Here is a 144,179-nt window from a genome sequence, read left to right as displayed (position 1 = left end):
ACAACATTTAGAAGTGTTTTTTTCTTCATCTATATTGAGAAGTGGTGTTGAACGGTTAAAATAAGTGGGAGAGTCGCTGAAGGGAACAGGAGAAAAATTTGGGAGGATATACAAACTGTGAATCCGCCAACCTTGGACAAGGTTAGAATAAAGCTGGCAATAAAACTGATTAAGCTGTTTCAGGCCACCCTTCAACATAGCCTTGGTGTGCAAAGGAACGGCACTATTATCACGTAGTCCCATATACTTCTAGGCTTCGCGGATATCACCGGGGTAACCCGTAGGGCTGTGGAGGAGGCCTTCACGGCTCTCAGAAGCTTCGAGAACTGGACTTATCATGAATACTGTTAAAACAAAGTACATGATGATCGCTGGTAGAAAGCGTGATAGTCCTATGAGTATTAGGAATGCGGTGATGATGGATAGGGGTATTTTCGTAGTGTTTGATGAATTTGGCTGATGAATCTCTGGGATCACGCCTTCCATCGCATGAGGAAGTAAAGCCGTTGGCGCCGGTCCGTTAATAAACGGGTCGTGAGTTAGGGACCTGGGTGTGGAGTCGCCTCCCTGAGCGTCGGTAATTGGCCACAACAGTGGCGGAAATAGACCGACGGAAAATAAGCGAGAATAAAAAAAAAACTTTGTTTCTTTCACAAAATTTCATAGAATTTTATGTTCTAAAGGCTTGTCGAAACTGCAAAGCTCTATTGTGTAAGAGGAAAAAATTGGTTTTGAAGCGCCATCTCTGCGGTCAAATCGCAAACTTAATAAAGCAGTCACATTATTACACCAAGAAACTCAGTGAAAACGGAAAATCGAAAGGATAAAGTATCAGAGTCCTGGCCTTTGTATCAAATTCAGTTTTACATGGAACTTATGCTTGCATTCGAATTGAAATATCATAAAAACACAAAAATACTCATCTGTCAAAGTTTTAAAAAATGATGATTTTTAAGGACAATTCTCTTACTAATAAATGAGAACTGTGCATATTTTTTTCCAAATTTTTGTGTCATAGTTTCACTTAAGTACGTAAAAAACTTCCGTACTCAGTGGGAAAAAACGGAGTTATTTATATACTATCGAAAAGATATTAAAAAAAAACATAATTTGAGTAAACGCATAGCATTGCTCCAAAAAACGTGCAATTCAGATAAATTTTCTCTGAAGAGATAAAAATGTTGTGTCTTCTGCAAAGTTTCATAAAGTTTATTGGTCTACAACTTTATCGAAGACCGCAAAACTCTAGCGTACAAGAGAAACAAGTTGACATCGCAGCGCCTCCTTTGCGGTCAATTCTACCATTCTAACCATTGTACCAAGGAACTTTGTAGAGGATCGGAGACCGATTGGATAATCCCTGAGAGCAATTTGCCTTTTTTTTTCTCGTTTACACAGAATCTTCTGCTCTGAAGTTCTGTACCTCTACCGGTAGGGTGTGGGACTACTTCGGCAGGGGTTTTCTTCGTCATATATTTCTCATTAGAATGAAGCAAAAATTATGACGAAGAAAACCCCTGACGAACTAGTCCCACACTCTATCTGCTCTTTGCTCAAGATGGCTCGTTCTGTACTGGTACTGTGAATGTGATGACAAGTGCAAAAAATCCTGCTACCTATCGCTGTCTACTGTTCGTGTCGGGTGGAAACAGGTTGGGTTGAGTGTTGTGTGTTGATATTTGAAATGATATTTGCTTGAACCGCAAGCAGACTTTCGTATAACTCAAAGAATACATTCCCGGTCTGTTGAAAAATCTGGTAACATTTAAAAAATCAGCTCACGAAACAGCATCAAAATGTAGTATACTGTGCCCGCATGGATTAGATAACAATACAGAATTGAAAACTCACTAGATAATCATTTGAGATTGGTTTGAATTTGCTTGTCCTTATTTTTTCACCATGACTTGTTCATTGAAGTTTAAGATAGAAAACTCATGTTTGTTTCACGAGAAAATCTATTTTGTCATGTCTAAGGTACAAATACATACCTCGATATTAGGCAAATTTATTTCAAAACAAATTTCGTAAACTATCATAACCAGTCACAAAACATTGCAAAAAATGTCAATTTTACCTCATTTCACGGTACTTGTTGGTTTCAAAACTTAGTAAAAACATTCATTCGGAACATAATACACACCAAAAACAATTGCAGTACTTTAATTTTATGATATTTAAAAAAGTTACATAACGTAGGTTGCATTATATCAAGATATGACTGTTGAAAATTACAGTATTAATGTTTTTCTGACGTAGAATACGTCTTACGGCAACAATTACAGGGACCCAATTTCAATACAGAGATCCAATTTCAAAACCGAAAACATCGAGAGCGTCACAAAAATTGTCCAATTTCAAACGTTTTAAACCCAGTCAGTTTCCAACCTATTTCTGTCATTTTTGCAGCAATCGATTTGAAAATCATTTAAGCACCCGTCCAAATGCAGAAAATTGTAATCTGATTGTTCAAACTATTGTAATATTGGAAATTGTTGAACATTGTCGAAACGCAAATGTCGACTTTTGATTTGTCGCTTGCTGCCTTTCCCTGAAAAGGACGACAGAATGGAGTACCTAGTTAGCCGGGAATGCACTCTTCGGGCTATATAAGAGACTGCAAATCAGTTTACTAGCAGCAGGCAGCAGCAGCGGACATCAACACCGATGGCAGTAGGCGAAGTGGATCAGCAGCGGGCAACAGCGGCGGTGGTAGTGGTTAGCTGCAGTTCCTACCTCTTCCAGTTCGGCTTCCCTTTGATCTGAGTTGGACACCACCAGCGGTAATCGGATTCAGATATCGTTGGGAATACAACCCGAAACTGAAAGAGACTCGCACCGCCAGGTGGTTTGAGATGCCACCATCATCCAGCGTATGTATATATATATATAGAGTGTGTGCACATAACGAGTGTGAATATTTGTAGCGTGTGTCTCTAATATAAAAGGTGTGTGGCTAGCGTGTGTGGCTTGCTATATAGCGTGTGTGTATGTTTATGGCGTGTATGCATGTCTGTAGCGCGTGTGACGCCGCCAGGTTTGAGAAGCCACCATCATCCAGCGTATGTCTTTGGGCTATATAAGAGACTGTTTCTCGTCAAGCGAAGCAGAGAGACGAATGACCGTTTGGGGTTAAAGTCCCTTCAAAAGAATTCAATCAATCAAACCCCATCAGTTTTATTACTAAACCGTACCGGTTACATACGGACGCTAAGCGTTATCAGCTGAAAGGAGGAAAGACAAAATAGTACCGGTAATCTCGTGCCGGTTTCACCCGTAATGCTGGTGGCTGTTAGTAGTACATGGCTACTGCAAAATACTAAAATGTCTGGAATTCTGGACGGACTAACCAGTAAACAGGAATAATCGGCAACTGGTACCTTTTGGTGCCTCGAAGTTTTGTTTGTAATAGAAGCGTTGCAATTCCATCTACTATTTGTTTTAATGGAATATAAGAATACGGTAGTCAACGTCATGCGGTCGTGTCTTGAATACCTCCCTCCTACTATTTTTATCAGATCTAGTGTATCCAAGTGGGAGGGGGTGGGTTATGATTCAACCTCCCCCCCCCCCCTACAACCACCACGATTTTCGAGTGTGCGCTCTCTTGATTTTCAAATAATATTGGATGAAAAACGTGTTTACAATAACAATCATCGTCCTTTTTCAATCGCTTTTCGTACTTATAGCTTTCAGAAGGGTCTTACTTAAAAATGTACCGTACGACGTCTTGAAAATTTTCACCTAGCGAATCGAATGGAGTGCTCAGATGTATTGGTGCATTTTTTATAACAATAATGATCTGTGGAGCGGTAGTGGTGTTGAAAAATTATTATAAAATACTTTTACAATATGATTTGTAAAGATTAGAAAAAAAAAGATGCAAAATGTTCATGATAATAAGAATGTACTGCCTATGATCACATAAATGTAATATTCGACATTTTATGGCTTTTGTACTAATGTATGTATATACTTTTTACAACTGCAAAAATATACTCATATTTGTTCGAAAAAGTCGTAAAGAATAATAGTTTTTTTTGCTACAAAGCGCAAATAACCGTATAGTCAGAGCCGGATTTAAGGGGGGGCCCAGGGGGCCCGGGCCCCCACATTTTTGGGGCCCCCACAAAACGAGAAAAAGTTCTTTTCTCTATCAAAAATGAGATTCAATCAAAAGTTCAATTTACAGCAAGAAAATTTGAACAGACCATTTCAATCTGAAACTTTCCTTCAGTGTTATTTTTTCGCGAGCGCCAATATCACAACCACATCCATAAGATTTCACCTTCGATTCTCTTGGAATGACACACATTAACACACCATTTAAATCGAACCAGCGCGCATGGGAGATCAAGCAGGAAAGAAGATGATCCACAAGTTTTTTTTAATACATTGCTGTTGATTCCGAAAATAAGTTTAACTGTCCGAATCAGGGATACTAGATTTGCGTTGCAAAATGCAGATTTTCAGAGTCCGTGTGCAGATTTTATTGACCTGCAGAAGTGTGTAGGGGGAAAAAAGGTAAGACCGCCCTGCGGGGTAAGACCGCCCACTGTAGTTTACTACCAAGTTATAAAATAATTGAAAAATTTCTTTAACGTGTCTATCACAGTATAATTACATAACATTTTGCACGTTTTTCTGTTTTGATAGTGCGCGAACGGTCGCAGAAATAATCAAAAACAACCTTTCAGCTGGCAACCAGTCAATGCGCTATTGTTTTGCGGCAACGGGACTTAAGGTTTTTCAGTCTAAAAATCGATTGTTTTGTTCGTGAATATACGTTTAATCGCTTGCCTGAATCTATCTTCTTTCGGGAATATCGAAGGCCGTGAGTAATCTTGTAATTTTGACTACTTTTTCGGTCAAATATGAAAATGTTTCACTGGGGGTAAAGTCGCCCACTATACAAGGGGTAAAACCGCCACGTATCCAACTGCTTGTTGTTTTACTTCAAGACCCAAATGCCTCGACACTACAAAGGGAATATTTACAGGATCAGTAAAGCAACTTCAAGCCACATAAGACATCGATGTTAATCGACCATTTTCGATTTGGTTGAAGCTTTTCTAGTAATATATTTCAACAAGACTTATTTTTGAAAAAAGTAAACCTGTGTGAAAATGGTGTTTATGAACCAAAATAATTTTAGAGCCATGACGTTTTGTTTGATTGGTATGAGTCTCCGGCAGAATTGAAAATAGTAGTTTTTTACTTCCGAAAAAAATACACACTCTAAAAAAATTTAAAGAAAAGATATAAAAATAGAATTAAAAATATATTTTTTTTTCAAATTTATTTGAAGAAATATGTTTTTGCCTGTAAAATCTACAAAAGGTAAGCTAAAATTTTATGGTTGTTGGATCATGGAGTAATAGAAATATTAATAGCTAAATTTTTGTGAAGAATTTTTTTTTTGGGACGGTTTGTTTGGTGTATAGAGTCGTTGATAATTTTGTTCTTCAAAAAAAAAACATAGAAAATTGAAAATATAAATAAACGAAAGAATAATTATTAGTATTTTTCTATACATAATAAGTCTTCAAAAGAATCATACAGACAGGTTTAATGAGTTTTAATTTTTAGCTTAAAGATAGGTATATTATAAATTCAATATCTTGAAAACCCCCAATTCTGAAAAATCTATTTATTTTGAAAACCAAAAAAGTTACCTAAACATTGATCTGAGCTTGAATAATCAGAAATCAAAATAAGTTGAAACTTAGAAATTTTTTTTTCAGATTTTTCACAGTGTATGTTTTATTTAAAAAGTGAAAAAAATACCATCCACAACTTTGTCAGAGACACTATACCGATAAAATCAGCCGTTTCGGCCCTAAAAATATTGTTTATCCTCAAAAAATGGTGGGCGATCTTACCCCGCTGGTGGGCGGGCTTACCCCGCATGAAAAAGTTCTGCACATTTTCAATGAATTTTTAAAAATTGAAAAAAAACTGGAAAATAAACAAAAATATTTCAGTTCTTATTTTTTAAATTCGGGTATTGAATAGACGAACCTCTTAGCGAAGAAAAAATGAAATTGCAGCCGCAACTTTTTTTTCTATAAACAGAATTGCTTAAGGGGGCGGTCTTACCCCGCTTACCCCTAGTTTTTTCCTAGGTTCTGTAGATTATTGCCAGCGTAGCCTTATATTTGCGCAGTCTTTCTCAAATTGTGTGCAAATTTTTGCTTGCGGATCGCATTTTTTTCGAATTGCGGTAGGTTTTTATTTTTCAAATATCAAGAAAAAAACTCCGGATTTCGAGCAGTTGCATACATTTATTTATTTGAGCCTAATGATCTCGAACGCAACTGGAGAAAGGTCTTTATCGAAGATGAAACTGATTGAAAATAGGTTGCGTACGACTATGAAGAGTGAAAGGCTATCAAACTTAGCATTGTTAAGTTGAGAGTACAATATTCTGAAGGAGCTGAATGTTGATTATTCAATCAATAAGTTCTCTGCAAAAAAAAAACTCGTAAGAAAAAATTCTAGCAAATTTTTGGTAACTTTTCAATGAGAAATAAGTGTTTTTAACTCGTACGATAAAAAAACGGGTTTGTTTTATTCTGGGGCCCCCACTGTAAACTGGGCCCCGGGCCCCCACAATCGTAAATCCGGCTCTGCGTATAGTTGTCACACTATTTTACTTTTTCAACTTTTTGTCAAAAAAGCTGCCCTCTAAATCCACATCAGCATCCACTGGTATTCGGAAGTAATTTTGATCCGGTAACCAACAACCGGTGATCCGTTTCTGGAGTTCAGCTCATGCTCGATGAATCCAAGAAAGACTTCATTTCCGCTGTGATATCTTCCAAAAGCAGCTTGAAAGTAAGAGCATTGAACTATCGTTGTGAAAATTTCAACAAATTTTGTAGAACTTTAAAAGTGATTTTCAATAACGGTCAACAAAACGGGCATAAAATAATGGTCAATTCAAATGAGTTTCATGACTGATGTGCTTTTTTCTTTTGAGCTCAGTTGACATCGTGTTGCCAGAAACAGCAGATAAGGGGTATGATTGGTGGAAAAGTTGAAAGTTAATCTTTTGCAGAATATGTCCAGTAGGTGTCGCACAAGATTATTGGAACCACCATTTTTTTAGAATTTTGAATGGAGTGGTACGTCTGTTTGTCTGTGGTATAAAGTACTACTCCCTACATAATACTAAGTTCAGTTGAGCTATGCATCTGCAAAATATATAGGAAATGCATTCAAGGTCAAAATATAAGGCAAAGAAGGATAGACCAGCTTTCAAAAATTATTGAAGGATTCACGATTAATGCCAATCGGTTAGAAAGCATTTTTAGATCACTGTGGCGAATCAGCCTGCAAAATAAAGAAAAAAAATTTAAAAAATATGTTGACCGCTGAATCAATGCATGAGGGCGTATACCTTAAGCTGGCGTATCCCGTAAATTCCATTAGCATTCTCATAGATCTAGAGTTAAAGATATGAATCATACCGGATTTGTTTTTATTAGATTACACTCAAAGAATGAGAGAAGTGAATAGTACATAGTCGTAAGCAAACAAAAGTCTGTAATTTTAAACCAATTTTTCAATAATTTTCTTCGTAAAAAATGTTTTCCTGCATCCCATGATTCGAATGAAATTTTTTTTGAAAGGACGTTGTAGGTTGCAGCTGCAAATCAGTCTGGAATATATTTCATTTTGTTTTTTATATTCCGTAAGAAAACATTCCTTAGAGACGTTGGTAGTATAGGTAGTAGTATCCACTCGGAATGAACGGACAAAACCAACAATCGTAGAAATCTGTTGTTTGGCGGAGTACTTTTCCAAGCCGAAATATTCGGCGGCAATTAGAAATCTAAAAAAAGGATTCAGAATATTGTTCGTAAGTTATGGGCTAAATGTTTGGAACAAGCAAAAAATGAAATTAACTAACATAATTCCACACAGTACCAAAAACTGAAATTTACAACTAATACAAATGAAAGCACATAACGATTTCTAGCACATAAAGTGAAAAACATATACAATTTCACACCGTAAATAATGTACAATACAGAATCGTTTTAAGACATGTAAATTTGTACGTTAATTGATATAAACTTAAAGCTTCGAATATAAATATGCATGCAAATTCACAATATATATTCATTTACTTTGCATGTGAATATAATGCCACACGGAATATTACGTGGTTTCCAATGCTCCATTTATGTGTATTTGAAGTAATGTAAATTTTCTTTACTGTGCAGTTGCTAAATTATTATTTATTGTAATTGTTACTTAGTGCCGGGTGGAAAATAAAGATTAAATGGTAAGCTATCAATTGTTCTAAAAAAAGCAATTTTGTACATGTTAAAAAAGTTTACCAGGATAATAATTACAATAATAGTAGAAGACACCAATTGGCTTTTGTCTTTGGTTCCAAACACTCTTATAAAACGTAAAGAATTTGAAAATCTGAGTTATCATAGAGGGAGCCACCAACGGTCGGATGAATCGGTATGAAATCCCCCAACGACTTATTCTGGACCAGGTGGAGGAAAGGAAAACGTCATTAGACTGCTTCGCTGTGAATGTGGAGCCGTCGATTGAATTGGCTTGAAAATCGATCCGGTGTAATCTAATCCGAGCGGAAACACGTGTTGCTGATGCGAATTTAATCAAGTTGTTTCACGCCGCGGCAAAACGGCTAAACGATGTTTGTCCGATAGTGATCTAGCGACGATAAGACGGATGTGGATGCTGTTTGGTATTTTTTTGTTGATTAGGAATTCAGATGGTGTCATATTACTAGATCCAACGCTGTTGGTTATTTTACGAGAAATTATGATGGCACCCTTCGTGAGTGGTTAAACTTTTCAGAGACAAGTTAATTACCTGAGCAATAACTTGTTACAACATGTAGGAATCCAATTAAGCTCTTTTCGTACAATAAGCAGTACATCACTGGGGCCATTAAAACAGATACTCTCAGTGTTTTTACAAGTCAATTATCGATGAACATTACTACGGAAAACATTCCCGCTTTATGGCTTAAGCCGGAGCATTATCGACTGGCGACGGCGCTGCAGCGAGCGTACCAGCCCCGGATTGGTCACTACTCTTCTCCAACCAAAAAGACCTATAAAGCACGGAAATTTACGAGCTTTTGATGGTTGCTCGCGCCTCATTCTCGATTGGCACCTTCGTTCGCCTCCTTCTTCCGCCGAGTCGAAAATGAGCGTTTTGTCTTCACGTCTGCTGTCAATTGGATGCCTTTTCCTGTTCGTGTTGTCATCTTGTTGTCGTCCTTATCTCACTTCAACGGGAGAAATAGCCCCCCTACAGCTTTGCAGTGGGTCAAGCCCGGTGCCACCCTCACTTGTCTGCTCGTGCTGCCTCGTAAAAAGTGAACCATAAATTCAGAATACGTTGCTTTAGGCAAGGGTAGTATGTAGAGTGAACAACCGAGAACGGAAACAGATGAGTTTGTGTAAGCAAAAAAAAATACAAATCCCACTTGATAACAAATCTTTCCCAGCTAATCGTTTTCTGAAGAGATCCCCGAAAACATACAAACGATTTTATGCTTGTTCGGATATTATGTTCACCATAAAAGTTGCTAGTGTTGTTTTTCTGTCCCATTATGGGGCCATAGGGTTCCGAACTCGCTCGGATTGGAGCGTTTTCCCATAGCTATGTGGAAGCAGACTGCTGACGACATGATTTGCAACGTTAAAATGTCCAGCGTTGTTTACGATGGCTGTAGGCACTTGTTGTTCTGCTCAAGTAATTGATCCGCGTGCTGGGCTTCAAACGTAGTAAAGTGCTCTCGACAGTACGGTTCAACTAGTCTTATTAGTCCCATATCTTTATGAACCAATAAATTTTCCGAAAAAGGCCGATTTCTAAATAAATTTCAGCAGTTTGAGCCAGTTAATTACCACGCGTTTCCACTTGTTCCACTGTGAGGGGGCGCACTAAAATATTAAAATATTTTATCTCAATGAGATCAAATTTAGGTGGTTTGAATATCGTAGAAGTTTGTAACAGAAATAATAGTGTTTTGCAAGTATGTTTTCGAAAATTAATGAACTATCTTCAGTGCTGATCACATAAAAAATATCAATATCGCACGCTAGCAACAAATATCGCTAGCCAGGAGGGCTAAAAGTGGTCTCCATCAACTAGATTGGTTGAGAGGATTCGTTATCGATATTGTTTTTGGCCCATTTAGCATGTTGTAGGATAAGTACAACGATATACCGTACCCCAGTGGTCGAGAAAATTTCCAGCTCGAAAAGATCCTCAACCTGATCGGGAATCGAACCCGACATCACAACCGTGTGGGAGAGCTAGCCGACCGACATCGCTAACCACAGAACCACGGGATCCTGGAGAGCTAATAGCGGTCTCGATCAACTAGATTAGTTGACATTTTGCATGTTGTAGGATAAGTACAACGATACACCATGCCCTAGTGCTGAGGCCCGGCCAAAAAAATGTCTCGCCTCCATGGGACCGCAGGAATGGCAACAGACGCTTCTGGAGGCACTCGGTGCTGTAAATTTTGTTGTTTGTACGGTTTGCGATGTGATGTACGGTTTACTCAGTTTACCGTATTAGCATAAGGCCTGCCAGAGCAAGTGTTTTTTGGCGAATTTTTACATTTTCTTCTTCTTTATGTCTTTCGGAACATCAAACCGTGATTTGGCCACGTAGAACTCCAACCCTTGATGTGAACATTCGCTATGGCGCACAAAAACATGCGTGTGGCCTATTTTTGAGTTTTTCTTTCTTTATTTATCCATTCCTCCTCATGGCAGTCAACCGAGATTTTCTTCACATGCTTCTTGTTGTATTTTATAATTCATTTTTAAGAATCTCACATTATATATGATCATATCTACAATATTTAGATGACTTTATACGGTGAATAGTTGCGATGCAATGTTGTAATAATTTATTTCTATCAATATTTTCAGCCGCCGAAAGCAGCACAATAACTACTGTAGAATTGTCATGAATTAGTCTAATATAAGTTCATCTATTCTATTTCAGCACAACTTGACGGATCATTTTCATATGTTTTTCGAATCTCTTTTAAATATTTCTTTTGCGTTTTCTGCGTTAAAAATTTGGATATTTCAGCTATGCAAGGCAGCCAACCGAGATTTTCTTTACATGTCATTAAACTTTTTATTGTATTTTAGAATTCATCTTCATTAATCTCACATTATATGTATATGATCATATCTGTATTGTTACATTAATCCAATTAAATCATTGTCATATCACTTATCAAAGTAAATCCTGATCAAAAACCTACCCCACTAACAAAAACTCATTCAACCTTATAACATTCCTTCCTTATTGAAGGCTTCGCGCGGTACTGGCATAACTCGAAATTCAGAGTTCGAAGAGAAACGGGATTAAAAAGTTGGCGTTTAAAATTACCTTTATCGTCTCCAAGAAATCTACGAGCAAGTTAAAAACTTTCAAAGACACATCGACTTATAACTCAGTTTTTTTTTGTGGATTTTGAAACAAGTCTTTATGGAATAAAATTTAATCATATTTGGTATCATTTGACTGCAACATGAAAAACTTTTGAGTTGTGCCGGTGTTGCACGAAACCGACGATATCCCCACCTGACTGTAAGGACGTGGCCGGCGCCGTTATTGGTCTATAAAAAATCGGGTCATTGAATGATGCACAGTGAGAAGGAATTACCACTCCCAGTCGTTCTTTCAGTTGATTCATTGTGCATCTTGAGTGACTCGGACCCATCACGGAGTAGCAACCATTGATGTGTACAGTCAGAACTAAGCTAAGCTAAGCTAAGCTAAGCTAAGCTAAGCTAAGCTAAGCTAAGCTAAGCTTTATTTATCCATTCCTCCTCATTTTTCGTGACAAAAATGTTGGAATAGAGCTTATGCTTCAGGTTTACTCAGAAATTCTCGATTGGGCGCAACTTAGGGACGTTGGGCGGGCTCGCCAACTTGGGTACCACATCGATAATCTGCCACTCCATCTGTTAGGGCCATCATACTGGCAACCACACGTGATCCACAAACACGATAAGTTTTATCTCCCACTTACACCCCCGTATAGCCTTATCACTGTTTCACTTGATCCCGATCGTTATCGTAGGTAGAATTCGGATACGATCGGCTTATTGAACTCACCACTAAGACTTAAAATCGTCCAGTATAGCAAGAAATAGTCAGTAGCGAAAAAAACTTACACGAAACCAGTTCACTTTTTTATCATTGTGCCTAATAAAATAGTCGGAACTATATTTCGTTTTCTAAGTTGAGACTTGTTGTGGTATTTTATCCACCGAAAGTCGACACGGCTTCACATATTCGGCGCGTATGATATTATACTGCCAGATCGGCAGAATTGGTACAATACGCGCAATCGGAGATAGTGCGAAATAGTAATCAAGACGCGGCTAGATCCCGGAATTAGACGGCTCTTCCCTTCCACGGTCCACCAGGTAGTTTCTTCCAACGATTGCTTCGAGTAATGGGCCTACGCCAGATCCAGCCAAAACACCGCGTCTTTGGCCTCATGGTATTTCTTGATAAACGATGCAACTTCCGGCGGGCAACTTCGTACTATAAATTTCCCCGTTCGCGGCCAGTCCGGAGCGAAAAAAGAGCGTCTTTGACATCTCCTTCTCGCTGATTGTAATTAAAAGCAGAAGCTTCTTGGGGAACTTATTGTGTGAAATAAACTTCATTTTGGTGCTCACTTCCTTCGTAGGGGAAGTAACATACGAAGTGCCCTGCCAGTCGTTGCCATCCAGGTTAAAACAGGTTTCGTCATCCATCACCACCATTACGTCGCGATTTGCCGAGAAAATCGACTTGACCATCTCATTCAGGCGCTGTCGCTGCGTCATTGCCTGCAGCTCCGAGATTAGTGGACGGGACTGCTGCTTCCTGTTCGCAAGGTACTTTTTCACTGTTTGGCCAATTGTATCGACCTCCTGGCCAAGCGCACGCAGCGATGTTGCAACTTTTTCGGTCTTTCCCTTTAGCATCCTTTGGAGCTTCTTGTCACTCAGGGTCGTCGGCCGTCCGGAACTGGGCTTTCTTTCGATGCTCTGATTGTTGTCCACCAGTGCCAAGATGTTTCAGGTGCCGCAGCGAGCGTATCCGGTGTCTTCGAACGGCCGCACGATGTCCGTTTTCGACGCGACGGAGTACCGTTCTTTGAATGCGCACACTTCAGGACGGAGTAGCTTCATTGTTCCCACCATCATGGTTAGAGTTTAACTAGTAGAGCTGTCATTTTTTTCTGCTGACTCATGGGTTACTATGATCACAGAACAGATATGCAACTTCGAACAAAACTCTGCAGCAAATCGGTGCCCAGCCCATGCTTTCGCATTTTTTTTTGCTGTTCCATCCTACATTGATTTTACAGTGTGTCGTTCGAACAGTTCGCTCCAATAGTTTGAACATGCACTAAATAACTATTTGTTTTGCTTCAATGACCAAGCAAAAAGGTTATCTTGAATAGTTGAATCAAACATAATCAAGTTAAGACAGAACCGCATTCAAGAGATATTTAAAGCGGAAATTCAGTAACAATTCACAATCAACGTCAATAGAACAAATTAACCTAAAAATCTTTCAACCATTCAAACATTGTTTAACAAATTTTTTTGGGTCGTATACCTCGCGACTATTGAAACTATTTTAACCTGTTAGTAGATTCACTCGAATATCTTCGTTGGACTTGGATACCGAATTTCTCGACCAACGACAATATTGTTTTCTCGTACCGTTTTATACCTAACATTGTAAGTAATGCATATCAGACGCGCTATACACAGCACTGCTTACGACATTAGGTGCAATGTAAAAAAATGATTGTCGTTAGTCAAGCTATTCAGTTTTCAACTTGGGCAACAATGAAATTCATTAAAAACATATCTACATACAAACCGTTGCACGTATGCGGGTGGTACTGTATGATTATCATGAAAAGGCACCCCCGCTATACCAGGGAGAACTAAGGATTCTCTCGGCGGAACATTGTTCAATATAGGAACATTGTTCAATAAAAGATTAGTTGGTCATGTTCCCTTTCCAAGAGCTCCTCTTGTTTAATTTTATTCCATTTAATAAGGATACTAAACGCTTACTTTTGTTTAAAACTCTGTTCATCCAATTATAAACTGTTTCCTAGTACTAATAATTATTTCCAAAGGGCCTTCATACTACTAGACGTCAGTTTTGAAAGACCCCCAAACACAATTATGGTCGTGTTGCATACACCGGCATTCAGCAGAGTCTGTTGTAGGAAAAACATCGATACGGACACTGCTGATAACCAATTTTAAATATGAATTAATATAAAAACAATCGTTGCGAAAACTCGAAATACTCGATAAGTCGCAACTAGTAGCAGCTGATTTTTGGCTTAGTACTAGTCAATACCTTGTTTCTTAGTACAATAATAGTGTCATAGCAGAACAACGTAGAACTTTTTGTTTTTCATATTGCCGAAAAAACTTGTTTTACATACTGTGCCTCCTACGAACCTATTTTCAACAAAACTGTCTTAATATCACTTACCTCTTAGTTAATACGCTATAGCGCGAGTAATAGTAAATAAATTTAACAGTTACTTCGTAAACAGTGTTCAATCGATCAATCAAAGCATTGATTTGGTCAATGAGCCGGACGAGATAATACAGTCGATCAATAATAACTGTAGCTTTGATGGTTTTCATCCTATTACTTTTGCAGAGTTGAAAGATATTTGTTTTTCTTTAGAGAGATCGACTGGTATCGACAATGTCAACGCAAAAGTAATACAAAATTGCTTTCATGTCATTGGACACGATCTGCTGGACCTTATTAATGAATCTGTGCAAACGGGGCACGTGCCTGAAGTTTGGAAGGAATCACTTGTGGTTCCTATCCCCAAGATTACTGGGACGGATAAAGCCGAAGAGTTCCGTCCCATTAACATGTTGCACACATAAGAGAAAATATTAGAACTTGTTGTAAAAGGCCAGCTGATGGATTATTTAAATCGTAATGATTTGCTAATTCCAGAGCAATCAGGTTATCGAGAGGGGTACTCTTGTGAGTCTGCATTGAATCTGGTGTTGGCAAAATGGAAAGAAAAAATCGAGGCTAAAGAAACTGTTCTTTCTGTATTTTTGGATCTAAAACGCGCTTTTGAAACAATTTCTATGCCCTTATTGTTGCAGACATTGGATCGCTTTGGTATCGTAGGGACAGCATATAAATGGTTTGAAAGCTATTTGTGTGCTAGAACTCAGAAGACTCGTTTTAATGATTTTGAATCAGATTCCATTGCTAATACACTTGGTGTACCGCAAGGAAGTGTTTTAGGGCCCATTTTGTTCATAATTTATATTAATGACATGAAGCGAGTTTTACGGTTTTGCGATATAAATTTATTTGCCGATGACACTGTTCTGTTCATTGCAGCGGAAAATCCAAACGATATTGTTGCACTTTTGAATCAAGATTTTCATTATCTGGCGAATTGGTTAAAGTTTAAACAGCTTAAATTAAATATTAGTAAAACACAGTACTTGATTATTTCTTCTGCCAACTCCAGACCAGACGTAAACATTGTAATTGATGGTGAGACGATTGATCGCGTAAATGAATATTGGAGTTATTATTGATGACAAATTAACTTTTAGGTCTCACATAGATAATGTCATCAAAAAATGGCGAAAAAATACGGTATTTTGTGCCGTTTGAAAAATGAATTGACTGTTAGTAGTAAAATTAGTCTTTATAAGTCAATCATTTCACCACATATAGATTTTTGTTCATCCTTACTATTTTTTGCAAACAATACACAAACGTTGAGACTGCAGCGCTTACAAAATAAAGTAATGCGATTAATATTAAGATGGTACAACAGGTACAACACTAGAAACGCGGATGATGCTAGAACACGACATTTTTTTTCGGAAGATCACAGAACTCTGTTATACAAAGGAATAAACTTTTCCAATTCGATGCCAAGACAAGTAAAACGTTCAGCAACAATGGCGGAGCTTAAAAGGCTTTGTATTTCACACATAAAGTCTATTTTGTAGACAGATTATATAGAAATTTTTTTGTGAATTAATGAAGAAGATTGTAAAATTTAAATATTTTTTCCTAATTTATTGGGTACATTAAGTTATTATGTTCATTGATTTTTTTGCTACACATGTTTGAGCCACGCGCGCGTAGACTGACATAGACAATCTGGATATTGAGTACATCAGGTTTAAACCCCTAAAATTGAAACAAAAAGCATAACGGGTTGATAAGTTGCTTTTTGGTTTGTAATAGTATATATGCTGTTACCTTTATTTTCTTAATTTATCTGCTTTTACGATTTAAAAAAGGGTTCGGAGAAAAAACTGAAAAGGCTTGGGTTTGCCTGTGGACTGTAGAGCTCGTTATCGGGAATTATAGTGTCATAGAATCTCTCTCGTAGTTCTGGATCGTTATCTAGAACCAATTCTGATGAGTTAACGCTCCTAAATGTTAGGTTCAATTCCTAACCAAGTCCAGATAATTTCCGGGTTGGAAACGTTCTGGATGAGCCTTGGATCAATGTTATTGAAGAATTGTTTTTTTTTCATGTATTTTCAAATTATTGGTATTCTTTTGAAGGGTTACTATGTCTGTATTAATAACCAGTTCGTTATTTGTTTGTCAACTGGTTACATTGTATGACTCTATATAATATCTTACTTAGATAAATCGACCAGCTCAAACCGATGTAGGGGTATGAGATGGGACCATCATCATCATCATCATCATCATCAGCATATATTATGAGGATCATATAAGTTAGCTAATTAATTCCTAAGTATTTGTATGCCCTACTGGAAAATATTTGTGTAAATTTTTTCTTCCATTTTACAAGCCTTGTATAATAGGCTCTGCTGAATGCCGGTGTATACAACACGACCATAATTGTGTTCGGGGGTCTTTCAAAACTGACGTCTAGTAGTATGAAGACCCCTTGGAAATAATTATTAGCACTAGGAAACAGTTTATAATTGGGTAAACAGTGTTTAGAACAAAAGTAAGCGTTTATTATCCATATTAAATGAAATAAAATTAACCCTTTAATGGGCCGAGGCTAAAAAAATGTGAATAAATTTTATTGTTTATTTCTGATCACCGATCATAGTTCGTAATTATGAAGCAGAAAAAAACGAAAGTTGTTGGTGTCAATATAGTTGCCACTGCCTTATAAAGGGTTAAACAAGAGGAGCTCTTAGAAAGGGAACATGACCAACTAATCTTCAATTGAACAAGGTTCCTATTTGAAATATTTTGTCACAAATAATAACATTGAAATTATATTTTATATTCTTTCTCAAAAATGATAACACATCATAGGTTGAAAATAAAAACTATACAAAGTCAACTACAAACTGTCAATAATTCATTTCATGATGACTCGAAAGTTCGAATACATCTGAAATTTAAACATAGTACTTTAGATGAAAATAATTTTATCTCGTTACCGGTCAGTCCTACAGTTGTAATATGTTCGAAAACTTCATGTTAATTGATGATATGAACAACTTTCCCGAAGAAACAAAGGGGCCATCCACATACCACATGGACAGATTTTTAACGATTACTAACCCCCCCCTCCCCGTGGACAAATGCCCATATAAACGCTTTTTTTGTAAGGACCGTGGACATTCCACAACCTCCCCCCCCTCGAACTGTCCACGTGGTATGTGGATGGCCCCAAAATGGCTAGCACCATTCATTCAGAAGACAGATGTCAGCGCAATCTGTAGAAAAAATTAAAGCTGCCTGAATACATTTTTCAAAAAGATGTTTTTATGGTGAACAATATTGCCGAAAACATGAACTCTATGGAAACAACTGTTTAGGAGTTATAAGGTTTTGTCGCACCAACGGACCAATTTGCCCCACTGTGCGGTGTCACTATTGTCCGCAGTGTACGAAAAATTCAAAAGCTTTGTGAACAGTAAAACCGACAGCCCTTTTAAGAGCGACCACATGTTTTGATTGAGGCAGAATAAATGAGTGTTAGCTAATTAAAGCTAATTAAATTCTAATTAAAGTTTTAAATTTGACATAATACTTTCTTTGAGCAGGATTTAGCTTCACTCGGTTGCCAATCATTCAGTAAAAAAGAGAGTTGAAAGGAAATTTTTACTTTACTTGCTTTTTTTACTGCTTCAAACCTCGCAGTCGTGTCTTATAAACAACTTCTTCAACTATTTTAGATAGTAAAACAAGTAAAACATAATTTAAAGTTATCAAGATATATATTATTCATTTACTCAAAAAATTCTCGAAAAAAATCGTGACTTCTTTGCAGAACTTTTTTATAGGGAATCAAAACGTGCATGGCAGGAAGAATAATTATAGAAACCTGCTGCTTTTCTGTGCTGCGAATACTTGTGCTGTGACCGTTCGGTGAAAACTGTTATTAGAGCTGTAGTCATAATCCACATGTTTGTTTTTGTGAAATAATTGTAGGTACATACAAGTTAACTGTTTATATTCACTCTTTGAAGCGCTAAACATGTTGACCAGCAACCGAGCAACAGTAGACATTCTTTCGCGCTGTTCAATATGGTGGTGAAAAACACGTGCCGCCCGGCCGGTATGTAGCTAATTAAAAATTCAGCGAAGATTTCTTTTAAATTAGTGCTTATTTCAGAAAACAACTTGTAAATTTGCACCCATCGGGCTCCCGTCTGGGTCTGGGAGGGTCGAACCCGCGGACCGCCGTGCCAGCATAAGTGCCACCAGGAATGCGTTAAGATCGCGCATCCTAAAAGCCGCGGCGACGGGTGTTGAATAAAACATTTCCCACGAGCTCCGCCATCTTGAGAAGAGTCCAGACGAAAGACAGCCGGCCCCGTATCCGTTCGTTGGTTTAAACCCTGCCGCCAAGTGAGTTCATTATTATTTCCAATCGCGTATCAATAACGATCGATTTTCCCTCTGGTCGTGTTCGTGCTCGCCCTGCCAGGTTGTGTTTCTAGTTTTGCGAGAACCGGGACTCATTTTGCTCTCCGCACGGGGTATCCTCCCAGAACGGCCAGGAAACTGGCGTGTCACCAGGAATCGCTCTTTTTATGTATCGAGCGAGTTTTAATTAAATTAAAGGGAGTAACTTACTCGGTGTAGTGCGGCATCGAGTGTACTCAAATGTTAGGATGGTTGGTTCATGTTTAGTTTTGCGAAGCGGAACGAAACGCTTTCTACTGCTGCTTGAAATAAATTGTTCAGGTTATAACAAATCTGCGAACCTAAATTAAGCAGCAAAACTTGGAGTGTATTCTCTAGCTTTATTTTTACTGGCAAGCTTCCGTCGTTTTTCGCTGGGCACGAATATGAATTCAATTAAGACATTTATGGGTGTTAATTAGTCCTTGCAGAATTGAAAAGCACACCGTCACGGTCGCAGCCGGAAAAACATTTCCTTTAGCGGTAAGAGACGGGATCCATCGTGCTGCTCCACGTGAAATCATGGCATAGTAGAAAAAAAAGGTGATCAAATCAAAGCTCACTCCCCCAGTCAACTAGCGAAGCCGCGAGCATCAGGTCTATCTTGGTGCGGGTTAAGTTTATCGATGTCATAGTGGGTACCCACTTTCCAGTCGTCAGCCGGTCTGCGCTGAATCGGTTTATGATCGATTCCACTGCTTTGAAGTTGTGATGTGTGATAGAATTGCGATTTTTTGCCTGGCTCGAGTTTCGCTCCACGGTCGCCATGTGTCACCGCGAGCTGTAATTAATTATCGCGACTATGGAGCAGGAATGGCTGAATGGCCGCGAGCTCTGATGTCAGCAAATATGGGTTTTTCTCTGACACATGCTGGGCCAAGTTGGTCCTGCAGCTGGCAAGAATTATGGACCGGCACAGAGGCTCCTAATGTAGCGATGCGTCACTTGGAGTCACCTTGATTACTATGAATGTCACAGATAGTGAACGATTTTAGGCAAAAATTGAAGCTGGGCTAGAAAAAAACCTCGAAAAAATTTCACGAGAATATTCCAAATTATCCGATTGAATGTTACGCAAGCAGCCAATCAATGTTTGTTACTCCTGCGAAGGCTGACTGTCGTCTTTGCCACCTTCGTCGTCGTCGTCGTCATCTTCGTCATCGTTGCCGTTGTCGTTGTCGCCGTCCCCAGTCATCATCGTCATTATTGTCGTTTGTTGTGAGCTAGCAGTTAACCTGTCATGTGCAGAGATCAAGAGGAAAATCCATTAGCATTACACCGAACCAAACCTTCATTTGCACGAACGGGAAACCGCTTCGTTCCCCGGATGTACCGGCCCTGACAGAAGCTGATCCGTACGGTTGGCCCAGAAAAATCAATACACAAAAACTGTAACTGTATATACACGCATAAAGATGCTTGACACACGGACATGAACCCAGATCTTCTTTCGCATCCCGAATGGGATGAAACGGTCCTTTCGTTCTCCTGCCATTCAACAAACGGCACGGAACCTCGAGAGGGAAGTAATTTTCCTCTTCGCAGCGCTCGCGCGCCCATTTTTCCGATCAACTTGATAATACCGACCGAAGGGACGCGTGAAACGTGTCTCGCACTATAAAACAATATGATTAGAAGCTGAAATGGATAATAGCAGCCGGGTCTGGCTTTGGTATCGACACAGTAGCAATTGTTTCTGAAACCCAACGGAACGCCTCACCGAACAAATGCATAGTAGGCGCTTTGCTTACGCAAAATTTGCGGCACACGTGAGCTTGTTACTGTCCGACGATGTATTTTTCCAGTGCCAACTGTGCGTGCGTTTGACGGTTGAGCGTTTGACGTCATCGGGGAAGGCTGGAATGAAACGAAGCGTACTCAGGTAAAACGTGTTCCACCGACAGACGCCATCTTCAGGTGGCGTTCATGTTAATACATCCAATGGAAATCCAGACTCAAACTCGGGACCCTCGAAACTGAGAGAGTGAGCTGCGGGGTAAGACGAAACGCACAATATAATCACTTTTGCCGTCTGTCCGTTTGTAGCATATCATAACAATAACAATAATAATAACGACGGTGATTATTATGAAGAAGAGGCAGTAAATTAAAAATAAATTCGAATTGTCTGATTTGTCATTCCAGTGACTGTGCATCGTATACCTTTCGGTTGTCTGCCTTGGTCGTGTCTTTTCTCGAACGGTTGGCTCCACCACATTGATACTTCTTGATACTTTTTTACCGCCACTGACATTGTGAAGGGAGTAAATTTTACGGCTTTCCTTTAGTGATTGAAGATTATTCATGTTTTAAAGCTTTTTTTGTAACCGATAGTCTTTTGTTGGTTTTAACAATCAATTTTTATTAATCTTAGCCTAAAATCTAATTAACTCCTAAATGGATCGAAAATGGTTTCTTTTTAACCGAAAATTGAGTGCCAGTTTCAGTTTACCACGCGAGGCTGCAACTCGTCCATGTCAGCGACGGGTAAAGTGAAAATACATTAAAATCGCCGTCCATTTGCCGGTGCGCCAGTTTACCAGGTCCTTAGATTTCAAAATAAATAAATTCCACACCGTCAGGCGCGATATTTAGGTAGTCCGAAATGCTTTGTTTATTTTCTTTCGCGCTCAATAACATTTCAGTGGTAACATAGTTGAGACAATGTTAGGTTTCAACAACTAAGCAACAAGAACCCACATTGCACTTCTATGCACGCGATGGAGTGACGAAATGACAGGCCCGGCTGACGTTTACCGAAATTCTACACGCCTACCCGATGACTGACACCAGTTTACACACAGCGAGTGAGAGTGACAAAGAGGGGGGGAATCAACTAGAATGACCCACCTGCTGGGGAAACAAATATTCACCATTCGATCAGCACCGCCTGCTGTGGTGAGATATTTCGCGTTGTTCAATTCAGAATCGGTTGATCTAATTTTAAATACTTGTTCTAGCTGAAGTGTGACTTCCAAGCCGGCAGAAGGATCCCAGCTCGAACAAACGTACCGCACGAACTGATTCACAAATTGATGCTAATGATGACATCGGATCTTGTCACTTTAATGACCGATCACTATCGGGCGGTAATAAATTATAAAATCAGCTTGAATCGAGCAGCAGGCTAGCAGTCTGGCGAACAGAGGTGAATAAATTGTCATTTTCGAGCCACAACCCACCCTGCGCATGGGAGGGGGTGTGGAAGCGAAAAAAGATGATCTATCTTTCTCTGGTGTATACAGATGCAAGGCGTTGGTTATCGCATGACACGCTATGAATGGATTACTACAAAGTCGTTTTTTATTGTCGCCGTCGTGCTCTGAATGAAACGTGACAAACCATTACCATCCGAGGCACCTGTTTTTAAGGTTACGAACGTTCATTAAAAATTTCACAGTGACTGGTTTGATTGATTGGGTTTGGAAACGTTTTTCCAACTGATAACTGAAACTAAATGTATTTTTAGAATGGCTTGAAGTCCTTTTGTATTTATAGTGACTCTTTTTTTCATTTGTGACATTTAAAAGTTGGAGTGGGAACGTATCAAGCTGATAAGCATTTACCAATGTTATGGAACTATTTTTATTTTGGTGCATTACTGCTGAACAGTAGTCCAACAGCAACATTTTAGTTTTTTTTTTGTTCAGGTGATCTTATAACTGTCTATCGAAAAAAAATCAAAGCATTAGAGTCTATAAACAGACGATTTATCATCGTCATCGTGTAAACCGACACGCAGACAAAGTGGCTCTCGACCAACTCAAATTTGTTTCAACTATCAACAACAATGCATGCATCGGAGAGGAAATCCCGGTTCACTCAGCATCCTGAGCCGGACATCAAAAAAGTGCATCTCTTGTAGTCGATATTTGGCTGAAGTAAACCGGAGATAATTCATTTATCTCTGTTTATTTACGTTTACCTAAAGATGATGCTGCACTGGCTCATGATAGGACACCGGGACCGGGCCAAACCAGTGGCCCTTCTACATCGTTGGCAGACTGCGTGTCTGCTTTATGTTTACAGTAAACATTTGTACAACGAGTGCACCAACAAGCGATGCTGTTGCATAAAATAAATGAAAGGCCCCTTGCTTGGCCATCGAAGCAATCTGTGGCGTACTTATCAATTCTCACCTCGCGCGCCATCGCCGCATCGAAGTTCGATCTAGAAAAAAGGGGAGGCTGTTGGTGCTTGTTTTGGAAAGCCTTCCGGTTGCCATCGGTAACACGCTTAGCTAATAGTCATTTCTCCAACTGGCTGCAGTCCGTTGGACGGGCGGGGAGCGAGACGCTGCAGCATAACTAGACTGCACGTCTTTTGGCGCAGTTGGTTTATTTTTCACCTTTGCTTCCACACTCCTCATGACGGTTTAGGTACTCACCATGTGCGCCGTGAAGTCTATCCGTACTTTCTCCGCGTCGCACCAAACCGCTGAAAAGCGGAATTGGTGTATAGTGGAATAGAGTCAACTATGGCAACCGTAAAATTGACAATAACGTAGGAAGCGCGATTCACTAAGATTCAGAGCTTTCTAAAGAGGATTAAAGATTGATTCACTACTTGACCTTAATCGCCTATTTCCGTCCTATCATATGGACCCTACTCAAAACATATCGAATTTAACTTTTCACAAATTGAAAATATACATATTCATATTTTCAATATATACTTATCAAATTTCTAATAGAGTTTAATGGAAACTTATAATTCTTTTTCTTGATTTCATTTTTCAACACGTGGGCCTTAAAGCGACTGAATGTAGGGGAATTGTTCCATTGTTCATCTCAGACCGTATATTCATCTCAGACAACATGAAAACTCAATTGGAAACTAGAAAAAAGGCATATTTTATAATTTAACCAATCTACTAATCCATCCCTCCCAGGAGACCTTATAAGGCTTTACCAAACAACGATATTGTCTGTCATTGAGTACGGGTGTTTCTGCTTCCGCTCCGCAGCAAACACACATTTGATCAAACTGGAGCGAATACAATATCGTTGTTTGCGTATCGCCTTGGGTTGCATGCAGTCGACCCATACGATGAGTTTGGAGGTCTTAGCTGGAGTACTACCATTGAAAAACCGCTTCTTGAGCCTGTCTTCTCGCATTCTTATCAAATGTGAGGTCTTGAACCGTCCTGTGATTGAAAATTTTGAAAGGTTAATCGAACTTAATTCTCAAACCCGTTTTATGACATTGTATTTCAATCACATGTCCCATAATATTAACCCTTCTTCGAATATTCCAAATCGTGTCGACTCATCAAATACTTCTGATTCTTCTGTGTTTTTCGATACATCCATGATAGAAGAATCTCGTGGAATCTCGGATCATTTACGCGTGCAGCAGATCCCCAAAATTTTTTCCAATAAATATCGAAACATCAACTGCGACAATATGTTCTACACTGACGGATCACTGACGGTCCACTGGCTTCGGTATTTTCAATAACAATTTAACCGTCTCCCATAAGCTTGATAATCCTGCTTCTGTTTACGTCGCAGAATTGGCTGCAATTCAGTACACCCTAGGGATTATCGAAAAAATGCCCACGGACCATTATTTCATCTTTGCGGACAGTCTCAGTTCCATTGAGGCTCTCCGATCGATGAAAGATGTTAAGCACTCTCCGTATTTCCTGGGGAAAATACGGGAACATCTGAGTGCTTTATCCGAAAAATCGTTTCAGATTACCTTAGCGTGGGTCCCTTCTCACTGCTCGATACCGGGCAATGAGAAAGCGGACTCTTTGGCTAAGGTGGGCGCAACAAACGGTGGAATTTATGAAAGACCAATTGCCTTTAATGAATTTTTCTCATTTGTACGTCAGAATACGATCATCAGTTGGCAAAATGCTTGGACCAGAGGGGAATTGGGAAGGTGGTTACATTCCATAATCCCCAAAGTATCGACGAACCCGTGGTTCAAGGGGTTGGATGTAGGTCGGGATTTCATTTGCGTGATGTCCCGGCTTATGTCCAATCACTATAGATTTGACGCGCATCTCCGTCGTGTTGGGCTCGGGGAAAGTGGTATCTGTGCCTGTGGTGAAGGTTATCACGACATAGAGCACGTTGTTTGGTCATGCCCTGTAAACCGTGACGCCAGGTCTAAATCAATAGCTTCCCTGCAGGCCGAAGGTAGGCAGTCGGCTGTTCCTGTTCGTGATGTCTTGGCGAGCCGTGACCTATCCTACATGTCCCTTATATACGTTTTCCTGAAATCCATCCACGCCCCAGTTTAGTCCTATCCCCTTCCGCATGCATCCAGCCTAACGACAAGAACACGTTAAGACCCCGGATCCGGAAACAGCAATCAGACCCGCACGATACTCTCAAGGCCCGAGGAAGACAACCCAATATGCCAGTCCGTAATATCTTGGCCCAGCAGCGGAACATGTGCTTACCTATGGCAATGAAAACCATCATACAGTAAACCAGTGCTTTTAATGCAAAATATTATAGCTTTAAGTTACATTTAGTTTCAGCTCGTAGTCGGCAGCGAGGATAAAAAATTTGCTTTTAGTTATTAAGATACTTTAGAAAGTAAGCTACCAGATATAATTGGCGCCGTTAAACATTAAATTGTATTTGTGCCGAGTCAAATAAATTATAGATGAACGAAAAAAAAATTTACTAATCCATGAAATGGATTCTTCTTAGTTCACTTTAGACTTCTCATGAAGTAGAATCCTCAAAAACTTACCTAGAATCTCTAAATTTGTTATTAAGTATAGTCGGGCATCTACACTCAAAAACTCATTTATTTCAATTATCTACCTAAGAAAACAAATCCACGCATTGTTCTATACGGCTACAACGGAATTCGTTCCGCAGCCAACTAAAATTTGTATCATCATTTGCGGGATACATTTTGTATTTATCACTAAACAAAATCACTCACTCCACTAATAATACTTCAATCTTCAAAATATTCACCTCAGATTTCCAAAACAAGCTTAAAATAGCATAAATATATAAGATGAATTTTTACAAATCTTAGATTTCAACTGTATGCATTTTCATTTGTTTTCCCTGAGTAGAAGATAATTAAAAGTTGCCTAATCAGTGGCTGCTAACACGAAAAAAGCATACTGAAAGAAAATTTTTGACGTGGTTTTAATTTCACTAGAAAAATTTGCAAATTATGTTTTTCGTAGTACATTTTCCTAAGTACCAGCAGTGTAATGGTGTTTTATTATTACGTGCTTGAGATGTTGTCATTAAAGTGATTCAAGGATAGAAAAAAATGCCATCCCAGATCGATCCGGCATAAGGTCCTACGAACCTTCAGCGAAATAGTTGTAGCGATTGGTAGTATTTCTGGATCAGAGTCGAATTGTTTTAGAACAGAAACCGCAACGGGAAAAATTGACAGTGACAACAGTGAAAATTTGGAAATCAAAAAGGATGGCCACCATCATTTTGTCGCTGTCGTTGCGGGCGTTTAAGGTCAAAGCATTTTAAATTTCGATTTCAATGGCAATTTGGGTTCGTCAACAGCAAACGTCGACAAGAACAGAATCCTGAATGGTGAGTCCGTTCCACGTAATCGTTCACAAACGAAAATTGACTCATGTTAATGCACGCGAAATGTCACAAGGGGGCTATAAATTTGACTTAAGAAACAAATTATGTAGACAAATTCTTAGTATACATTGAACTCAAATTTATTTCCTAATTCATATTCCTTTTAAAAAGCGAGTAATGGCGCTATAACCATAAGCTAAAAATACTAAGACTAGTGTTCTCAAGACTCAAGTTCCATCCGTAACAGTTGAAGCGAGTAAAGGCGCTATATCCTTGGTTTCGAAACCCGAACATAATGAGGAAATACCTATGTTCCATCGCAGGAGATTGGCCAACAAAGGAGTGTACTTCCTTAGCTTTGTCACTCTCAACAATTATATTACATCTTACATACGGATTGGTTGGTACGCGTTGTCCCCGTTATTGTATTAAATTGCGCTACACAGTAGACTTGGCCGTTAATAAGAAATGTATGGAAATCATTTAAAAAAAAAATGCTGGATATCATATTCCATGATCCTTTTAAGTACTGGCTGTGTTAGTGTAGACTATACTAGACTAGACAAAACAGGAAAAAATTATACTGGAAATATTGAATTATTCCGACATAATGGACATGAATCGACAGCACTGTAGTGGTTACAGGCCCGGGTGCAAATGTCCCGGGCCTCCCGATTCAAGGGGCCCCCCTAGTCCTTAGGCGACCTTTTTTTTTTGCTCGTCACCTTTCAGAACGTTACCTCTAAATGTTTTTAGAAAAGAGGGCCTCACAAACAAATTTTCCCCGGGCCCCCCACCGTCTAAATCCGGCCCTGAGTGGTTACCTATGTCGTTTTCGTTTTTGCAATGTAGTTACACCGCTGACTACACTTTGTCCTATAGCTGTATTTTTTTTTTTTTTTTCATTTTCCGGACCATCCCGGACTACCCTTTTTCTGTCCCGGACAGTCCACGAAAGAAACAGAGTGCAGTTTTGAAGACACCAAAACATTTACGCGAATGTGTCGAAATCAAAAACAAATGATTCAAAATCGGTTTACTTTGATTATTATTATTGATTTTTACACCGTACCATCATCGTTCATTACCAAAGCATATTCTTGCAAATTAATAGTAAGTTCCGTCATTTTTCAGTAAATTGGCAAATTTTTCGTACAGTAGCACAAACGCGACAAAAGGACAATGGCGATAATGGGCAAACAAAACAAAGTGACTGCTAACTCTGGTATTACGCACACCATTGCAACTGCTCGGAAAGTGTTTTTTTAGCTGCAAAGTGTGGTCCGGGACGGTATAGTCCTGCTGTAAAAACGAATTCAACATAAAGTACATTATACCGATCTTTGTGTGCGTACTTGGCTTTAGAAAGCCTCTGTGCCTGTGGGTTATCTGTAGCAAGTTAATTTTTGCTTGCTCTCGCGGCTGGTAGATGTGATATGCCTAGCCTAGCAGACAGCCAGTGGCAGCTGATTGCTAGAAGAGTTCCATCGCAGTCTCGCGCGCTGCTTTGCGCATTGTGAAAGAGGTGTTAAGTTCTCACGTGGCTCTCGCTTGCGATGTTTGTTAACCAGGGTTGCCACATCTATATGTGTATTTTTCTTTGAAAATATCTGTATATCTGTATCTCGAGCCAAAAAATCTGTATTAAAAATCTGTATCGAACAACTCAGAATCTTGGATGGAAAAAATTTACTTGCAGAACATATTTAAACAAATTCATTCTTCTCTACATGATGTTCATACAGGTTTTTGTTAAATTTATTTTCTAAAGTTCAACGTTGGCACTTACTTATTATACTCTCGGAGAAGAATACTTGCGCCTGAATAAAACTTGTTTGAACTTTGCAAGACAAACAAATTTTATCTGGGATAGCTCCCTCTCCCGTTTGACAGCTGTTTGTTTACAGTCAAGTATCAAGCTGATTATGAGCTTGAACGGATGGAGATATGGCCTGATACTGAAGTGAAAGACAATCCAGTGCCACCTCTAAAGAAACGCAAGCTATCAAAGCTCACAAGCAATAATAATGTAGTGAAGGATTTCAACAACGTTTACAAGCAAATGGTGGTGACACCGGAAGAATTACTCATAGGAATGATTGCTGCATCCAAGCCCTTGGTTAATTTCTTAATTTTTTGTTCCTTTTACATGTTTTTATTTAATTTCACAAATCGGTTATAGGCTAGGGCCTTAAAACATGACTGGGCAAAAAGAAGAAATGCAACATAATGCATGAAGTAGGGGCATGAATATCATTTTTTGATGCTTATTCTCAACAAAATTATACACGCTTGAATAATTTGATTTAATATGATGTAGGTTGACTTGACTTGACTTGACTTAAGGAGTTAGTTGCTTGAATAAGCTGAAAAATGTTTCTTTATTTTAGATTCTTTTCTTTCACGAATGTTTTCTTTTTCATGAGACAAAATGGGCTTCAAAAAAAATTTTGGGCACATTTTCAAGATAAATTCATCTTAAAGATAAATACCATAAAACTATCGTAAAACTCTCATGAAGTTTTATTGAAGTTTCTCATGGGTATTTTAAAAGGGATATTAAGCAGGTTTAAAAACCGCTCCTCAGGTTCATTAGTCTTATTGATGAAGAAGTTTTATGGAGGACTCTTCAGATGTTCCTGAATTACTCTTCGAAACTGCTGATAAATAAAAACAACAAGTTCTTAAAAAAACCTTGTGATAAAACTCGATATATGCAGTATTTTTTTTTTATTCTCGCTTGATTTCCGTCGGTCTAGTTCCGCCACAGTTGTGGCCAATCACCGACGCCCAGGGAGGCGACTCCACACCCAGGACCCAGGACTCACGACCCGTTTATTAACGGACCGGCGCCAACGGCTTTACTTCCTCATGCGATGGAAGGCGTGATCCTAGAGATTTTTCGCCTCAGAAAATCTCCCGGTGTCGGCTAGGATTGAATCTAGACCAGTTGGGTTGGTTGTGAGTGGATCACGCCACCTCACAACCATCGACACCTATGTCGGCGGTGGGATTCGAACCCAGGCGTCGAGCGTGGTTGGCGGAGACGTTACCAACCACACTAGGCCCCCGCTCTATATGCAGTAATGTTTTGATAAAACTACCATAAAATATAAATACAGTGATCACCCGATTATATCTCACCCTGTTGATTTTTGGCGTGATAAAATAGGGAAAGTGATAAAATCGGGAAATTTTTCAAATTTTATTTTTTTTATTGAAGATGTTAAATCAATAACTAAATACGTGAAATCAGCGATTTTAATTTTTTTTTTGGAAAATTTATCTGTACAAACATATGAAAAAAGCTACAGTTGTTTTTCCACAAATCGATATATCTGAATAATGACTAAAGATAGAGAAAAGTTGTCAAGGGATGAATTTGAGAAAACTGTTTAAGCTTTAAAAAAAAATATTTAAAAAATTCATTTTGAGATCCTGTACTGAAAAAAAAAAATTTTTAAAAACAAAAAGTGACTATAAAAAATCGATCATCACTATTTTTTTAAACATTTTTTTAGATAGATAATTCAGTTGCCTGAAACTTTTCTTAACAAACCTTAAAAAATAAAAAACCTAAAAAAATCGATATAAAGTTGCAAATAAATTACAATTAAGTTTTTTTATTGTTCATGTTTTTGTTTGAATTGGTAAAATGAATTGCTTGCTTTTTTGTAGCGCAGTACCATAGGCAAAATATTAGATGCTCTCACAACTCTAACCTCACTCACTCCCACTTTGCCGAAGACAGCATGCTGATATCTCTCACATATTGCAACCAGAAAAATCTTGAAATGTAAATAACGATTTTCAATGCCTTCTCATAGAACACTTGATGTTGCTTGCAATATCTAAGAGATAGAAACATGATGTCTTCTGTAAAGTTTCTTGTTTTGAGATCACCTAAAACTTTGCCTAAGACACCAAGCGTCTATCTTTATCTAATGAAAAAGAAAATATTCTATCTCACTTTTAGGAAAATTGATCTTCCAGCTTTCTACATGACATTCAAAAGATGCGTTTTCAAATATTTTGAAACTTCTCCGAACATATTATACGGTTAAAATAAACATTTGTATCACTAATCAATTATTCGCACGATAACAGCAAAATGTAACATTGTGCATAGGTTGAATTTTTAATGTAATGTGCATCCAGAATGACACACAGAATTATGAAAAATATATTAAATATTGAAGCGTAATAGAAAATCAGTTCACCCTGACATTTTTTTAATGAAATGTTTTATGATGATAAAATCGGGTGAAAAATGTGATAAAATCGGGGGCAGATAAAATCGGGGGCAGATAAAATCGGGTACAGATATAATCGGGTGATTACTGTAAACCTAAATCGCATTAGGATTGTGACTTGGGAACCCACAAAATTCAAACACGTGTGTGTGTTTAAATATGTATATGGGTGTACATTTGTATGTCCATGTGAGTGCGTGTTTGAGTGTGGGTTTGTAGTAAAACACAATGAATTGAAATTCATTTCCATTTTTAATTAATATATTTTCACAAATAGCAACATTTAAACTACACTGGAGCCACTAAGCAATACAAATAACATACTTAAGTCAATTTGGAGAGTTTAGTCAGTGGTCAATAATCATGATTGTAACAACGCCAACAAATGCATTTCGTTTGAGAATGATTTGGACAAGTTTTTGGATGACTTTCGGTGATATTGCGTGAATTAAACTTTGATTATTTTGAAATTTTAAAACTTAAACCTAGAAATAGAGATTTCTCGAGATTTGTTAGGTGGATTTTTTAGTATATACCCTAAGGTGTAGAATAACCTCAAGAATTGATCCCTATACTCGTATTCGATGGACCATTTTTTATAATATTGGTCCAGTGGGACCCCCGTGTAAAGGGTTTACTCTCGGACTGACTTCACGTTGAAAACTGAAGAAGTGACAATCATAGAAAGCACGGTGATTCTTCATTGCACGCATCTAGATTTTCTTTGTTGTCACCGTGAAGTGAAAATAACCTTCCTCGTCTTACCCGGAAATAACCTACCTCATCTTCACGGTTATCCAGGTTCTGGAAATACTTAGACTAGGTGGTATTTGGACATTTTAAGCTGTTCTCCGCCGTAAGTCACCAACTTGGAACTCCAAATGGCATCTAGGATCGATTTTTTGCCCCAGTGCAACCGGAAGTTCGAATCATGGGTTTCAAAATTGCGTCTGAAATCGATTGGAGATATTTGGGCACCATTCCGACTCCGGAAGTACTCTAATTAGGTGGTACACTAAGGTCGTTTTTTACGCGTTTTTTTTTACGGATTTCGGTTTCTCTTCACTCGGATTGCAGAATAAACGCGTTTTTTTACACGGATTCCGGAATTTACGCGGTTTTTGTACGCGCTTTCTTTTACGCGGCACGTGTCCCCCGCGTAAAAAGCGACTTTAGTGTATTTAGTAATTTTTGACTGTTTCACAGAGAGGCAAAGCAAAGCAAAAAAAACAAAGCCTTGGTGCTACATTCCGATTCGGAACTTGACCTTCTGTTTATTTATACACAGACTTCGCAGCCGACTGTTTAGTGTACAGGACAATTGCGGGGCTAACGCTACGATCCTACTGACACTAACAGTCTCTCCCGAGCCGAGACTCGAACCTACGACAAATGGCTTGTTAGGCCAGCATCGTTCTCGAGACCAACTAGAGGTTCACAGAAAGGCATCGTACACAAATTACGTAACGCATGAAGGGGGGGGAGGGTTGAGTCTGCGTTACTTATTGTTACATAGGGGGGAGGGGTGTAAGTGAGATAGTTACGTAACTGTGATGTTTGCTTAAAATTGAAAATTTGAAGGGGGGGTCAGGTTGCTCAGCCTTACGTAATTTAAGGAATGGGAGTCATATCAAACGTTATTCAACGGGGGAAGAAGGTCTGAAATCTGGGTTTTTAGCGTCACGTAATTTGTGTACGACGCCAAACAGGAAATTCAAAATTGCGTTGATTTCCAGCCTCTGTATATCATCCCGGTTCCGAAAATATCCATATTGCATTGCCTTTGTTTTCATCTCTGGTTAGACGCATTCTATTTAAACATTTTCTTGAAATCATTTATTTTATTTTTTATTATTTAGTCATAATGGACTAAGCCATTAAAGAGGGTGAACCAAGTACACCTAATCAATTCTTGTCTTGGTTCAACTCACGACACTTCTTATTTTCAATTGTCACAAATAATGTAATTTCTTGAAAACTAAAGCATAATGTATAATCGGGTCTGACCTGTACCAGAGCTCGTTTTATTGATTTCTTCGGTACCTACCGGATATCTGATTTCAGACAAATTAATATGATTCAATAGTACTAGAATACATTCCACTTACAGTTGTGCTTTTGCAATCCAAGCCGAAACCAACCCAAGAATCATTAAGGACTCTTTCAACAATACTTTAATACTTGAAAACCAATCATCTTAATATGTAAAGTGGAAACTTATTTTGAAAGTTTTCCAACCACAAACTGCTGAAGGCAACAGAAAACAACCAAAATCAACATTAAATAGTCGAAATAATAAAAAGAATGTTGAAAGACTCTCGTTTTAATACAAACTGATAGTGAGAAATTGTTTTAAAAGTACTACGGCCGTGATCAGCGAAAATTCACTAAAACAACTAACTTCGAAAATCACCTAGGATTCTTGAAAAAAAAAAACACATGTTGTTTTGTAATTTTTCATATTCGATACCAAGAGAATCCTCTGCTTCTAAAACCCATTAAGCACAAAAGAACTTCATATAAACGAATATAAAAATTCGCAAAGAATTCGATCTAAATTCTCGTTAAGAATAAAAAACTGTCGTTAGAATACGTACCGATACAGACAAAATTGTTAATAAGTGACCGCAAATAACGAAAGTTAACCGAAATTAACTAAAAAATTTCTAAACTAAACGTTCTGAGAACTTCCCTTACGAACACGTTTTTATTTACTTGACAACGGCCATGACAGCGACACTGTTTACAATCGAATTCGTTATCAACCTTTTACATTTCAATAACATAGTAGGTAATCTGATAGGCCATTTAGGCCTTGAATGGCGTGAAAATTTGATTTAGTCGATTTTATACCTTTCCCAAATGATTTTCTTTTGTACGGCATAAAAACCTGACGCAGAACAGTACAAAACTGGAGTTGGTCTCTCTGGTTCGGGTTTTTTTCTAGCACTCTACAATGAGGCTACAATTTAAATGTTTTAAGACTTTTGTTTTTTTTTTCATGTAACCAATTTTTCTATACACCCCAACCTTCTGATTCTGATTCTGATCATTCCAAGCTCATATAATGTTTTTGGCTTTGTGTGCTGTTAAGTTTTTTAATTTCCCAATTGTATCTTCTTTTAATTTCCCGATTTTTGATTCCTTAAACTCACATGAGTCCACAATTTTAACTGTGAGTTTTGATGTTGTTTTTTGCATAAAAAATGGCAATGAATCTAGGAGGAAAAAAACTGGCAGCATATACAATACAGAAGATAGGTATAATTTCACATGTTCATCGAGTAAAAAAAGTAAACCCAACCCCTAACACCGGTGCCAATCATTCTCGGTTTCGGCTTCGGAGGTGACAGAAGCCAACCCGAAAAACCGCCAACAGAGGCCTATAAATCATTGTCAAATTCATTTGCAAGTTTATTAAATAGATTGTAAACAAGCTGCAGCCAAGGCAGCAGTCAACCCGCGATGAAGAAGAATCTAATAAATTTAATTAAAAATTGAGCAAACGCACCGACACTCGGAAGCAATAAAAAACAATCCCGGGAAAGTTGCGAAAGCATCGGCCACTGCGTAGTTTTTTCTGTGTCTATTGCTGGAGAATCGGTCTGCGGTGAGGGGCGCAGCGATGCATGCGTTCGGCCGAGAAGGAGAAAAGCCAATATAAATAGACACACAGAAGCACGTGTTGCGCTGGGATACGGGTGGCGCGTATTTCCCACATTTTCCGATCGGAGCCCGAACCTCAAGGAGAGGGTTAGCAATTTGGCATCTTTCGGGGTTGCATCCACAATTCCACTGCGGATGCTGTTCCGAGCGGGCAGTTAATAGACAATGCACGTGTTGAGTGAGGTTTTGTTGCTGTCATTCATCATTTAGTATGTTTTTTTTTTCATGAAGTATCTTTCATCCAGTCGTGTCTAGTGAACAGAAAAAAACAAACATTCTAAGCGCACCAGTAAACTCCCAAACTAAGCTTGCCTCCACTACTGGGACGATCAATCACAGCAGTTGCGGCTGAAATATTCTACCAAAAGAAAAATATTCGCCCATTCCAAGAACTCCACCTAATCCAATAAAATGCCATTTCCAGTTGACCCGTCAGCCGAAATAATTTCAACCCAAAATCTCGATATATAGCCTTGTTTTATGAATATTTAATTAATTATGAGTCCATATTCATAAATATTAATTTTTCCAGACCATTTTTTCCCGCCCATCCAGCCCCGTCTCCTGTCCGGACGGTTGACCGTCGGGTGACCCTGGGTCCTCCCGCTCGGGCGCGAAGGAAGCGAAAAACAGAAAGAAAACGATTTTAAACATACTTAAATCATAAATTAACGTAAACTTTGAACAAGAGCAGACCCAGACAAGCAGTGCGCTGTGTTTAGCACGATTCTAAAATTCTGTGATCAGCTCTGCTGCTGTTGCTGCTGCTCATCGCGGATTCGGGAGGATTTGAGAAAAAAAAAAAAACAACAGCAACAGCCCAGAAAGGGATAGGAAAAAAAAAGATTGAGTCAGGTTCCATCCGACTGAGAACCCGGGGACGGGTGTGTGACAGAACGTGAAAGCGCGGAGCCAGCGATTATGCCGCACCGTAGTCGTCGTCGTCGTCGTCGTCGTGACGATCGAGAATGGGACTCTTTGGGATGATGTTACTGGATGCTGCTGTTGTTGTCGTCTTCTGAAACAGAAAAGACATTTCTACTGTTAAAAAGAGCGTGAACACAACGAATTATGACAGGTAAAATATTAGTAATTATAGAGTGTTCGTTTTACGGTGTTTGTTTGGGATCCGCTTCTCGGAGTGGTGCTGCCCGTTGCAAACAGTGATTTGATTGTGTTTTATGGAGAGAAAAATAATAAGATAGTTACAACATTCCAATATCGCAATTTAATTGGATTTGCATATCAAAGTGAATATATGTTTTAGGCAGTTGTGAAAATTTAACGATAATATTATTTATTCTTGCTATTCTTACTCGGTGGCAAAGTATCTGCTTACGATGAAGAGGAGGCAGATGACTGTTTAAAGAGCTATTATTAGAAATGACGGAAAAAAGTCATTTTCATGTTTTCAACTCTGTTTGAAAACATGTCGTTAATACTTATTTAGAAATGGTAAACTGAATCCAAAAAGTTTTGTTCATTTTGAACATTTTGAATGTCGCAGCAATGAAAGACAAAACATGTAGAATGTAGAGTTCTTCCGTGAATCACTATTTTGAGTGTCGTTGTAGTTTCTGAAAATTTGATGAATTTTGTTCTTATACATTCTTCTTAACGATGAAAAATTTCGATAATTATTTCAATAAAATAAATCAACATGCATGATTTGTTCTATCAAGTCAGTCGCACTACCTTAAAGGCGTAAAGAGACCCTTGCATTAATTTCCCACAGCACAAACGAATGCAGAGGCGATACACGAGCAGCGTAAAAAAAAAAACAACAAAGCGATAAATGGGACAAATTGTCTCAAGTGGCACCGGTGCACTGATACCCACACCGAATGGGGGCAGGGTTGACGCGAGGGTCAGCCTACGCTGAACCGCCCGGGAGGAACGGGAAGTAGGTTCCTATGGCAATCGCAGCATTAAAAGCCAGCTTTTATGGGCCGCAACCAGACACAACGAAATGCACACCAACAATTCGTGCACCGTGCACGAATCGTAAATATGCTCTTAATTTAATCAATTATTATCATAATCATATACGTAAACAAGACCGGAACGATACAAATTGCACACTGGCGGTGGTTTCGCGAAGCGCCCGAGCATATAAAACATGCAAAAGTATGCTGGTTGGTGGATTTGGCGTAGAAACTCGGAACAAATAGTTTTCAATTGGGCCCATTGCGATAAAACAATTAGCATACAAGCCGATACAGTGCTTGTTACAGAGTACACTTTTTAATCGGAGAAACGTGCCCGGAATTCCGTATCGAAGTACGTAGCCTGCACACGGTGTTCCGTTGACAGTTATGTTTTAAAAACATGCTATTTATTTCGTCAATCATATATGTAGACTAGTTACATTAATTTCTAAACTATACACGAACATAAAACAAATTAATTTTGTGTCCTCAGCCTCAAGGACTTGAAATACTGTTTCAGTTTATACCGGGACATCGTAAAGTCAATGGCTTCGCAGTGTTGATTATAAGAATTCATCATACTATTCATAGGTCCATTTTTTGCGTATTCCGTACGATGATGGTTAAGAGCAAATAAACTACGGTGTCGAAGTTGTCGAATGGGTGCATAAAAGTTCAATTTAGAAAGTAGTACTGCTGAGTCAACGTTCTGCGAAACGATATCGTTTACAAATGAAGCCATCGCGTACTCTCGCCGTTCTTTTAATGTTTGAATGTCAATCAACATGCAGCGTGCTTCATATGACGGAAGACGATGTGCGGTCCAACCTAGCTTACGAAGAGCATATAGTAGAAATTGCTTTTGTACTGATTCTATTCTTTCTTCATGTACGCCAGGACGAGGAGACCACACAATGCTACAGTATTCCAGTATTGACCTCACATAGGCAATATACAAAGTTTTGATAGTGTACGGGTCTTGGAAATTATAACAGAAGCGTTTGATGTTGTTTGCCTTGTGTATGATAGTGTTATAGTGGTCGATGGAATTAAGTTTAGAATCTAAGATTATTCCTAAATCCCTAACTTTATCACATTTCTTCACATTCTGATCCCCTAATGCAATTACAGTTTTGGGTGTTGTTAATTTTCTGCTAAAGGATATTACATTGCATTTTTTTACATTTACTTCAAGTAGGCTTTTCTTACACCAGATGTAAAATGTGTGGATTTCATTCTGAAATACATTGATGTCTTCTTGATTTTTTATTCCCAAAAACAGCTTCATGTCGTCGGCATATATTAGAACTTTAACATTTTTGAGGATGAAGGAAATGTCGTTTACGTACAAAATGAAAAGAAGTGGTCCTAATTGGGAGCCTTGGGGAACACCTGAAGTAACTTGAATGGGATTTGACTTTTTTCCATTGAATTTTATTATTTGTTGCCTGTTTGTTAAATATGATTCAAGCCACTTCAGGAGACCAGACCCAATTCCATTTTTTTGCAGTTTAAAAAGTAGCATTGGTATGTCAATACGATCAAATGCTTTGCTAAAGTCTGTATAGAGAGCTTCAACATGGTTCCCATTATCCATTGCATTCAATGAGTAATCTACGAATTCAAGTAAATTTGTGGATGTAGAGCGGCCTTCGAAGAAGCCGTGTTGTTTGTCAGTTATTCGATTTTTGACTTGAGCAAATATCTTTTCATTGACAATTGCCTCAAAGAGTTTAGGAATGCAAGAGATAATAGCGATTCCACAATAATTACGTATGTCAAATTTACACCCAGATTTGAAAATAGGCACTAAAAATAAGCTTTTCCATATATTTGGGAAGACTCCAGTTTCCAACGACATATTGAACAGCCAGAACAAAGGAGATGTAAGTTCCTTCGAAAGATTTTTCATGAGTGCTAGAGGTATTCCGTCAGGTCCAGGTCCTTTGGAAGGGTCTAAATTTCTCAGACCCTGCAAAACATTCTGTACCTGAAGTTGGTTGACACCAACGTTTCTTGGATATTCTGGATAAAATGCAAAATAATCGCGGTCGCGATTTTCTTCGGAAAATGTGGTATAGATTTCCTGGAAAAATTTTGCAAAGAGATTGCAATTTTTCTCCGAGTTAACACCAACATGTTCATCGAGTTGCATTATTGATGGAAAATTGTCTGATTTTAGTTTTGTTTTGACGTAATTGAAGAAGTTCTTTGGACAAGACTTAATTTCTAGTTCAGTTTTTGTATTGAATTCTTCAAATGCATCACTGATTGCAAAGTTCAGTTGATCACATATTTTCAGGTAAATTGCTAGATTTTCACTGCTATTGTGCTTTTTGAAAATTTTGTGAGCTTTTTGTTTGCGGTTTTTTAAATTTTTTATTTGTTTGTTAAACCAGACTGGATGTTTAGTGTTAGCGTGGCGTCGTTTTTTCTTCAATGGACTTTCTTGAGAGATGATGTTGTACAGAATTTTGTAAAAGACGCTAACAGATGATTCGACATTTCCTTCATCTCTAAAAATTTGTTGCCAATTGACACAGTTTAATTTGTTTTTAATATTTGCATAGTTCGCGATTTTGAAATCAAGGACTTCCTCATACTCACAGTCGTTGGGTCTTTGATATTCATGTAAAAATGAAGAATATTCAATTGCTGTGTGAAACTTTTCGTTTTTCCACAGTGGGTTAAATGGTTCGGTCACACAGAAATCATCATGGATATTCGTTAAGAGTAGGTCCAAAAAGCAATTTTCACGGTTTCTTACATGGTTAACCTGGTTCAAACCTAGTCTAGCAATTTCGTCAAACATGAAGTGCAAAGTGATGTTATCTCCAACGACTGGGAGTAGGATGCTTTCGTTTTCAGGGTCCAAGATGAAGTCAGCGGTGTTTTGATTGAAGTCCCCATAGATGTGAACTTTCACTTCTGGAGGAAGCTCAGATAAAATTTTTCTGCGCAATTAAAAAACTTTTCATACGTAATTTTATTAGCGTTATGTGGAGGAAAGTACACAGAGGCGAATACGTGGGTTTCACCTGCTATGTGCGATTTTATCCAAATGTGCTCGAATTCTTTGAATTTAGGTGCAGCAACAGTTTCTGAATTAAAATTCACAGAAACCGCTATGAGGACTCCTCCGCCTGACTTCTTCTCGGATTCTTGAAGATTCCTGTCATTCCTGAATACATTAAATATATTTCCAAAAATCTCTTCACTTTTGACACTTTCATCCCAGTTTGTTTCAGTCGCTAATATGACTGAAAAGGATGAGCCTAAAAGATTGTTGTAAATTTGTTTCATTTTGGCTGGGCCTTTCATGCGATTGAAATTTTGACAGTAAACCAAAATTTCAGTTGCATTTTGTGTTGGTGAAGAAATTTTTGGTGATATGGTGGTTGACGATATTTGAGGGTTGGTGAGTGTTACCTGTAAGTCTTCTTCTTTCTCATCGAAAGGGGTCGTTATTTCCGAAAACTCGGTTTGTAAAATTTGTCGGTGCTTTCCCTTAGTTGTTGTAGGCGGTGTGTTCGTTCACTGGATAACGATGTCCGATGAGACTGCAGGTCTGCTAAAGCGTCATCGCGTGATATTCCCAGTTCTTCATGTACGTCCAGGAAAATTTCACGTAGCAGGTTTAAGTCAGTAGCGGTACATGTCAGTTCGATTGTTCTGTCCATCCTTCCCTTCTGAGTTGAGTTTCAAAAAAAAATCAAAATTTTTCACAGATTTCTCACATAAATCAAATAAAAATCTTTGGCCTTTCGGAAATGCTGCGAAACGAGTGATCCGTGTACAATGGCCCGAATTTCTTTATATATCTTCAAATAAGCACTGCTTAATCGACGTCTGCTCGCAAAAGCTGTGATTTTCGAAATTTAAAATAAAGGTCACGTCATGAAAAAACGCAACACTTTCATTGATGTTACTATAAATCAACACCCTGATATCGGAATACAAAGGGTAAAAAACAAATTCAATTAGAATTAAGAACAAAGTTCACAAAACTCCAGTTAAGATGAGATAATTTACGGTGAATAGGGGGTTTTCACTAACTGGCAAATAGTGCACAAAGTGACATCTCTGCTGCTGGAAAATATAACCATGGTAGAGGACAAAATGACATTTCTGCTGCTGGCTAATGAAAAATATAACCCTGACCGAGCACAAAATGGGTATTAATGCCTGGCCTGTAGAAATATAACTCTGGTTCGCGTGTTATGACAGGGATGCCAAATGTGAAGACATGTCTCAATTTCGAAGACATTAGAGCTCGTGTGAAGAAGTGGAAGCCTGATAGTCGGTTGATTACCCGACGTTGATTTTTGCTAACTTTTAATGTCCTCCATTAACAGATTTCTTATGGAGTGTGAAGACATTTGAAAAATGGCCTGGCACCCCTGTGTCAAGATTTCTTAAAATCACTTACCGTTGTTAAAACTCGAAATCGATTTTTTTCAATAGTTCTGCTGTTTAAAATAAAAAAGTCAGTAGAATATATTTTCACTAGTATTTATATGAGCAGTGCTAACGTAAGAGGTTCACAATATAACACTGATAGAACGGACACGTGAACGGGACCAGACAACAACACTTATTGCTCTTACTTAAGGGGTTATATACCTTATTAGTTTTCAAAAAACCGGAAAAAAAAATTATTACATTATCTTCAAATACAACATATTGAGAACCTTTCCACAAATTTTCATAAAGATCTAAGCAATAGGAAGAAAGTTAGAGCGATTTGCAACGCACCTTGCCACGGCCGCATAAGCTTAACTTGAAACTTTACACGCGATTATCTCGGAATAGTTTTTTTCGGAAAATGACTTTGCCGTAATTCTGATTGCGGGAAAACTACTGAACCGATTTCCTTCATCTTTTTTTAAATTTTTGTTATAAAATTCGTCGGTCCTTGAACGATCGCTATTTGAAACATACAGTTACATTTTGCCACAAAATTTTTTTAATGCAATTTTTTGCGCACAAAACGTGCATTTTTTGGGAAAAACGTTCCCGTTTGCACTGAAAACAAAATACTCATAAAAGCGATCGTTCAAGGACCCGGCACACTTCTAAACTAATGAAATAATATGAGTTTTTTGATTTCGGTTGATCCGCTGAGTCTCTATCAGGATCACTGCAAGCCTCTGCAAAAAAATAGCGTTTCGGGGAAACGGCCATTACTCCAGTAATAATTGGTATATCTCAAAATCAATGTATTTTTTTGTCATGTTATGTATTTCATGTATTTTCTTGTTGTTTATAAACTGTTCTTTCTGAAAAATACCTCTTTGATGCAATGAAAATGGTGCTATGCACTTAAAAATAAATTCAAACTGCCCTCATTTTTCTCGACCAAAAAGGTATATAACCCCTTAAGTAAGAGCAATGAGTGTTGTTGTCTGGTCCCGTTTACGTGTCCGTTCTATCAGTGTTGTAGAATATAATTTTTTAATATTTGTTATCAAAAGAAGAAATAATATACATACCCCTAAAACACCCTATTTCGGGTGTTTGCAGTTGGAGTGCTTTTCAGCGGAGTTGCCAGTATCGGTACGTATTTTTACGAACATTTCTAGGAAAAAAGTAGGAGGTTGTATCCAAGACACGACCGCATAAATGACGTAGAACTACGTACACTATTAACAAATGCATTGAGTGTTTCATTACCCTAGTAACACAACTGTTTTTATCAAAGTTTTATAGCGCTTTTTTGGCTGTATTGAGCGCTATAAAACTTTGATAAAACCAATATTTTTACTTGGGTAATGATTTATAATGTCTACTAATGAAGGGTTGTGAATTTCGTGAACCGGTTTCAGCAGTTAGCAGATCGTGCCAAGTTAAAAACCATACACAGCACACACACACACAAATCATACCTTATCATAGACACACACACATCATACCATATCATTATACCATACACACATAATACCATATCATACACACATACACACTTATACCATATCATATACACACAGCAAGCAAGCGACCAATCAGAGGACGTTATTTTTATTTCAACAAGGCTTGACAATTTTCAATAGTGCAATAGTTCGTAGATTCAAACAACATTTTCCTGCATTTGGGCAGATGCGTGTATAATTTTCCAATCGATTGCTGCAAGAATGAAGAAAATCGGTTGAAAACCAACCGACCTATAAGCATTTGTATGCTAAAGTAAAACATAGTTCTACGCCAAAAAGGCATTTTGCTGTTCAAAATCGGTTGCTGATCGCTGCCCCAACCTTTGTGCTGCCCCAACATTGGGGGAGTTAAGATACACGGACAACATGCACTGTGGAATTCACCTTCTGTAAATTAGACGGCCGCGACAGATGTAACTGCTAGAATCCGCACAGAATGCTTGCTTACGTTGTCAAAAATTATTAACTTTCAATGACTTGTTTATTTGCCTTGAAAAAAGGCATTTTGCTGTTCAAAATTGGATTTGGTGATGACAATCTTCATGCTGCCCCAACAGTGGGGGAATGATGGCAGTCTGGCGAGGCACGCTGAGAAGAACCGCGCTGCTACTGAGACGTGATGACCAACCACAACGCAAGTGATTTATTTAATTTGAAGGCAAACACAGGCGCAACCCGCTGTTACATCTGACTGCTGTATCTGCTTCTACTGCTGTCAACGTTGTGGACGGTCCATCCAGCTCGCCTTCCGACTAATGAATGTAGCTAGTTTTCCCAGAAACACTCTTTTATAGCTGAAGGGTGCTACGTAGTAGGCCACGCCTTTCAGTTCAGTTGTCTAATTCTCTAATATTCTTTAGACGAATTATTCCACAATTCGCATTCGATATTTGTTTCCAGCGAATAAACACCGATGGTGCTCTCACACACGCAACGGTTTTAACCCGTATTCTATTGCGGTTTGTGACATCAAGCGATTTCGTTTGCTCGTTGTTGCGTGTTGCATCATGTTGCAACTTGGCAGCTGGGAGACGACGAAATTCTTTTAATGCTGATTGATTGAATCGACTTCATATTAGCTGAGTTCTAACAGGGCAGTTTGTTATTCAAAATCGGTTATGTTGATCGCAGCCTTTGTGCTGTCCCAACAGTGGGGGTATTAGGTAACTAAATAAACTACAACAGAATTTGATTGCTAGGATCCCGCGAAGAATGTTTGCTTGTGTTAATGCTAGGAAATTTTCACCCTTCAATTACTTGTTTATTTGCCTTGAAAAAAGGCATTTTGCTGTTCAAAATCGGTTGCTGAGCAACCTTTGTGCTGCCCCAACAGTGGGGGAGTTAAGATACACGGATAACATGCACTGTGGAAGCTATTTCACCTTCTGTAAATTAGACGGCCGCGACAGATGTAACTGCTAGAATCCGCACAGAATGCTTGCTTACGTTGTCAAAAATTATCAACTTTCAATGACTTGTTTATTTGCCTTGAAAAAAGGCATTTTGCTGTTCAAATTGGATTTGGTGATGACGATCTTCATGCTGCCCCAACACGGGGGAATGATGGCAGTCTGGCGAGGCACGCTGAGAAGAACCGCGCTGCTCCTGAGACGTGGTGACCAACCAGAGGGCTAGTGCTGCTGCTGCGGGAGGACGACTGCTGTTGTCGCTGTCTAGAACTTTTATGAGCATCTTCGGCAGAAACAGGCTCTTATATAGGCCAAATAGAATGTTTTCAATTGCAAGGTATATGATTCCGTCGACCGTGCTTGGGAAGCAATCATATAACGACCAATCAGAGGACGTAATTTTTGTTTAAACAAGGCTTGACAATTATCAATAGTACAATAGTTTGCATAATCAATCAACAATTTTCTACATTTGGGTGGATGCGTGTATAATTTTCCAAACAATTGCTGCAAAAATGAAGGAAATCGGTTGAAAACAAACCGATTTATAAGCATTTAAAAAGGGACATATTTCGTCCCTTTTTCGTTAATAGTTTTCCTATTTACATCTCTATGTGGTAGGCTAAAGAAAAACGTAGTTCTACGTCAAAAATCTTACCGATTTTCGTGTTGATTCTGCTTTCTCATCAGGGGGAAAACGATTGAGAAGTCGGTTCGGTGTATTCGAAAGTCTGCATGGGATTGGGTCGAATTGATCACTTTTACAATATATTGCAGATAACTCGGTGCATGTCGAAACCCCTATGGTTATGAGCAGGGCCAGATTTGGGTCCTGAGGGGCCTGGGGCAGATCAGCATGTTAGTACTTAATGTGATTGTGAGATGTGAGTTTAAAATCACCTCGAAATAGTTGTAGAACAGCTATAAAAAACGAACGAAACAAATTTAATAGGTAATTATATGCAGGTCATCATATGCTATCAATATTACCAACACAATCAAAGTAAGCCGCGTTTGTAGTAACGGATTCGGCTGCAACTAAATATTTTGTAAACACACTCGGAAAAACATTTGTTCACGTTTAACTAACACAATATTTTTTGTAAATTTCGGCCCAAATTGCGAAAAAGCCTACAGGTTTCACGTAAGTTCTGATCAGTGCTGAGAATATTCACTGTCATGATATTCAAAAGCAGCGATTTTCAGCCGCCTTCATATTGATAATCATACTACCCATGCGTCCGTTGATATTCATGATACCAAACAACCGATGAACACCGACAAGATGAACTTCAACACTCGTGTTGATATTTTGATCGTCAAAAATGAAAATCATATCAAAATAGTGAAAAGCAAAATTAACCTTATTCGACCATTTATACCTCACTGGGCAGTTTACAGCGTCTGAACAGATTTTCACTACTAGGATTGATAATCACCGAAGCTTCTCTGAATATCATTACGAGGCCTTTGATATTCATTCCACTGTTCTGTCATTGAATATGAGAAACGATATTCATGCATCGTCGCAATGAACATAGGTTACTGAGTTGCATCAGAGAATAAATGTGCAGACACTGAGATTAATTCAATTCATTTACCCATGAATAAACATTGATATTCTAAGGCACTGGTTCAGAAATACGTATTCTTTAAGAATCGGTGATAGTTCCTAACTTTTCCCGTGTAGTATGAACGAATGCAGTTAAAAACCTCGGAAGGAAATTCAACGATTTCAAAACACAGAATAATTGCAAAGTGCTTGGAGTTGGTTAAAACTAGAGGAAAAACGGTATGTCATGCTAGCAAAGTATTTGGAATTATCAATCAGTGTCGACAATTCGTTTCCGCCTTTGCGACAATTGGACAAAAAAGACTCGCAAGGGACTCTCAACGGTGCTACATCTAGACGACGAAAATAAAATCAATCGTTGGCTCAAGGAGATGGAAAACAATGGTTTCATTGTTCTTAAGGAGACTCTTCTGCATAAAGTCAAAAATTATCGTATGAAAAGTACGAAACCCAATCCTGTAACGGCTTACCTGGTATGTAGTTTTCAAAATTTTTGATTGGTTGATTTAATTAATAACGAATTGATTAATTGACATTTAATTTGATTAATCACACATTTAATTTCAGTTCAATAAATCCCTGCGACAAAACCGAACCTTGACGTGGTGCATGGTCTTATAGACAAATCAGTAAATGAACAGCGGTCACATTCACTTCTGAAAGTGGGTCTAAACAAAAGTATGCATCAATGTTCTAAAATTTCAAGTGGGAAAAAGGGGAACAATTTAATAGAATGCGAATCTTGCGTTGTTCAGAAAGTGTTTTACTTTTCTCTAAAGTAAAGTCATAATAAAAGAATTGCATCTTGCTGCAAGGAGTGAACAAGGTTATTTCTGTTATCCTGAAAAGTCATGTATACACTTAAAACTGGATCTCGAGCTCGGCAAAAAAACATCCGAGTTCACCCGGCAACTTTGGATTCAACCGGTATTTCAGCAAAAAAAATGCCGGTTGCCGACAGTTGTCAGATCATTCTGCCGAGACTTCGTCCAAAAAACTAAGCTTGACGAATCTCGTCTCTATTTTTTTGCCGAATTTATCGTTAAACACTGTTGATGCCGAGGTCAGCAAAAACATTACTGGTATCTCGGCACAAATTTTACTCGTTGCCGTGTTTCGGCAATAAAGCTGTCATTCTCATGAACGAGTTGCCGCCATTTTTCTTAATGCAAATTTATGCGTGTTACGGGTGAGCAAACAGGAATCAGATACAAGTTTGGCTGAAATTTGTGCAAATTACAAGTGTTTACAATCCGGTAGCCGAAAAAAATATAGTACAGTTTGGTGGGAAGTGGCTGGAAATCAAAAATTGTAGTTTCAAATCGTGTGAATTCAATATTGTATTTGTTTTAGGGATAGGCATTAGACGTAATTTTAGATTAGATGTTTAGCTCAATGCCCTATTGGCGAGCAAGATAAAGATAAGTATTCAAGATTTAGTATGAATAAATTTCTTTACTTACTAAAACTTATCGAGCTTATAATTTATCTTTTGAAAGAAAACTACCGGATTCACAGCAAAACTATTTTCTGCGATTGGATTCCACTGAAAAAACGGCTCTTTACAGTGCCGAACATTCAGCATATATAACCGAAAGGTGGTTAAACTGGTTTGCCGCTTCTCGGCTGGATTTGCCGAGAGCACAGTCAACTGTACCGCGATTCTCGGCATAAAATGACATCTGTCAAATATTGGTTTTTTTCGAGATTCTCGGCAAAAGAGATTCAGCCGAGCACTCGGCTGTCCAAATCTCGGCACAAACAATGCGGAGATTCGGCGAAATTTTTTAAGTGTGTCATGTTACATTGATATAAAGGTAATGGAAATATTAACGGGGTCCTAGTAAGTGGCTCAAGAAGGATTGCTGGTAACGGCTAAGTCATATTTTATTTTCAACAAACATTTTTTTTTGCAATAATGCAATAATAAAAGGATTCTTGTGGCTAGGCCAAATAAAAAAACCCAAAATGAAAAGTAAACCCAAACCAAAATCATACAAATCAAATCAATCCAAAACTTCCCATCTACATTAAACATAACTCTATTTTTACTAATCTCACACTATTTACCATTTTCGCCATTCTCATCAATCTCTCATATGTACCGCCGAGCTGTCTCGTCGACCCAAGGGGCCTGGAGAGGAACATTTTGAGCAAAATAAAACATCTGCGAACTTACAAAGAAGAAGATGAGATAATGAGCGCTGGCTGTCGACGAGGTTTCTACTGAGGAACTGAAGAGGCTGATCAGAGAAAGGTACCGTTTTTCATGCTTACATATATTGTTTTTCATATGTTGCGTTTGCGCTCAACACCAATTGCCCGTCGACCTTTGGTCAGGAAGCCTCCGGAATCAATTCGCTACTGTGTCTTTCAAAGCCGGCATAGGCATGTTTCGTCAGGCAGAAATGATTTTTGGAAACTCTCTGATTTGATGACTCGGGCCTGGTGTAGAGCTTCGAGCGCTTGACGCGCCCAGCCAGTAACCCCACATAAGAACAAAAGAACAAAAGAATTTAATTTCAGTTCAATAAATATAAAACATCTATTAAGAAGCAAAATAATCCATTAAACCGGTTAAAATTGCAACTTTATTGTACTTTAGGCACACAATCGCATGCTAACAAAATTAAATTTGTCACGTAAAAGCATCAGAAAACATAAACTACAATAGAAAGATGGAAAAAATTGTAAATGGGTTATATCAAGAACATTAATTTGCATGACAGAATAATAGAATTTGTTTTAGAGGAATTGTGACCACATTATCATTCCACTTCGCAGTGCTTAAACACAACTTTTGCCCTAGTGCTCAAATTAGAAACAAATGAAAGATTACAGCGCTTTAACTATTCTCTTGAGTTTTGGTGCCCATAATAGAGGTGACATTTTTCAAAGATCGAATCTACTAATAGACGTCTATCAGCTACAAGAGTAAATAATAAATTTACTCGTCCGGAGATACGTATTTTGAACTACGACTGGTTGTCTTCATCAGTGCATATCGATACGCTCAAACGATATTTTCAAAATTGTTCAAAGACTCATAAACCAACGTAGCAGTGACGAACCCAGCGAGCATTTACTTTGCGGCATTTTGACGCACTTCTATAATCTTTTTAGGGCAACTATTTTCAGTTTCAGGACAAAATTTTTTGTGCTTTTTCCGACCAGAGTTATATAGACCCATTTCGTAAGTGGCCCCACCTTTATTTTAATGTTATATCTTCCTCTCAGTTTCGTGAGACTCCAAAAATTGTATTGCTTATATAATAAACAAATACAGTCCCTCTACAAATATGGGTCAGTCAACGTGTTGTCTGAATGTTCAAAAATGGATATAAAATCGGAAAAATTATCAACTACGGATGTTTTACTATCTATCTCTGAGTTCTGATGTGTACTTTCGATAAACAATAAGTTTCACTGCAGTTGATGCGTGTAAATCGGTTGGTAAGAAAAATATCACTTACATAGCAAAAGACACAATTATGGGTCACTTTTGGCATTCAAAATCATTTAGTCTATAAAATCATCAAAATACATAACGCATGTTATTTTATTGTTGTGAAAGCTTGATAATAAGTTATTTTATTCAGTATTGATGCATTATCATGTAAAAGTAATAAAAGCAGCCAAAATATGAACTGACCCACTATTGTGCTCTGCAAAATGTAACATTACTACAATTATGGGTCAATTCATTATTGCACCGAGCAGAATTATTGTTTTTAGTGACATTTTTAACTTTAAATCATTTCAATCGTAGAAATGAGGTTACAAGTGAGTTACATGAAATACCACTATTAATGAAAATTGTTCAGTTTCGCGAGAATAGACGTATTATCGTGAAAGTGACCCATAATTGTAGCTGACTCATGACTGTGGAGGCACTATACTAAAAATGAATCTCACTTCGTGTTGGCAAGCAGTACAACTGAACCGGCGAAGCTCTCAGCTTCGTGTTGCGGCTTGGAAGGCGGACAGTCAAACTCTTCTCGTGTCTGATGGAAGCAGGTTGCAGTAGTGCAACTCTCTCAGCCACGCGACAGTGGATCACGTTGTTACGTGTTGCATCATGAGGGTGCGCCCAACAAAACTCAATTCTGATTTCGGAATGTTGTTGTGAAGTCACTGTCGTTTTCAACACGTTTCAATGTTTCGGATGTGTTCGGATTTTTCGGAGTGTAATAAATATTCTAAAATGAATTCTGTCTCTTTTGATTTTTTACACCTGATAAAAATTATTCTGATTCTGTTTATTGATAAAATATTCAAATTGGCCTTATTTTAATACAATAAACATTAGAATGGTAATGAAATTGAAAGTCAATTTTTAAATTTCGGTAAATCATTGTTTTTTACTAAACAGGTTGAGTAGAAGAGAGCGAGATACAGGCTCTGTTTGTCTCTATTTGAGAGAGAGAAGAGAGAGAATATAAGACAAGAAAGAACTAAAAAGATAGAGGGAAAGAAAAAAAGAAACAAGAGAGAGAGAATGAAAAGCAAGAGAGACTATAGGAATGATATTAAAAAAGAGATGCCGAAGTATCAGTACTGAGATACAAACAATTAAAAAATACCTACTTGCATGCAGACTTGGCATTTCTCTGCACCAGGTGTACCCGTCGACTCGCACGAGGAGCAGCCTACTCGATTCGTGTGAAGAGAATTTTTTTTCGCAGGTGCACGTGTGTTATTTCTCGAGTACACGGCGGGTGCACCGTGTAGATGAATGAAACCAAACGGGAAAACTAATAACATACGCTATGTCTATTTTATACTGGAACAAAATGGCTCAGTTACACATGTTGAGTAGTTGATTTTTGTGCGATAATGACTAGGAAACAAAAGTATTACAGAGATTCTACGCCGCAAAAAATGCCCACGGACCATTATTTCATCTATACGGACAGTCTCAGTTCTATTCGGGCTCTTCATCGATGAAAATTTCGAAGCACCCTCTGTACGGGAACTGCAGAATGTTTTATCTGAAAAATTTTCTCATTACCTTAGTGTGGATCCCTTTTCATTGTTCCATTCCGGACAGGTGGACAGTTTGGCTTAGGTGGGCGCAACAAACGATAATATTTATGATAGACCAATTGCCTACAATAAGGTTTTACAATTTTCTCGACAGAGTACGCCTTTAAACTGGCAGATCTCTTCCTTCCACAACGGGTTAGACATCTACTGCAAATTGGGCAGACGCATAGTAATCATTGCGTTTGTGGATTGAACCATCATGACAATGAGCACGCGGTTTTGATGATGTTGAACTCCGAGACGCCAGATCGTTACTTTTAGATACCCTCAGAATCTAAGAAATACAAACCTATGCTCCAGTTTGTGGTTTCCTGAATCAAGGGAACAAGACATGAATGATGCCGATTTGTGAGTTCCGTAAACCGGGATAAGATTATGCTAGTGAGGGTGGGATTGTGCAATACAAACCCATTGTTTGTCAGCCATTTTATGGCGATCACAAGACCCAACTTCCTTGAATAAGTTTCCTCTAATATTTAAACAAGAAAGACTAGTCTTCTGATCCGAAAGAGATGGCCGCCAAGTCACGGGTTGTATGACACAATCTCACCCCCTCTGGCACAATCTTATCCCGGCTGACGATACTTGAAAAGCAACAGAGTTCTCATCAAACAACAAGTCGAACCGCTGATTAAAAAAGAACATGCTAGTTTTTGTTTTAGACTAAGTTTTAATTTGTTTCGCCTTTATGAGATATCCTAGAAATAAGATTTATCTGGTTGAAATTGTGAAAAAAAGTTTGGAATAAGTAGCAATTAGGAATATTTACTATTGAACCAGTGGATAAGCATCTAACAACGTGGACTATACGTGCTTACCCCTTTTTTACTGTCACTTTTTTATCCATACCATCAAATTGTCACACTGACCTGAAGATCTAGGAAAAGGACATCTTGAACAAATAAAAGATGCGAAGAACAGTCAAAGAAAAGCTACGGTCGTTTGCAAAAGGCTATAAAAAGCTGAAAACCCAGAGTGGTTAATTAGAGTTCAGTATCCATTTTTCATATTTAAATTTACATATTGTCATATATCAGTTGCATTTGCGCTCAACATGTTATGCCCGATGCGCTATGGTCAGGAAATCTCCGGAGTTATTTTGCTACTGCCGGCTCGTCTCGTCAGGCAGAAAAAATGCTTGCGATATTCATTTGTTCTTCTCTTTGAATGCTGGGAAAAATTACCTTGGCTTTGAAAATCAATCACACTAGCCATTTATTTATTTATTTATTTATTTATTTATTTATAAGCAACTACCAACAGACATAAATAGCTAGTCCTAATGGTTAATAATATAAAACACTACGAAACAGAGAAATAAATTTTGAGCGTAAAACTCGATGCGATAGATGGAAATCAAAGGCATATGAAACTCGGTTGAAAGCTCGCTGAATACCAGTGATGGCACCGTTAGCACTGTAGTTAGTGCGGCGGAAAGGTAGTTGCAGCGTAGATGACCTCCGCAGGTTTCTAGATGGCGCGTTTAGGTTGATCAAGCGGAGAATGGCTGGGCAATCGATCCGGGATGTCAAAACGTCCGACACTACCATGGCGCGTGGTGTTTCTCGACGAAGCTGGAGAGTATCGAGCTGGCAGCGGTCCTCATATCGGGTATTGCGCATGGGCTGTCGCCAGGGGAGCATTCTAAGTGCGTAACGCACAAACCGGCGCTGGATGCTTTCGATGCGATGAATTGCGTTGTTGTAGTGAGGAATCCATACAGTAGAGCAAAATTCTAGCGAGGACCGAACAAGTGAGCAGTAGAGTGTCGGTAAACATTGTATATTTCTGAAGTCCCGCGTCAAGCGACAAATCACACCTAGTTGTCTAGAGGCTTTAGCAACAATGAACGATATATGTTGCTTGAAGGTGAGTTTGGAATCAAGGAGGACTCCAAGATCCTTGACGTGTTCGACTCTCTGTATTGGAGTCCCATCCAATGTGTAATCGGAATATAGTGGGCGGTGCTTTCTGGTAAACGTTATCACAGAGCATTTATCGGGGTTTAGTATCATGCAATTTAACTTACACCAGCGTGCAAATAAGTTGAGCTGTTGTTGAAGATGAGTGGCGTCTTCGACGTTTTTGATTTCATTGAACAGTTTCAAGTCATCAGCGAAGGCAAGGCGGGGACATTTTAGCGAGTGATGTACGTCAATACAACAAAAATACCAGCGGGCCAAGATGACTACCTTGGGCAATCCCGGAAGTAGCAACAAATGATTCCGAAATTTCGTCGCCGATTTTTACTCTAAGAGTTCGTCCTCGCAGGTAGGATTCGAACCAGTGGAGCAAGTTGCCACTAAATCCATAGCGGTCGAGTTTGGCAACAGTGATTTGATGATTTACTTTATCGAACGCAGCTGAAAGGTCCGTGTAAATCACATCGGTTTGACATCGTTTGTCGGAGCTATCAAGCACGTAACTAGTCAGGCAAAGCAAGTTTGTAGCACAGGAACGTTTAGGAAGAAATCCGTGTTGGTCGTCCGCAATAGAGCATTGGCAATGAGAAAAAACTGGTTGGAGGACGACTAGCTCGAATAGCTTCGAAATTGCACACAAAGCCGAAATCCCTCTATAATTGTCTATTTTCGAGCGATCGCCTTTTTTGTGGACCGGAAACAAAAAGGCCTGTTTCCAAGTTGTGGGAAATCTACCAGTAGCGAGTGATAAGCGAAACAAGTGAGAAAGCGGTGTGACCAAACCAGTAATGCATTTTTTAAGTAGCGATGCTGGAATACCATCCGGGCCTGGGGAGTACGAATGTTTCAATTTACTAGCAGCGGCGAGGATAGCATTGTCGTCAATGTTGACCGAGGTGATGGAGCGGCCAGGGAAAGAAACGTTATTAGCAGCATCAGAAATGTCCCTATCCGTTGGTGTATCGTTGCTGAACACGCTTGAAAATTTGACTGCGAACATTCTGCAAATAGAGGCAACATTATCCGCTTTCTCACCAGCGAATTCCATCGTGGATGGTAAGCCTGATTCCTTCCGTTGTTCGTTGACAAAGTTCCAAAATTTCTTCGCAGCCATGGCAATGATATGACGGACGTCGGGTGCTATCGTTCGGCTTTGAGGAGCAAAACTTCGGTGTAAAACTTCGGCTTTCTCTTGCAAATGTAAAATACACCTTGCTCTTCGGTCGCCCGGAGGGGAAAACCAAGTCTGCTTGAGGAGGTCGATAAAAGAACAGAGGTGGTAACATTTTACAATTTATTCGAGGTCTATTTCGACTGTTACAATTTCAAATTTATGATGTTTCGGCTTGTAGTCTTTTCTTAAAAAATCAAAACAGAAGTTTGTCTTCTGTCTACTGGACAGTAGACAAACTTCTGTTTTGATTTTTAAGAAAAGACTGCAAGCCGAAACACCATAAATTTACAATTTATTCTTTAAGCACGGTATAGCTTTTTGTACCTTTTAATCGATTAACAGATAGTTACTTACGTCAGCCGTGGTGGCTTGTGCCGTATCAAAAGTTTTCCTCAATTCTACTCGGTCCTGGGCTACTCGACGCCAATTTCCTAGACGTCTCGATACTCGCAGATCCGTTTCAACCTGGTCAAGCCAAGCCCGGCCCATGTAGTGCCTGCAGCTCGTGGTTCTTACGCCTACGCCACTCTCCGCTTTCGGTTTGTACTCCACCAAATATTGTCCGCAACACTTTCCGTTCAAATACGGCCAGTGCGCATATATCCTCCGTGAGCAGTGTCACGGTTTCGAGCCCATAGAGAACTACGGGTCTAATTAGGGTTTTGTACATTGTCAGTTTCGTGCGGTGGTGTATGCTTCTGGATCGAAGCGTCCTGCGAAGGGCAAAATTGGCTCGATTGCCAGCTAGAATACGTCGTTAGACGTCCTCACTTGTGTTATTGTCAGCGGTTACCAGAGATCCCAAGTATACGAACTCCTCTACCACTTCGAGTTCGTCGCCGTCCATGATCACCGTCCCTGGGAGGCTAATGTTGGTTTCTTTCGAGCCTTTTCCTTTCATATACTTGGTTTTCAACGCATTTATTTCTAGTCCAACTTTTCTAGCTTCCACTTTTAATCTGGCGTAGATTGCCTCCGCCGTCGCGAGCTTCTCGGAATAATGTCAAGCCTATGAGTTGACTTCCTTTGCTGAGAATCGTGCCTCTCACTTCGATGTCTGCTCGTCGGATTACACCTTCAAGAGCAATGAGCAATAAACAACGTGGATAATCCATCTCCTTGTCTCAACCATATGCGCGCTTTGAAGGGATTCGAGAGTGTCCCCGACACGCACACGTAACACATCACTCGGTCTAAGGTAGCTTTGATAAGTCGTGTCAGTTTATTCGGAAAACCGTAGTCATGCATTACATGCTATAGCTGGTCTCGATCGACTGTATCATACTCTGCCTTGAAGTCCACGAAAACATGATGTGTGGGCACGTTGTAAACAATATCGCACGCTTAGCCTAGGGGCTAATAGCGGTCTCGATCAACTAGATTAGTTGAGAGAATTCGTTATCGATATTGTTTTTGGCACATTTTGCATGTGTAGGATAAGTACAACGACACACCGTGCCCCAGTGCTGAGTCAAGAAAATTTCCAGCTCGAAAAGATCCTCGACTCGATCGGGAATCGAACCCGATATCACAACCGTGTGGGAGAGCTAGCCGACCGACATCGCTAATCACAGAACCACGGGGACCACATGGGCACGTTGTACTCCCGGCATTTCTGAAGGATCTGCACGGAGAATGAAAATTTGATCCGTAGTAGCGCGTGCTTGTGTAAAACCCGCTTGGTACTGCCCTACGAATGCTTTCGCTAAAGGAGATAGACGGCGGAGTAGAATTTAGGGGAAAACTTTGTAGGTAGCGTGGATAAGCGTGACTCCGCGGTAGTTGCTGCATTGTAGTCGATCGCGCTTTTTATAGATGGGGCATACAACTCCTTCCATCCATTCCTCCGGTAGTCTCTCTTCCTCCTAAATCCTAGAGAATACCCAGTGGAGTGCTGTTGCTAGTACCACTTTTCCATTTTTATAGAGCTCTGCCGGTAGGCTGTCCTTGCCGGCGGCTCTGTTGTTCTTGATTGACCCAATTTCCCGTTTGATCTCCTGGATATCGGGAACTGGGATACTAGCGTCGTTCGTAGGCACTCCAAGGATAACTTTCCTTCCGCCTCCTTCCGTTGCTTTGCTTTTGAGGTGCTCATCGGAGAACTGCTGCAACCTGTCAACCACCTCACGCTCGCTTGTGATCAGGTTTCCCTAGTTTTTCAAAGCTCTTTTCTTCCTCTCCATCGCTTGCTAGCATTCCCCGTCAAACCAGTCATTTTGTCGGTTCGACGGTACCACACCCAGTGCACAAAATTCTTCCGTAGATGGTATTACCTCATCGAGTAGGCGCACGTAATTCTCGACAGCCTGCGGGTTGATCAACTGCCGGATGTTTGGCCGAGGAGGACGGTTCTGACGTATGTGAAATAACGTGGAAAGTTTTGAACGCACATGTACTGCTACTAGGTGGTGGTCTGAGTCGATATCCGCACCTCGGAGGGAGCGTATGTTTGTAATGTTTGAGAAAAATCGGCCATCAATGAGAACGTGGTCAATTTGATTCGTTGTACGGTGGTCAGGTGATCTCCAGGTGGCTTTCTGGATATCGTTGCGTGGAGAGAAGGTACTTCTAATCACTAGGCCTTGGTAAGCTGCGAAGTTGATGCATCGTTGGCCGTTGTCGTTCATGTCGGTGTGTAGTCTGTGAGGCCATACCACTGTTCTATACATCGCTTCCCTACCAATCTGGGCGTTCATATCCCCGATGACGATCTTGATGTCCCGCGATGAGCAGCCATCGTATATTGCCTCCAACTGCGCGTAGAACCTTGCCTCCTTCTCGTCGTCAGGTCTACCTTCGTGCAAGCAATGCTGTAGTTGAAGACGCATTCTGCCCATAGCACAAAAACCCGTTCTCAGCTCGTTGGTTGCTCCACCGCTCTGGTAGAACTGGACCTTGCCGCAACAGACTTTCCACATTTTCTTTCCTTTGCGACAGATCTCCTACAGAGCCACGATGCCGAACTTGCGGGGTTCTAGCTGCTCAAGCAGCACCCTGTCTCCAACCACAAAATTCAGCGACTTGCAGTTCCAGGTACCGAGTTTTCACTCGTGGTCCGTTTTTTGTTGCCTAGGTCCATGCGAAATGTTCCGAGTTATATTTTCTTGAATGTTCGTAGTGTAATTGTTTAGGTAGGTTGCCTTACTAGAGTCACGCTACCGAGTCTCGTGATGGGGCTGCCATCTTGGATATAGTGTTCGAGATAGCACGTTTCTTTATTCAGCCGCCCGCTCTGGGTCAGACGCTATTATGAGCCGCCCGTAACCAGGGAACGACCGAGGTCCCATCACGGGTTGGTTACTATGATCTTACTCGTATCCCGGTTGGTACCTCGGGGAGGCAGGGATAGGAGATGCTGGGCAGGATGCTATGGACCACGATGGGGTCTATTTTATGCCAACTAGTACGGGTTGTACTGCAGGTAAGCTCTGCCCAGCCGTTTGCCAGCCATTAAGCCGGTTAACAGATGGAAAGTGTAAAAAAATAATAGAACAAAACTCGAGAACGAAAAGTTTCTTAAGAGTATTCAGAAGAACCATTGTTGATTTGTTGACATAACAAGGGTTTTTCGTTTCGGTTAGACGGTGCGTTACAATGTACAAGAAAATGAAAAAAAAATGTAATTCTCAGTTGAAAGATTTAAGAGACTAAAAATAAGTCAATGATGAAAACGTTAGTAGTAAGTAGTAAAATTTTTGTGTTTTTAAAAACCACGTTTAGTTTAATTTGTGGCAAAACTAAATTTGTCGGATCAACTAGTATTGAATAATACTAAGAGTGAATAAATTGTGCGTATTTCATTCGTTGTTTTGCTTTCGTCTCGATTAGACGCAAATTGTTCATCTCCGCTTGATTCGCAAAATAACAATACACAAGTTATCGTACGGGTGTTTTTTTGTCGATTAGTTCTTGTGCTGTGCGACAACAATAGCCTGCAGTATATCGGCAGAAACATCTTCTGCACACTGGTAGGGGTAGGCTACCCCGCCAGTGATCTGATACGCAGCTGATATATGAGCAAGAATAATTCTCCCACACCGCTGTTACCCCGATAGCAGCACGGACCATCATACGATCGAGCGAGTGGAAGTCAACTACAAGTGGCATCTACAAGGCCACTGTGTCACAACGCGAAGCTGGATCGTCATTATTTGTTCTGCGGAGACACTCGATTGATCCTACTATCAGCCGTGAGGTCGTGACTTAGACGTTCGGTGAAGTATTCACTTTAGAATTTTTATCATTATTAATATTATTACTATCAATATTATTATAACTATCCGAATTTCGCACTTCTCAGCATATTGCTGGAACACCTACCCCGGGCTATCTTGAATGCCAAAGGGGTTAGACTCGGTGGATTCGTCAAGTTTGATCCTAATCCTAATACCGTCTGATTTAGTTGGATGTGTTGTGGTGGTTCAGAAACCTTCGTACCCTGATTCAAGATGTAAAGATACTGGATGTCAAGCAATTGTATCAGTATCCATCGAAGAAGGGAAGAAGAAATTCCTCCCTTCGGATTCCTCCCGTGTAACATTCGCCGGATCCGCACTGCCGAACTTCATCTCTTTGGATAGGGTTCGTCTGCCTGTACGCCTGTTCGTACCGCGGGTCATGCATTGCCAAAACTGCAAGCAGTTAGGTCATACAGCCACCTACTGCTGCAACAAGGCATGCTGCAGCAAGTGCGGAGGCAATCATGCTGAGACCGCTTGTAGTGAGGATACTGAAAAGTGTCTTTACTGCGAGGGAACTCGGCATGACCTTTCGGCGTGTCCCGCGTACAAACAGCGCGAGGAAAAAATCAAGCGTTCCCTCAAGGAACGATCAAAGCGCTCTTCTGCAGAAATGCTTAAAAGGGCTGAGCCACCCTCGACAGGAAACATCTTTTCCTTTTTGCCAACCGATGAGGGTATATCTGACGATCCCGTCGAAGGGTGTTCTTATGCCTTGCCAGAGGGATCAAGGAAGAGGAGAATGCCCAACTCTCCTAATCTTTCTCGCAAAGGTCGTAAGATAACCCCTAGCGGACAACACAAAAAGGAAGCGGTGAAGAAAAACCGAAGCAAGTACCCACCGGTTTTAATTTCAAATCAAACCAGGAGTACCCACCGCTTCCTGGGGCACCAAAAACCCCTCGTGCACCCATTTCTCGATCAGAAGACATAAAAGAAACAGGGTTCATAAAATTCTCTGATATTGTGAACTGGATATTTAAAACATTCAATATACCAGATCCCCTTCAAAACATTCTTCTTGCCCTTCTCCCCACAGTGAAAACCTTTTTGAAGTAACTCACAGCAACTTGGCCCCTCATTTCAGCTATCGTATCTTTCGATGACTAATACGTCGAAAAGGTTAGGAATTTTGTCACTGTGTCACAGTGGAACTGCAGAAGTATCATTCCCAAATTCGATTTATTTTCACATTTGATAAACACATACAATTGTGATGCGTTCGCGCTCTGTGAAACTTTTCACAATTTAAATGATCAACTTAATTTCCACGATTTCAACATCATTCGTCGAGATCGAGATCGACGGTGGAGGGGTACTTTTAGGGATCAAAAAGTGCTATTCTTTTTTCAGAATCGACCTCCTCTCGATCTCGAATATTGAAGTTGTTGCCATTCAAACGAATATGAATGGAAAAGACCTTTGCCTTGTTTCGTTATATATTCCCCCACCCGCGCGGATTGAACAGAAGCAACTCCTTGATTTAGCAGAATTGCTTCCCGCACCTTTTTTGATTTTGGAAGATTTTAACTCTCACTGTTCGCTATGGGGGTCGCTGTACTACGACAACCGATTTTCTTTAATCTGTAACTTGATCGACGACTTCAATATGACACTTCTGAATATTGGGGAAGCGACACGTGTACCTAATCCTCCAGCACGTGAAAGCGTTCTTGACCTATCCCTCTGCTCGACATCACTAGCGTTAGATTGCCAGTGGAAAGTAATCAACGATCCCCACGGTAGTGATCATCTTCCAATCGTTCTATCAATTGCTAATGGTTCAACTCCCCCGAACCCAATCAATATTTCCTACGACCTTACACGTAATATTGATTGGAAGCGTTATGAGTCTTTTATAGCGGAATCTATCGAGACTCACGAGGAACTTCCTCCGGAGGAAGAATACGCGTTCTTAGCTGGCTTGATAATCGACGCCGCGACTCAAGCTCAGACGAAACCGATACCCGGGGTAACGATTAAACAGCGCCCTCCCAACAAATGGTGTGACAAAGAGTGCTCTGAGCTGTACGCGCGAAGGTTCGCGGCGTATAAGGACTACCGGGAGTACGGCACTGTCAACCTACTTCGAAAGTACGAGGCACTGGGCAGGCAGATGAAGAGCTTAGTAAAGGCGAAAAACGCGGGTACTGGCGGCGGTTCGTAAACGCGTTGTCGAGGGAAACAGCGATGAGCACTCTTTGGGATACCGCCAGGCGCATGCGGAATCGTGACGTTTCGAATGAGAGTGAGGAGTATTCAGACCGCTGGATACTCGATTTTGCCAAAAAGGTCTGTCCGGACTCTGTACCGGAACAGACGCGTTTTTAGTAACTACGGAAGAGCCTCCATTTTCGATGTTGGAATTTTCAGTGGCTCTCCTGTCGTGCAACAATAAGGCTCCAGGGTTAGATAGAATAAAATTCAACCTGTTGAAGAATCTACCCGACTCTGCAAAAAGACGCTTGTTGAATTTGTTCAACAAGTTTCTTGAGCTAAATATTGCTCCGCATGACTGGAGGGAGGTAAAAGTTATTGCTATTCGGAAACCCGGGAAACCTGCCTCTGATCACAATTCATATAGGCCGATTGCGATGCTCTCTTGCCTCCGGAAATTAATGGAGAAAATGATCCTCTTACGGCTAGACAAATGGGTCGAAACAAACGGTTTACTTTCAGATACTCAATTTGGCTTTCGCCGGGGCAAAGGGACGAACGATTGTCTAGCGTTGCTTTCTACTGAAATTCAACTCGCCTTTGCTCGAAAAGAGCAAATGGCTTCTGCATTCTTGGACATTAAGGGGGCTTTTTACTCTGTCTCTGTAGAAGTTTTAACCGAGAGACTTCATTCGCAGGGACTTTCACCAAATTTGAATAACTTTTTGCTCAATTTGTTGTCAGAAAAGCATATGTATTTCTCACATGGCGATTCGACAACTTCCCGAATTAGTTACATGGGCCTTCCCCAGGGCTCACGTTTAAGTCCTCTCTTATATAATTTTTACGTCAATGACATCGATGAATGTCTTGCAAATTCATGCACGCTAAGGCAACTTGCAGACGATAGCGTTGTATCCATTACTGGTAGCGAGGCTAGCGATCTGCAAGGACCATTGCAAGATACCTTAGACAATTTGTCTGAATGGGCTCTTAAGCTGGGTATCGAATTCTCTACGGAGAAAACTGAGTTGGTCGTTTTTTCTAGGAAGCATAACCCAGCTCAGCTGCAGCTCCTACTAACGGATAAAACGATCACTCAGGTTTTAGTCGCTAAATATCTCGGGATCTGGTTCGACTCTAAATGCACCTGGGCTTGTCATATTAGGTATCTGACACGAAATGCTAACAGAGGATTAATTTTCTTCGTACGATTACCGGAACCTGGTGGGGTGCTCACCCAGGAGACCTTCTAAGGTTATACCAAACAACAATACTGTCAGTTCTTGAATACGGTTGTTTCTGCTTTCGCTCCGCTGCGAACACGCATATTTTGTAACTAGAAAGAATACAATATCGTTGTTTGCGTATTGCCTTGGGTTGCATGCAGTCGACCCATACGATGAGTCTTGAAGTGCTAGCGGGTATTCTTCCGTTGAAACATGGTTTCTGGAATCTCTCTTACCGGTTACTAATTCGATGTACGGTCATGAACACATTAGTAATTGAAAATTTCGAGAGGTCGGTCGACCTTCAATCCCAAACCAGATTTATGACTTTATATTTTGACTACATGGCTCAAGATATTAACCCTTCTTCATACGTTCCCTTCAATGTCGCACCTTTAGATACTTCTAACAATGCTATATTCTTCGACACCACCATGAAAGAAGACATTATTGGTATCCCGGATCAATTGCGTCCACAAGAGATCCCTAAGATTTTTTCAAATAAGTTTAAACATGTGAGTTGTGATAAAATGTTTTATACTGACGGATCTAATCTAGATGAGTCCACTGGCTTCGGTGTTTTCCACGAAAATTTTACCGCCTCCTACAAACTCGATGCTCCTGCTTCCGTGTACGTCGCAGAACTTGCTGCTATTCAGTACTCTCTTGGGATCATCGAAACCCTGCCCATAGACCACTGCTTTATCTTTACAGACAGTCTCAGTGCCATTGAGGCTCTGCGATCGATGAAGACTGTGAAGCACACCCCGTATTTCCTGGGGAAAATACGGCGGTTTTTAAGTGCTTTAACAGATAAAAATTATCGGATTACCTTAGCGTGGGTCTCTTCTCATTGCTCGATTCCGGGTAATGAAAAGGCTGACTCTTTAGCTAAGGTGGGTGCTATTGATGGCGATATTTATGAAAGACCAATTGCTTATGATGAATTTTATAGCATTTTGCGTCAGAGAACACTCAACAGTTGGAAATTATCATGGAACTCAGATGAACTGGGACGGTGGCTACATTCCATTTTTCCTAAGGTATCGACGAAAGCATGGTTCAAGGGGTTGGATGTAGGTCGGGACTTCATTCGCGTGATGTCCAGACTTATGTCCAATCACTACACGTTAAACACGCATCTCTTTCGTATAGGGCTTGTAGGCAGTAATCACTGCGTTTGTGGCGATGGCTACCATGACATCGAGCATGTTATTTGGTCGTGTACCGAATACTGTGGTGTTAGGTTCGAGCTTATAGATTCCCTTCGGGCCCGAGGAAAACAACCGAACGTACCCGTTAGAGACATTCTGGGAAGCGGTGATCTTCAGTACATGACACAACTGTACTGTTATTTGAATAAGACTGACTTAAAAATCTAGAATTCTTTTGTCTATTTGCTAGAATACCCGTATACGACGATGGAGACACGAACACGAAGAGCCTACATCTATGTTTGAAAAACAAAAAGAACACCAATTGAAACACAAATGGATACATCTTAATTAGTTTTAAGCAAGAATTGTATCTCCCCTCCTCTCACCTTAAATCCCCACTAGCTCGTAGTCGGCCGCGAGAAATAAAAAAAAGTGCCTCCCTCCTTTTCCTGCTAATCTAGAATTAATAAAAAGTGTACTTGGCTCAGTTAAACATAAAATTGTATCGTGGCGTGTCAAATAAACCATATTAAATCAAATTATGCGTATTTAACAATAATTGAAATATCTCAAGTAAACCAAACGAGTATGAGTAATTCGGTCTTAACTCTTCAAGAGGGCCAATGATTTGTTTTGGAATTTGATTCGGAGCTGTAGGATGGCAATACAAACCAACCGGCATTTCTGGCGTTTTTACCTATACACTTTTTTCATAATAACGGTCAGAGGAACGCCGTGATACAGATAACACCTTCAGCCAGATTGTATCGAGTCCAGCATTAACAGCCTTTACGCCACATGTGTGGCGCGGCCAAGTCTACTGCCATGATGATCGATTTCGTGTTGCTCTCTTCCCTAGCCGGGGGAATAATTAATGATGGAATATGAAAAAAAAATCCTTGAAAAATATGAATTTCTGCTGCTGAAAAATGTGATCCTTATTGCTTGACAATAGCCCGAAGGATGCGCGGCTCGCAGGCGGTCACTTTTCATCTATTGTAATTGCGTTCTGGTGGTTACAGTAGAGATGCCTCTAAGAGTCCCGAAGAATCGAAAATGTTTCGGCTATTGTTGCGCTGCTGCGTTCCGTATAGTTTAATCCCTATTAGTTGTGGCTATCACAGAGGTACAAAGGAAGACTAATGATCTGTTTTGCGCTCGCTCTATTTGGGCTTATCGAGTATCACAGTCAGTTTACGAGTGGCCATCTCCTTTCTGTTCGGTACACAAGCTATAACATCAACAACTGGTTCAGTTCCTTGGATCGAAATCACTTCAAGCGAAACCTGTCAAACATCGGAACCCGACTGGAAGAAAACGACCTCCCTATCTATTCAAACAAAGTTACGAAGCGAGTAAAAGTGGAGAAAATGTTGATTCAATTGTAATAAAATTAATAACCCCACGGATCGTAAATCAATCAGCAGCACGAAACAAGCTCCAATCACTTTTGGATCTTTTATCAGCCTGGAAAAATCTTCCTGCCTTCCTACCTGGATCATCGCGCGAATGAGCGAGTGAGTGAGTGAGTGAGCAATCAGCTAAGACCATAAATCTTTCACTGCGATTTCCGTCGAACGTTCCGTGGCTGGAGCGATCGAAATTTACCGAAATACAAATAGACTTTATTCTTGGTGTTTTCCCAGCTTCCCCCGGGGTGCGCATCTATCGATTCTCAAGTCGTTTGTTTCAAACTAATTAAGTGGTTGTTGGCATGGCTCGCGTTCTCAAATTTTATCTCCCTCATGCTTCACTATACCATTGCGTGGTGGAAGAGTTATGGCACCTTCCTTCACATTCCTTCCGATCGACGGAGGGAAACAATTTGTAACTTTAACTACCGAATTATTTAACAATGATTGCCATACTCCGGGATGATTGGAATTCCAGCTTTTTGGTAACCGGTGTAAGAGGAAGATTTTCTCTCTTTTATAATAGTTGCTAGCTTCATGATTCGGGATGTATGGTAAAAAGGTAACTTTTTTATTGCCAAACAAATTTAAATAAAGTTGATTAAAAACGGCATCATCTTGCCGGTTCGTACAGTAGTGTATGGCAATCGTTAGAAAAAGTAGAAATTATAAATTTTAGTATATTTGCTTTTCTAAGATACGTGCACTTATTTTCGCAAATCTTAAAAGGAATGATGGGCTCAGAATTTCCAAATGATTGCATACACTTTTAATTTTCTACGCCAAGATGTGAAAAAATAAAGTTATCTGGCCGACTGTGAGTATGAGTACTCCAAAAAGAGAATTATTACAAACAATAAATATTAAAACGTTGAAATCCTCTTTTAAAGTGAATTATCTCCTGAAAATAAACTACAGGTGTGTGATGTTAACGCACCCCCATGTTAAACTAACGTTTTAATTACTCCTAGTTTCATAAGAGCATGTATCACATTTCATTGAGCTACCAGGGGCATGCATTCCTGTGCAACTCCCATCCCAATCATCATGTGTCAATGGAATGTTCGATTTACACAATAAATTATTTCTCACATCGAATTACGGTGAGGAAGGTTTCTTCGTGACAACCGCCACCGGAGTCCCCAGATCACACAGATTCTCCGACAAAGCAATATCATTAGCGGAACTCAAACACGGGAACCGGTAAGACGGGCAGGCACTTGAGACAAAAGAGACAGGGTAGAGACAGAGAGAACCAGAGTCCATTCGCTTCAATCGACTGCGGTAGGTTTGTTCTAATTTTTTGCTTCCGATACCGTTTAATATTATACGTCAAGCCGACCAGAAAGCTGACGACGGACAGACGGTCGAACTCACTGATCAGTGGTGTAATTAGCTGCAGTTCTCTGCATCGCAGTCAGACATTATTGGCAAGAGATGCGAGGGGAAAAAATGTCAACCAACGATCGGTAAGATTTATGTTCGCTCCTCTCGGTAATGAGCGTAATAAGTTAAATTTGGTATGCTTCTCCTCCAGTTCTGCGGAGATCTAATGAACTGCTGCGAGTGTAAATAATTCTATTTACAAAACTTTGTTAATCGTGTTTCGATACACAACCTTTATCAGCAAATCATTCTCGCTTCATTACATTGTCTTCGACTCTTATAGCTGAAACTCACCCTATTACCCTTGTGTCGAGCAGTAATTCGGGGGTGGCAAGAGCCAGCAGCAGTAGGCGATGGAAAACAAAGCAGTGCAATCATCGTTGTGGAAAACCAGACAAGCGTATGCTACTTTGCATTGATTTTATCTGATCTGTTGAACGCACAAATACTGGCACCCTTCTCGAAGAGCCAGAGGACAACAGAATGAATCCGTCCCCTCTTATATTCTACGGAACGAAGACTTTTCGGTGTCAAAACAGTGATTTTTATTACTACTACAATGTACCCGACCACACAGAGGAATATTGCCTTTGTACTCTTTTCCTGCCGCTCCTGGAAGGGACGACAATCCATTCGTGGAGGTTCTAAAGTGGACGGGCGGATGTCGGATGAAATGTGGGCTGAGTGGGTGCCAACGTGAGAGGAAATTGATGATGCTGCGAGTTGCTACTGTTGTGGCGATTGCAGCGCAGTGTTGTAGGGCGAAAGAAAGGTTACGCTGCCGTAATGAAGTTTGGATGATTCAATAATCGGGCATTTCCTTGAGGGAATAACGATCATGGGTGATTAGTTTGCGAGGCAAATGAAATTTTCCTGCAAACAGATGCTGATTTAATCTGCGATTCAGCTCATAGTGTCATTGGTAGGCATGAAATGTTTGGATTAAATCGGTACTAAAGTATAAGGCTCAGTAACAAAATAAAATGTGTCTTGACATGATGTTTTTAATATAATTTACTAGAGAGAAACTTTTTATTGGGAAAATGTTCAAAAACCAAAACATCCAACCATCCAACATCCAACCGTTCTCAAGTTTTTCTTTCAGCGATTTTTGTTCAATGTATTTTATACGTTCTTTTCTCAATAAGAATAATGAATATGCACGAGATTCAATTATTTGTTATTTGGGAACAGGCACACCGTTAAACATTGCGAATAAATTTAGTTTGTAATAAACTTTTGAGATTTTCATCATTGTTTTGCTATTTCTTTTCTCCCAATACATTTTGTTTTGTTTTGTTTTTTTTTTTTTTTTTGAAAACAGCAACTTTCTACACATGATTTTGGTCGGATATGTTTTGATGACGACTTTACTTATAGGAGCCGTCCACATTGCACGTGTACAGTAAAATCATTATTTTAGACCCATGCATAACTGTGGACATTGACAAAACCCCCTCTACACACCTTTTTTCCAGGTGAACTTTTTTTTAGAAACATCAAAAAACGTTCAGTTCTGTGGTTTAGTCATTTGATTAGGCATATGAATGTGAACAAGAAACAGCAATAATAATTACAGATTCTCAATCTTAAAACGTATCGAAGGTAAGAAAAAGTTTTTCATACCTGTTCTTAAAAAAAGAAAGTTCTAATGTTAGTCCAAGAGTCTAATTTTCATACATATTTTCAAACGCAATTCAAACTTTAATTTAAGAAACCAGAACATCTCCGAATTCAGCTGAAACCAGTCTGAAGTATTTACGAAAAATATAAGTGCACGATTTAAAGTTTTGCTGAGAATAACCAAAAGCATTCAAAAGAACTGAGCAATATTACTTTAATTGCAGTGCTCTTAAAAACTAAAAACTAAGAAGCAAAACAATCAAAATTGTGCCCTGAAATAACTGGAAGCACTTCAAATGCTTACGAACACAAAAAAATAACAGCGAAATTATATCTAATGACCTGAAAAAGCAACTATAAACTAAAAAACAAACTTAAGAATAACCAATATTAAATTAAATTAAGAATGCTTAAAAGCTCCTGTAAATGTAGCTTGAAGCATCCGAAAATACAGTCAGTTTGTTGGTTAAAAACCAAAAACGTTAAGTTAAAAACTTAGTCAAGAAAAGCGCTCCACCCTCCGAGGGTTCCGGAATGACCATCAAAGAGGACAATTTTGAACACTGGTCGTAGAGTGTCTCGGGTTTTTTTTCTGTAGGCTTTTTTTCTGTATGGACTTCCTCACTGCGACCAGAACCGTTGATCTATTGTGAGATATGCCCGGGTGTCTGCTGTATCCCGCACTTCTATTTTTAGCAATACCGCTATTGAGAAGTGGCATGCTTATTATTATTTTTGATCAGTGCTTGTGTGTAATGTACTTCCCCTCGTTTTACACGCTTACTGTTCTTCTATACCGAGCCTCCTCCCTCCTGCCAAATTTCGCCAATTATAATTCCCTGGAGAAGTTTCGTCGTGCGTTCTTCTTGCTAGTTGTATTGATAAGAGGGACTTATTTTTTGTTAAGAGAAAGTCACGCAAAGGTATTATAGAATTCAGCGTAAAGGAAGGGTAAGTGGTGGGGAGCCTGAGAATAAACTCATACTTAAAGTCCTTTTTGACATCGAATTCTGCTAAGATTCGAGCCCACGACCATCCGCTTGACAAAGCGGACTCTGTAACCTTGCGGCTACGCAGCTCCCCTTGTAGGTTTTCTTGGTGGTTTATTTCACGCGGATTTTTAATTACCACGATGTTTGAATTAACGCAGTATTTACTAAGTATGAAACTATACCCCGCGTAAAAAAAACTGACTGTACTTTAAAAGACTTGAAATAATAAAAAAGAATGAATTCCGATCTTAGCCAAAAATGGCTGCGAAACAAAGGGGAACCTCGTAGCCTCAAAAATAAAAAGAAAATTCGTCCTGACATTTTAAAACAATTTCTCTGAAAAAACGGATGTAAGAGGTTTTGATTATATCACGTCAAAAAAAAATTCGCGTGATTCTGAACAGTTTACTAACTCGGGCATAAATTTTTACAAATCGAAGTATAACATTGGTCGACAAAAACAAAAAAAAATGTTGCCTAAAAGCTCAAAATAATTCTTCTAAAAAGTTAATGGCCCCTACCACAGAAGACGAGGCGAGCGACGAGTTACTCGTCTGACCAATTTTGGTATTGCAGATATTTGGACGAAAGCTCGTCTGTCACTCAGCTGTCACCAGCCAAGTTTTACTCGCGTTCTATAATACAACATTTTACTCGCCTCGTCTTCTGTAATAAAAGCCTATAGTTTTTTAACCATTTGGTTAAAAGTGCGTGCAGCGCTTTCATCAAAACTTTCTGATTGTCTATCGACAATATGGATAATTCAACTGTTCGAAAGTAGCACGGAGCACTAAACAGTGTGACCTTTATCCATAAAATAACTTTCTAATTGTGATATTGTACATCACATCTCTTAACCCTGGAAATATAATTATATTTTGGTGCAAAATTGATGCTTGATTTTTAAATCATTACAAATACAAGTTTTTGTTTATAAATTATTAATAAAAGGTCGTCACGATGTTAACACATTGATAAAAAAACAAATACCAGCATATACTTTTTTCTAACGAGAACGGATTCGCTCTGTTTAGATAAAAAGAGGACAATGTTTCTAAGAGTGAGGAGTCACATAGACGCAGACTATCTTTTAAGGTTAATGTTATTTTTTTCAGTACGTTGTTTGGAGTTTTTGAATTCGACATAATTGACGTTTCTGATGTTTCAGGATAGTTAAATTTTATTTTTAGAATTACACTCTAGTCCGTTTAGCAATCGATGTAACGGAGGTAGAAGAAAAAGCTTGAATCAACCATAGTTATTCATCAATAAAACTGCATCAGGAGGAAGATTTTTGTATTAGGAAACTTCTGAACTAGAGGAACAAACTGTTTTCGGAAAAAATCACTGAAAATTGCAATACAATAAAGTCGTTATATAATTTCAAGCATCCAGGTTATTTTGTACTTTCAATAAGCAATAACGGCGATTTTTGGCACCCGAAAATGTTCGAGAGTCAAATCAATCAAAGATATCAGTTGTTTGTCAATTGTTATCTTTGAAGCCCTTTTTTCCTACCGAAAGAGTTAATGATTCTTGGGAAGTCATTTTGAGAAACAAACCAGATTCGTCGAAACTGTGAAATTGATCGGCGGTCAAACCAAAATTCATCAATTATTAAAAAAAAATCCGGAAGTGTCGATCGTCTAATAATTTGTTGACTATTCTTCCGGCTAAACCTCACTGCTAGGTAATCTAAATCATGTTTTTTTTTATTATTTACATATATCTGAGAAACGTGATAAAACCGAAATACTTTACGTGATGAATTCGAGAGCAAAAAAAGCGAAACGATAAAAAACCGAACAGTGATAAAATCGACACGTCACTGTATTTCGGATTGACAACAAATGCTTCAGAACGCTTTTGGAATCCAGAAAAAAATAAAGAAATTGATCTCAAATTTGGTTCGAATTGATTAGGTAATTATAGATGAAACTGATTCCAAGTTCAGCTCACAGCTTAGTTGAAAGTACGACAAACGAGAGACAAACTTTATGATAAATGATTTCGAGTAATCCTTAAAAACTATTAAGTGTCTACGAGAGAAAAAAAAAGAAATATATCTATTTTACCTGAAATTCTTGAGAGATTCTTAACATGTCTGAAGAACCTTTCCAACAAACGAAGAGGTTCGAAATGATTCCAAATTTAAAAAAAATCGCTGACAATCTAAAATATCGCAACACAAACCAGAATATCTGTAGAATTTCTATCATAGACCAAGTCAAAAAAATAACTTACAACTACGTCGTACCGCACTATATCGAGATGCATTCTGCGGAAAACTAAAACCAAAGTGTGACGTTGGAATAAAATAATTCAAACAGTAGTACTGATGTAACCACATGCCGGATCACAAATATCAAAATGTTGTTTGTGATTCTTCATTTATCGTTATTACTTCAATGTTAAACAGTGAAGATTGATTAAAAGTTCCAAGGTCGAATTTCTACAAACAATGTACCGATCACATGCGAGCACGCCTGACACAAATTATCGTAGTCCTACGTCAACCGGGCGGTCGTGTCTCGAATACCACCCTCTTACTTTTTTAGGCACTGATCGTTCCGATACGTATTATCTTCTTGATTGTTCGTAGAAACTATATTTCCGCCATGGCACTATATTAGGATTACAAAGGCTTTAAATACGTAATGCAATATATTAAACCTTAATATATTTCGTGTTACTGTTTTGATCTAGCTCCTAGAGCATGATAAGATTTTGGATTGTGGATAAATGTAAAAAAAAAAATACTGACAGTAAACATTGAACCAGAACTTATTTTTTTATTTCTAGAACTACTAACGTATTTGCGAAAAACATCTGAGAAACAAATTGTTAAAATAAGAGCTGTTCTACATAATAGTATAATAAGTTACCCTTAGAGGAATCAATCGGTAATGTAATTTTTTTTTTGATACTATATTGTATACCCTTACGGCCCAAAAAACCCAATGTGCTGGGGACCGAACAAATGTAAGTAAATAAAATAAAATAAATACTTTTCTTATCTTCCTGTTATTTTTGCTCTTTTCTTCTAGAACGGGTATTTTTATCATTTCCATTTCATCTTCAACACACTCTCATTCTCTCTCTCATTCTCTCTCTTTCTCTCATTCTCTCTCTCTCTTTCTGTTTCTTATTCTTTCTGTTTCTTACTCTTTCTGTTTCTCTCTCTCTCGCTCTCTCTCTTTTTCTGTTTCTTTCTTTCTATTTCTCTCTTTTTTTCTATTTCCCTGTTTTTCTTTCTCTCTCTCTCTCTCTCCATCTCTTCCTCTTCATCTTTTTCTCTCTCAATCTCTCTCTTTTTCTTTATCTTTCCCTCTCTCTATTCTTTATTCTTTCTCTCTTTTTCTTTCTTTTTTTCTCTCTCTGAAAGAGGAAAACTCTCTTAATTTCTTTATTTCTCATTTTCTCTGTTTCTTTATTTCTCTCTTTCTGATCGACTGATCGACTTTTGATATCGCTAATAGTTCAGTTTAAGGAACTCTCTCTAAAACGTGAACATTCAGAACGCATGGTTGAACCCTGCATTACCGAATTGTGTAAAGAACATAAGGGTTGCACTCGAAAAAACATACCAAACAAATGTTCACCAAAATTTAATTTCAAGTCGGATTTCCTAGAAACTTTCAGGGAGTGAACTAATACATGTATTATGTTCCGGCATAGTTACTTTATTCAATTTGCTCTCCATCACAGAAAGCCCGCACCTTTCCCTTAAGACCCCTCATTACGTTTTACATAATGGTAGTGCCAACCAAGGTTGTTAATCGATAACTTATCGTAAACGCCGATGACGATACTGTCTGCTATCGGTATCGTCGATGATGCTAACGTCTTCAGACATTAGCGTCATTGCCAAGGACGATAGCTACTGGACGGTATCGAATCAATAACGTCTGATAAACGAATTCGCAGTTTGTTTTCACTTTGGCTGCTGTCTTGGATAGCAACACAAACAAAGCAGCATTTGGTCCAATAGCAACGGATCGATTCGATGCTATTGCATTGCCAAACTTATGAATTCGTTGCTACTCGAAAATTTTTCCTTCCTTGAGTTGTTATTTTCCAAGTGTAAATAGCAACGCTCGGAGCGGTTATTTCAGGCAAGCTTTAGCAACCGATATATAGCTAATGGTGCACTTGATCTGACATAACAAAAGATGTTAGTGAGCTGATAACGTCAGGTAAATATCGTTATCGTCGATAACGTTAATGTTTAAATACGCAATCGTCATCATCAACAACGTTAGCAGACGTTATCGATATCGGCGATGACGATTATCGGCGATCAAGGATGGAAAAAATCGTATCGCATAACAATCATTCGGGTATCATTTCTGAATGGCTATTCATAAGCTTTCAATCCCAGCAAACCATCACTATTAAAAGTTACGCATTGTCACGTATTCAAGAGACAACTTAGAGCAAAGAAAAATACGGTGGCTTTCTTTGATGATTTTGTTTCAGTATTGTCTGCTCTATGTGGAGCGAGCAACATATAGCGAGTGTTTCACGAAAAAATCCTAAACGATTGCACTCGAGCGATCGCAACGATTCTTTCAAATGTTGGTTGCTTGTAGGCGGAATTCGGCTACTCCACGTCGTGCTTTCACTGTGATATTCCTCGATGATTTTTGGTGATTTCAAGTATCACATGCTAGTGCACCATGCTACAATTTCCATAAGCATTGATGATACCTCCTTGCATCGGTGAGCGAACAATTAAACGCAATCTAACGTTCATTGAAATTCATAATTTTGTATCACTGGCGATAAACTCTCAAAGATTCTCGCGATACTGTTGAATGCAAGTGAACTTGGATACAATAAATACTAACGTGTTTGAATCATTCAGTCTCCTTCTATGGTATTCGGAACACTTAGAAGCGAAAAACAATCAGCAACGTTTCTATGGAAAACTTGTACGCAGGTAGAAATAATTGGTCGATACATGATGAATCAAAGAACACATTTGCTTGGAATATTGCTAGTGAGTGAAAATTGTCATGCTTGTCGGCGATAATCTGTCGTATTATCAAGCCTGATCGCGCGTGATGGCATGATGCCAGCTAAGGTTGCATATTTAATTTTGGGGCGTTTTATCGCCGCGTGCCGATAGCTCGTTCCCAAAATGCAATTTTGTGAAACAATGTATGACAAACTTATTGTCCCTAAGTAGTACTACAAGTTTGTCGAATAGTGCAATGCTCTAACTCTTATACCTGAAGTGTGAGAGCCCATATTCACCGCAAATATTGGCTAAATACCCCACTGAATATGGGCTTTCACACTTTAGAGCATTGCTTTCTTTGACAAACTTGTAGCATTACTTAAGGACTGCAACTTTGTCACAATTGTACTTGGACCGGACCGAGCCAAGCGCCATTTTCTTAAAATTGAGATATTAGCACCAGTGGATGTGCAAACTGATAATCTATGTTCCATTAAAGGATGAAATCATTTGAACAGTTCATAAGCGTGTTATAATAAAAAATCTCTGTAGCACTTTGTGAAAAGAACGAAATTGCGTTCGACCAGAGTGAACCGTAAACACAGACATGGCATCTAAAGAAAGTGATTGTTTGTGATTTAAAAGCAAACTTTGCGATTTATTCTAACTAGTAACTGATTTCTCCGCTTCGGACAACTCGTTAATACGACTGTCATCAGAATTAGATAAATAAACAGCCAGGTGGTTTTCGTAGAGCCGAATTTCGTTTCAATGGGCACATCACTTTTTTTCAAGATCTTGTTGAGCCAGACCGAACCAAGTGCATTTTATTTTCATCTGATATTTTTCAAATAAAATTAAATTTTATCTTGTAACAAACGTCAGGACTGAGTTAATATACGTTAAATCAATAAAATTAGACAATACCCGCTTCGAAATACCAGAGCATTTCATATTGATACTATCTTAACACTTAGCACTTGGTGCGCTTTGATACGTGGAAATAGAGCAACAGAAATAAAGCTTTGCTTGTCTATCACCTGTATAATTTTTGATAAAGATTGGACTGAGAGATAAAGCAGCGTTGATATCTATGTATTACGTTTGACTAGTGAGAAAAATTATTTTGTTTAATAGTCAAGTTGATATGTTGTAGTAAATACATTTGACCAGACCGAACTGAAGACCATTTTTTTAAATTTTTGTTCGACCAGAGTAAACTGAGTGCATAGGTGTCAAAAATAAAAACCAAATAGTTTATCAATTATTGCTATTTTTCGTATATTTATGATAACAGGACATTCATTAAGCCCTGTTCATTACGTGTTAGCGTTAAATCAATGATAAGTTCAAACACGATTAATTTATGGGTGGTCAAACTTCAAATGCTAATTACTCAAAACAATGTGTTTGGCGGCCAGTGCACGCAGCCCATTTTGAAGTTTTCTGTTGGTCGAGTAATTTTCAATCGTAGTAGCGAAGTGAAAAACATGAAAATTTTGCAACGTAGCATAGCAACTTTAATAGGGTAATGTATCATGATCCGACCAATTTAGACTATTTTCAAGGTACATCGCTTTTCATGTCACATTTTCACCATTAATATTACATGTAATCATAAGTAATATATATTTATCGGAAAAGTCTATTTGTCTAGTTTACAATAATAACAATTTATAGCAAGTCTGACGTTCATTCAAATATAACGTTTTTCCTGACCATAGAATGTGTATCACGATCGCGCTAGGATTAATCATGATCGAACCAAAAAATGTATCATAATCGGACCAGTGTGCTTCTGAGACTTCAAGCGATTTTCCGCTTCACGTGCTGGGCTTTACATGCACGGTGTTTGGTTTGGGCTTGATAAATTAGATTTTTTTTCGTGATTCTAAAATAATTTTCAAACATTCTTCATATTATTGCGAAACCGTTACGAATTATATTTGAGCTTCCAATACGGCAAATTTGCTTATTAAATTTGTGGGTGTTCGGTTGCAGTTTCGTTTCACCGATAGCTAACTCCACCAGCACAATTTTGAGAAACGATGTAAGACCAACTTGTAGCCCCCAAGTAGAACTACAAATTTCCGAATATACTAACTTTTATGCCTGAAGTGCGATATTCAGCCAATGGTACTTGTTACGGGAGTTACCTCACGGTGAAATATATTTCACTGTCACGCTCACTTTATATTTTGAGACCTATTTCCGATTCCATCTAAAGTGAAGTAACAAAAATCTGCTCCGTGAAGTGAGATTGACAGTGAAGTGAAAATGTGACAAGAATGTGACAAGTGAAATGAGTTTCCCAGCACAAAAATCCCAGAAGGTCGAGTTTTTCCGAATTTTTTTTTTTTGAGAAAACACCAGTTCTCGGCGTTTTACGCAAGTCTAAGATATTTGGTATCAACAAAAATTTCCATATCGACAATTGCATGAACTGTGCCTTTCGTCATCAGTCGAAAAAGTGAGACTCAAAGCGATCAATTTGAGACACTACTTCCTTAAGTTCGATTGAGTTGAAATTTTGTATGAGGACATTTTTCAAATTAGTCAAAAATGGTTGCACACGGTAATCTCTAATTATGGCACTGACTTGATGGCATGATTACTCTTGTTACCGATCCAATCAAAATACATGATCAATTGACGCATCAGTACTTGACAGCATGCGCTTTCCCTTCCACAAAAGCATTAACCACCGATCCAAGCAAGTGATACATCCCAATTCATACATAGGTATGTCAATGTTTTTTTTTTCACTTTACTGTCTCACTTCACGCCTTGCATATCTCATCTCTCTCTCTTTCTTTCGCTCGCTTTGATTACCATTCAATTTGTCAGCCACAAACGATTTACTATAATTCCAGCAATCATTCAACAGTGCATCTCTCTTTGCATCTGTCGCCCGCAGAGCCTAGGACGCGCCGCTCTTCCATTATTGATTATCAGGCGGTTCCTGGTGTCGACTGCGTACAACAGCTTCAACAAATAAAATGCCTGCTCGCGACTTGTTCTTCTTAACCAGTCTGATTACCACCTGCTTTCCTTCCCCATACCTTAGTGGCATGGTCCAGCATTGGATGCAAATGTGCAACAGCAGCAACAACAACCTGCGCCTCTGACAGAACGCGCGCAGACAGCGCTTGAGAGTGAACGCTTCTCGAGATATTAGCATAAACGCGAATAGCACAAATATTATTTATGAAAATTATACTTGTCATAAACCAGTTTCTCGTATACTTACCTGCCTTCCTTTCTTTCCATCAAGACGTAAACAATCCGAGAACGACGTCGTCGATGACATCGCCGACAACGCTAGCGACGGGCCGTGATTTCATTCAGAGAAAGAAAAGCGAACCGATCGCGATGGTCCGCGGCTGAGTGTGCGACTGATTTAATTTCCCATCTGTGGCGCATATTATTCGCCGTTTTGCCATTTTCCAATAGTTTACGATCAATCAGCACCGGAATATGAGACCGAGGGGGTATTGCAAGAACGGGGTGCAGGATGATTCAGCAAACCGCGAACGATCGAACTAATTGGAGTATAGCCCCCCTCTTCCAAATGGGATGTCATTTCTCACGGAACGACGAACGCACCAAAAGTCGTCAAGAATTTGTCGAATTCATTTACACACTTTTATTTTCTTTATTGTTTATTAGCTCTAAACAACTCTCAACCGCGGGCGCGCGGCAGAGAGGGCGAAAAAAAGATGGGCTGGAGTTTTTCCTTCTCCCACGGTATTTTTCTTCTTCTTGCTTGCATATATTGAATATACCTTTAAATATATAATAGCTACCTTTCGTTAAAAATTTTAAGTATATAATTTACTTTTTCCTTTTATTCTTTTTTTAATAGGGAGGGCTTTTTCGCTTTAGGCTAGTTTATTTCGCTAAAACTGCTCGAATATATTAGGTATTTGCTCTTATCCTAACGAAACAGGGGCGCGCACGATTTATGCACTCCCGAAAAGGTACCCTCGATAGGAAAGAATCATCATCGTTAAGTAGTTTCAACCGAACAAAAATAAATACATTTTAGATTGGGTGTTTGTTTTCTACAACTATTAGGTCCTAAGTAGGCGGACTTCTGCTTCTGCCTCACCTGCCTGCTTGACATAAAGTGTGCAGCACGCACTGTAAGCAACAGCAGGGCTGCCGGAAACCTGTCAACTTGCTTCTTTTCGATAAGAATAATATTTATACAGAGCGTAGGAAACAAATAGTTTTTTTAAGTCAATCTTTGATTTGCTAATTGTCTATGTACACAGAGAAAAAGCTACTTTCTACTCTTAGCTGGAAAGTCCATATCACACAGATCTTTTTTTCTGAGAAGAACTATTTACATTTAGTGTTTTTTTTTTGTTTGTTTTTGTTGTGGGGCCATAATGGTGTGCCTTTCGGTTTTGTTTTGTATTTCAATTTTTTGACGAATACGAATCCTATCGTTCTATCCAACCCCGACGAAACAATGGTTTTTGTTGCAGTATGGTTCGATTTTGTGTTGAATATTTGTTGCAAAGTATTGTTTAGGTGATTTGAGCTCAAGCAGGCACAAAATGGTACATATTTCGATCTCTCTTTCTCTATTTTAAACAATTATTCTCTCTGTTTTCGCTTCGCTAGTGTTTCGTTTTGTTTTTTTTTTCTTGTTGTAAGTAAAAGCTATATTTATAGTATGGTTTTTTGGCTTGCTTTAAAGTTACGTATATGTCCGTACATTGAGAAACAGGTTCGAGATGACGATGATGATGAGCTTGCGCGATGAAACAAATGCCTATTGTGTGTGGAGCGATCCAAGCAACAGGGACGCCTCGGGCAGCGCCGCCACTGTTTCAGTAGTTGAAACAGAGCTCATCGAGCAGCAGTTGCTCTCAATAGGCCGTCGTTGGCCCGTGGTGCACCAGGTGATGATGATGGTGGCTGAAGTGGTTCAGATGGTTCATCGTGTCCGGCCCGGAGGGCGGTGTTGCCGAGTACCAATCATTCGGGTGATGTTGCGGATGATGATAGAGCAGAGGGTGGTTGTGATGACCAACCAGCATGGATGATGCAGTGGCGGCCGTTGCCTGTGGGGACACCGATGAAGCCGGGGTCAGCTGGAGCTGCGGTGGCGCTAAACTGCTCGGATGGTTCTGCAAGTGGTGGTGGTGCGAGTGCTGATGGTGCGAGTGGTGCAGATTGTGGTGCTGATTTTGGCTGAGATGCGACAGGGCACTGTTCGACGAGGAGGACGTCGTCGAGGCGCCGATTGGCGACAGCAGGTGAGTGGAAGATGGGGATTTTGTGTTATTGTTGTTGTTGCTATTGTTGTTATTGTTGTTGTTGATCGATTCGCTGCTCAGTTTGCTCGAGTTGTGGCTGTCGTGCAGCCGGCTGATCGACGGCGGGGTCTGCGTTCCACCCGTTATGATGCTATCCGAGCTGGACTCTTCGCCGTCGCTGTCGTAGTTGTGCGATGGGGACTTCTCTCCTAAACTTCCGTGGACCTGTCATGGGAAAGAGAGAAGAAGATGAATAACCATTCCAGTCGGCCGGACAAACTTTCAATCTCGAAAGTGCCGTAGTAATGTGAAACAGAGTTGAAAGTCGTTTCTCGCGTTATTTTTTTTGTTTCGTTCGTGCGTGTATCGCCCGTTGGAATCTTGACAAACAATTTATTTACGTGCAAACGGGGTAAAAGTGTAGAGGTGAAAAAAACCCTTACCTTCATGTGTTTCCTCAGCGATGATGGATGAGTGTAAGATTTATCACAACCATTAACACGACAGTTATACGGCTTATCAGATGTATGGACGTGTGAATGTTTCTTTCGATCTGATGAATTAGCGAATCGTCTATCACACCCTTCATGTTCACACTTGAACGGCTTTTCACCTGGAAAAATACAGAAAATAAATCGGTTAAAAGTCGCATTCTCTCAGCCGGTCAGCAGTGTGATCTATGCCACAACAAGTACGCAACCAATCGTAGCTAGCCTTGGCATACCAACAGTCGACCGCTCATCGCTGTCAGATTTCTTTGTTTCCCTGCTTTTTACTCCTCCTTCTCCCAGTCTGTCAGTTGTGAATCCGTTTGCTAGCTAGAGCTAACTTTCAACCGTTTCTCGTTACGAAGCACAGAGTGTAGTTTATTCAAATGTTTCTGCGAAACGGTCATAAATCATACATTCAGCGAAGGTCCGTAGGAAGAGGAAACCGTACTCCTCCGGAGAAGTGCTCTGCACATTTTTCGAATTCCTTCCGGGGCTCCGACGAGCAGCCGCCAGTTCGGTCGTTCCACACGGGAGGGCCGTTGCAATTTACGGCACCTTATCCTTCGTCCTCGTGACCTTGGAGCTGCCAGAAGAGTCCCAGAACTTTCGAAATTGCAAATATTTGAGCTATGGCTTTTATGGCGTGTTTAACTGTACTTATTTTCTGTTTGACTTTTTGCCTCTTTTTTTCACGGAAACTTCTGAGTTGGCATCCTCCTGCCGGAGGCGTAATTGCTTTGCTAAGGTCATCCGCCGGTAGGAGGCTATCAGTTCGGTGAAAAATAGTTCTAGAAAGTGTCGAACTGGGAAGAAAGTTTAGAGTAATGCGGGGCAAAAAGTTCGTACCTAGCTGTTTTCGCAACAAAACAATCATAAAGCTCAGTTTTTCCCGATGTTCTGTAGTTTAATTGTAGTTTCTAAAACTGTGATAACTAGGTCAAAATAGTTTAAAATACAGCTCGTATAATAACTTCGCGCCCCTCGATGAAAACCGTTTGTGATTAGCTGACATTTCAAGCAGTGTTGCCGGATTTTTCTCCCCGCAATACCTTACGCTTTTTAAGCTATTTCAACTTCTGTATGTTTTTTAACCCAATCTAGAGACTCATAACGAGAGAAAAGCCCGGTAAGATTTATTGTTCCTAGTTTCTAACCCAGAAAGGATTCTGCTTCTAATCCATTCCGTCCAGATTATTACTACCATTAGTCGAAGGACGTAAAATATGGTAATAATAATCGTTCGTAGAAAACTCGCATTTCAAACTACGAAAGGTTGCACCTTGAGCTCAGCTCTTTCAGTCGAGAAAAGAAAAAAAAACTGTCCCATGGGATGGAAAAATTCCCTCCTTCGAGGCCGTCCAGAACCATAACAAAAGGAGAAATCAAAATAAAAATTTAGCCTTTTCTTTTTGATTTCTCAAAGTATAAAGATAGACCAAGGGACAAGGTACACACGCACCGGTGTAAGCAGGGTAAAAGAGAGAGAGAGAGATAAAACGATCGATATAATAAATGATCAATTTAATATGTTTGCCCAATTTGGTTTTCTCCTCTTACCCGCCCCGGCTTTGCGCTCGGACATTATTTCTCCTGGGTCCGATCGGAAGACTTTTTTCCCAAAATAAATTATTTCATGGCTCGTAAAAGTGCGAGGTCCTTCGGATCGGAATCGATCGTAAATTTTCAATTCTTCTTGGCCGTCCCGATGCGGTGAACCCGAAAGGAGTCAAACCGCCCGGTCGCGCGGCGTTCCCTGGAGGGGTGGGTTCCCGAAGGGCAACGCGGGAAGAAGATGATTAAGGTAATAAATAATTTTCAAATGACTTGACAAGTCCGTTCTGTCAAACCAAAACTCGCTTTCGCCTGGCGCAGCCGAACGGCGAATGTGAAGAGAAGAACCCGCACTGAATGGGAGTTTAGCTCTCACATGCGGACGAATGTTGATCCTTTTTATTGGCTTCCCGAGGCTACCCCCAAACCCGGCTGCGTAGCGCTAAGACATTCTGGCGCACCACCCTTGCTCACTTATATGCTAAAAGCGGATTTTACACTCAATAAACCGCTCTCAAATGATCACTTTATTTTCGCCATGCCGGTGTCGCTGATTTTCCCCCACGGCAACAGCCGAACCGAAATCTAAACATTATGATTATATATCATCCGCAAAAACGTTTTATTAAAGCCCTCGCACACCCTCCGCCGCGTGCAGTAGCTTTCCGGGGCCTATCATCCGCCGGGGCTGACAAGGACGACGACGACGACGATGCTGGTGACGCGTCACTAGCAAGCGCCCCCGTCTCCAAAAATTCGAATCGAATGCGTAACCGCAAAAGTGACGTTTCCTACGGGGGCATCTGGAAGGTATTGAATTCCGGTACTCAGCTTAAATCATTGCAGTCGAAGCTTGTTTGAAAATCAATAAAATCATAATAATATTGTTCTTCGCCATGCCTCAATCACAAAGGACACTTTTGCCTGCTCTCGGTCTGCTCGGAAACAAACATCCCTTCCAGAGCGGGCTGCAGCCAAACGGCTGAAACCGTTTATTATGTATTCAAAACCAGATTTTCCTGCACCCGCAAACAACAATAAACGTGCACCGATTCGAGTGAGAAAACCCCGGAAAAGTCTCCCGCTTTTTTGTGCGTGGATACGCGAACACTATGGACCGCTTCTAGCGGCTGGGTTTTCTCTCGAAAAGGCAATTTTTTTTTTCTTTTACCCTTCACGCAGAGGCCTCCTTGGATATCCGGTGTGTGAAGCCGAAGGTCGCCTACTTGGCAGCAAACAATCATCCAGACAACGACGACGATGAGGGTCGGATCGGTCAACCAGCCAGCCAGCCAGTCAGCGGCATGAGCAAGAGGCGAACGCAAAAAAAGGATTACCACGGATGACATATTGATCTTTCTTATTGAAATAAATCGCCGCCGCCGCCGTCGCAAAGAGAAACGCTCTGCACACGCACAGACGACGGCGCACGCAATGATCGATAAATTTGAATAATTTTAATTAAATCACTCCCTTCGACCCTTGCCTTTCCATCCGAAAACCCACCCGGAACATAAAATCGAATTATTTATTTCAATCGGCTTTGGCCAAGTCGTGGAGCTTTAGCGCCATCGCCATGAACAACTCGGAAAAACGATACTCGTCGTTTGCGATGTCGTTGTCGTCGTCGTCGTCGACGACTGTCTGTTTCGAGTTCTAAAGATGAAATAATTAATCGTTTTTTCATCGTCTTGCGTGTTTTTTTTTGTTCGGTCCCCAAACAAATGACGACGACGTCCGTTTGTCTTAGCGTCTCGCTTGCGTCTCATTTGAATATTAGACGCCAGGTTCAGTCGCCGCGGCTTTCCCGAACGTAACGTAATCGATTTGTTTGGCCATTCTGGGATGATTGTCTCTTTAAACCTTCACAGGACCGTCCGACGGGACCCGAGGCTCGAGCGAACGCCCGCGAGCACACGCGTAATCTTGATCTTAATTTGATGAGATTCATCTTCTTTTAATCGTACAGTTTTTGGTGGTTGCTTTCCCCTATATTGGGCGCGTTCGACTGAGAAGTGTGGCGTCAACAGATATTTTATCGCTTTCACTCTCTCACACACGCTGGTGTCCCCCCCCCCCCATGGGGGGAGGAGAGAGCGACAGTATTATAGTGTTCCTCTCCGGATCCCATGTCGCGGAAAGAGGTGCGCGATGGGCAGCACTAGATAAGAGTCTAATTAATGAGTGTGGTTTAATTATTACAAATGACCGATGCCCGCGGGACCGTGGGGTGAAACCGGATCGATGGTATCGTTTTGATGGGATTAGTTGCTGCTCGATTGGATAGCTGCAGCGCACGGTGCCACGGGAACGGAGCCGATTAGTTTAAAGGGTCTTCAGGAGAGAGAAAAAAAACGTCAATTTGTAGTATGACGGGGGCATATAAATTGCATCAATTTAATAAAAAACCTGCTCTCAAACGCAGACGCTACATGCGTATATACGGTTATGAAGTGAGAGTTTATGGCAGAAAATTATGGGAATTGGTTGGGTTTGTTTGATTTGGAACGACGGGTTTCCGGCTGAAATTACTAGTGCCGGAGGATGATGGGGCAGGATACATAAACAATCCGGTGCAACAGGCAGAACTAGGTGGAGGGACGTTTATGTCACTCATCTGATGGCGAACAGAAATGATTTCTGGATGTCTAGTTGTTGTTGTACGCAAGCTTGTAGACAAAATGTTGGATTCTCCCTCTGTCACGCACACAGGCCTGGATCTAGTGGGTATTTGCTTCCGTTATTGATGTGTCAATTGATAATTCAGTATAAAGCAGGGATAATGCCGAGGTTAGTATTTACTGTATTTGGTACAGAATTTATTTGTAGTTGTAATGGATCCATTGATTCAGAATTGAAAGGTTCTTTCACTAAATAATCAGATTTTCCATGAGAGAGCAAGTCAACCCAGAGAAAAGCAACAAAAAACCAAAGGATTGGACGTGTCCCAAAACTTCCGATGGAAATCTTATTGTTACTGTGAAAGAAGAAAAACTAGGTAAGTATGACTCAAATAAGCCTTGAAAATGGCTGTAATCAGATATAGGATCAAGGATAGCATGCGAATTTGAATGCCTTCACAACAGGCACGACAAGATGATATTTACGTTGCTATCGTGGCCGCGACCCACGATCAATCGTGCAAGTTACACTTACTTTGAGTTCGAACTAATTAATTTCAGATTTACTGAAGGGTTTCGAAAAATTTTATCAATTATTTCAATACCAAATACATGCAAAATTCCTTTTAATTGTACAGTCTTGCGAATAAGTTTTTATAGTGAATCTGAGGATTGTCGTAAAGTATTTATCAACCTTTTACTTATGTTTTATTGGAAAACTCCCGGTTCGCAAATTTATAGGGCGAATGGAAACAACGCCATAGTGAATATTTCTACACAAAAACCAGTAATTTTGAGAAAACTAATGATGCCTAAAACATGTACATTCTCAGCCCATGTTGGTCAGAACATACAAACAAAAACGTATACACAACCGGATCCCACCGCCTGATGAGAGCTGCAAGAATGTTAGCTATAAAAACTGTCCCTCCGTCAAGCGGTGACGAAATATGGAATCAACTTCCTCAGCTACCAGCAGAACCCTATCCAGCAGACGACCAAGCTGTTAGGCAAAATCTTGACAAAAGTTTGATTTATTTGCTGCGTGATGATTGACATGAATTGACAAAGACATCAACAACCCGAAAGTAACGGACCAAGATTCCAGTTCTATCAGCACAAAGTGTTACTGGACGTCGTGTCCAGACGAAGTACATGAAGATCCTGAATCGGTAGAAACGGTTGACCCAAACCTGAATCCCTACGTTCCTAACTCTGTTAAGACAATAAACCGAACATTTCCGCCATTTAAAAACTTTTTTTTTTGCAACTCATATTAATGTCGTTAATTTTTTTTCTCAAAAATAAAATTCGAATTTTTCATTAGAACATAGACTGATGAGTGTGTCTATTCGCCCCATTGCGGGGCGAATTGAAACATGCATCATTACTTTCAATGAAAGAATGAGTTACCTATCTATCAAAATGACATTTACACCCTTGATAAAGGCAGGCTAGACACTTGTTCCATGGCTTTTAAATTCATTCTAGACACAACAGTATAACAGAGACTGTTGCTATTCGCCCCGTTTTACGGTATTTGGAGAACACCTTCATGGAACTTCTGAATGGTATTAAAACTCACTTGATGTTACTTTCAAAATATCTCTGAGAAACTTCCCTAAAAGTTGATAGAAGTTTTGCTAAAGTTTCAGGGTGCCCATCTTTAGGATGAATCTATACTAGAAATGCTCTACCGAAAGCTGATCTGTTGACAAGAAATGGACCAAGGCAGTTTATCATAGGGCCAGAGCCGATTTGTGGGATCGTCGAAGAGATTGCTAGCACCCCCAAAAAAAACAGTAACCCTGCGATTGCTCAGTATTTCAAAAAAAACTTATGTACCTTCAGTGGCCTTGTAACGGGCCACTGCCCAAGTAAACATTGATGATTTTTCAATGGTACATATTTTTATAGCAGTAAAGCAGTAATTGATGACTATACTGAATACAAATTTAAGTAAATTCAACCATAATCAGGCAAATCGCGAGCCTAATGAAAACTCAAATAATTTATTTTCTAAATAACACTGGCAAATACAGGATTTGCCTCAGAGCTCGAACCGGAAAAAATGAAAGTTTATAGCTGTTTAACCATTCATATAAATTTTGGTGCCCCTAGTGAAGTAGATAGCTTTCCAGAGACTCATCAACTCATAAACAAACTTAAAGGCGACGAACTCGGCGAGCAATTCCTCTGCCGCACTTCTGCATACAGTAGGAGTACCTAATTTCACAGGAATAGTTAAAAAGCTATAATCTTTTTAGCGAAACTATTTTGAGCTTTAGGGCCACATTTTTTCGCTTTTGTCGATCAGTGTAATCTATTATTTTGACAGTAATATTAGAAGGCGTTAAAACTACAATTCTATGTGCCACATAACATGTATAAACTGAACGTGGCAAAAGAAACTCTGAATTGAAAACTTAAAAATGCATGCAGGTTTAGCTATTTTGTTTAATAAAATAAGGGGACATTCATTTTGGAAAAGGAGTAGACCGAAATTCCTTCCGAAGCAAAACAAGCTAAAAAACTTGAGACCTTATTCTCCAAATTTGTTGTCCGTTTTTATGGTAAAGGTAAAGGTAAAGGTATAGCAATCACTGGAAAAACCAAAAGTATAAAAGTGGTCCCAATGGCCGAATGTCATATACCACTCGACCCCTTTCGACGAACTGAGCATTTTCTGTATGTATGTATGTATGTGTGTATGTGTGTGTGTGTGTGTATGTGCAACTTTTTTTTCTCACTCACTTTTCTCAGAGATGGCTGAACCGATTTTCATAAAATTAATTGCAAATGAAAGGTTTAGTTGCGCCATAGGTTGCTATTGAATTTCATTGTAATCGGATTTTTGGTTTAGAGGTTATGTATCAAAATGTAAAAGTCACGAAACATCAATATCTCAGAAACCACATAACCGATTTCAATAAAACTGGTTTCATGATGATGATCATGATCGGGCTGTCTCTAAAACCCTTAACTTTTTAATTTCGAAATGATTGAACATATGGTTCAAAAGTTATGTAAAGAAAATTTATCCTGAGGTTGTTTTAACTCACTCATTTTTCTCAGAGATGGCTGAACTGATTTTCACAAAATTAGTGTCAAATGAAAGGTCTAGTTGCCCCATAGATTGCTATTGAATTTCATTGTATTCGGATTGTAACTTTGTCCGTTGTTCATAAAAATGTGAAATCACATAATGAAAGTAAACATATTGACTTTCTCCTAACGATCACTGGCTAATTAAAAAGTAGAAAAGTGATCCAAATGGTCGAATGTCATATACTACTCGACTCAGTTCGACGAAACGAGCATTTTCTGCATGTGTGTATGTATTGGTGCATATGTTTGTGTGTGGGTGTGTACTAGAGTGGCCATTTTTGTAACATCATGCGAATTCGATGAGCGCCGGGCGGAAAACGTTTCCTTTTTACTCCAAAAATAAGCCATGAAAATTTGAAGTTGATCCGAGTTCATTAAATGGACCCACAAAACGCTTATATTTAAAAAATAATAGATTCTCATAAGAACTGTTGTTTTTAACTCTTTTTGGAGTTTTTCGCCTTAGTTTCTTAAAATAGTTGTATATTTTGCGACGAAATACTCTTCAATTATAAAATCATATCGTTAGGGACATTCACATATTTCGTAACGCTAAATTATAGCAATTCTGAACACCTCCCACCCATAAATAACGCAATTTTGCATGGGGGCCTCGCGCAATGGAACTCTTCGTTGAATATCTCTTCTACTTAGTACGTAATGAATGAATGACCTCTCATATTCGTTAGAGGTTTTGAAACTGCCATTCAGTGATTATATCCTCAATCGTACTTCATTGCTGCAACTGCGTGAAGTGAACCGCCACAATCGGATTAGTGAAGCAAAATTATTAAAATTATTAAGAACTTTTTGTATGGATTTAATGTTATTTTGAATATTATTATTATTATTATTTTCTATGAAACAGTTTAGCACTAGTGATCTGAATGCACTACGATGGCGAATTTTATCAAATACGGTCGGTAGATCTCCTGTTGATCGAATAGCAATTCTCAGAGTTTTGATGAAAGTGCAAAGTTCTTGGGTGCGCTCAAAATAGATTCAAGCTACGGCAAAAATATCGCCTAAGAAGTTCATAATACGCTAGTGGATCGAAATATTTCGGAAAAGTTCCGAAAATTAAAAAATATTACTTGTCCTCTTCATATCTATGAACTTTTATGCAAAATATATTACATGGCAAGAGCATCGCACTTGTCTTTAACCGTTTTACAAGAGCATCAAACGAAATCAACTCATTCACAGCCAATCAAGTCACTCACAGCTTCAATGATCCAAAAGTTCTGATCATTGACCATAAATTGCATTCAAGACATGTCCCTGTTGGTAGTCAAACTTCACATTCAAGTGTTTTTCGGATGTACGAGTGCTGGCTAATGTATTTATCAAGTTATGAATTTTCTACGTGATTCTTTCGCTTATGCCGAAATTGATAGTCGTCTCAGACGCTGTAACTGAAAAGATGAAGAATCGCTTGTGGTATTTAAGCTTGAATATAAACAAAAAATGATCAGGCAAATAAAAGCGAATGGTCCTTAAGGTGAAACGGTGTTGAAGCCAATAATAGCCAATTTTGAGCCACCACTTCGTATTTTTAGAAGCACAGGACTCGGAAATAAATAATGCACTCCCTGTGAAAACGCTATTTTATGTTTGCTTCACCACAGCAAACATAAAACAGCCTTTTCACAGATGACGCATTACTTGTTACCGAGTCTTGTGTCTTTGAAAATTCAAAGTGGTGGCTCGAAGGCGGCCATTTTTGGTTTGAATACCGTTTGGCCTTAAATAGCTGATGTCGAATGTATGTTATTAATCCCATCTCGTTTTATACAAAACCAATGCTTTCTTTTCGAATTTTGAACTTAATGTTGATTTTTTCGACCGTGACCCAGCCGAATAGAAAAATAATGAGGAATAGCACACTTTATTCAAAAATCATTCGCTTTAAACGACGCCAGAGAACAAGGTGTTAAATTCATGAAAAATTCTAACTGTGTTCCAACTCATAATTAAGACGAACTTCAGTTTATATTGCATGTAGTTGGTTCATACCGTAAAAATACCCACCTCATTCAAAATCCGATCTTTTTAACGAACATCAAAAGTTTTAAAATATTTTAAACATAAACTAGGACAATAATATAACGGTTTTATAAAAATACAAGTGTATTTGAATACGTTTATCAAGAGATATATGTTAAAAAAAGAAAAAACTCCGTACAATTTTCATGTAAACCGATTTCTAAAATATAAGCGCTTTGTGGGTCCATTATTAAATATACTCCGATCAACTTCAAATTTTCGTGGCTTATTGTAGAGGTCAAAAGGAAACTTTTTCAGCCCGGCGCTCATTAAGATCGATAGTTTAAAAAACGGCCATATAAAATATGGCCACTCTAGTGTGTACGTGTGTAGATGTTTTCCAAAAACCGAAAGCTGCAAAATCGGGTTTCAAAGTGAAATATGGAGTATACTCCCGGCTTTCGAGCCCGGGATAATGTTCCTGAAAAACATTGGTAATGTTTGTCCTTTTAAGGTTGTTTTCCAGAAATCGGAAGCTACTAAGTATCTAGAAATTTAAAATGGCTCCTAAGGTGATTTCTGGCCTTTGAGTGTACCGCTTCCGCAATACTCATAATGGATGAAGTCGGCATCTTCGCCATCGAAATTCCCGGATTAGGCAAAATTTAGCCATTTTAGGATGTACTCCGGTAACTAGAAGTAGTCATCTGGATTTTTGCGTGATGTATTTGAAACATATTTATTTCATTATATTTGCATATGTATGTTTTAATGTATGCTCATATGTGTGTGAATGTTAGGTTTTAAATTTTAATTTAATAATGGTATAGTATTTAATAATGGTGTAGTTGTGCTGAAACCAGCCGAAATTTTCAAGGAGTATTTTTTCTCTTAAATCGTGTAAATCTATTCTAACATATAATAAGTTTGAATGAGAAAGGCTGGGTCTGACCGCTAGGTGGATTAATTCAGGTTTTTTTTTATTTTGATACATACATGTGAATGTGTTGGTTTCTTCAAAACTGCACTCTGTTCGCGGACTGTCCGGGACAGAAAAAGGGTAGTCCGGAAAATGAAAAAAAAAACAGCTATAGGACAAAGTGTAGTCCGCGCACAGTGGGGCGACTCCATACAAAGGCTGGCCAAGCAAAAAAAGTGTCGATGAATGCGACAAAAACTTGGCATTTACATAATTTTGGGGCGCTGAACACGAATTTGGCATCCATTTTTTGTTTGGGGCCGTCCATAAAGCACGAAATACAATTTTTAATATTTTTTGGCACGTTTTTCTTTTTTTATAGAATTATATGATCTTTGACCACAAGTAGTGCCACCGGGCGTCCTCCCCATTGAAAAATATACGTAATTTATGGACGACCCCTCGAACTAAACAAATTTTGCCTAAATATATATTTTTTTTAATAAACTAAAACAACACAAGAAACACAAACAAATTACAAATTGGAAAAATCATCATCAGCACCATCATCTTCCGCTGTGATCGCTTAAATCTTCTGTTGAATTGTTTCCAGAAAATTTGAAGTTCATTATACTTATCAGCAGGATAAATGTCTTTCGCTGCAATTTGCATTTCTTCTAGTGATTCTAGTGATTTCATTGTTTCATATACATATGTTATCTTCCTAATCCGGGTTCTATGGTTGAAAGAGGACATTTAAATACATGTATAACACCATGAATTGACAACTTACTAGACATTGAATTAGGTGGTGCCGCTGAAGTTGAAGGCTCCATAATAAAATTCAACGAATTTATGAATTTGAAAACCAAGACACTGGAATGAGACAACGTTCTAAATGAATACGAAAAGATGCGGAGGGCGACGACTGTTCTTTGTTTTTCTCTCATAAAGCACAATGTGTGTTTTATTTTTGTATGCAAACGAGTGCCAAGCAAAAGCAATCTTCAAACGGGCTATTGTTAGCCGGAGTTTGATGGTATGAATTTGCTGCTAGTATTTGACACTTCAATCAGTTTAGCGAATTTCATGATCATAAATTGAGAAGGATTGAATGTTTTTTATATTGTTTTAAATTTGCAGAAAGTGATAAAGTTTGACATAATTGAAGTTTCAGAAAGATTTGTTTACTGTTTTCTTGTTTAACACTTATTTTATAACATTTCATTGATAAATTTTGTGGTTTTTGCCCAATTTTATATTTAATCCTTACGGATTGAGTACGATATCATAAATTTTCATTAATGGAGTATCATGGTTATGATTAAAATTAATCCTGGATGAAATTTGAACTTCAAAAATAAAAACTAAAAAAATCTGCTATCGCTTTTTTCACTAAAGTGGTAATTTGCGCAGTTTTGCGCTACAGCGGACAGTATGCATTTGAAAGCCTTTGTTTTTACCTAAAATTTGAATGTGGTCACAACCGTGGCAAACTGCGGCAACTAAACTTTTAAGCTACTTTTCTACAAAAAATCACGTTTTTGCCTTTCTCCTAGAAAGGTATAGCAATCACTTGCAAAACCGAAAGTATAAAAGTGCTACGAAGGGCCGAATGGCATATATCACTCGACTCAGCTCGACGAGCTGAGCATTTTCTGTATGTGTGTGTGTGTATGTGTGTGTGTGTGTGTGTGTGTGTGTGTGTGTGTGTGTGCAGATTTTTATTCTCACTCACTTTTCTCAGAGATGGCTGGACCGATTTTCATGAAATTAATTGCAAATAAAAGGTCTTGTTGTCCCATAAGACCCTATTAAATTTTATTGTAATCGGATTTTTGGTTTAGAGGTTATGTATCAAAATGTAAAAATCATGAAACATCATTAGCTCTAAAACCACACAACCGATTTGAACAAAAGTGGTTTCAAATGAACGAGCTACCTGAAAAATCCTTAACTTTTGAATTTTATAAAGATTTAACTTGTGGTTCAAAAGTTACGAAAAGAAACGTGTTCTGAAGTCGGTTTAATCTCACTCATGTTTTTAAGAGATGGCTGGACCGATTTTTATAAATTAGATGTCAAATGGAAGGTTTTGTTGCCCCATAAGACCCTATTGATTTGTTTTGCAATCGGACTATTACTTTGACTGTTATGTTTAAAAATGTGAAATCCAGCTATGAAAAGGAACATATTCCGACGACTACTTGGACTCACTCACTTTTCTCAGAGATGACTGAACCGATTTCCACAAAATTAGTGTCAATTGATAAGTCTAGCTGCCTCATAACACCCTATTGAATTTTACTGTAATCGAACTGTAACTTCGTCTGTAATGTACCGAAATGTGAAAAAAACGAAACTTCATTATCTAAGAAACTACACAACCGAATTGATCAACATTATTATCAGACGAGCGGACTAGTTAAGCGTCAATTGATGAATTATGACTGAACACGTGGTTTCAAAGTTTGGCTGCCCTAGTCGTTCCCATTTCATTTGATTATAATCGAACTTAAGTAATCGTTATTAAATTGTTATTAAAACAACGAAAGTCTATTATCTCAAAGATTACATGATCGATATTTGTGGCCTCAATATAATTTAAATGTGGTATCGTACTATTTGAACGTTCCAAATTCGTTGATTCCCTGCGATGTGTTTGAAGTCTGCAAATGCACGGAGAATCGGCCATAGGATATGATCAAAGTCAAATAACAAATCGTTTGAAATGATTGGTTTTATCGAAATGACAACATCCTCGACTTTTGGCTTCTGTACATCGCCTTAATTCTGAATATATTCATATTGGGTGGTGTTCGGTCATTTTCAGCAGATTTTCTGGCATCAATCTGTCACCGGAAATACCCATATTGGGAGGTATTTAGTTATTTTGGTTGTTTTCCAGAAACTGAAAGTAGTCGTCTTTAAATTCAAAAAGGAAATAAATCATCTTATTTAATTTAAAACTATTCATCATATATAGGTAAACTCTTTAGTCATATTTATATGTTTCGAAAGATCTATTTTTCGCCTCTCCAAAACAGCCAAAATATGAAAAAATCGGTTGAGAAAGAACCGAATTGAACATAAAAATGCGAGCTAAGGTAAAAACATGGTTTTGAACATAACTTATAATTTTCGGGGTATTTGAAAAACTTCAAGTAAACGCGCAAGTAACACTTGACTAAAGCTACAACCCATACTAAGTCACATCAAAAGTTCTTTCATTTTTTCAACATTTGTAGCACCGTGAAATAATTGTGCGACATAAGCGAAAAAATCGGGTTTTCTTAAAAAATATATAACTTAGCCAAATATCAACCGATTTCCACAAAACTACTTTCAATTGATTCGGAATTGAATATCCTTTAAAAATTATAGTGTAGTTGTGGTATGCTTCTCAAAAAAATAGACGGAAAATTGACAATTAAATTGAAAAATTGCGTGAAAAAGTATAAAAATTAAGATATAAACTCAAATGATTTAACATGTTTTATTGATATTAGTAAAAACCTGTATATATTTTGAAAGCTCTATTTGTCTTCTTTCTAAAACTGCTTAAATACTGAAAATGGGTTTATAAATGACTGAGTTAAAAAATAACATATGTGCCGAGCTCCAAAAAACCGTATTGCGACCATAACTTCAGATTTTGGGGGTGTTTGGAAAATTTCTAGTATGAGCGAATGTTACTCTCAACAAGACCTACAACCTACACTAGGTCACTTCAGAAGTTCTAAATCGCTGTAGCACAGTGTTATGGAACATATTTGTTACCACTGAAAACTTTCAATCACCAAATATGGTTCCATTTAGTTGATTAGTTCGCGAGAAGTGCAGATATTTGCGCAGAAACATGTGCTTCCAGAAGAGAGACATATTTGTTACCTCCCAAAACATTCTCATACCAAATTTGGTTGTATTTTCTTGATTGGTTCTTGAGCTGTACGAAAATTGTGTTTCATTTGTACGGTACCTCTCCCTCATAGAAAAGGGAGGGGTGTCAAACCATTATGCACATATTTGTTACCTTGAAAAATATTCACCTGCCAAATTTGGTTCCATTCAGTTGGTTAGTTCTCAGGATGTGCAGAAATCTGTGTGTCATTTGTTTGGCATCCCTCCCTCCCAAAAGAAGGAGGGGTGTCAAAACATTATGAACATATTTTTTACCACTAAAAACATTTACCTGCCAAATTTGGTTCCATTTAGTTGATTAGTTTTCGAGATGGGCAGAAATTTGTGTTTCATTTGTATGGGACCCCTCCCTTCCTGAAGAAGGAGGGGTCTCGAACTATCATAGGAACCTTTATCGGCACCAAAAACCCCAACATACAAAGTTTCACGCCGATCGGTTCGGTAGTTTTCGAGCCTATAGGGATCAGACAGACAGACAGACAGACGGACAGATCGGACTGAATTTTTATATGTATAGATTACAACATCAATTTTTTAGAACCTTAAGAGTGAATATACATTTATTGGATTGAAGCGTTAATGTAGATCTATTTTTACAAATAATAAATTTGAATGAGATAGGCTGGGTCTGACCGCTAGGTGGATTAATTTAGGTTTTTTTAAATTTTTTTTTGGTGTCAGGCCTACTATAACCAAATTTTACAATATCTAATGAAATGGGTTTGTTTTGCACAATATTTACAACAACTTTTCCTTTGACGTCAAAAAAATTCAAGCTATCATTGAAGCTACAGAGCGTTTCAAAGTAATGTACTTTTTTTCAAAAAAAAGACAAAAAACGTCAGTTCGCCAAGCTTTGAAATGTCATAAAAAATTCAGATTTCATGATATTGCGCCCAAATTTTGGATTTAGTCACTTGAATGTTATTGCAATAGAGGAAAAATATTATGAAACAGCTAACGAAAAAAAAAATTTTGGCTGATGGCCAGCGATTCCCCACTGTGCCGCGGGGTAGCTACACGCAAAAGTTGGAGTGTGCGTAACCAGATCATTTATGAGCGAAATTAGCGCATTTACTGATTAAAATTGGAACCAGTACAACGCATGTGCGTTGGGCATAACGCATTTGATACTCTAGCGTATTTTGAATGTATTGCGCAGCTCCAAACCACTACACTTATAAAGCATCAGCCGATGTTCAGAAGGTTGGCATCGTTAAAACAGTGCAACCAGCAATCAATACTGATAGATTGGGTACTGACTCCATTGAAGAAATTATTGCCTGATCGATTCACTTTCATCAATCAGGTCATTTAAAAACATCATTCAATCATTAACAATAAACAAAAACATGAGATTAGTCCAAAACATTTTGCATTTCATTATGACTCTGGTTTCATTCACATGCATTCGGTTCGGCGTTACTGGCACCAGCGTCAATAACTTTCGCGGCAACAAGGCTCGCTATTGGCTGTTTCGGTTGCTGACGATTTTAAGGGATGCACGAGCCGTTGATACGCACCGGCTCGCGAAAGTAAAGAACGGTTTTTTGAGCGCCTCGAAACTGATCGTTTGCCCGAAGCCGAAGTTTACCGAGACATTACTATTTTTGTGTATATGATACATATTCTGATTTTGATCTCGGTCAATGTATTCCTTGTACAACTTTTGCGTTATGCGTATCACGCATTGGTTGTGCGAAGTCAGAGCAAATTCTGTGCGAATTGAAAGGACACATTGGATGATTAAAGCTCGAACTTTTGCGTGTGCACCGCAAAAACGAAAACGACATAAGCGAACTTTGGGAGCTCTAGCAAGGGCCTACTAGATCTCATGAGAGATTTTAAGTATGATTTAGAGTCATAATATCTTGTATCTTTTTTTTTCAGCTTGACTGCACGTGTCAATATTTAAACTCGCTTTTTTACATTGCAGAATACTACAAATTTTTTATTCTTAAAGTTGTACGCCTCTAGAATTTTGGTGATCGACATTGGTCAACATTTTTGTGGGCTTTGATGCCCTAGTGAGCTTGAGAGTGCGTCGAAAGGATTCAGAATAATTGCTCGCCAGGTTCGTCGCTACTATATTTGCCTACAGAAAAAACTTCAATTAAGTCTCAGAAGACTATTTACTTTCGAGATGGCTAAGGGGACCAAAAACAAACTATATTCTTTCATTTATTTTTCATTTTGAGCTCTAAGTCAAACCTGCGCTGACTAATGGTCGCAAAAAAACGAAAAAAATTCCTTGAACTCAAACTGAAAAAAAAAAGATTGTAGCGTTTTCACCGGTCCTGTGAATTTTGGTGCTTCTAACCAAGTTGAATGTGCGTAAAGTCTGCAGAGACCTAAATTTCAGCTATGGAAGGTAAGAATTTTGATTTATCTCACATTTTATGTACATGATCATGTCTATATTGGTAGATTAATCCAATTAAATCTTGGTCATATCATTTATCAAAGTGAATCCTGATCCAAAATCCACCCCACTAACAAAAATTCCCTTTCGTGGTCTTTGTAGAAATGCAGAGATATACTCGGTCTCTAACAAAGCAAACCTTAATTTGATCCGCTTGAGTGCAAATTTTGCTGCTAAAAATAGTGCAAATTTTAGTTTTATTAGCATATTTTTTCTCATCAACATTTCAGTGAGTGTGCTTTGAGAGTGACTACTCTAGATAAACGAAGTAAATATTTGTTACTTTTGATACGGAATTTATTTGCGCATTTTTTTTTTCTTCCAGCAAATGTATTTGCTACGCTATTGCACTATACGAAGTTTTGAAGACTAATTTTTTAAAGGTAAACTCCTTTCGAGTTATTTTTTAGCTTAAGATTACGGATATTGTATATTTTATAGTTTTCATCGGTTGAAAAAAATAGGTTGGAATTAGCTATTAGGTTGGAAAATGTTTTGTGATGAGAATAAGTATTTATTTCAATTCCACGATGGTCGACGATCAAGAAAGTGTCATTGATGGTGGTTGGCATAGAGTTAACAGCTACTCGAAGTGCTTCGCACTTTTGTAGGCAATTGAGGCAAATGAATACGTACACGTAATACGTAATACGAATACGTAATAACCCAATAACTTGTTCATAAAAGAGAATTCATTTTTTTATATAGTCGTATCTAGAAAAATTCCTAAACTTTTGTGTTTGTTCATTTTTAATTTTTGAATTGATTTGAGAGAAGGAAAAAGACATGATTGAGCTTTCGTCAAAAACATTTATGTCATTTGTGGCATGGTTCTCGGTTTTTAAAGAGTTTCTACGTTGCTATCCAGATCGCAACCGACTCACGAATTGAAATAAATTTAATCAATTTTGTCAACATCAACTATACACAAAATTGATCTTATTACCCATTCCTCATTCAGTAAATCAGTGTCGACAAATGGAAATCAAATCAATATTATTTTTGTACAACATTCCTAGCTGATTAAAAGGAGCATTTTCTCACCAGTTTCCCGCAGGACATCACTCGAGAGTGAGCTCACTACGTATCTTCAGGTGATAATACTTCCGTTCTCAACCCCCCGCTCCCCTCTACCTCCACCAGGCGAGTGCTGGCGCGAGGTTCTGTTTATGTTTATGCATCACCAGCGCGATGATTTACGAGCTTGTAGATTTTTTAATTTTTCTCCAGGCCTGGGTCCGTGTGGTGCGACACGGGACTACACCAGACGGGAACCCATAAATCAGCGAACGGCCCCGAAAGCCTCCTAAGATCGTTATTACCATAACGGCGACGCACGACGACGAGTCATAAAGGTGCTATAAATTTTTTTTTCGGGAGGCGATCGTTTTCCACGCAAACCTTGGCTGGCTTCGCGCCGGACAGGTTGGCTTGAATGGGAAAACATACGCCATAAAACATGATTTAAATCACCCGGCTCATTAAGGGCTTAGCGCGAGCAACGACGGACCTGCCAAAACGTTCAATGTTTGGAAGAGCGCTGAAATAACGCCACTTTAGAACCGTACTAGTTCCCAGTGGTTTTGAAACTTTGGAAAGTTGCTGTGGCTTATGATACCGTTCACACACTGACAGCCGAAGGTGCTTTTAATAGATACTTTGTCACAATGGCTTCCAACAACAGCATATTAATTCAATGCAAATGAGTTATGAGACGGTCTTTCCAACCCGGCCTAACGAAGAGCAGTTCACTTGATCTTGGTAATGAATTAGGCTATCAACTTTAATGGGGAAGAGTAACAATACCGCACTCGAACGAACGGACGCAGCCAGTTGGAATTACTACCGAGCTTCGGCTGTGTTAGTGAAAGGAGGAGAAAACTCCGAACCGACAGTGTACGTCACCAGCAGCAGTCAACGGTTCACATTTCAGTGCGGTTCCACCCTTCGCAATACTCCGAACAACATAATCATCATCGCAGTAGCCTGGCAAGATAGGGTTGCCTCACCACAGCGCAAGGACGTACAATCTGGCGATGATGACGATAATGATGATGATGATATTAATAAATACCGATTCCTATGCGTGCAGCGGCAGCGGCAAGATTCGCGCAAAACCCTCTTCCATAGGTTGCCTCTGCCTGCCTGTCCGTTGTTAGAGTGTTTGTACAAAATCCTGTGGTTGTGTTGTGCTTTCTCCCACCATCAACAACTTCATTACAGTTTCACCGTTTTCACTGGCTGTCGTTTGTTTATAGGGCATTAGAAAGGAAAGCACAAGGACGACGTTTGGTGTATATAAATTGTACGTTTAGAGAAACTTCCGATCCTGGCTTGGTTTGGCACACGAAGGTTGAGGGGAGAGGGGGTGGGTGGATTTAGCTGTCACGGGGAGCTTTGCAGAGTTTGTCCGGTCTACATTGAAGGGACAGTGACTGGCGCGCAGAAGTATACACGTGTGCTCTAGCAGCGCACCGGTCCTCGGATACGAATCCTGGAGGGTGGGTCGCTTGCCTGCCTGCCTGCGTGCACTGAATACCGGGGACTGGAGTGATCTAAATTTTCAATTATGGTCCGTTTGTTTTCCATTTGTAATCGATTTTCGCTGCTTGCTTCTCTACCTGAGGAATTTCACGCAAACTCACGTCTGTGAAGTTGGTTACGCCGTCTCAAATTTCTAAACCCTTGAAATGAAGAGAAAATCTAGACGTCATTAGAGTTAATTTTTGTTTCCAAACCAAAGAAGCTACCGCAATAGTCAAGCTAAATCTTTGAAGATATTCAGATTTTTGTAGAATCTTGGTCGATTAGCGTGAAATCCCTCCATTCTGTCTCAGTTGAATGGGTTTTGCTGGGCTCCATAGTAAATATAGTACTCCAGCTATTCAAGATCATAATCTGTCGCCAAACTTTTGTGCCAAAGTGCAGCCCATGTTATAGTTGCAGTTGTCAAACCCCGTCTGCGGTTGCTTTGTTTGTACACATTTAATCAACTGTCAAGAATATACACAACCAATTTCGAGCTGTACCCGAACACAAGCGATTAACATTCCTCAAATATCTAAAGGTTTTCTCCCTCTCCCGCTCCCACTTTCGCTGTCCATTGGGAAAGAAAATCTAGATCGCTGCATCGCAGCTCGTTCCACGAATTTTACACGCCTGTCAGAAGTGGGTGGTACGCGGTCCTCGCAGCTCACACGGGTCAAATATTAATTACCAAATTAAAGCTATACATTTTGGGCTTCACCTTGGGCTCTGGCCTCCGCTGCTCTAGTGCTGTAGTGTGTCTGCGTGTGTATGAATATGCGTCTGCAGGGTTTTTATATGCGCGCGGGCTGTTCGGTACATGATTAATGATTTCTCAATTCCAGCAAACTGGCCGTCCAGTCGCTCGGCTCGCTGGGGTTGCGGGACGAAGTCGCAGAGACAAAGCCAAAAGTACGGCGTATTGATGAAGATTTTTCAAATACCTTTAAACAATGGAGCAGATGGAACAAGATCCTCGCACAAAACAACAAACTACACAAAAAGACACCAGCAGCCAGAAGGAAGAACCACACAAAGAAAAAACAACAACAACAACAACAACAGACAGTTCAGCAGATAGATCGAGCGAGAGAAACAAAAAAACGTAAACAAAACGAAGCACATGTATCTTGAAACGAGATATTGGTGTTTTGTGCTGTGTTGTACCCCTGGAATTCTGCCGAACGCGCGCCTTGTTTGAGGAAAGAAAAAAAAACCCGGAGCCCGAAAATTCGAAACCAGAAAGAAAAATATTCGACTCTCGCGATTGCCACATGCCTGTCCGTTTTGTATGATTGGGTTGGAATTTGAATATTACTGGTTTGCCACCACTTATACCGCCTCCACACTTGCCCACAGAGAGAAAGAGAGGGGAAAAAATCCGCTCGTTCAATGCTCCATGGATACAAAACTAATTAAGAAATTATCTAAATTTGTGATCTGCATCTCCGATACCCGAAGCTACCAGAGTGAGATTGTGTGTGTGTGTCTGTGTGCGTGCGTGTCAGTATATTTTCGTAAGTATATATTGCAAACGAACGCGACACTAATTGATTGCACCCTCGACATGGTCGGTTGGGTACGATTAATCATGGCCGTCCGATTATCGATTAACCCCCAAGCCAGTAGACCCCAACGGGTACGGGCATGGGTACGGTAAGTACGAGTGTGCCGTTTTGCTTGCTCACACGGCTGCAACATATTTCACTAATAGCTGTTTGTCCAGGTGTCAGCGTTTGGGCTCACGGACTCATCAAAATCTCGAGGTGTGTCACCCAACACACACACAAGGGGGACGACGGCACGAAGGGTACGCAGCCATTAGCAGAAGCTGTCAATCGAACTGCTCTGCTAGCGTGAGAGAATGTTTTCCTTTCTTTTTCGCCCGGATAATTGACTTAAATTAATACCGTCGAAGTCAAGTGAGGCCGCCCTTACGCGCGTGCACCTTACCGGTGAGATTTATGTATTCCATTTGTCACACGCGCACCCTCGCAACGGATGATACGCTGAGAACGTGTCTCGGGACGCTCGGTCGGTTCCTGCTGAAGGTGTCCGATCAATTAGCGCCGTTCGGGGGGAATTGGACGTAAAATTGTACATTTTTCAAGACTCGTTGCACGGCCTGCTTCGCAGCGCTGTGGTTGCCAGCAGCACCAGCAAGCAGCGAGTGCTGGTATGTCAGAATAATTTTCAACAAACAAATAGCGTGTAAATTAATCACCTGCCTCAAATTGTTTCTTGATGTATGCGTTGCTGCTGCTGCTGCTGTTGGCCAGCTTTGTAAATGTTTATTTGTTTTTGCCTGCCACGCTTCACGTCTGCACTCGCTCGATGATGTGCCGAGAACCGGCAAGGGACTTTCGACGCGGTTTCTGGTTTCGGCCCCAGCAGCAGCAGCAACAGCAGATCGCTTTTCATCCAAGTTTGCGGCTGGGTGTGTGAGTGTGTATGTACTTTGTCAATTAAACGCGCGGAGGATGGCGCTGCTAGCCCCCAAACCCGGTTTGACACGGCACGTACCAACGGATTGATCCTGCGCGCCAAAGGACGACGCGTACAATGAATGGATCGCTTAATGGATTTAAATTATTTTTCTTTTCCCGTTTTTAGATCGGTACCCGTTGATACGGATTATGTTGCCTCCGAGCGATGGCACAGGGCAAACGATGACGGCCACCGAATGGAGCGCAACTCGCCACACCGCCGGAGGAGGATGATGATGTGGCAGTGCAGAGCATAAGTATCGTATTTCATGTGTTATTAGTGCTTTCGATGTAGATGCGCCAGATCTTGCGTTGTTTTACCAGATAGGTAATCGTTTTCAGATTGGAAGATCCTCTCGGTCTCGGCGGTGCTGAACCAGGGGAAGGGGAAATATATTTAAGCAAATACGACGGCGCAATAATCTGGTTTACAAATCGATGATGATTGGAGGCAAAAGTTAGAGGTAACATTAACACGAAACAACTTGTAACCTAAAGGTCAGAATAGTAAATATCCAAGTCTAACCAACTAAACTGAACAAACATTAATTTACGAGAAAATCCGGTGAAGTAAGTGATAATATTAATTAAAAAATCAAGTATCTTTTGATCAATATCCTTTTCTACGAATTTCCAGGTAATCAATTTCACCCCATTCCATTGTCCACTTGTGGAAGCTGATATTTTGTTTGGTTACCATGGTAACACTACGCGCTGTTATTGTAGTTCGCTCTACCACCTATAGCGATCAACAGTGACAATTATAACTTTGGCCTTCGAATTGAGTGCTCGATTTTGATTGCATAATTTCAAATAAATACGCATTTTCCACGTATTGAAAGACAGAGAACGATTTTTTCTAGAGCGTATATGCCAAGTGGGTTGGAATAATTAACCGAAAAATATGGTGCAAACGAAGACGCATGTCGTGAATAGAGTGAAAGGAAAAAATGGTGATCGGTTTGTAGAACAGTTCAACAGACACGTTGAAACGTGATGAAAAGGTGATATTCATATGAATTGAAGTGTTGTCAACTACGTGAAGGAGTTTTCTCGTCAAGAATCTGACTCAAGATTGCTAAGGTAAGTGGTCAAAATAGTTTAATTTGGTGGACTGTGTCGAATCGTGGGGTGAGAGAGTCAATTCTATTTACGCTACCGTACTTGTACTCTAAAAAAGTCGTTATTATTCAAAGAATTTCTTAAAATATATATAACAGCCGATGAGCAAAATTTACAATCTGTTATAAAAGGGAAATTCAACTCATGTATTTCGAAATTTATTGCCCGTTGTAATACATTTCAAATCAAGTTTAAACGCAAACTCATGCGAATAATATCGATCTAAAGTCCCAAAATACCATTGACGTTATTCAAATATTCTTGTAAAATAAGTACGAGAATAATCACCAGGGTCCTGCAATCAAAAATCACATTTTAAAAACAAACGCATCAATCCAAAAATCTACAAAAATATAGTACAATAGGGCATTGAATTTTAAATCTTACTTCACTATATTTATCGATAAACGACCATTTATAAGATATCTCTGATTTTTAAATTGAAATTATTTTTTTTGAAGTAGAATACTTCTCTCAAGAAGTTCGGCTACATAGGGATGTGGAATGAAAATCTAAAACCGAAAAAAGTGAAAAATATGTCCAATTTCAAATGCTAATGAATCGGTTAGTATTCGATGGATTTCTTTCGTTCTTGCAGCAATAGATTGAAAAATCTTCTAAGATTCTTCCCAAATGAAGATAATTGTAATTTTAATATTCAAACTATTGTACTATTGAAAATAGTCAAGCCTTGTCAAAACGAAAAATTCGACCGCAGATTGGTCGTTATATGATTGCTTCCCAAGCACGGTCGACAGAATCATATAACTTGCCATTTAAAACATGCTTTTTGGGCTATATAAGAGCCTGTTTCAGCCGAAGCCGCTCATAATAGTTCTAGACAGCGACAACAGCAGTCTTCCCTTAGCAGCAGCGGTAGCAGTGCAGTGGATACCAGCGGTAGCGGATAGCGACCACAACTGTGGCATAGCAATGGATAGCGCACTAGTTGCAGCGGATCTCAGCATCGATAGCAGCTGGGCCAGCTGATGCAGGGACAGCGGATACCAATGGCAGCGTATAGCGGCCACAACTGTGGCATGGCCACGGATAGCGTAGCAGTTGCAGCGGGTATCAGCATCGATAACAGCTGATGCAGTGAGGCACTCTAGTGAAATGCAGTCTCTGTGTGATAGCGGACACTAGTAAATGCATTCAATGAAAAGTTGACTCATTTTGACAACACGTGAGCCGTCTAGTTTAGAGTGTTAAATCAGTTTTTCACTGTTTATTTTATCACAAGGAATACTTTATTCGCACTGTCAGTGATAACGCCAAGATGTGATCGGCATCTTATCCGATATTAAATTAAACAACAAATTGTTCTTTTCAGGATGAAATAAAAACCTGATTGAAGAGTTAATGAGTTAATTCACATTTTTAAATTTGTAAAAGTTATAAACTTTACTTTATCTTCGTATTTCAGAACGTACTGAATTATCTTTTCTTTCAATCATGAGCACGACAGCCGAAAAACTTTCATTATCTGCATAAAAATTAATTTTTCGCATAATCAAAATTTAAAAACTATCAAGCCCCAATCCTGACAAGCAACTTACTATATTATTGAAAATGGTCGATCCTAGTCGAAGCGCAAAATTTTATTGATCTGATTGGTCGTTAACATGATTGCTTCCCAAGCACAGTCGACAGAAACATGGACCTCGCAATTCGAAACGTGTTATTTGTCTGTATAAGAGTAAGGATGTGAAATATCGACTGAAATGGCTATCGATAGTTATCGATGATTTCCTACTACTATCGATAGCTATCGATAGGTTTTTTATCCTTATATAAGAGCCTGTTCCAGTCGAAGCCGCTCATAATCAGAGTTGCCAATGTTCCAGTTTAAACTGGATTCTTCCAGTTTTTTTCAAGTGATCCAGTCAAACAGTTTAATCCCGAAATCTTCCAGTTTTTTGTATATTTGCCAGTTTTATCCAGATTTTTTAGACACTCAAGCTCCGACTGGTTTGGAAATATTTCTAGAACGTAAATTTTGTGGATTGATAAGTCATTGTAGCAATTCTTAACAGCATTTTCAGTATTGTATCTTCTCGCATGAAACACGACCCAATTAAGGATTGTATTGCATGGTTGAGATAAAAAGACGAGTAAGTTCAGTAAGACGAGTAAGTTATTCTAAAACTAACAAATAGATTTTATCAGATTATGAAGAAAAGAAATAATTGCAATTACATAAGAATAAAAACAATCCATCTCAAAAATATTATATGCAGGCGGCATTCTTCAAATTGATTCCAGTTGCATAGCTGATTTGATTGTTCGTTTTCACTGATGTAAAGTAAGTAAACGTTGCATCAATTCTTTTGTTAAAAGAAAAAAAGCTTTATTTTCTTGGATTTGTGATAAACTGGTTGCGCAATTTCAAATTTTGCTCTTGTAAATGAAAATTTTCAGTCTACAGTTCAGTCTACAATTTCAACAAAATGTAAGCCCGAAGTTGCTGTATTTAAAACTTATATTGTATTCAATAACCCTCATAAAGAAGCTCTCTCACAATTTATTTTTTCAGTATTTTGTAAATTTATTTGGAATCCAGTTTTTTCCAGTTTTTTCTTCAGCATTCTTCCAGTTCAAATTAAATTTTTATTGGCAACTCTGCTCATAATAGTTCTAGACAGCGACAACAGTAGTCTTCCCTTAGCAGCAGCAGTAGCAGTGCGATAGTGGATAGCGGCCACAGCTTTGGGATAGCAATGGATAGCGCACTAGTTGCAGCGGATCTCAGCATTGATAGCAGCTAAACAGCGGATACCAATGGCATCGTATAGCGGCCACAACTGTGGCATGGCTACAGATAGTGTAGCAGTTGCAGCGGGTATCAGCATTGATAGCAGCTGGGCCAGCTTATGCAGTGAGGCACTTTAGTGAAATGCAGTCTCTGTGCGATAGCGAGCACAGTAAATGCATTCAATGAAATGTTGACTCATTTTGACAACACATGAGCCGTCCAGTTTTGAAAAATGACTGACACGCAAGCAGCCGGGTTATTTTCCTTATTAAAGTATTCTACTTCAACCTAGCGGTCGTGGCTTTGCACACAACCCTCCTGTGATTTTTTTATTTTCTCTAAGGCTGATACAAATTTCGAATTCTTTTTATGTCCAAGGTTATCAAAGTTAGCAAAGGGGATGGCAAAAAATAAATAACACCGAGACGAAAAAAAAAGAAATATCTTTGATCAAAGTTTGTGTGCAAGTTATGACGTTTGTAACTTGCACTCAAATGAATGTTGAAAAATAACACTTTATAATTATTAGTATTTATTTCGCTTGCCTTTCGACGACACTCTCGCTGTCACCTGACTTGTTTGTTGCTAAATTAAGCATTTTTTCTGTCGGAAAACCAATGAAATGAACAAAACGGTTTGAGCTTTTTTTTTCTTCCTCTTCCAATATTCAAGGTTTTTGAAGGGGGGTGACATAAAACGAAAATAAAATTTGTAACGGCCTAACTGCCAATTACAGAGCACAAAGTGACATTTCTGCAGAATGACAGGTGGATAGCTGTAGAAAACATAGCCCTGGTTCACGTGTCATCACGTGTCATTTCGAATATATTATAACTTTGGTAGTAAAAAACTTGGCCAAAATGTCCTAAATAACAATCCATTTAGATCTATGTTTTAAATATTTTATTGTAGTTTTACAAAAGTATTACTTATTATATAATTATCGTATAACCGGTTAGTGATTTATTTTTGGTGTCATATACTTTTAGTTGTGTGAAAATATTTGCTTTTGTGCCAAATAATCGTCCTTTGCGGAAAGTGTTAATTTCCTCATCTCATTCGAAGAAAATAGCGACTGAAGCGCATTGAGAGCTGAAAAAGGTTTACGAAAATGCTGCTCTAGATGCAACAACGTGCCGTATAAGACAGTAGTTTCGATGTTGACGATTGTCCACGTTAAGGAAGGCCAAAAACCTGCTAAGACGCTGAATTGGAGCTCGATGAGGTAGAAAGTAGAATAATTCTCATGAAGATAAATTTATTATGTCAAAATAAATCAATCAGCATTTAAGAAAGTTCCGTTACCGGCTTCCTAATTTACTAATCGTTGCCTTCCAGTTATTTTTGCACACCATCTCGAGTGATTGTTACAAAACGTTTGTGTTTCTTCAGTGTAAAGAGATGATTCTTTATCTGGCCGAAACATATACCTTCGATTGACTCCATGCTATTGAATAAATGAAAGCAAAATTTTCTACAAACATTCATTCTGGTACACATTTTGATTGATAGCCAAACCACTGGGCTTGAACCATGGTTTAGACAAAAAAACGAAGTCCTTTTCTGTTCAATTGATGTACCGTTTTTCCACTACCTCTTGGATCTGTCCGGTGTCATAGTTACTCCAACTATGGTACTTCCAGCAGCGAGAAGACTCATGAATTCGCTAGCTCCTGGGCCTATAACCGATCCTATAGCAGCTATTTTCAATGCATCCTTTGAGCAAGGTAAATTCGCAGCATTATGGAAAGATTCATTTATATTTCCTGTCTTCAAGGCTGGGAACAAACGGTACATAAGAAACTATCGTGGTCGAAGCTTGGACACTGCCGAGTGACTGGTACTATCGGCAGTGTCCAAGTTATACGAGATCACCCTGAGTTGAGCTATCTTAAATCGCTCTAGAAACTACATTTCAACTAACCAGCACCTCACTTGACTGAAGGAACCCCTCGGATGCAACTCGGTTAGTGTGTCTCTTCAACGTTCATCAGCACATCCCGGGTACCACAAGGAAGTAACTTGGGTCCTCTTCTGTTCATGGTATTTTTCAAGAATGTTGCAGTGCTGTTAAGAGTTAGATGCAGGCTCAATTATGTTGTAGTTTACTCGATCCAGGACTGCCATCGTCTTCAGACTTTGCTTGATACTTTCATTAATATTTTCATTCATTTTCGCCATAGGAATAAACGTATTATTAGTGTTCCAAAGTGTGCGGTGATGCCGTTCAACCCAACCCTACACAATTACTGTATCGACAATGTAACGCTTCGCAGAGTTGATCGTGTAACAGATCTTGATGCTGTTCTAAATACGAAGCTGAGCGTTAACCTCCACTACTTACCCATTATTTCAAAGGCAAACCGACAACTGGGATTCAACACCAAGATTGCGCACGATTTCAAAGACCTGCAATGTCTGAAAACACTGTATTGCTCATTAGTGAGACCTATCCTCAAAAATGCTTCCATCGTCTGGTCTGGTCGTCTGTATTTTCCATAGGATTCCCTTCACAGGCACTGACGAAATTACCCATGCAGCATCTATACCACGAATCAGCAGAAAAAAATGACAGCTCTATCAGTCGAAGTCTGCCAGCATGGTTCGAAAATAGTGAAGCTACTCCGCTCAGAAATGTGCCCGTTCTAAGAAGGGTACCTCGCCGCGTCGAAAATGGACATTATGCGGCATTTTATGGACGCCGGATACACCCATTCCATCTTGGCACTATTGGATCAGAGCATCGAAGGAAGGTTCCGGACGGCCGACGACCCTAAGCGACAAGAAGCTTCAAAGAATACTGAAGAGGAAGATCGTGGCTACATCGCGCTTGGCGGGGAAGTCGGTGCAATCGACCAAACAGTGAAAAAGTACCTGGTGAATATAAACATACATGTTAGGAAGCGGCAGTCCCGTCCACTGGTCTCAGAGCTGCAGATTATGACGCAGCGGCAGTGGCTAAATGAGATGGTCAAATCGATTTTCCCGGCGAATGGCGATGTGACGGTGGTAATGGACCGCGAGACCTATTTCACCCTGGATGGCAATAACCGGCAGGGCACTTCGTATTTTACTTCCCCCGCGAAGGAAGTGAGGTCTGAGGTAAACTTTGTTTCACACACCAAGTTCCCCAAGAAATGGCAGCACAGGGGTCGGAGGCCAGGAGAAACTCCCATTTTTCATGTCAAAATTTTTTCTGTTTTGCATTTCTCCGAAGTTTCTCAAACTGTAGCACTGTTTGCACTTAGAGTTTGCTTTATCAAGAAGTTTCGATGATTTTAATGTTTGAAAATCACAATTTTTAGCTCAACTTCAAATACTTATAACTTCCTCAATTTTGATTCGATTTTGATTCAGCAAGTTTCGTTTTAAAGGAAAATTTATGTACTTTTTGGTTCTTTTTCAAGACTTGCCAAAATACAACCAATTTCTCAACCGAGGTAAAACATTTTGCAGGAACATGTATTTCTGAACTCATTTCTGCCGTACAATCTCGTAAAACAGTTCGGAACGATCGGAAAAGAAACAGCCTATGGAAAATTTAGTGCACTTTTCAGATTTTTGGGTTCCGTTTTGCGTAGAAGGGAAGGGAGATATTTAAAAAAATAAAACTATGGAGACGCATGGTGGTCAGTTGTAAAATATTCAGTTTTGTATATTTTAAATACTTAAACTCGTAGTGTTTCGAAGAAGAACAAGTGGGAGAACCACTCCAATATTCATCTTAGCACCTGTATTCATCTCATCGCTCTTGTTTGTCGACTTTACCGTCAAAGTAAAACTCCCGACTACTCGACTGAATCGAGAGGTAAAATTAAAATTACTTTTGCTTTGAAAAATTAAACGGATAAATTTTACAGAAAATCGAACAAATAAGAGCGATGATATGAATATAAGTATTGAGAACACTTTTCACCTTAAGGGGCAACAGTGGGGCCATTTTGAATTTTTGAGAAATCGGAAATTTTCGAAGTTTTTTCGACGCCATTTGGTTTTGAAGCAAAATATCAAAATTCTAAGAGTTTGTCTTCATCTTTAAAAAAAGAGCTTGGCTTCATCTTAAAAAAACAGATCTTAAATCGAACAAAAATTGAGCTCAAAACGATAATTCTACGAATACGGTTTTATCATGGTTTTAGTATATTTCACAAAGCGAAATACCGTGCTGGATCGAAACCCGTACAGTATCGAAATCCGTACACCTTGATGTTTTTCTTCAGTTTTAAGCATTATAAAAGTGAAAATTCATATGATAGCTACATGTACATATCCGTTGAGTTGTTGGCCTTCTGTTAAATTAAACTATGCACCAGTAGGCCATGAAATAAAAATATTAAAAATGAAGTTTCAGTTGTCATTTCGTTGTATCGTTAGAGAATTTACTAAGGAAACGTTCTTCAGATAAAAACGATTTTCAAGTGGGATGTAAGTGTTTCACTCTATGATTTTTTTAAAAATAGATGGAAAAGGTAAGTCTTTGTCATTTTCGAGCTGTATATTGTCTAATAAATAGTGTAAGATGTATTTATTCAACAAAAACTCTGCCGTACGGATTTTGATTCTTTTTATTTGCTTGAATCGAAATCCGTACATTGTGTGTATCATGCATATATTGTTGAACTTTCTTCTTGTTTTCAGCATATAATGGAAGAAAACAAGTATAAATATACGGCAAACAATTTTAAACGAGCTGTGACTGAGGTGCGCAAGGGAAAGTCGTACAGGGAAGCTTCGAGAGGTTCCGGCGTTCCGGTTACTACGAAACGCTACGAAAATTGCACTATTTTAGCTGATATCGAAAAGTAGAAAACCGTGTGAAACTTCAGGAGCTAGTTGATCCTCAAAATATACTTATTCGGTAATTTAAAGATAAATTATAAATAAAAGATGTTCATTTTTGTACTTCTTCATCTATACGGAGTTTGATTCATTGTTGTATGGACTTTGATCCAGTCTATATCGCGTGTGTGCGGATTTCGATTCAAAAGTGTACGGGTTTTGATTCAGACAAAAAACTGTGTACGGATTTCGATTCAAAACATGTTCTATTTAAACATGATTTTTTCGAGTTTCGGAGTGATTTCAATCATTTTGCTGGAAAATAGTGATAAAATATAAGCAGACCTATAACTAAACATGTCAGTTTAAAGCAATATGTGATTTCTTGATTTTATATTGACCGTCGAAGATTATCATGTGCTTAGGTGTACGGATTTCGATCCAGCACGGTAATATCGAATATTTATGAGCATTAATGGTAATGCACTAATACCTAAAAGTGGTACTAAAATTATGTCTTGTATTGTGTGGAAAAGTCCCAAGAATCGATTGGTACATGTCTGATCCACGTAAAATGTCAGCAACATATCAATTTTGCCCCAATTCCCCTACAATACTAAAAAAGCTTTATCTCGACGTTAGATTAACCCATTTAAAATCTGTTTAATGTAATATCAAGAGTGTAAAAGAAATTCAAAGTTACAATAAGAATTTGTTTTTACATGATCCTCTATGATTTGATCCTACATGATTTGTCTTTACATGATGTAAGGGGGAAATGAAAATCTCGCTTCAGCTATGAGACAGAATCATCGCATCTTCGATAAAGTTAAATTTGACCCCCTCCCCGCAAAAATATTGATCGACAAGACAGGCTCTACTCCGCGCGGCAATCACTACTGGCCTACAATTAGTCGCCCAGTGTCTAAGCGACGTCGCGAAGAGCAGTTTGCTGCTAACCTGACATTGTTGTTGGAACGAACTCCAGTCTGGTGACAACAATAGTTACTGTTCCTGCCGCTGAAAATAAATTCTGGATTTACTTATCAAGAATACATCCAGATGTGTCATGTGAAAACATTAATGAATTAATAAAGGAATGTCTGCAATGCAACGAGCCGGCTGAGGTGGTTAGATTGGTTAAAAAGGATGTTGATATAAAATCACTCCGTTTTGTCTCGTTCAAAGTGGGCATTGATCCCAAATATAAATCTACTGCTCTTTTGCCAAATACTTGGCCGATCGGAATAATGTTCAGGGAATTTGTAGATTATAGATCAAAAAACGGTCGCGAAAAACGGTCAATAACCACGATGCAACCAACGGGGGACTCAGGGGGCCAACGGGCCCCCTCGCCTGTTTAGTATATGTATGATATTGGCTTGCAAAAAACTCAGGGAATGTGCGTTTTTTCTAGCGAACACGAGTTGACTACTGACCGTCATGACTGCTATTTTGACGAAAATGCAAGGGGAGGTATAGGAGCGACAAATAATGCTGTTGCAGTTGCAGACAACGACGATTCTGGGAACAACCATCCTAATATATTGCACTACGACGACTTCGACGATTTACGAAGACATAACAATTTTGACGGCGAGGGCGTTTACGCCCTTGTCACAGGCGAGTACCGAGTAGCTGATTTCAACCCGCCAACATCTGCATCTTCATCTTTTCAGCGATGCAATGTTTTTGGTGCCGGTGTCGATGATCTGCAGTTACATCGTGTATATTACCAAAATACGAGAGGACTTCGTACCAAACTCGACGATGTTTACCTGGCTGTTACGGAAAACGACTATGATGTCTATGTACTGACGGAGACCTGGCTTGATAATCGCTTCAATTCTCAACAGCTATTCGGCGATGCGTACACTGTTTTCCGAACCGACCGTAATTCCAACAACAGTGTTTTCATGCGTGGAGGTGGTGTTTTGATTGCTGTCTCGTCGTCATACGTCTGCCATCAAATCACTGAATGCGTTCCAGCTAATCTTGAAACGACTTAGGTTAAAATTCTCACTGAAACTAAAAGCGTGTTTATTGGGGCTGTGTATATTCCCCCCGACAAACGTTTCGACTGTAACGTAATGCAAAATGTGCTAGATGTTTCCGAGTCTGTATCATCTAAAATGAACACGCAAGATTCACTGTTAGTTCTAGGTGACTTCAACCAGCCTGGTCCACTCTGGAAAAACACTTCGAATGGGCTTTTATACGTTGATCCACTAAATTCTGCGTTCACGCCTTCTAGCCGTATGCTGCTCGACGGAATCGCTTTTTTGGGACTCCAACAAATAAATGATATTCGCAATCACCAGTCACGCTGTTCGGACCTCGTTTTCGTAAATGAAGAGTGTGTTTCACAGTGCAAAATTCATGAAGCTCCTGAAACGATGGTTCCACCTGATGTTTTCCACCCCGCTCTCAACGTAGAAGTAACTGCTTGTCGCCCAGTGGAATTTGAAGATGTTCCTGACTTAAACCAGCTTGACTATCGTAGAACGAATATTGACCAATTACGAAATCTTCTATCGCAAATTGACTGGAGCATTCTTGAAACTTTCACTGATGTAAATGATGCAGTGAACTATTACGATCAAAAGTTGAATGATTGTCTCATGATTGCTGTACCTTTACGTAAGGTCTCTAGGAAGCCACCTTGGTCTAATGCAAAGCTCCGACGCCTAAAAATCATTCGAAAATATACCCGTCAACGTGAACCGAACACCAAACGCAGTTTTGCTGTTGCTAGTAATAAATATCGTCATCACAAAAGGCATCTGTATATGCGCTATATTCTTTACACTCAGCAAAATTTGAGGAGGAATCCCAAACATTTTTGGAAATTCGTTAATTCCAAACGGAAAGAGAATGGTTTACCCTTAACTATATCTCTCAACGACGTGTGTGCCGTTTCGCCAAATGACAAGTGCAACTTATTTGCAAAACACTTTGCTAGCGTATTTAGTAGCGAAACAGTCACTGCTCAACAAAGAGAACAAGCCTTGAGGGAAGTGCCGTATTCAGTTTTAAATATGGATATTTTTTATGTGAGCGAGCAGTCAGTGATACGCGCCACTGAGAGTATAAAATCATCTTTTTCGCCTGGACCAGGGATAATTCCTGCAGCTCTGATGAAACAATGCTCCGATATCCTAGCAGCTCCACTAACTTGGCTGTTCAATGCTTCTCTACAACAACAATGCTTTCCCGTTGCTTGGAAGAAATCATCCATGTTTCCAGTCTTTAAAAAAGGAGATAAGTGTAACGTTGCAAACTATAGGGGAATTACTTCCTTGCGCGCAGAATCTAAAGTATTCGAGACTATTATTAACAACACACTCTTCGCTGCGTGTCGCAGTTATATATGCAAAGAACAACATGGATTTTTTCGAGGTCGCTCGGTGGAAACCAATCTCGTGAAATTCGTATCGCTTTGTATTAAGAATATTGGCGCCAAATCTCAAGTTGATACAGTGTATACTGACTTGAAAGCCCCGTTTGACACTGTCAATCATTCCATTCTCTTATCCAAGTTAGAGAAACTTGGCTGTACTGTGCGCTTCTGTAAATGGATGGAATCATATCTTGTGCATAGAGAATTGTTTGTACGCATTGGAAACTGTAATTCTGCCATGTTTTCAAATTGTTCAGCAGTACCGCAGGGCAGTAATCTTGGACCACTGTTATTTTCCATTTTTATTAACGATGCGGCACTGCTGCTCAATTCCGGAGGAAAAATGTTTTTGCTGACGACTTGAAAATATTCTCAGTTGTCAGGTGCCATGAGGACTGCAAGGAGTTGCAAAACTTATTAAACCTGTTCAGTGACTGGTGCTCTCGAAACAGCTTGTTATTGAGTATTGAGAAATGCTATGTTATTAGCTACCATCGTACTAGAAATGCTGTGCCCTACGATTACGAGATGGCTGGTATGAAACTGAAAAGAGTAGAACAAGTGAAAGATCTTGGTGTGATACTGGATGAAAAACTCTCGTTCAAACCCCAAATCACTGCTACTATCGACAAAGCAAATCGTCAGCTCGGTTTTATTTTTAAAATCGCTCGTGAATTTACAGACCCGCTCTGCTTTAAAACGCTGTTCTGTGCACTTGTTCGTTCAACGTTGGAATTCGCCAGTATTGTTCGGTGGCCATATCAAGCAGTTTGGATAAACAGACTAGAAAGTGTCCAACGCAAATTCGTTCGGTATGCTTTGCGGAATCTTGCTTGGAATGATCCACTGAACTTGCCTCCTTATGAAGACCGCTGCCGCCTGTTGGGCATAAAAACTCTGGATCAACGCCGTCGAGTGTCACAAGCCGTATTTGTGTGCAAGTTGGTAACTGCTAAATTTGATGCTCCTGAACTTTTAGAAGAAATCGGGTTCTATGCACCATCCAGACCGCTACGACCCAGACCTATGCTACAGGTGGGATTCCAATCAACACAGTACGCTGCAAACTCTCCAATCACATCTATGATTCGCCAATTCAACGGGTTTAGCGAAATGTTCAATTTTAATGAATCTTCATTCGTGTATCGCCGTAGATTACTTTCCAATAGTTTGTTTTAATCATTCTGATGTATTGTTATTTTTTAGTTTTTATTATATGTTGTATACTAAAAGATGGTGAGGTTTTTGTGCACATTTGAGGAAGGTCCTTGCAACCACCTCAAGTGAGCTTTTCCTCACCCAGCATTCATGGAGACCGATGTCGGTCTGATGATAAATAAATAAATGATGATATAATTTCGCTTTGTGAAAGATACGTAAATCGTGCCAAAACCGGTTTCGTAGAATCATCGTTTTGAGCTCAGTTTTTGTCCTTTTAGCCTCCCCAGCTGGTCTCGAGGTACGATGGTGGCCTAACAAGCCAGTTGTCGTAGGTTCGAGTCTCGGCTCGGGAGAGACTGTTAGTGTCAGTAGGATCGTAGCGCTAGCCCCGCAATTGTCCTGTACACTCAACAGTTGGCTGCGAAGTCTGTGTATAGTAAACAGAAGGTCAAGTTCCGAATCGAGATGTAGCACCAAGGCTTTGCTTTGCTTTTTTTGTCCTTTTAAGATCAGTTTTTTTAAAGATGGGTAAGAAAATGCTAATATGTAGACAAACTCTTAGAACTTTTGAATTTAAAATGGCGCCACTGTTGCCCCGTAAGGTGAAATGTGTTCAAACTCGGGGAAATTTGTTTTAGCGTCAAAATACATTAAAAAAATCATACATAGAAGCCAAGGCAGAAAAAAAGTAAATTTTTGTTGCACTGTGTTATCAAACTCTATTACTTGTCTGATTTTTTAGGCACCATCTGAAAAAGTCTCTTTTTTAATGCAAACGTTACAGTCGTTTGCGCTATGCTTCTTGTTTCCACACCATTTTGAACAGAACTGAGCATGCGTAAACATAACAAAAAATACTGGCAGAAAGAGGAGAGAGGGAGACAGAGAGAGAGATAGAGAGAAAGATAGAGAGAGAGAGATAGAGAGAGAGAGAGATAGAGAGAGAGAGAGATAGAGAGAGATAGAGAGAGAGATAGAGAGAAAGATAGAGAGAGAGATAGAGAGAGAGAGAGATAGAGAGAGATAGAGAGAGAGATAGAGAGAAAGATAGAGAGAGAGAAAGAGAGAGATAGAGAGATAGAGAGATAGAGAGAGATAGAGAGAGAGATAGATAGAGAGAGAGAGAGAGAGAGAGAGAGAGAGAGAGAGAGAGAGAGAGAGAGAGAGAGAGATTACATATACATATGAAAATGTAACGAAAATATGCCCTCTTTTAATGCATATTATTCTTCCACAACTGAACGGGTTTTAAACGCCAATGTCTTGATCGAAAGGTGAAGGTTGCCTCGAGTTTATGGTGTAATAATTGAAACTTCGCTTGAAAAACCATACCCCAAATAACAATTTCTAACAGCTTAAACATATAAACTGTGATTGATAATAACTTTACCTTCAGGAAATGCCTAAATGGGTCTTGCCCACTGTTTGCCTATATCGTTCGTAGAAATCAAGAGAACGAAAATTTCATTTGAATAATTGATACGAAACTATACGAGAAGTATTGGTGTTTATTGGAATTTGTTTGTAACTGTATTAATCTGTCGAATTAAACCGAACGTCTTAGAATACTAACACCCAATCAAAAAGCCTACAGAAAAAGTGGGTCACCAAAGCAAACAACCCGCTCTTTAGGCTGCACTCGGTACGCAGCCAGCCGCCCATCAATCGGCACTGCCAGTATGCTTCATCTGAACCATTAATTACTCCCCGGTTGCCAGTGCATTTTTTCTCTCTCTCTGCCAAGAGTGCGGGGCCTCTCGGCAGCCGACGTGCCAACAGTAACAGATTGAAACAAATGTAGAAATAAAAGTGCAATAAAATTGCCATTTATTTGTAAAGTTACTAGTGTAGCGGAGCAGTTGTTGGCTTCGGCAGTAGAAAAAAAAGCCACAGGCTATGAATATTGCATTAAACGAGATGTATCTTAATATAGTTGGAAACGTTTTGCCCGCTTTATAGCAGCAGTGTGTCTCGTTCTCGCCCGGAGAAGCTTCACAGGCAGCGAGTATTTTCCCACTTGTTCTGCATAAGTTTTTTTTTTGAGCCCATTCTCGACAACTGGCCGAGTCACCCGCGAGGGCAGAGGGGCTGGGACCCCGAGTCAATTCGTATCTTCCTTTTTATAGAAGTGAACAATTTGCGTGCCATGGCTTATGTGGAAGAAATCGAATTGTAAAATAAATAATTTATTTTCATAAGAGATAAAATTTATGTCCGTATACGAGATGGAGAGCACCTTAGCCCGGTCGCAGTGGTGAATGTCATGCTCGTCGTCGTCGTCGTCGTGGTCGTTCCGATTGAGAACCGAGTACCGCTGCCTGTTGTAGTGGAACTCGCCTCTACGGTATGGCCCCGCAGCCGAGTTTGTGTGATTCGTGGAAATTGAACCGACCGAATCGACTGAAATCAATAAAAATATATAACACTCCCTTAAATCAAATTGCACGACTCTACTCACGACCTCTGTCCTCGGTGAATCGGTTCAGGAATATCTTGTTTTTCCGTACCTGTGCGCGGGTTCGAGCGAGATGGAAACAGTAAAAATACCGAACACAAAAGTCATATTTTTGCCCGTTTGTCTTCCAAGTTGGAAACAGTTTTCATATGGCACACAAGAATGAATGTGTGTAAAAAAATTAACAATCTCGATCTATTGTCTTTTGTGGTTCAACCAGGTCCCCTCTTTTCCTTTCGAGTGTTCTCGTTTCCAACCTTGCCCGCTAGCCTTCGGATCTGTCCCTTGCATATTCATTGGAAAATCGTGCACTGATATCATGATAAAAAGCAAACCTTCTTCAGCTCTCGTTGTTATTTGCCAACTGAATGTCGGATTTGGCTGCGTACTTCGTCGTGCTTTTGGGGAAAAACCAGCAGGAGGCGTGCAGAAGGTGGAACTGAAGTCGACAACCCGTTTAAGGGCGCATTCCGCACGGGCCCCGCTGCACAGTCAAGTGAGCAAGCAATTTTTCCGACTCACATTCAAAACAACACCACAGCAGACGGCAACCGCAGCATAAGAACAACGGCAATCAAAAGAATGGTACCATCTTTGAAGTGCCTTCCGCGGAAGGGTTTAGAAAGAGGAGAGGGGGAAGCATGACGAAGATGATGGTGATGATAATCATAATTCCACTTCCCCTGCACCAACTCAAAATCGCGCATACCGCACAGCAACGGCACAGCGGCACAGCAGAGACTCGCAGCAAGCCTTGGCACCTCCGAAGTTACCCGCGCAAGGGGAAAAGCGATGTCATGGTCTGTTTTGCATCGGTACAATTTTTCTGGTGGATTTTCTACCAGTGTAGCTCAAATTTTCTAATCGCTTCGTATCCACCAGGTCGGTGACCATGGAATGGTTGCGTTTTACCTTATCGGTAAGTGCGAAAAATGTCCAATAAGCTCCGACGACTGCAGCCCAAAACGGATAGCTCGTTCGAAATTGAGCTATTAGCCAACTATGCGCCCCCTGCACCCGTTTGGAACGCGCAGTCGCCGTGTTTGTAAAAAGTGAATGTTATTCATGAGTCCTTCACGCGTGACAGCTATGTCAACTAAGTAGCAGTCTACGATAGCAAAAAAAAACGATAATAAAAAAACCAAGCGGGGTAAACAGGCTACAATGCAACTGACAGTGAATGGCAAATAGAGCAAGCATGTTTATAATCGCCTTTTCGTCTCGCCCCTAGGACCATTGATCTTCTGCCTCGGCGATTCGGCTTTCTGGTTGTCACTTCCCCTTTTGTGAGTGAGCGCGCATGCAAGAGGCAAATGACAAACAGTTCCATAAACTAGGCAGGATCTTCCTTCACAACTATATTTATATCCTTTTTTTACGAGCGCTTTGTTCTCCGACTGTCTTAGCCGGGTGAAAAATGTTCATCTGTCAACCGGTCTCCCTAAGATGGCCGCGTAGGATTAAACTTCCGCACCACTGGCTGGTTGGCTGGCTGGCTGGCACAGGTTCACGTAGTTCCTGGTCGCTCCCCGGCTTCGGCTCGGATCAGTTTAGCAATGATGAATGAGGTGAAAACAAAACGACGACGCACAGGAACGGGCGATCATATTTATATATTTGTCAATAATCTCCCTCATTTCCTCTTGCCAAGTTCTAGGGCTCACCAGCTACGCAACAATGGACCCTCTGTCTGTTTGCAGAAACCGTAAGGGTCATGAATCCGGCAGAGAAGGAAGACGGTATTTAACATATAGTGGTTATTAGCCGATTGTCGTTATTGTTGCCTTCGGGTACCGATGGAAGAGAGCAAAAAAAGGAACTCGCACAATATAGAGTATCTTTCGATGGCTTATGAAATAGATTTTGAAAGATTTTCGAATGAAAAATGTGAACTTAGATGTCTAACTTTGAGTAGCGGTGGCAGCAGTCTGCTTTGTTATTGTCAACATTAGCCGAAGCTGTCAAATCACAGGGTGGTTATGAAATTGAGTACGTTTGCTGATACTGGAGGTGGTGGATCGTAAATTTGAGCTTCTTGACAATATTAAACTCTCGACTCAACTTGTTGTCGGTCGGTGTAACCGATATGAGAGCCAACCCGCAAAAGGGCGGCAAAACGAACATGGTGAAACAAGTTCGTGAATATTGCTCGGCTCTGCGCGGTATCGCGATGGAATGTCGTACATGTTGCGAAAAGTAACCCCGTCCTCACCTTCCGCGCTTGTCCTTAGAAGGCCAGCAGCGTTACCATGGTGGCGACGGAACGGATGAAATAAGCGTTGTAAAGACAGAGGAAAAATTAGTGCCCAATGGCAGCGCTCAGATTTGATCCTTTGAAGCTGATGGTTTGTGGTTTGACGAACGGTTTTAGTTGAAAAAGTTTTTTTTTTACACCAAATGTTGGTTTCTCTATGTATACCTATTCCATGCAAGATTTTTTTTATTAATTTCCACAAATCATCAATGAAAAAATAATCGTGAAACAAGCATCACACAATTAGTCGATTATTTCTGAATCGATTGGTAGGTAATTCACTAAATTCCGCCCAGATTTAATTTAGTTATTGAAGTTCAAAATCTATCATTTGTTTGTGACGCTAGTGTTAAAGTAGACTGTTAATTGATACTCCGCTTAAAATAATCTCTTTCTAATGATACAATCATTAACAATCGTACCAAATCAAACTGACAAGAAGGTTTCCCACTGAGGCTTTTTTGTTGTTTGAATATTGATCACCCATTGTAGTGCAATGAGTAACCATTCGACGGTCAAACGAGACCCCGTTTTTTTTTCTATAGGTTCCATCCAACATACCTCACTAAGGTTAATGATGATCTCTTAATTCGCTTAACTGCGTCGACAACTCCGACAACGGAAACGAAGCAGTCCGTGAATGTGGTCAGCTCCAGAAAGAAAAGCCCCCAAAACGATCGACCGTAAATCACTGGCCAAGTGTTTTTTAATAGCCACAGAGCTATCGATTTTTATTCCGGATCAGTCCTTTTATTGTGTTCACTCCGTTTTTTTTTCTCAGGCTCATAAAACGATCGATCCGATTCGGTCGATGTTTATGAGCTGTAATTTTTACACATATTCCCTCGGGTCCGATTGACGCATAGAGTGTGACGTGTGATCATCGATCGAAACGGTTCCGCTTCGGAGGAATTCAATTTACATCCGAAACAATAGCCGACGGCGCCATATTGAAATGCAACAGTGTTGCTATCGATCTCCGATTCAGAACAAACAAATGGCTACCTAAAGAGTTGCACGAACTATTGTTGGTGATCGGTCTAAAGTCAAGCCGGCTGAAGTGGAAGGCTAGAATGTAAGATTTTCTACCATTACAAGCGGTCAGAAAGGCCATATAGCAGCTGTTTGTTTGCTATCGGGAAATTTATGTTTACCTCGTTGAATGTGGTGCATTTTCCAGGTACACTTCACGGACAGATGCCTGGATGCTCGCCGGTCACGAATACCGTGCGAGTGTGAGTTTGTTGAATTGGATTATTTAATAAAAAAAAACCATTCCGCCCTGTGGAACTGCACGGAAGAGAATGGCCACCCTTTCGGCCTAGCCGTCCGGCGGCAGTCGAGCCCGGGAGAAGGAAGTTCATACGGTGGCCGGCTGGCTGCCAATAATTCATGCAGAAGTCGACTGAGGCGCGAAACTTATTTCCCCATTCATGGGTGCAATAAATATTTTACATATTGTTCAACATGCCACGGTTGATTCGGTCATCGTAATCGCTTTGTGTCCTTGTCTGCCCAAGGAGGGCGAAGAGAAAATTGGACAAAAAACCGACTACTTTGTTGCCCCAGGTTATTTAAACGCAACATGGCGACCGCGACGGGCGTTCATTTTTGACATTCAAAATCACTTGAAAGCGGACCAATCCGCGGGAGAGAAAAAAACGAACAGATGATCAAATTGTAATTAGAACGTAAATCTGCGAGACGGAGGAACCCTTCAACCAGCCTGCGCTGGAACCCGTTTTTCCACCTAGGGACGACACGGTGGGACGATGATGCTTATCATCGCGCGTCGGTCGTCATCGAGAGTCATTATGTTTCACGCTTCGCCTAAGAGCGCCCTAATCGCGATGATCTTTCACGTTTGGCTGATGAATGTGGCAGAAAGAATTTTTTTCATATACATATATATTTTTTTGAAGATGAGCCCGTCGTCCCCTCCCCGAAAATTTGTGACCCTCTTTTCATGCAGTAAGTGTGCATATCAAACTGCACCAGTGAAGTACACAACAGTCGACCCAAGGGAACGAAACGGGGATGTGCGTACCAAATCGGCTAATAAATAGGGAAGGGATGAGTGTCTTCATATTTCGTTTGTTGCTTTGAGGTTGATTTGCGACGGCAGCACCAGCAGCAGCAGGAGCAGGCCATGGATGCCCCGGTGTAAACAATTCCTTTGTGTTTTATGAAGTGCTAAACTAATAGCTAATATATTACTCAATATTTTATTCTGTTTCGGGGTTTGACGAAAGCATTACTAAAATGTAGGCATTTTTCCGGAACCAGTCCGTCGGGTTGGCGGGGATTCGAGCACATTCTTCAGATCCTTTTGTGTGCGGATTTGTCTCTACTTGCGTCGCGATGGCGACCACGGGACGGAGTATTAATCTCTGTCACATCTGATTGAATATTTTTCGGTTTTGTTGTGATTACCTATGAATAGAAGGTTTACGGTAAAAAAACCCTTCACTAGGTTCGTTAAAAAGACTTATGTAGCGTAGAAAATGCTGTTGATACCGGTTCAAAACCGATTCCGCATGCTAATGAAATATAGCGTTTTTATGGAAATAAAAAAACCAGAAATTTTCGCATAAAAATTTGATAAATTGCCCATTATCAGTGCCGTCTACGATGGCGACAGGCTTCCCCCCGTTCCGGGGGTGGGAGAGTTTCGGTTTCATTAGCAAACCCAATAAATTAAAAGCTCACCTTCGGTAATGGTACTCTAGATCGCGTCTCCAGGCGCTTAGGAAAATTCTACCTTTCCGAACGTTTTCCCTTAACGCGGGGTATCATAATTTCATTATCGGAATCTTTTCGATGTCTAACAGAAAAGGTCTCCCATCGAAGTAAGCGGTGGCCGCAACAACATCCAAAGTCGGGTAAAAGTTGAAGAATTATGTTTGTTTTATGTAAATATACCCAAGAAGATTGGTCGGTTATAGAGGAGAACGTAACGGGAGACAGGGAAAAAAGAACGATCATTTCGATACTTTTCACACGCAAGGCAGCCATCTTCCTTTCCATTCCCGGGTGTCGCTGCTTCTCACGGCCGGGTCCATAAAGACCGAAAATGAGGGATAAAATGCCTGCTCGCAAAAGGTGCGATGATTGGGGCACAATGGAATAAAGATAGGCTTAGCCGCAAAACCGAAAGCAGTTGCGAGCAGCGACAACTCAATATACGGCTGTGTTGACACGGCTGTGGAGCGGGGATGCTGGGAACACTGCTCCGTTGTCAGCAATGGAGGAAAGTCGCACAAAACTTAATCACCTGCCCGAGTTGGGGCAACTTGTACTGGCTGCACCCTTTTGCTTCCCAGTAGGTACGGCTGTGCTTTATATTCTACCAGTAAGGAGTTTCAAGTAAAGCCAGTCAGTGTGCGGGGGAAAAACAATAAAATTTGCCGTTGCAGCTCACTGTGAACGGAATCTGACGATGCGATGTCGGTGAAGTTTCTCACAGTGTAGATGCGATTAAATCGAAGTAAGCGATGAAATGATGATTGCTTTATTAAATAATAAAACGATTATCATTGTGTGGAATAATTTGTATAGAGGTGCATTTTTTTGTTTGCTTTTAAGAAATGAAAGACTCTGTCCTGTTCCATCTTAACGACCTTAAAAATGTGATAAAATGTGGTTAAAAAGAAAACTGTTTATGAAAGTTCTATAATATATTTTGTTCCGATTCTTCGATTCAATATTTGTTGAATGCGTTGATGCTTTCCTTTTTGTGTTGCTTATGTGAAATGATTTGGTTACCATAATGTTTAGGTTACAGTAATATCACATACATAAGGCATACGTTACACTCAGGAAGAAATCTTCCAAAAAAGTTGGTACAAAATGAACTACTCGAATTGACCATGCTCTGAATAAAATCACTGTTTGAGTAGTTCATGAAGGCGGTGTACCTGCGCAGCTCTGCACTTGTCTCGTTCCCACTCGAAAAATGCTGCATTGATTTTGTAAAGAGCTTCTTGACAGGGCTCGATAAACCGAGAAAAAGAAAATCCATTTTGTTCATTATTTGTCGAGCAGTTGGACAGGACGGGGTACGAAGTACTATACCAGAAAACAACGTACGACGCTAGAAGTCTGGAAGTGCTTGAGTGCAAAATATATGGCTGTGATCGGGCACCTTCATCTGTGCTTGTTTCAATTTAGCAATATTCCGAATCGTCACGATGGCATCAATCCCCGTACTTCTCACGTGTTATTTGAGTGCTATCGGTTTTCAATTCGCACACAACATACGACATCACTGACTGAACCGAATAAGAAAACATGTACTTCCAAAGTATAACGCTGGAGACCTTTCGAAAAAATGATGAGACATTTGAGCAACCGGGCAAGTGATTTGTGTGAGCCGAAACCAAATTCGGAAAGCCAGCTGATACTGGCACAGCCCGCTGCTGCAACTGCCGCAATCTGTTACGCTACGGCTAAATAGATATACTATTCTGTAGACATTTTAAGGGAAACTTGACAATTTTAAACAGCACAATAATTCGCATAATCAAACAAAATTTTTCTGCATTTGGATGGATGCGTGTATAGTTTTTCAATCGATTACTGCAAGAATAAAGGAAATCGGTTAAAACAAACCGATTTTTTTTTATTCTCGCTTATTTACCGTCGGTCTAGTTCCGCCACTGTTATTGTGCCAATCACCGACGCCCGGGGAGGCGACCCTGACTCACGACCCGTTGATTAACGGACCGGCGCCAACGGCTTTACTTCCTCATGCGATGGAAGGCGTGATCCCAGAGATTTTTCGCCTCGGAAAATCTCCCGGTGTCGACTAGGATTGAATCTAGACCAGTTGGGTTGGTTTTGAGTGGATCACGCCACCTCACAACCATCGACACCTATGTCGGCGGTGGGATTCGAACCCAGGCATCGAGCGTGGGTTGCGGAGACGTTACCAACCACGCTAGGTCCCCGCCGTAAAACAAACCGATTTATTAGCACTTAAAATGAGACAAATTTCGTCCCTCTACCGTTCATAGTTTTCCAATTTACACCCCTATGTAGCAGGTTATAGAAAAACGTAGTTCTATGTCAAAAAAAACCTTCATGAGACCAACTAGGACTATCTTTGAAAATCTTAACAAATTGTTCAGCAGAGCTGCAAGTTCACTTTTATTCATTGTTTTTATTTAACGAAGATTTGTTGTCCTTGAGTAAGACCTGTTTGATAACACAGGTTCGTCACTTTTACGTTTGCTTAAGGGAAACTTCATTTGAGTCTCTGCAGAATTAACGCACTTCCGAGCTGGCGCCAACATCCACAAGAACGGTTAAAAAGCTATAATCTTTAATTTATTTCCAGTTTTAGCTGCAAACTTGTGCTGTCAACTGGTCGACATAGGTGCAAAAAATTTGCCTTCGAACTCAAACTCAAAAAAAATGAAAGATTATAGCTAACCGTTCATGTGAATCTTGGTACTTCTAGCCTAGTCTGAAGCGCGTAAAACTTTTAGCGACCTTAAAGAAGTTTTCCCGAAAGCAATCATAGAAGCGCCGAACCTGTCGAGCAATTGAGTCCTAAAGCTATACCAGTTATATATATCATTCAAAAAAGAGTCCTCTGATTTATAATTTGAGAATGAAAAACGCTCGAAAGGTATGAAATGACAGTTCGTCCATGTATGTATATGAGCGAACGATGAACATTTTTTAAAAAACAGATTTGCTCAAAAAATTACCCTCTTCCAGCTGATACATAGAAATCTGAAAACCGTGGGTCTAGAGTTCTACAGCAATATTGTAGAGAAAAACTTTCGAGTTCTACAGCAATATTTTAGAGAAAAAAGCGCCTATCAAAAAAATAACGAAAATAAGGGTGACCCAAATCTTCGATGAAATCGAGTATCTAACTTTTTTATCTTTGCTACAATGTTATAGCTCCGTTAAATTTAAGCAACCTTGTTGACGTCAGCTTTTCTCTATCTTTGAAAATAACCAATTTGGATTGATAAAACATATTTTGCACTCTAGCTTTTTTATTTCAATTCTTACATTAAAACTGTCTTTAAACGACTTTTAGGGCTTTGCAAGAGAAACAATTTGCAATACTGACATCGTAAATATCTCAATACCACTCAAAGTTATTAAAGTTTTCCATAAAAATATGCCTTTATCATTTGTTCGTCGTTTTTTTGGGCAAACATAAAAATATCTCTTGGTCCTCATTTGAAAGGCATATTTGACTCTATATTTTTCAAATATATATATATATATATATATATATATATATATATATATATATATATATATATATATATATATATATATATATATATATATATATATATATATATATATATATATATATATTTATTTATATATATATATATATATATATATATATATATATATATATATATATATATATATATATATATATATATATATATATATATATATATATATATATATATATATATATATATATATATATATATATATATATATATATATATATATATATATATATATATATATATATATATATATATATATATATATATATATATATATATATATATAAATCCTTTTTTTTTTTGAGTGAATGTAATTCAAAAACACGGCAACAAATTATAATATGTTTTATATATCTTGTATATAAAAGCACAAAGGTTTTTTGGCATTTCTTCTTGAGACAAAAAATAGTTACGTTCAATTTGATCAAAAAAGATCGAAAATCGATCGACTGGTTCAAGAGTTATGAATTTTTGAAAATAAAATACATCGAATAAAGCCGTTTTTTATTGTCACCCTATTTCGGAACTTGATCACCCAAAGTGCCTCAATTGTGTTCAAAGTTGCAGAAGTGGATCTTCGTCGAAAATAATCAAACCCGTATTTTTTCGTTGGTTCGTTAGGGCGACTTGCTTGTTTTGAACCAGCCCATCAATTTTTGATCTTTATGGATGAAATTGAAGGTAATTATTTCTAGTCTTAACATAAAATATAACATACAAAAAGTCTAGTCTTAACATGCTTTTACATACAAAAAAAAAATAGTTGTAATTTTTGACATGTTTTTTTTTTCAGTTGAATTTACCCAAATATAAAAAATGAAAATATTTTTCAAAATTTCTCCATGCATAGAGTCAAATATGCCCTTCAAATTGAGACCAAGAGATATTTTTTATGTTTGCTCCAAAAATAACGACAAACAAATGAAAAAAGGCATATCTTTTATGACAAACATTAATAATTATGAGTAGAATTGATATATTTACGATATCAGCACAGTAAGTTGTTTCTCATGAAAAGCCCCAAATATGAAAATTGAAACAAAAAAGCAAGAACGCAAATAAGTTTTTTTTTTAATAAAGAGGAAAACTTTTTCTACACTGTTGCTTGAAATTAATGGAACTATAACGTTTTAGAACAAATTTTTCTTCTATCTTTAATATATACTATCAAGACATAACAGCAGTATGAAATAATAACTTTCAAACCACAAACAACAGACTAAACCACATAATTTTCTCATATTCAGCAAAAAACCCATCAATGTCAACACTACACCAAACATACAGTTATAAACCATAAAATGCTATAGGACGAGGAACAATAGTAGCATTTGTAAGTAAATAACGTTTGTAAAAATAAGTAAAATTGTAAAAAATCAAACTTATTCACTAATTTAATAAATTAATAATAATTTAATAATAAAGTTTCCCTGGTGAAGACACCAAGCTGTGTTGAAACGTTGGCCAGAAACAAAAAGTTTGTTCCAAATGATAAGACCGCTTAGCCAAAATTCCCCGCTATAAATATTAAAAAGTTAGATGCCTAATTTCATCGAAAATTTGGGTCACCCTAACTTCTGTTATTTTTTTGATAAGCGCTTTATTATATGTAACAACCTTGTAGAAGTAAGGTTTTTTCTAAAATATTGCTATCGAGCTCTAGATCTAAATTTCTCCCCTAATTCAAATTAAACATTAAAATGTTTGGGTTCAGGTAATAAATCATTTAGAGAAGGTTATAAAACGGCATTAGAAGTATTTTTTCCTGGAAAATTTGTTATATAATGCTTGTTACTTATGGATAGTGATATTTAATGAAGGTTCCTTCAAATATTTGTTCATAATTGTTGATATTTTAATGAACGTAGTTCTCTTATTAAATTGTCATAAAACAAAATTTAATTCGCACATGGGTTACCACTTGAGATGTTTCACCATTATTACAAAATATAATAGAATGTAAAAAGTAAAAGGTTAAAGTTAAATGGCACGAAACCACATCAATATTGTGAGGAATTAACACATCTAGTGATTAAAATTGAAACCTACACAACGCACACTGCAAACCGAAACTGTGACCGAAACTATTTTGACCCAAAACAGTTGATTTTAGAGCCGCAATGTCTTCAGTAAATTTGTTCCATTAATTATTCTTCAAGTTATAGAAGTTGAAATTATGTGATTAATCCACTTAACAGTGAGAAACGAATTTAATACCCACTTTGTCCAGCAAAGTTGTAGCACATTAAAGAACAACTTTGCTAAAGACATCATACTTCCATCTATCAATTTGCTTAAACTTTTATGAAGTTTTATATAGATTACGCACATTGCAGAACATTAAAAAATAGTAAAAAGTCAGTATAAAATGTTATCCCTATTATATTTTATATGTTTTTCAAGCGCCTCAAAACTGATCGTTCACCCGAAAGCGAAGTTTATCGAAATATCACGATTTTTGTGTGTATGATTATACATGTTCTGATTTCTATCTGTTGCGTTATGTATTCACACATATTTTGTGCGCAGTCAGAACAATCATTGTGCTTTTGAGAGGACAAATTGGTTAATAAAAGCTTGAACTTTTGCGTGTATCTAATAGGAGTTGTTTTCCAACAATATTCAATAATATTTTATTAAGTTATTTATTTTCAGCACTGACTTTTTGTTGTTTGCTCCCTGAGCTTTTGTGTGGAAAAAAATTGAACAGATTATTTTTGACTTATAGTTTTGTGATTTTACAACAATTTTCTTTCCATTCAATCCTTAAGTATATGTAGTTTGAATTTAAATTCAGTCTCGCTTTTCTACCATTCTTAATTCATATCGTTCAAGAAAATCTTTTTTTGTTTCACTAATTTACACACCATATTGACACTCCATTCAATCTTAACAATGACAGCAATTTAGCAAACACGCAAACGTTTGACATCGTCATTATCGCGTATCGAAATCTAGCAAATCTCCACACCAGTCTACTGGACCAATGTTCATCAAGCATACAGACCGTGTTTTTGCCGTCGGCAAAATGGCAGCCTACTTTGCAGCCAGGGGACTAGCGAGACACCTTACACAATAGAACCGGGGTTAATATGTACGAATATGTATCACTGTGTGTGGGACCTGTTCGAGATTCGAGTGAGCTAATCCCGGAGGTTTTGAAGTAGCTTATCCGAAGGGATATCCCTTTCAGCAGCGCAGTTTAAGCACTCGGGAATTGATTCAAAGCGATATGTTTATTTATTTTGTTTGATCCTTTTCCTCACACGTTGCTGTTGTTGTTGTTTTGTTCTCTTTCAGACCGTGTGAGTTGGGCTGGCTGGAAGCCGTACAGGTTAGCAGCTCAGGAGTCCGTCGGGTGAGTTACAAAAACGAAAACAACCTCAACCGGCTTAAAGTTGGAAGGAACTCGAAAATCTGCCGTGATTAGCTATTGTAGACTTCATCTCAAGTATTTAGGTTTTCTCTCCTCTTCCTATCCTCATCACCCAGTATTGTTAATCGAAACAGAGCTCTGTTACAGTTTCATTCTCGTCCTGCTAATCCGACTTGTCTCTCAGTCTCGAAACCTTGTTCGGCGCAAAGGTCCAAACCGAAGGCTCGAGAGTGCGAAAAGTTGTGCTAACATAGCAGCCGCCAGTTGAGGATGGTGCAAAACAGACAGGAATCTCATGAGGATTATCGGGTGTAATTTTCTCTGGTCGTCCAAGCGAGAAAATTGCATGATCGCCAGCCAGCGTCTGCGGAAAGATCTCTATCTGGTTGCCTCCTTTGGGGTGGAATATTAGAAAATTAAGATAACATGCACTGTGGGTTTGGCTTTTCATTTGCCTATACACACAGACGCAACCGTACGTTTCAACAGGCTGTAAAGTTTATTAAAGATTATTGGCAGAAGATTTCAATCTGCCTGCCTTCTCTTTGGTGCACATCGACACACCATCAGGACTGGGAACAAAGGAGGCGTTGTGTAGGAAGCAAAGGATCCAAGCGGTAGAAGCATGACATGCTATATCCACAAACATGAAAGAAACTTGAAATTGAAATTACCTAAGAAGTCAATTTTTAGACAGTGTACTTGGATGTTGTATTTGATGTCGCTTTCGTCGACTACTCCAGGTAGAAAAAAACAGGCAACTTAGTCGTGCTTTTCCCACTCTTTTTTTCCCTTCGTCTATTGCTGGCTGCCTTCGGCAGACGTCAACATCGAAGATGGTTGATTATGTTTATTTGATGTTGAGACATATTAAACATAAATGAACAAGGCCAAAATAAATCGCATTTTTCTCCTGTTACTGTCTTCCTCCCGATGATCAAAAAACGAAATAAACCTAACCTCCAAATCTGAGATGCTTATGACAGTTAGCTCTCGAACCCGAACAGCGCGCCATTGTGTAGCGCGCGCTGGATCCGTGTTTTAGGAAAGGGTAAATGGAACGACGAGGGATTTTTAATCTGATATGAAGCTGCTTTCTACTTCGCAGCATTGTTGGCTGAGTTGGCCTTCGCGTCCGTCCGGATAGCGTGTCAGAAGTCGAGTTTGAAATTTTTGTTCGATTATGTGTTGTCTAATCAAACAAAACGAACTCAGCGCTGTTGTTATTTTCAATTTTGCTCTTTTTGACACCCCATCCATTCCGCAACGGGCACGGTGTGCAGTGTACGGGCCAAGTCGTGCGATAGCGATCGGTGCGCCACGGTTTCGGTAGATCGTTCGAGGGGGGAAACGCGCACAGAGTGCGGCACAGAAATTGAACGTCACATTTCATATCCATAGTGTGTCCAAAGTTTTCCATTGCCATGATGTCTGACGGTAGTCGGGAGTGATTAGCGTTTCTAAATTGCTTTGCTGGACATCACAGTAGGCTTGACCTATTTGTAACCCTGGTAGGTAAGTACGCAGCCAATGCCTACTTGATGGCGAAATGTAACACAATATTCGTTTGGTTGATGGTTTGCCGTTCAAAAACCCGTAACCAAAAGCCGTAACATTCAAGGACCCGACCCAAGAGATTCGGCGAGAACAATTGCACAAAACCAACTGTCATCGATCCGTGAAAAGTTTATTGTATTCCGGCCCAGCCGGCCCAAACTCGAAGGATGAAGAACCGTACCGTAGTCCTAGCTTCGGTCTGATTTCCTTTGTGATGAACAAGGTGCCTGCACAAAGGAGGTCACTAGCAGCTCACCGTTTTTTTGCTCCGGCTCTGGTGGCAATGAAGACGATTCGTTTCTCATTTCTTGACAATGACGACGATGATGATGAGAATAGAGGCTCAAGTACGCATAGGAAAATCGGTTTCACCCTCCTCGTCGTGTGTATGTGTATTGCTTCTTTGTGCCGATTTGTTGGCGTTGGTAACATCGGCGACAATGAGCTCTATGAGACGGAAACACACGGGAGACTTGAGGGACAGGCGAAAAACTTGGCGACACAGTCTTACGGCAGAGATGCCAGTTTCAATGGTTTAGACTGGTCGTTCAGTAAGCGTAGCTAACATCCATACTTCTGTTTTTCATTCGCTCGGCGTAGGAGAGCTTACATCCGGCTGGTCATTTTTCATCCGGAATTCGGAGTGTGTTTTTGTCGGATCTCACCCCCCAGACCACTCTGGAGGGAAAGTTTTCCTTGGCAAAGAAATCGCTAGTACATTATTTTTTGTCGATCGCAACGAGAACGACAACGACGACGGCGATGAGGGTGGCCATTTTTCTCGCCCGCTTGCTTTGTGTGGCGTCCATTCTTTGTGTATTCTTTTTTTTTTTCTTTTCGCTTCGTCGAAATGCGGAATCGATACGAGGGTGGCGGTCTACTAAAAGGGGTGGAACAGATGGAAAATAGATTTTCATGTCTGCAGTGCTATTATCCAGCGCTGAATGCTGATGATAGATTTTTAATGAAGATAAAAACGAAAATATTATGACAAAGAAACAACGAGTTTCTTTTTGCGTGATAATTTATGAGTTTCGTTCAGAGTTTTTTTCTGTGATAGGCCAAAAATTTTCCCATCAACTCGAGTGGAAATTACCACGCCGGGCGTTATGCTCGGTTCACTGAACGTTTCCACTCAGATTACGCGTCAAAGTGTGCCACGACATGTGATCCCGAGAGCTGGACTGGGACGCACGGTAAAACAAAGGCAGAAAAGAAAGGAACCCGAAAGCCACTTCACCGGCGGGATTCAAGTCTGGTTCTCGAGTGGAAGCACACGCAAACGGAAAATGTACAGAAGCAAGAAAGAGAACGCGAGAGGGACAAAATCTTATCTTAAGTGGTTGTTTTTAAATCATTTGACACTCTCCCGGTGCTCTCGACAAACGATCCGGGAGGCCACGGCCACTCAAACACTTCGGCAGGGACAGAAACAAGAAGTCTAATCGGTTGACATGACACTCGATTAAGATAAAACAAAAGGACTTCGATTAAGAGGCTTCTAGCGTGACGAGGCTGGCGGTTAGTTAATTTCGGGAAATTTGATCCGTGTTTTTTTCCCCGATAAGTGGGCCGAAAGACCCACTAGTGGTGACAAATGAGCGAGAAAATGCGATTAAACGGCTTCAGTAGACCACAGTCTCGTGTCTCGTAGGAGAGTGCGTGCGCCACCATGGGGAAAGGCAGAATGACAGAAAATCGATGCGGTCCAGATACGCAGAATGTCGCTTGGCAGCGCTTCCAGCACGGGGGAGACGCCATCGAAAGAGAGAAAAATTCTATATATGTTTGTACCATTAAGCAAGATGAAATTCAATCCCGGCTTTACGGGCGATTGCCTTTGGAGACCTGTCATAAACAAATTAATATCTTGTCAAATATTTATTGTCGGGATAATTTTCTACATTTCACGCTTTTAGTCTGCTGCCATCATCATAGACTCCGGGGCTGTAGGCGCTGTCTGTAAGGTGGATCGAAACATGCTGCTCAATCACGATCCACTAACTCCACGCCTGCTCGCTGGGCACCCAGTCTGCGATCGCAGTGATGTTGTGTGTGTATTCAATTTGGAAAAAGGCGTGCTAAGTAGGCGGTTAAATTATGCACAAGAGTTGGTTATTATCGTGTAGTTATAACACTTCTCCGCTTCACCGAAGAGCTTTTCTTCTCGAAAACGAACGACGATGGTTTCGACCCAACCGACCGACCGCGCGAACCGCGCTGTGTGTAAACAGCCAGAGGGCTTGAGCGATTTTTCAAATCCGTTCCGTTCGGGAAATGGCTGTTGAAACAAAAGAAGCAAAGGGAATTGCGAAAAGTCGACTAAACCTGGCCGAGTCGTGCTGTGAAAATAACTTCTCAAATTATACGTTTTGCAGCTAAATTAGATTACCGGGAGTTCCTTCGGTGTCGGTTCTCTTCTCGGTGCAACTCGCGCTGACTGCTTCGTTCCTTCGGTCGGTAGGACCGGAGGTAAATTAAGACGTCCCAAGGAGTTGATATTCGATCGTACTCCCCTTTTCCACACGCAGTAGTGGTGTGATGAAATGGTTATGACGAACGTGGGAAAAATTTTGACAGGTTCGTCAAACAACTAACAAACTGGCTGCGCCATAGAGCGCGCCCCCCGTCGTCGAAGTTGAAAACTAATTCAATAAAAACGCTCCTTACAGTCCCTCGTATCGAGCTGTCGAAGAGTGCAGCGCAGTGCAGAGTGGGTACGAACAAGTTTCGCCCATTTTTCGTACCCCACCAGCATCGGTCCTGATGTTGGACGCAGAAAAACCGGGCGTGAAACCGCAAAAAAGGGCACACACACATTGTTTGCCCTCTTGCCGTGCATTGTTTACACTTGGCTACACCGCCGATGACATTTCCCACTCCCGGGACAACCCTGGCTGGCTGGCTGGAAAAACTATGCCACCGAGTTAGCAACGACGACGTTGTCGGGTTGTGCTTTTTAAAGTGTTTGTGGTGAGATAAAGTTTTCATTAAATTTTCCGCCTGTTGGGCACTCTTTTTTGTCCCCCCGGCGTTGCGGTTTCGAACCGACCAAGCGAAAACCAGAACGGTGCCAGTGTCAGCGAGCTTGCCAGAGATTATTGCAGTTTTATACTTTGGCCCGTGAACCGTGGCCGACACCGTTGGCGAAAGTTTGCTTTTTTTGTTACTGTGCAATACTAGTGACATCTGTCGTCTCGAGGGAGTGAGTGAGTATTTATGAACTCGTTGCAGACGGACCACGCATCAGTAGCGAGCGTATCGAGCTGTGTCAACAGGACACAAAAGGCAAAATAACTATGTTATGTAATGATTTCAATTTAATTGCTCGGTCGAGTCATTTTCTAGCCTGTGCTCTGGTGCTCTGCCTGCAGAGGCTTCGCCTTCACATGGCCACCAGGCAGCGTGTCGTTGACAGGGGACAAACGGGAACCCACCGTAGGAACCACATACTCACACAGGCAAACCCGGAGACCGACCAAACAGGAGCTTCCACTCCATTCTGCACGGCTCTTTTGCTTAACAGATTGTGGGTGGAGTTGGAATTGCTTTATTGAGGTTTGTCCTGTGCTCCGCTGTTTTATGTGTCTCTGTCTATCCGACGGCCTTTGTTCTACCCCCGCATTCCTTAGCCGTGGGTGTCAACCCGGCCGTAATGGAAAAATCGATACTACCCGGTTATCCTCTAAGTCTAAATTGAACTACCGCGTGGCCTTGCGCTCTCGGTGTGACTTTAAATAGCGGAAAACGGCAACCTGCTGCCCTGGCAACCGCACAGCTTTAATACTGCACGGCTTACTTTGATTAATGGCCAGCGCTTTATTGTTTAACCTTCTCATCCGGGAGAACGGTTGAACGGAGCATAAATATTTACTCATCACACTCCCCCGGGTCAGGTGTTAGTACGTAAACAGTCAGGCACTTTTTGATTTCAATTAACCGAATAATCACATTTTCCGCAGTTATTAAGCTACACACAAACCATTGCTCAGTTTCTCGAAACAAGCTGCGATCGAACGGATCACCGGATCGAGCTCGCTCGCGCGCGTACGTTAGCTTTTGTGGTGAGTTGGCAACCGCACCACACCTCACGCCTGCTCCCACTCGAAATCGTTTGTTTATCAATCAATCTTAACTCGAGCTCGAATCGTGCGCCAGCAGAGGAATGAAAAGTTGAAACATCTTGAAAAACGATCCAAGCAATCAGAAATTAATTAAGATCCACGCTGACTAACCGCTTTCAGTTAACGTGTTTGTGTGTGCGAGGGAGTGAGTGAGCGAGAGAGTGCTCGAGATGTATACGGATCAATAGCCAGGAAAATTGATGTTACACGTTAATTAAATTTCAGTTCTCGAAGGTGAGCTCTCTCCTCCGGAGCAGGTTGAAAACCGTTTTGAAATTTAGCTACCACAAGAAGCACAGGGTAATTACCGGGAACAAGGCATGAATAATTTAATAATTACCGCACCATTTCGGCTCGTTTTCTCGGGAGCAGTCGGGAAGAGGAGGTGAATTCTTTTACGGCCGACATTTGACAGGCGAAAGAAGTGGTACTGCTTAAGTGTCGCAGCCCCAGGCACTACAGAGGAGGTTTAGTGCCGAGAAAGGGGGCGTTTATGCTGACCGAAAAGTCACTCGAGAAGTGTCGCTACTAAACAACTGCTGGCTGCCTGGGGGTTGCCGCTGGCTTTGCCTACCTGACGGTGCCGAGGACTACTACCCATAAATGGTTGTAAAATATCACGTGAAGTTATGATCTTTTACTTTTTAATAAAGTCAACCCGGTGGAATCTAAGTCATTTAGTCTGAAACCGTTCCTTGCGTCGAGATTCGCCGAATTGATTACAACCATTTGACAGATTTTGAGTATGAAATTCGCGTTGACGGTGTTGCTGATATTTGTTTGGTTTTGCATGCGAAAAAGAAGGAAGGAAATATTTTTGCTTTTGTCATCACGCACATTCTGACAATTGCATATGAGAGTTCACGTAGGTGCGAACAGCCTTCAAAATCTCTTTCAACGCGAATAACCCGAATAGCAAAAGGGTTCACGGCTAGTTGTGAAGATATTTGCTTCAGCTGTGGAAAAATTACGAAATACTATCTTATTTTCAACTCCACAATAAAATTTATTTTGGTAACAAATTATTAGTGACCTTGAATAAATATGAGTAACTTCAAAACTCTTTCATCAAAAAGCAAAACTGACTGGCCCCTCGGCTTGAGTTTAGCCTTAACTTGGGTTTAAAAACGATTTCGCCAAAACAAAATTTGCTTGTTTCGCTGTTGATTTATATTGCAATCAATCTCAAACTTAAGTGTTTACTGTCCATATGAATAGTATTTTTTTTTGTTAAGGTGAAACGGTATACGAACCAGAAATGGCCGAAAAACGGTAATGCCGGGGTGAAGAGGAGATGCATTGCCTTTTCCCGAGTCTTATGTATTTAAAAAATCTAAGGCGGCCATTTCTGTCTCCTATACTGTTTTACCTTAAAGGATGGAATTCAAATTATTCCATGCTCAGTATCTCATGATTTATTTACACGACTCGTTACTTATTAGTGGGTTTTACAAAGTGGGTTTTACAAAATCATCTCATCTTGAGGCAAATTTGTGTAAATTGAACATATAATTCGAAAATTTTGGCTCATAATATTTAGGCACCTGTTACTTGAAACAGACCTAAAACTAAACTGCTCGCTACTAGTTTAGGGTCGAAAGCTAGGGGCAAGACACTATTGATATATGGCGAAATTTTTCTAATACTCGATTTTACAAAGTATTTATTGTTACATTTTCAGGCACCTATCATATCTATATCACAACTCATTGACAGCTCATTATTGTCGGAGTCTGTCGGAGTGATATGAATGTGACAGATAAACAATAAATATCAAAATATATCCACCAATATCGTATAATATTACCGAAATATTTTTCTTAAAAGTAAAGTTGTCTAGCACCAAGGTAGAAAGTATATTCAGGTGTGATTGTTTACTATTAAATATTTTCAATCAGATATTTGCAATGATGTAAAATGTTTTTATATAACAAAGTTAGATGGATAGATTTTGTAGCCGATTTAAAGACTGACGATTTCAACATCAAGATATTACATTGTTTTGATGTATCATTGAATTGCAAACTATAATAATATAATTTCTTCATCTTTTTTGTAAAGTGGTGCAAAAAATACACAATATAACATCACTTTGAGAAAGAAAACAGCGGCCAATACAAGAAAAATATGTAAAACTTTTGAGTAAAATTTGAATTCAACTCTTAGATCTAAAATGTAAATGTTTTGTTGTTTTGATTACCCCTTCACTTGTTTGTTACAAATACAAATACGAAAACAACTTAATTCGCCATAAAAATAAAGAAATAATGCGGAGAAATTCGTGTAAAAAGTAAAGCATGTAGGCATGTGTGTTTAATCGTTTTTCAACCAAAAACCAAGGCGAGTTGTTGATAGAATAGACTCGATTTGTTCAACGCGAAACATTCAAGAGAAACAAAGTTACCGTTTGTCATGATATCACAAAAAAACACTTGGAATCTTGCGTTCTTCGTTGAACAAGTTAGAGCATTTTATATTAAAAGAGCGGGTAGATTAAATAGGTCACAAAGAAAAAAAAATCAGATGTAAGTGAATATAACCAACATGCGAACAAATTGTACTCAAATATGGAGATATGTGAAGAATAAAACCTTCACAATAGACAGTTTACAACATAAAGTTAATCAGCCAATAGAATCATTAGAAACAAATTTACAAACAATAAAAACGTTATAAAAACTCATCCCAAAGAATCTTAATCTTCGCCGGTAGTGTATAACAAGAAACCTGCTTGATTGACGTCTCAGAAGTTTTTTTTACAATTCTAAAAGCGTCATTTCTCTTTATTGTCATAAAGAGATATAAGTGTTTTCTCCGCTTTTAAACTTGAATTTGACGTTCAAAATTGAATTGATGAACAAAATATTTTTGAAGAAAATCAAGATTTAAACTTAAGGTGAGGCGGAAAAAACGGAAATGTGTTCAAAGAAACAAAAAGTAATAGTTTTGCATTTTATATTGTAATATGTGCGAGGGGCAGGACAGTAATTCGAGAAAAACTTTGTTACTCAAAACTCGCATAATCTGACATCAAATTATGATTGAAATTCTGAACATTTTTCTTATCAGAGGGCACTGCTACCCCATCGTGGTTGTCTGAAATATTGAACATTCTAAACATAAACATCTGTTAACAAAAAAAAAGAGCCACTGAAGTTTGAAGACTCACTGTAGACCGAATGACGCTGAATCAACTCACAGTCTCACTTGTTTCAATCACTTCAAACTGACAGCCTCACTTAGTAGGCTGTCTAAGAAAGTGTACTTTCGAAAGTTCTTCAGAAGCGTAGGTAACTCTTTTATTACCTTTATCTCAGTGACTACTTGTTTCTCAGAGAAAACAACATAAGTGAATCACCTCCTACACGGCTATGACCATTTTTCGCTTACTTTGATCACAATCTCCAAAACACATTTAAACTCAACAATGAAAACAACACTTGCATAACAATGACCGACTCGAAGACGCCAGTTTCGGTCGCATTTTCATTTAACAAACAAAACAACAAAAAGTCCCAGTTACTGCCATTGCCGACTTCCCGGAAGGGTCTTTCTCCTCTTGGTTTGCGTACTTATTGTTACTACATGAATTAAAACCTCTCAAAAAATCGATAGAACCAAAGAAAGAAAAAAAAACACTCACCAGTGTGGGTCCGCTTGTGGATCTTGAGATTCTCCGAGCGGGCAAACACCTTGCCGCAGGTCTGGAACGGACAGGCGAACGGTTTCTCGCCGGTGTGCACCCGGATGTGATTGACCAGTTTGTACTTGGCCTTGAAGGGACGCCCGTTTCGGGTGCAACCGAGCCAGAAGCAGGCATGGGTGGTACACTCCGGGCCGCCGACGTGGTCCACCGTGAGATGCGTGACGATATCGTGCATCGTGTGGAAGATTTTGTTGCACGTCTTGCGGCTGCCGTCCGTAACGGCTGCGGCCGCTGCCGCACTCAGTGCGGTCAGACCGAGCCCCAGATGGTGCGGCGGGAGTTCCGGCTCGACCCAAAGGCATTGCATTTCCTGCTTGATCGACGGTGGATGACGCATGTAGCGAAAGAACGCCCCCGAGGTGCCCGAGTTGACCGGCAGGTTGGCCAAATGCTGGTGATGTACCGAGGGATAGTTACTCTGGTGGTAAGGATGGGCATAATCCGCGGACAGGCCCATTCGCATCTGATGGGGGTGGAAGTGATGGTTGCTGAGGGACGTGGCCGAGTGATGGTTCAGGTTGTCATGCACGGCAGGATGGGCATGATGGAACAACGAGGCAGGGTCACCGGTGGCACCGGCGGCCGAGGAACTAAAGTAATCATTGTCACGCTTCAACGCAAGAAAGTCCCTCGGGTGGTACGGGGCCATGTGGCTCATGTGCGAAGGCGGTGATAAATGATGGGTGTTGTAAGTACTGCTAGCATTCGCCGATGATTGATAGAAGGACTGCGATGACAGCATATCACTTGGCGTGTTGGCACTTCCCACCGCTGGTGGCAGCATACTTCCGGTACTAGTGGTTTCTACGTCACTTTGCTCCAAATGGTCTGGAGACATTTTAATCCCGAACGTTGCCAGATGTGAGTGATGTGCCGTCGATGCTGTGTCCATAAAAGCATTCATCATCATTCTGGACCCGGAATAGATAAAAACCGAAAACTAGACACCTAACACACTTGTTTGGCAGGTATCAACGCACTTCTGTTTCTCTACACTCTACACGACTCACTTGCGTGATAAGTACAGCATTAAAAACGTATTTAAAACATGTCACTGCATTTTTGCTTCAAACTTTTCAACCAAACTCAGTATTTTTCACTAACAAACGCACACGACACGAACGCACGAAAGCACTTATCAATCTTACTTCACGCTGAGTGATCACCTCGCGATATCTCCGAAGGCCGCAGGCTGTAATTGCACATTGACACACTCACGGGTGCTGGGTTCGAATACCGAGTGGCTTGTCCGAAATCGCGCTGTGAGAGCCACACAGCAGTATGGTGTTTACAATACGACACACGCAGCGGGACTAAACTTTAAAATTCTATCAAGATTTGACCTCACTACAGGAATCCCCGTATCCTATTGAGCGAACGAACGTTGGTAGCGTACTGACTCGAACGCAGGCAAGAGCAGGAGAACCAACGGCAATCCGGACAAGCACTGAAGCGATAAACGGTAGGAAGGTGAAACCACGCCTCCCTTCAATTTGCCTGCTTGATTGGGTTTCGCTACTCACCATTCGCTTCTACGTTTGTCTCCCTTCCACACGTTACCAGTAATAGCGGAGCATTGCGCTCTCTCAACTTCAAACAATTCTCCATCCTTTTTCCACCAATGCAGAAAAGCAGCGAAACGAAACAATCTCACTATCTCGCTCCTTTTGTCCGGCAGCTTCGCTCGCCATCGAGAAGATCGTTTTAACACGATGATACGAATCGAATGGCAGCTGGAAAGAAACTGATACAGTTCTATTTTCCTTCCATCCCACTTCCTCTACAGCAAACCCGAGATGTAATCTGCCCTTTCATTTCCCCCTTCGAACTACGTACGGACCGACCCGCTCAACAGGCAATGAATATTTTATTATTAATTTAACCAAAAATTGTTATTGTTAAAATATTTGTCAAATTTGTCAACCTTAGTCAAATATTCACAGCCGGGGAGTCCGGCTCTCGCGTGGACGAATCTCGCAGGAAAGAAACAGAAAAGGGACACCTTCGTCCATACGCACGACAGCGCAGCCAGCGACGGAGTCGTCGTCGTTGTCGTTGTCGTGCGCAGCCAGGAATTCCCCTCGGGCCTCCTACCGGCCAACAGTGATCGTGGTCGTATGTTGACCGATCGCGGGATCGTTGTCATTTCTCTTCCTTTGTTCGCGTAAATTTTATAATTGAGTGGTAACACCTTGCGTCTTGTGGCCGTTAAAATTCGGCTACCCCATAGGTGGTACGCCGCTTATCTAGCGCTGAGTTGTCGCCAAAGTCACACCAACCGTGCGTGCTCCGAGGGGTTCCCGTTAGAGGCGAGGCAGCAGAAAGGTGCGATCATGTTACCTCTTTCTTTTAATTAGCGCTCCCATTGCGCCGTATGGGACGACTGCTTGCTAAGAGCTGAGCGGACCTTTCACGCCGATTACACGACTTTCCGAGAGGCGGGGAAGCCTCCTCCTCTGCTCTCGGTGGAGCAATTATAATTAGCTTTAGTAAATGGCGCGATCAAGATCGGTTCGGTTCGTGACAGGCTGGCAGGAGAAGCCGATACCGATACTGTGGATTTTTTTTGCGCTGTCCCCATTTAGACCGAAGAGTGGGCCCTTTTTGGGATAGCTGCGATCATTTGTATTCAATTCATTTTCAGAAATTCTATCGTAATTATTCAACCTACCTGATTACGGTCGCTTTTGGCGTCGGAAGCACTCTAGAGGATAAGTTTCTCCAAATTTTTCTACACTTTTGAACACCACATGCTTTAAACACTTTGCGATTTTCACCGATTCCCGCACCGATATCTTGTCAATATTAGAACAAAATTAAAGTGCATTTTGACATGCTAATCTGAAATTTGGGCTAATTTTGACATTTATCAGCTGTGTTGAATATCTCTTTATATAGGGATAACATTGTTCATCGTAAAGAGTACTTTCCACCCATAAATGTAGATCACCCAAAATTATCGATTACTTTTATGTTTCATTAGCTGAGCTCGATAGATCCATAACGGCACCAGCTACGTCCCTACGGTCCTTTTACGAAGTTGTATGGAAGAAGGCATAACAGTCGTTGTTGTTGGAGACCGAGTTAACCTATGCATCTCTAACGACAATAACGAAAAGGAAGATTACTAATATCACCGTGGTAAGTGAGGACTTTTTATAATTTTACCCATCCCCAGCTGGTCTCGAGGAACGATGTTGGCCTAACAAGCCAGTCGTCGTAGGTTCGAGTCTCGGCTCGGGAGAGACTGTTAGTGTCAGTAGGATCGTAGCGCTAGCCCCGCAATTGTCCTGTACACTTAACAGTTGGCTGCGAAGTCTGTGTATAATAAACAGAAGGTCGAGTTCCGATACGGAATGTAGCACCAAGGCTTTGCTTTTACCCATCCCTCTACACGCGACTCTAATGCTCCACTTTACCGAGCCTCGTTAGTTACCCTGCCAAGTATCAGCAATTATAATTGCCTGGAGAGATATTCATTCAACAGCGTGTGTGTTGTCTGAAATTTAGCGTGAGGGAAGGACCAAGTAGGGGGATGTAAATAAGCTTGAAAATACAATCATGTGTGAAAAAGTCCCCCTGGCTCCAAACGGTCTAGTTCAACTAAGATTCAAATTCATTATCAATCGCATATCTAAGCGTACTTTGTACTTTTGAGGCTACGAGCTCCCTTATTATGGATTACTTTAGTGTTTCATGTTAAATAACTCAGTTAAACAAACTGTTTGAAGCCATGTAACATTTTTTGCAACAACATTTGTCATGTTAACTAATTTTGAACTTAAAAACATCCTTTTATTCCGAAATTGAGGCGTTTTCTATGGGCGTATAATGCTGTCATCGAAAATCTGTCGTTTTTCACAACGTTACTCACGTTACTCATTCATAATCACATCCTATGTTATATAATTACTAAATTTCGGGCATGAAATGACACGTATACAAAAATCAAGGTCAGTCCCTCACAATCCAGCTACATATTTATAGTTGACAGCGATGTTTCTGTCAAAACAGGCAATTTTTATGATAGGACTAAAACAGATAGTTTTTCTTCGATTTCAATGCAATTTTTTTGAATGCAAACAGTCTATCAACTATTTCAAACATTTGTTAAGCAGAAACGTGCATCGGAGCCCAAAACCGAATCTAAACTCTCGAGTTGTTCATACATCTTCCTAAGAAATTTATAGTTGTGGGAAACGGTTGTATAATAAGAAAGTATCAAAAGTATAACATGATTCCAGACTTTTTGATTATGAATAGTCGGGTTGTGCAGATTCATACTATTGAGACAGTTTAAACTTGTCAAATTGTGTTTAGAATCTTCAAATTTTGTTTGAATTCATTTTTACACCTTTAAAGAATTTTGTAAATATGTCGGTTCCTTTTATTTTTAATTAGTCGATAAAAGCGGTGGTTTCACTGTTGTATGAGTTAGTATTTTATTATATTGGTTTTTTGTTAACCATGAATTAGTTTTTTCGTCTTAATTTACTTCAGGCAGATCTCGAGCCAACTCAACCAGATGTTAACAGCAGCCTCTCAAAATTCAGTGGAATAAGGAATATTGCTTACTTTATTTTTCAAGAATGTATCTAGAACAACATTTAAAAAAGGCTGAAGTTTTGTATGACTCGATATATTTGAACAATGACGAGAGACATAGAAAAGTTGTCAAAGAGTGGTCTTAAAAAAATTTCTGAATTTTATTTGAAAAAAATAATTTCAAAGAAAAATAGTAAAGAGATCCTACACTGAAAAAAAATATTTCAAACACAAAAAGTGAATTTAAAAAAACCTTATCTCAGATTTTTTTAAATAAGATTTTTTGAATAGACAATTTAGTTGCCTAAGGCTCTTCGGAACCAATAAAAGTGGGCACTCTTAAGGAAAAAAAAAACATTTTCTTACAACTTTTTTATGTGAAAAATACTTCACGTTGTTTGCTCTTCAACGCTTATGTGTCTCATCGACGTACGATCATGACAAGAGTGAGAGAAAAGTTGTCAGAAAATTACTTTGAGTTATCTGTAATTTCATTAGAAATTTCAAAATAATATGAAAAAAATTATTGTGAAAACAAAAACTGATTAGAAAAACGGCTTTCTCTGATCTCTTACAACTTAAGTTTTTAGATACATTTTTGCAACCTGAAACTTTTTTGAACATTTCTAAATGGATACTCTGAAAAAAGTCTTTTGTCTATCAAAAACATTTACGTGTCCAACACTGAGAATGTTTTAAGGACATGGACCGTTTTTTTCCTGTGAGTGCCTTTTTGAAACTCAGTCGAGTTAGTGCGGAATCCTTCTTTACTCTAATTACGTCTCAGATTAGCTAACTCATTTTTTCCTGTCTCCACATAAAACTGTAGTTATTTGTCTTAATGAGGTTCAATTTGCTCCATCTTTTTATATTTATTTTTTAAACAATAATTCTTTGATTTTTCTAATGAACACAAATACTATTTGGCAGTGGAATCTGAAATATGTCTCCGGATATTTTTGTGGTCTTTCTCACACGAAAGGACAATACGCTCAATAAATATACAACAGAGCTCACTGCATTGCTTTTACTGTGTGTCTTCTAGGCATATGAAAGGTGCATCTGAGTAGGAAAGTAGATTTAATAACGCAATGTATATAGAAACTAAAAAAAAGTTGGAGGTTCTATCCAAGACACGACCGCATAACTGGCGTAGAACTACGCACACTATTAACAAATGCATTGTTGTAGGTGTTTCAATAATGAGTCAAAGTCTACCAATGCTTGCGTTGTGCTGCCTCAACAGTGGGGTAATAAAGACACTGAAAACACGAGCTGTAAAAGCTGTTTCACAATCTGTAAATTAGACGGCTGCTACAGATTTAAATTGCTACTATCCAGCACAGATTGCTCGCTTGAGTTGTCAAAAAATTATTAACCATCAAATATTTGTTTATTTGCCTTGAGAAAAGCATTTTGCTGCTCAAAATTGGATTTGCTGATGGTAACCTTTATGCTGCCTCGGTAGTGGGGCAATAACGGCAGTCTGACGCCACACGCTGAGAAGCGAAAAGAACCGCGCTGTTACTGAGATATGGTGACCAGCCACAGGGCAAGTGCTTAATTTGAAGGCAGCCACAGGCGCGACCCGCTGCTATGGTCTGTTACTGCAACTGCTGAGTGCCGATATCTGCTGCTACTGCTGTCAACGTTGTGGACGGTCCATTCAGTTCACCTTTCGGCTAATGAATGTAGCTAGTTTTCCCAGAAACACTCTTTTATAGCCGAAGGGTGCTACGCAATAGGCCACGCCCATCAGTTTAGTTGTCTAATTCTCTAATATTCTTTAGACGAATTATTCCACAATTCGCATTCGATATTTGTTTCCAGCGAATAAACACCGATGGTGCTCTCACACACGCAACGATTTTAACCCGTATCTTATTGCGGTTTGTAACATCAAGCGATTTCGTTTGCTCGTTGTTGCGTGTTGCATCATGTTGCAACTTGGCAGCTGGGAGACGATGAAATTCTGTTAATGCTGATTGATTGGATCGACTTTATATTAGCTCTGCATATTCGAATTAACTGCCTTTGTGAATGCGTTCTAACAGGGCAGTTTGTTATTCAAAATCGGTTATGTTGATCGCAGCCTTTGTGCTGTTCCAACAGTGGGGGTAAACTAAAACTAAATAAACTACAACAGAATTTGATTGCTAGGATCCCGCGAAGAATGTTTGCTTGTGTTGATGCTAGGAAATTTTCACCCTTCAATGACTAGTTTATTTGCCTTGAAAAAAGGCATTTTGCTGTTCAAAATTGGATTTGGTGATGACGATCTTCATGCTGCCCTAACACGGGGGAATAATGACAGTCTGGCGACACACGCTGAGAAGAACCGCGCTGCTCCTGAGACGTGGTGACCAACCGCAGGGCTAGTGCTGCTGCTAAGGAAGGACGACTGCTGTTAACAACTTGTCGCTGTCCAGAACTATTATGAGCGGCTTCGGCTGAAACAGGCTCTTATATAAGCCAAATAGCATGTTTTCAATTGCAAGGTATATGATTCTGTCAACCTTGCTGGGGAAGCAATCATATAACGACCAATCAGAGGACGTAATTTTCGTTTAAACAAGGCTTGACAATTATCAATAGTACAATAGTTTGCATAATCAATCAACAATTTTCTACATTTGGGTGGATGCGTGTATAATTTTTCAAACAATTACTGCAAAAATGAAGGAAATCGGTTGAAAACAAACCGATTTATAAGCATTTAAAAAGGGACATATTTCGTCCCCTTTTCGTTAATAGTTTTCCTATTTACATCCCTATGTGGTAGGCTAAAGAAAAACGTA

The 144,179-nt window shown here is 39.6% G+C and overlaps 1 protein-coding gene across 1 annotated transcript; it reads right to left on the bottom strand.

Annotated features, from left to right (window-relative positions):
- Nucleotides 1-77,215: 77,215 nt before the first annotated feature.
- LOC129731806 (pair-rule protein odd-paired) lies at nt 77,216-138,217 on the bottom strand. Its single transcript, XM_055692125.1, has 3 exons — nt 136,774-138,217; nt 78,288-78,457; nt 77,216-78,069 (listed from the first exon to the last, which is right to left on the bottom strand). Exons 1-3 carry the CDS (start codon nt 137,744-137,746, stop codon nt 77,455-77,457), a joined length of 1,758 nt encoding a protein of 585 aa, XP_055548100.1. The 5' UTR covers nt 137,747-138,217; the 3' UTR covers nt 77,216-77,454.
- Between the last annotated feature and the right edge of the window lie 5,962 nt (nt 138,218-144,179).

Source organism: Wyeomyia smithii, chromosome 3, assembly GCF_029784165.1.
Source record: "Wyeomyia smithii strain HCP4-BCI-WySm-NY-G18 chromosome 3, ASM2978416v1, whole genome shotgun sequence".
NCBI classification, from domain to species: Eukaryota; Metazoa; Arthropoda; class Insecta; order Diptera; family Culicidae; genus Wyeomyia; species Wyeomyia smithii.
Note: the sequence above shows the minus strand (reverse complement) of the source record. Positions and strands in the feature narration are given on the sequence as shown.

Excerpts from the sequence above, each read along its gene's own strand:
- LOC129731806 (XM_055692125.1), bottom strand. The coding sequence starts at position 137,746 with ATGATGATGAATGCTTTTATGGACACAGCATCGACGGCACATCACTCA. Across the intron at positions 78,458-136,773 it reads CCACAAGCGGACCCACACTG|GTGAAAAGCCGTTCAAGTGT; the intron begins GTGAGTGTTTTT and ends GTATTTTTCCAG. Across the intron at positions 78,070-78,287 it reads CGCTGAGGAAACACATGAAG|GTCCACGGAAGTTTAGGAGA; the intron begins GTAAGGGTTTTT and ends TTCCCATGACAG.